At 49.5% G+C, this 143,242-nt stretch overlaps 2 protein-coding genes across 2 annotated transcripts in view; both read left to right on the forward strand.

The window, feature by feature from the left end:
• Nucleotides 1-37,613: 37,613 nt before the first annotated feature.
• SEZ6L (seizure related 6 homolog like) lies at nt 37,614-106,685 on the forward strand. Its single transcript, XM_087857156.1, has 17 exons — nt 37,614-37,749; nt 38,643-39,341; nt 40,404-40,537; nt 42,858-43,050; nt 45,072-45,257; nt 49,501-49,666; nt 51,679-51,845; nt 52,251-52,445; nt 53,954-54,092; nt 76,880-77,076; nt 82,678-82,872; nt 85,743-85,934; nt 92,748-92,942; nt 98,035-98,067; nt 99,878-99,989; nt 102,053-102,155; nt 103,379-106,685. Exons 1-17 carry the CDS (start codon nt 37,614-37,616, stop codon nt 103,406-103,408), a joined length of 3,072 nt encoding a protein of 1,023 aa, XP_087713282.1. The 3' UTR covers nt 103,409-106,685.
• A 33,349-nt stretch (nt 106,686-140,034) lies between these two features.
• ASPHD2 (aspartate beta-hydroxylase domain containing 2) overlaps nt 140,035-143,242 on the forward strand; it is a 12,489-nt gene continuing 9,281 nt past the window's right edge. Inside the window, exon 1 of the mRNA XM_045791209.2 lies at nt 140,035-140,171. The gene's annotated coding sequence lies outside the window, so the exon portion shown is untranslated. The remainder of the gene's footprint in view (nt 140,172-143,242) is intronic.

Here is a 143,242-nt window from a genome sequence, read left to right on the forward strand (position 1 = left end):
AGTCCTCCTCGCAGACCAGCCACTGGCTGGCATGTGACCTTGAGAGAGTCACTTCCCTTCTCAGTCTCTCATGTGCCACATGGGGACGCTGCAAGTTTCCCATGCCTGCTAGCTCTTCACCCTGATTATTGTTATTTTGTTGCCATTATCGCTAGTATTGCTGTTATTAGTATTCTTATTCTAACCCCTAGACCATTGATCCCTGCTGCAAAGGGCAAAGATAATGAGCCCTGCAAATATTCCACTTAGTTGAGAACGCGAAACCCTCTTACCGAAGCAGACAATGCACTACCCTTCTATCTTCCCTGCTCGAGACGTAGTTAGATGAAAACTGTTAATGGAAATTACATACTATATTACACATACATCAAGATAGGATTGCTCAAGGGTGTCGAGACCTCTTATGGCATGGTAATCCCTTAAGCGCTCATTTCCCTTAGTCTTAATAATTGACCCCAAAGTCTCCTATCTCAGTTCTTACACCAAGTCTGCATTCTGCACCGGTTTCTGCCCAAAGGACCTGAATATTCGATTGCAAATCACATCATAATAAGCTTGGTGTCCTCCTGCTTTAGAAAAGCACACTCACGAGAGCCAGGTTTAGCTCCCCGCTGTATTCCTAACCCCAACCCAACATCCCAACCTGGGTGTTTGGCCCATAGCAAACACTCCCATTTGCAAGAAGGAAGAAAGAGAGAGGGGAGAGGGTCACGTTGCCTTCTGAGCCCAACACCTGCCAGTCATTAATCTGGGCAAATACCAGGTAGAAACAGACCCTCTTATATGTCTGTAGCCGAAAGGCCAGTTGCCCCCCTCCAGCTCCAGTCTTTCTCTTCCCTTTTACTCACCAAGGGGAGACAAAAATATTTCTAGGGCACGGGAGCATCCGACAAAGTTTCAAACCTGCCAGCGCTCCTCCTCACAACAGAGCCAATTAATCCCACAACATTTCTCCTGGGCTGTTGCCGTTAATTGAATTAAATGAGATAATATTTGTTGAGTACTTAGCACCGCGCCTGCAAATGTTGTTTGCACAGAATTGAATCTGTAATGGCTAGCGACTGTTAGCCTTATTGTTGCTACTCTTACTTAGGATTATTAATAACCCCTTCCAATAGCACAGCACTTTAGAACTTCCAACCCATTTTCCCATGCATTTCCTCATGTCGCCATCTGGGTCTCAATTTTCCCGTCAGACAAATGGGGGTGGTCGTGGGAACCACGTGTGATTGTTGGAAGGCAGAAGGCATGATGCCGTGTGCAAACGCGCATTCCAGACTCCGGAGGGCTTTGCAAGCATCGAGAGTGTGCTGGGTTATATCGTCAGGGTGGAGAGGTGGGGATATCTCTGTCATAGCTGTAGGAAGAACTTGTGTTCAGGTCTGAGCTCTGCAACTCCCTTGAACAAGTCACCACTTCCCTCTCCTGGCTCCATCATCCGCCCGTTTCACAAATTCATGTCTACCTGGAACTTCAGAATGTGACCTCGTTTGGAAATCAGGTCTTTGGAGAGGTGATTGGTGAAGATAAGGTCCTAGGGGATTAGGGTGTCCTCATGGGGAGGATGCGAAGATCCAGGAGACACATGGGGAGGATGCGAAGATCCAGGAGACGCTCCCAGGGAAGAACGCCCTGCGGCAACGGAGCCCGGACCAGAGCCATGCAGCTGCGAGCCAGGGAATGCCAAGGTTTGCCGGGCACTATGAGAAGCCATGGAGTCAAGGAAGGCTCTCCCCCAGAGTCCATGCTTCAGAAGCAGCATGACCCTGCTGGCACCTGGAGTTTGGACTTCTGGCCGTCAGAACCGCAGGAGAATAAATTTCGGTTCTTCTAAACCACTCAATTAGTGGTAGATTGTTACAGCAGCCAAAGGAAACCCATGCACCATCCCTAAGCTTCGGCTTCCTATAAAATGGGGAAAATATAGCACCGATCTCACAGATGGCTTGGAGGGCTCAGGGAGATGATCCTCGCAGAGCTCGTAGCACGGGGCCAGGCACACAAATGGTCTCCGGACCAGCACACGCAGGCACGTGACTCTGATCAAGAAGACCGGAGCTCCGTGTGTGCCTCCGTCCCAGAGCTCCAGCCCAGACGGACGGCTCCCCGTGCGTTCGCAGGATCGCGGTGAACGGGCAAGGCCAAGCTGCAGTGGCTGGACAGAGGCCATGGTGACGTCACTCTGCTACCTCCCTAAGCCACCATGTCCTCATCTGTAAAATGGAGACGGGGACGTTCCCGCCTCCTAGAATTGAGGTGAGGGTTAACTGAGGAAGCACAATGCCTGGTACCCACAGACTTAATAAGTGAAACGACCCTTGGTATTCAGATTGCTGTCATTCCCTCTTTTTTGTGGTTGAAAAAGTGAAGCACAGAGAGGTAAAGTAACTCACCCAAGGTTGCACAGCCATCTGGGACCTGGATGTGGGACAGGTCATGCATCTCAGGCCCCTTCTGGAGAAACAATTTGCCTCCTGGTTCTACCAAGGAGATGGGATGGTGGGAGCTGGGGTGGGGTTTTCAGAGCTGGAAGCCGAAGGTTCAGGTCATGTTGCATGAAACCCTGTTTTGCTCCTTTGGCGTTGGTGAACACGTGCAAAAGAATCTGGTTTTGAGGCCAAGAGTCCCACAGGGTGGGTCCTGCTGCACGTTTGCCAAGAGCCCTGTGGCAGAAGCTTGCTATGCACATCTTCTTAGCACTGTATCCCCAGAGACTATCCCGGGGCTTGTGAAGATCCTAGGTCAGTCCTTAGCAGTCAGGCCCAGTCACTGGGAGTCAGGCATCACTGGTTTACAAGTTTGGGTGGGGGTGTGGAGAGGCTTGGAGCCAGCTCTGTAATCAAATCCTATCTCTACATTTTCTACCAGTTAGATTTCAGGTCCACACCCTTCGTCTTCCCGAGACTCCATTCCTTCCACTGCAAAATGGGCGTCTGACACCTGCTGGTTTATCTCAGGCCTATTGGGTCGATCCTTGCTAAGGCAGTGAAGTGCCTACAGGAAGTCAGTGCCCTCCGAAGAGGGGCTGTCATTATAGGGACGGCTCGGGGGTGTTTGTGGAGTGGAAAGCCTCACCCCAGCGCCAGGGACACTTGCAGTCCCCAGCCAGCGTGTGAAATACACATTCAGATCTTCCCTGTTCTTCCCAAGGGGGATGCCTGCGTGCAGCCACTTGTGCCCCTGGTGGCAATTTGGGATCTGTCCATCTCCCTCTTCCTCTTCCAGGATGCCTTGAGTGTCCTGAGATCACCAACCCCCCTCAGCAAAACCCACTGGAGTGGCATCACTCCGGAGATGGTCTGCAGACCAGAGGCAGCCCTTGGGAACGAGTTAGAAATGCAGACTATTGGACCCCATCCCAGACCTGCTGAATCAGAATCAGCATTTTAGCAAAATCCCCGAGTGACTCATGGACACACTGAAATTTAAGGAGGACTAGGTAGAGAATAAAAATGAGAAGAGGACCTTGGGAAAGGGATAATTGAGCATTTTAGGGAGGTATGTACTTATTTTTGGTTTCACATCGGAGGGTCCCACTCTCCCTTAAAGCCTTGAAAAATCTTGTGGCAGAGCCATTCTGCACCCCCAAATAGCTGATGGCCTGCAGACAACGTTCTCAAAATTAACAGAGTGATATTAATGGTCTTGGAGCTTAAACTCTGGGCCAGGCACCCTGCTGAGAGTTTAGGGAGCACTCTCTCGCTTAATCCTTATCCCTACCTGGAGGGATGGATCTTATTATCTGCCCCATTTTCCAGATTTGGAACCTGAGATTACATGGCTGGCTGTGATTTCTGGCAAGTAAATTACTAGCTGGGGTTAGAAGCCGGTCCTTCTGCACCTCGGTCCCCATTTGACCACCAGGCTGCCCAGCCTTCTCTACCAGGAGGACGTCTCCAGTGTAACACTGGGTCCAGCTCCTGCTCCTGGGTGAAACACATTTGCCCACAGACCTGTCATCTGCTTTGCTGTTGTGGCTGATGCTACTGGTGTTGTCTGATTCACTTTTTGTTTGTTTGTTTTTATGATCCCCAGACCAACCGACCTCCTCATCGAATTGCATTAAAAATAACAGTAGAAGGGGGTGCCTGGGTGGCTCAGTCAGTAAAGCATCCGACTCTTGATTTTGGCTCAGGTCATGATCTTGGGGTTGTGAGATCAAGCCCCTTGTGGGGTTCCACGCTGGGCATGGAGCCTGTTTAATATTGTCTCTCTCCCTCTTCCTCGCCCCTCCCCCACTCCCTGTCAAATAAATAAATAAACAAACAAATAAGGCAGTAGACTCCTTGACTTCCCCGTTTCTGAATCCACAGTCTGAGCTTGTTGCTCAGACACGATAGGTGCCCAGAAAATCATTTTTGAATTTCATTTGTTTATTTAGCTGAATTAGTTTTTAGTTCATGATCATTAGTTCATTATGTCTTAGGGGAACCATGCAGCTGGATTCGGTTCTTTGTATGCATTATCAATGAGCGCAGGATTTTCCCCAAGGGGACAAAAATTGGTTCTTGGATTCCTATGTATTTGTGAAGTGCAGATCTACGTACAGAACATAGAGAGAGAACCTGTCAGCAGGATGAAATTTTCATAGGAAAATTATATTAAAACGCTGCTGGGATAAGCAATAATGAAAACTTTAAAACGTTTATCCCAAGTTACAACAGAAAGATCTGGACCACAAAATACACATGGACAGAGTAGGTAATTTAAAAATCCAGCAACGTGGGGGCGCCTGGGTGGCACAGCGGTTAAGCGTCTGCCTTCGGCTCAGGGCGTGATCCTGGCATTATGGGATCGAGCCCCACATCAGGCTCTTCCGCTATGAGCCTGCTTCTTCCTCTCCCACTCCCCCTGCTTGTGTTCCCTCTCTCGCTGGCTGTCTCTATCTCCGTCGAATAAATAAATAAAATCTTAAAAAAAAAAAAATCCAGCAACGTGAATCACTAGGTGAAAAGTTTACGGGAATGTTCATCCTTCATAGAGGTCAAGTAAATGCACCTGAAAGTATCCTGGAGGGACCACATTACACTGACTAAATTAGCTTAAAACACTTAAACCAATAACCCTGGATGCTGGCAAGGTGACTGTCGCATTGGTAAGCTCGGATGTCTTGTAATCGGTAAGACCCCTTAGGAAAGTGACATGGCAATTCTGCTCAGCGAGAGCTGTAAAAATCTTCATGCCCTTTGACCAGAGAATTTCATTCCGGGGAATCTGTGCTTGGGAATGGATTCGATCATAGCAAAAGTTGTATGCATAAGGATGCTCACTGGCTATAGCTAGGAATAAAAAAAAAAAAAAGGAAGGGGAGGGGGAGGGGGTTCCGTCCAATAAAGCCAACACATGTGATGGAAAACCCAGTAGTGCTGAGCACACAGTGAACTCTCCAAAGACAGTGGCATCTCCATTAATCTCCCCTCCCCACTGGCGGTAGGTAGGAAGAATTGAGTATCTGATGCGTCTCGGGGGGGGCTTTGTGAAGGAGGGCTAGGAGTCGGGGTCATACTGCCGGAGGTCCGGAATACGAGCCCAGAGAACTAAGCTAGTGGACAGCTACCAGCTCAGAGGGACCCCCTACAGGGCTCTTTGTCCATGGGTGGGTGTTTGTGGGCTGTCTCCTGTCCTGAGAATTCTATTACCTGGTCCTCCCGGCTCATTGCCAGTGAGAAAGCGAGCGCGTCTGTTTCCCGCTGTGAACTTGCCTTGGTTGAAAAGCTTCCTAACGGAGCCCTCCTGGGATGCACTGTGCAGACCATTTCTAAAAAACACTTGAGAATTCTCTCCCACTGCCTGTTTTCCCCTGGCCGAGGGGTGTGAAGGCATGTAAGGCGTTCTTCACCTAAGACTCCGGCATCTGCATTTATACCCTTGCCCTTTGCTCCCCTCTGCGCCTGATGAATGCTTAAGGAAGGCTGTGTTCAGCCCCTGCAGCTTTCCCACCTGCAGGGGTCTTCGTGGCCTGGAGAGAGATGAGAATCCCCTCTGATGAGTAAATGTCAGACAATATGGGATCTCGAAGACTAAGAGGTGCCCCAAATGAAGATGACCAACACCAGCCTCCCGTCCCCCAGCAGAAGGAAGAGAAGTACTTTCTGTGGGTTTCGTAAGCCTGGGTTGAGATGCAGCATTTGAGGCCAGCCTGAGAAATCACTATGGATCCTTGCGAATACCTTTTGCCAAGATAGAGGGGATTAGGGCTGTTCCTGTCTTTTCGGGGTAAACACAACCCACCTGGGCCCACAATTGCTGAGACCCGAGTCCTGGGATTGACTGTGGCTTCCATGGCCACCAGTCACCTGCACAAAGGACCTTGGCCAGATGCAACCTCGGGGTGGGGGAGGGGGAGGAACCCGTGGCAGGTGTTGGAGCACCCTTGCTGTATTCACTCACCACCGGGGCAGGACCGTGTGGACCCTGGGATCCAACAAGAGCGAAATAGACCGGAACCCCGCCCTCATGAAGCCTGCAGTCCAGGAGGACAGACAAACAGGAACCATGTAATGGAAAATCCTTGTAAAATTACATCTGTGAGAACTGTAGTATTGTAAGAGCATGTGAGAGAATTCCACGTGCAAACGCCTATTGTCTTCGTCATCCTTCTCCTGCCCTCCCTGCTCGCAAAGCAAGACAGGAAGATAAATGAGCAAAGATAAAAATGGGAGGAGGACGAGCACATAGGTGTAGAAAAAGGGAACCGTTTGAGACACTAGGTGAAGAGTGGGAAACAGACGAGGAGGTGGGGTATCGAGGGCTGGAGGGCACACGTGAAAGAATGAACTAACCAAGGCAGTATGGGGAAGAGCAGATTTCCTCCAGGCCAGCATTTTCCTGGGGCCAAAATGGCCCAAAGGACTCATTTTGAATGAACAGGACGTAGAAAATATGGAAGAGGTGCTCAGGGCTGACTCTGGGCCACAGGGCAGCGGGGCTCCGGCTTCTCTGCACAGTGGAACCCCCTAGGGACTTTAGAAATGCAAATGCTGGGTGCCACCCCAGAGATGCCGATGTCATGAAGTATGGCCTGGGCATGGAGGCTCTCGGGCACTGCCAGGACTGGGAGCCGCGGCCATAGGCCACTGGTTCCCATAGTCAGGCTCCTGGACCATCACCTGGGACCTTGCTAGAAACACAGAATCTTGGCTCCTCCCCAGACTGCTGAATCAGAAACTCTGGGGGGAGGCTGGGGACAACAATCTGTGTCTTAAGAAATCCTCCCAGATGATTGTGACGCTGGATCAAGTCTGAGACTCCCTGCGATGGAAGGAGTTTGTCACTGGATTCGAGGCCTTCAAGGGGAAACACGTGCCCATGCTACAGGGAAGGTTCTGGGTAAATGCAAAGAAGGACCAAGTCCTCCCTTAGCATGATTCTCCAGGCCCCCTTGGTCTAGGCCAGGGGTTCCCAATGGGGATGGGGAACAACTCTTCTCCCCAAGGGATATACGCGATGTCCAGAGACGATTTTGGTTGTCACCACCTGGGTCATCGGCCTCCTACCAGAATCTAGTGGATAGAGACCCAGAATGCTGCCTGGCACCCTACAACACAGGAGACAGCTTCCCCCAGGGAGAATCATCCAGCCCAAATGGCAACAGTTCCCAGGTTGAGAAGCCCCGACCTGGGTGAATGCACCAAGCGAGTCTTAGGACAGCAGCACCCACAATAAAATTCCTTCCTGGTCTCGTTCCTGTACATTCATGGAAAATGGACCCAGAGGGAACCCGAAAAATCCCATTCAACTCCCTCACTTTCCAGAAGAGGAAGCAAGCCAGGAAACAGAAGTGATTTCCCAGGGTCTCACGGCACTCGTACTCGCCCTCCAGAAACACATCCCGTAAATATTTACTGAGACGCGCCTCTGTAAGGTACTATGTTGGCACAAAAGATAGAAAGGTAAACCGGACGCGGACGGATCCCGCCCTCAGGGAGCTCCCCGTCAACAAGGACATCAGGAAAAAGATAAAGACTTTCTTAGCCCAAGGGGGCTGCGGAAGGTCCTTCTGAGGGAGCCTTCGGTGCCCAGGATCCCCCGGCTGGCTGACTCCGGCCCGCAAGGAGACCGGCTCTTCCCTGCAGTCAGGTGTCTGCAGCTCACAGATCTGGAGAGCTGGAACTGGGAAGAGAACGGGCATTAAACGCAAAGGCAGCGTTCAGAGTCTTCTAGAAACCCCGGGGAGTTTATCACATCTAAGACCCTGATAGCATCTGTATTAGAAACGAGAATCCGACCAGACTGCTCGTGAAAGATTAGCTTGAGTTCTTTCAGCAGAATAAATGGCTTATACCAACTCTGGCTGCCTTTATCAGCGTGCTCCTGCCAGCCAGCCGCCCTCTCCCCCCCATCAAGATGGCCACGCGAGGGCTTCCAGAATGAGTCTGTCATTTCTAATTCAGTTGAGCTAAGAAGTCTTTTGGGAGCATCCACTCTGCCCAGGTCTGGGTGGAGAGCTGTAGGGGGGTGGGGCTGGGGGGACCGGGAAAGAAGGCATCACCTTTACCTTGAAATACACACAAGCTCATAGGAGAGAAGATGCGTATACATCCATTCCTTGGACAGACGCTGCCCGAGTGTGTCCCCCTATGCCAGGCACTGTGCCAGGCGCCAAGAATGGAGAGAGGGAGGCTTCATCTCCTGAGGCACATGGCGTGTGTCAGAGGCACAGATGGTCACGGGACGGGGTGAAAGTGAGCAGGGATCAGGGAGTCATTGCCCCAGCCCCCAAGAACCCAAAAAGCCTTCCTGGAAGAGGCATCACCTGACCTGGGAGCTGAAGAGAAGGCATTAGCAATGAACCAGGTGAAGAAGTGCGCAAAGCACCAGCGTGAACTGAAACAGAGAGCAGCACATTTCACGGCCGGGGAAGAGGCGCTGTGTTAAGACCTGTGTGCGAATCATCTTGTTTGTGCTATAAGAGCCTTCTGAAGTAGACACTACTATATATATTTTTTCCCCATTTTTAAATGAGGAAACTCAGGCATAAGGACAGTACATACAGCTAGCAAATTGCAGGACTGGATCCAAACCCAGGCAACCCGACTGTTGGACCATATTCCTAACTGTTATGCGTATACTGCACCTATCTGGAAAAGTCTATGTGATTCTGTATAATTGGATGATTGGATTCTGAAGGTTCTGGGGTAGGGAAGGGAGTGAGGGAGTTGAGGCCTTACATGCAAGCCTGGACTAAACTAAAGGACCTCATCCACCACACTCGAAGGAGTCAAACCAGATTCTGAAGCATTTTCGCCAGAAGAGTGATATGGCCATATTTGAATTTTAGAAGAACGGCCGTGGAAGGAGGATCTTTCAGGAGGGAGAGATTGGAAAGAGGACAGCCAGGGCGGAGGCTGCCAGAAGCATCCGGGCAAGAGACGTGGGCAGCTTGGGCCAGTTGGGCATGAGCTGGTTGGGGCGGAGGGGGCGGGGGGAGGAAGCAGTGAAGTCAAGAAAGTGAACTTGAGATTGACTGCATAGGGAGGGGGCAGAAACAGAACACTTCCAGATTTCTGGCTTGAGCTAGGACCACGGTGGCTGAAGTGAGAAGAAAATGATATTTCTGTCGCAAACGCGAGGAAGGAAAGAGCTTTGGGTTAAGGTTGGGTTTAGAATATGAGGACGCAATGAGCCAGCCCCAAGAGAGGCGAGATAGTGACTGTTGGCTTCTCCCTCTGTCCTTGACAATCTTGGACAGAATTGGGGCCAAATATCCTATTCTGCGGTAATGATGTTCAAAATAGAGTTTTGCCTTGAAAGGCGATCTGAGGAGCAGGACAAGGTGAGGAGCCCACGGGGTCGCCGCTGCAAGGCGACTGTGTTCTAACTCGCTTTTCTTCTTGGCTGGCAAAGCAAGGGATGGGGAACCGTGGAGACGCATCAGGTCCCGCCCCCTCGTGAAATTTACAATCGAATGGGGAAGACAGCCATGGATCAAGTGGTTATAGACACAGAGGAGGCGGGTAGCGTGTGCCTACCAAGATAGGGCGCTAGGTGCTACAGGAATACAAAGTGGGCCCAAATAGGGCCTCTCCTTTCAAAGAATTATAGCAGACACGGTGGGGTCCACACACATAATGCAAGGAAAAAGTGACCCCCCCCCAAAAAAAGTGGTTCGGACCAAAAGGGTCCGGGTGTTCCAGAGAAGTCAGCTTGGACGGGAGTGGGCTCTTAAGAGCAAGCCTGAATGATCCCAGAGTCTGAAGGGGTTAAGATTGGAGAACTCTGTTTGGCTCAGCCCTGGACGGTCTTGAAAACCTAGCGAAATCCTTTGGATTTTCTCTTGTCTCCAGGGGGAGGGGAGCTGGGTTGGAGGAGGAGGAAAGAGGATGTCCAGGCATGATAACCTGGTGGTCAGGGGTACAATGGGGGACATTTAAAAAATTTTTAAAAAGGGAGCCACAGCTCTTCTGGGGGAGAGGAGGAGCACGCGTGGTAGAGGTGACACGCACCTGCTCCCAGCAAGCTACAGAAACACCTGGGGAAGGAAGGGAAAGGCGTTAACCCAGGTGAGACGGGAGAGCCAGGATGCAGTAGCCGAATTCATTCATTGGTTTGTTCGAGGACTCATTTCGCGATCAGTATGTGCCCATCTCAGAGTCGTTGGTACTAGATCTGTAAGACCAGACCTCGTTAACATTCTCGGGCTTCTTTCCTAGGGGACAAGACAGATGTTGAGGAAGTAATTAGAGCATAAGGAGCTCAGGGAGCAGGTCGTGGAGACTGACCTAGTCCAGAATGCTAAAGAGGTGATGTTTTTAAGCCAAGAGCCCAAAATCTGAGTGAGAAAGGGTAGCCAGTGGAGACAAGGAAGACCACCATGTGCACGGTTTGATAGGGGGCAGCTGAAAGCCCAAGGTGTGAAACCTACATTATTTATCGTGAGAAAGCTCAGTCCCTATAGAGAGACCAGTAGGGGGCACCAGCACCCCAAAGCAATCAAAAGGAAGAGGGAATGGTTTGAACACAAGACTGAGAACGTTGGTTCCTCTGAAGTCCACAAAATGATGAATCCTGTATTTCAGAGCTCCCACACCCACCTACCGTTCTTCCCGTAGTCTTCCCCTGCTCGACTGACTGCCTTTCGGTTTCAAATCTAATGCCACCTCCTTCAGGAAGCCTCCTGGAGTACCCAGCCCTGGTTCCCTTTAAACGCCTATGGAAAGGAACCTTGATACCACTCAGATGCCCCGTGGTCTGCTGGTGCCAGATGCCACAGTAGCCCTCCCCTTGGTCTCATTCTCATAGCCACCCAGGAAACGTCATTATCAGGATATCAGAATTGCTGCAGAGCTCACCAGCTTGGATTCTAAGTTCAGCTCCATCTGCTTACTGTGTAACCGGGCAGGTGCAGTCTCCTCTTTGCCCCATTGTCCTTATCTGGAACACAAGGCTTGTAGGAGCTGCCCCTGCCGGCCAAGACACGTATGAAGGTCAATGGAGACGTGCATGTCAATTCCTTAGCACAGTGCCGGCCCCTCCACGTCTCCATGCCATCCTATAAGGAATCAAGACTTGGGTAAATGACGTTAGGCATCCAAAGTCAGGCAGTGACGAAGTGGCAGATTCTGGATTTGAACTCTGGTCTCTCTGACTCCAGAAGGCACGTTCTCCCCATCCCGCCGCATGCCTTTGTTGATAACCTCCCGTCTTCTTTAACCACGCATTTAAGGAACATAGATGGACGCTCAGCTCTGAACAAATGTTATTTCACTTCTTCCCAACAGCCAACTAAGATAAAGAGTTTCCCCTTTCTGCAGTGACCTTTGTGATAAATCTGATCTTCCTCCCAAAACTAGTCCTTGCTCAGCATTTCCCGTCTCAGGAAAGCCTCCGCTATCCACCTGGTTGTTCAAGCAGATGCTGGGGCATCATCCTTACACGTTGCTCACTTCCAACTTCTCCCCTCGCCATATCCAATCCAGTCCCAAGACCTCTGGGCTCCAAGCAGATCTATCCAAAGTCTTAACCTTTCCGTCTCCAGTGCTAGCCAAGCCTCACCGTCTCTCACCTGCATTGGTCTTTTTGCCTCCACCCCTGGCGCCTCTCCAAGCATAGGAGAGGGGATCTTGGAAAGTGATCTTGGCCAATCTAGTTATGTCACCTCCTCCCTTTGTTTAAAACCCCCCACTGCTCTTGAGATAACGCTAACCCCTTCAACACGAGGCTCTGATGACCTTTGGCCATTTCTCAAATCAAAGATTCCAATCACAAAATTTACTGTTAGCAACATAAGCTCAAGGTCATTCCAATTCTGGATTCTTGGCAGACTCTGAGGCTGCATTTGCTAGAGCAAGCACTGCAAGGGAGGTGTTAATCTTTGGTGACTTTGAGGGCACAGAGCTAGACAACAGGGCACAGACTTGGTCAGGGGTCCCTGGGAGGAGCCACAGGGAGCAGGCAGAGCAGACATCTCAGAGTAGGGCTCCTGAATATGTGTCCTGATCTTGTCACTTTCCAGCTGCGTGACCTTGGGCAAGTCACTTAACCTCTCTGAGCTTTAGTTCCATTTACTAAATGAATACAAATGAAGGAGATGAACGAGATGAGCTGTACAAACTCTGGAGTTTAACACCAAAATGGGGTATTAGACTAAACCATGCAAAATGCGAATGTTTTACCTTTTTTTTTCCTTTTCACGACTAAAATTATAATTCCATATATTCATTCTTCAGAGATTGGCAAACTTTTTCTGTAAAGGGCCAGATGGTAAATATTTTAGACTTTGCTGGCCATTCAGTCTCTGAGACAAGTATTCAACTCTGCCATTGCAGCAATAAAAGCAGCCAGAGACTACATGTAAAGAAGAAAATATGACTGTGTACCAATAAAACTTTATTTACAATAACAGATGGCGGGCCGGGTTTGGCTCGTGGGCTGTAGTTTGCCAACCTTTGCTTTCAACCCATGGATTTTCCTTTGTCGGGGGATTTTGACGTGGGATTGTTAGGGAGTAGCTTAGCAGGCATCTGGTGAGTAGCAAACGCAAGTTCGTTTCTTTCCTGCTGTCCTCTCCTAAGAAGGGCCATGTAGAGAGAACCAACCTGCGTATTTCCTGCAGGGTGTGGAGCATTCATATTGCACAGATGTGTTTTAGGGATGGGAGAATCAGCCAGGGCCACACATCCCTGAACCCTCCTCCACTCAGCCCCCACTCTTAATGACCTCACGGACAGCACTCCTATGGCAACACTCTGGGAGGAGCTGAGGATGACGTCCTTGAGGCAAGTTTTAAACCTGCACCCTGTGCCCCTCTCCAGTTGACCCAAGTGGCCTTGGCATAGACTCCTTCCCCTTCCAGTCCCCTGGAAAAGTCCTCTGAGCCTGACACAAATTCCGATCTACGTTGTGTGAACAGAACCTCGCTCATGCAGGTTCTGAGCTGGGAAGGAAATGAATGCTTCCATCAAAATTAGGCCAAGTAATACCCGTTTTCTCTAGGGGGAAATTATTTAAATAGCATCAAAATCAATTTCCATGCCATTAAATATTCTGGTCTGTGTTTTAATTGAGACGATTACATATTCCCCAAAAAGAGAAGAGCTATTTGAAGAATCGTGTCTTTTCTCTCTCCCTCTCACTGGCACTGACAAGGAAAGCACCTCTGAGAGCTGCATACCTCCAGTTAGCCTGCCTCCATTCCTATTCATCTTCTTTAGCACTAACCTGCTTTATTATTTTTCTTTAAGAAATAAAAATGGAGCTCTGAGAGGCACCCAGGGCACTGGGAACTCTGAGTTCTTCAAATAGAATAAACCAGGTCATTCTCTCTTCCCTTACTTAAGGGATTTGGTTTATGGTTGGTTCCAAGTGGTTGATATCCCAGTAGCTGGCAGGTATGTTTGGTCAAGGGGGACAGAGGGATGAGGGTCATTGCCAAGCTTGGCTGCTCCCAGGCCCTCTCCCCCCCATTCAGTAAACATTTCAGATGCAACTTCTGGGCTCCGGGGACTCACGCTGGCTTCCTCAAGGAGCTCCCTCTCCAGTGGGAGAGATGTGCCTGAAAACAAATCATCGGGGTGCCTGGGTGGCTCAGTGGGTTAAGTCTCCAATTCTTGATTTTGGCTCAGGTCACGATCTCAGGGTCATGGGATTGAGCCCCACGTTGAGTTCCTCCCTCAGAAGGGAGTTGGCTGGAGATTCTGTCTCTCCCTCTCCCTCTGCCTACCACCCCCTCAAACAAATAAATAAATCTTTTAAAAAAATTCAAGTCACTAAAATGCAAGATACTAAGAGCAGGAAACCAGGGCCCCAACAAGTGCTCCCGTGGCTCTCCTCCTGGCTGCATGCAGCTAATTTCCTGCATCATTCTTTATTTCTTGTCTGTCTTTCTTTCTAGAATTTCAGCTCCAAGAGGTCAGAGACCAAGTCAATCCCGTGTCCACTGTGTTCTCAATGCCTTGAGTGGCAGGCACAGAGTAGGGGCTCAGTTAAATGGAATGAATAAAGCAAGAAAGGCAAGGTGCTGCAGGAGAACAGAGGAAGGAGTACCTTTCTCTTGCAAAGGGTGTGTAGAAGGCTCTACAGAGGGCTGAGGTCAGGGCCAAGACATTTGGGATAACTAGAGGTTGACCAGATGGCCAAGAAGAGGGCGAGCATCTCCAACAGAGGGAATTGTGTGTACAAAGTTATAACCATATAATTAAATCAAGAGCTAACATGTACTGAGTGTCAACTATGTTCTAGGCTCTTCACATATGTCTGCTCGTTGAATTCTTATAACTACCCTATGAGGTGGTGCTCTTATACCCATTTCACAGGTAAATAGACTGAGGTCATGGTGGTGAACTCTTGAAGCTCACACTGCTAGGAAATGGGATAACTATGGTTCAGTAACTCAGTAGCTCCAGGCTTGGTTGTAACCACTGTGCCTTACTGCCTGCCTTTCCAAGACATGAAATTTGAAAAATGTCAAGGAGTTTGAAACAGCCATAGGGCAAATGATGGAAGCTAGGACATGTGGCTGGCCATAGCATCAAGAGCCATGGAGAGCCTTGAATGCCAGGCCAAAGATTTTGTACTTTCATGTACAGGTCACTGTTTCCCAGACCGGAATTCTGTGGAAGCCTGTTTCACAAAACATAAATAAGTGAGATGTGGACGAACAGGCTAGTAGAAAGGGAATTCATGTGTGGCTGATTTGGGAAATGTAGTTTCAACCCAGCTGGGCACATTTTCTCTTTGCGGTAGGACTTGTCAGAGTCTTTCCCGTGAGGGTGGGGATTGTAATTGTCCAAGCTTATTTTTTTGCGGTATGTCTCTCAGTAGCCCCCAGAGTAGTGAATTTGGTGATTGCCAGCATAGATGATGGAGATCCACGGAGAGGTTTTAAGGCAGGGGGTGGAATGGTCAGATTAAAGGGGGCATCACCAGGACTGCAAGGAGAGTGGTCAGAAAGAGTAAGAGGCGCAGTTAGATTTGGGGGCGCTGGTGAATTCGAGACCCTTCCAGCCAGGATGTGCACGAAGGCCATCATGGAGGCTGGCTTGCATCTGGCCCACTGGCATCAAAGAGACGCTTCCACCCGCAGTGGGTCCAGTGGGGAAGAAACTGAGTTCACACACATGGCATTATCCAAACAAAGCCATGTTGCTTCTGTATAGAACAATGGGTTGGCTTTTCAGGGTAATTTAAAAGCTGTGGCATATCGCCCAGATCATCAATTAAATTCCAATCCAATTTCCTTCCAAAGCATTCTCTGCCTTGGGAGTTCCTTTTTAACGTGGAGCAAATCTGGCTGATGAGGCGGGAAGATGGATCGGCCAAAATGCACAATGACTTTCAGAGGGCCAGCCTCTCCGATCTTGTCTCGCCTTCCAAAGGAGGTCACCCAGCGTTAATGGAAAATTAGACAGAATTAGATCGTAGAACAGTTTTAAAGTGATAGGAGGGGTCCCATTTGGTGGCATCCCTCCACCCCCGTCCTACCTAAGAGGAAACTGAGGCTCAGCAGGGAGGGGGGCCCTGGCCCAGGTCATGCCACGACTCAATCAGCTTCCTAAACGGGTCTCCCAGCGTTTACTTTGTCTTCTTGACAGTTCCCATCTAGGGGGATCCACGCCTTCATCTGGTCATATAACTCCTTGTGCCAAGAACTTTCCAGAAGCATTCCAGTCAATTTAGAATAAACTATGGGCGTGAGATAGAGCCAGGTGCATAGGTCAGGGTTTCTCCCCCTCAGCACTGCTGACATTTAGGCTGGGTGGGTCTTTGTGGTGGAGGCGGTCCTATGCATTTTGGGTGTTGAGCGACACCCCTGGCTCCCACCCACTACATGCCCGATCCCCCGCTCCCCACCCCAGTCGTGACGGCCAAAAAGGTCTCCAGACGTTGCTAAATGTCCCCTGGGGGGCAGAATCACCCCCCCCCCGGTGGAGAACCCCTAGCCTAGGGAGGATCCGAGAGAGCAGGCTGTGTTTGAAGGAAGCCGCGGAAATCAATGCCGACTGCCCTGCTTGCTGGCGACGAGGTCTTTGGCGCGATCGCCGACCTCACCCAGCCTCAGTATTCTCCTCTGTAAATGGGAAGGGTAATTTTCATTTCTCTTCCACAAGTTTGTTCTAGGATCAACTAGGGCAATGGATGTGATTGTGCAGTGTATATATTAATGTGCTATAAAAAGTTACATGATTCTAATGCAGTTCGGTGAGGCTTTATGAGCTTAATGACACGGTGATGGCGACATTATGCGATGTCATTTTCTCCATGCTCAGTGCTCCCAAATGCAGTGGTTCTCAAACATTAGTGGGCTCAGGACTCATTGGGGTACTTGGGAAAAGTGCAGACTCCTTGGTCCCACCATCCCCCCACCCCCCAAATTCTAATTTACCGGGTCTGAGATGAAGCCCGGGAGTGCACTTAAAAGGTCAGTCCAGAAGGTTCTGCTGTGAGTGGTCTGTTGAGACACACGGGTCTGGGGGAGGGCGATACCCAAGGCTTTCTGGATCGTGCAAAAACCTGGAGCGTGGGGAGGTGTTGCCAACGTCGTCCCAGGGGCAGCTTGAAGGTCTGAGCATTCGTTGCATTTTCTGTGCCCCTTTGGAAAGCAGGGGTTAACCCCAACCTCCAATCCACCAGCCCCCGCCACTGACCGTATTTTTCATCTGCTACTTACCCGGCATGACTTCCTCCCAAATGTATTTTGATGCTAACATTGCCCAGTCTCTGATCAAAAATTATGGTAAAACATTGTCTTGTCATAAGGCTAATAAAGCATGTTATCCTGCCTGTCACAGAAGCCTTCTTACAGATGCTGTTTGCTACCCGCCAGGGCCCCGCATTAATCTCCCTTCCTTTCGCTACAAGGAATAGAGTGCCGTGGGAAGATCGATATTGTATTATCTCGCCCACCAGTGTCGTTCCAGCTGTGGCCAATGAGCTGTCATTGCCATGTTAGAAGCTTGGAGCACGAACGGAGAGGCCTGGGAGAAGAAGGAAGAGAAGCCATCCAAAAAGGAAAAGAATGTTCTCAGGAAGAACACTGGGGAAGGTGCCAGAACTCAAGGACCAAGAGGGCCAAGGACGCAAGAAGTGGGTAAAAACACTTGCCCCAGAGTCAGGCCGACTTCAGCATATGTTACACCTGCTTTCAGAAGCTTTGGGACAATTCTTTTTTTTTTTTTTGAACCTCAGTTTACTTATCCATCAAATGGACACAAACATGGCACTTGACCCTGAGGGATGAAATCAGACGATGCACAGTGAAGGGCTAAGCCCAGTTCTCGGTGTCATGTGTGTGTGCGTCTATGCGTCAGGGATGGAAGGCCTGGAAATCCTGCTGGAAGGCACAGCAGAGACATGGTAGCAAAAAAAGTAAGAGGGCCAGTTCACAGAATAGAAGCCTCAAGTGTCTCCAGTGCCCTGCAGGGCAAAGGTGCGGAGTCAGACCTCTTGGAGATTGATTGATTGATTGATTGATTGATTGATTAATTTATAAGGAATTTATTTATTTATTTGACAGAGAGAGAGACAGCCAGTGAGAGAGAGAACACAAGCAGGGGGAGTGGAAGAGGAAGAAGCAGGCTCATAGCGGAGGAGCCTGATGTGGGGCTCGATCCCATAACGCCGGGATCACGCCCTGAGCCGAAGGCAGACGCTTAACCGCTGTGCCACCCAGGCGCCCCCCTCTTGGAGATTTAATGATGGACCCAATGATGGGTCCAATGATGGACCCAATGCTGGACCAAGATGAACAGTCATCTTGAGATGGCTCCTTCAGCTCATCTTCCCCCCGAGCGGGAGTCAAGATTGTGCACAGGGCATGCATTGTCTCCAGCTTAACGCCTGGTTGCCCGAGGCTGGCTCTCAGAGGAAAAGGCCTCGTTGGGGGCTCCTGGATGTTTGCAGCTCCTCCCCATATCTGGGCTCCCTGGCCCCACCCACCTTCCTGCCCCTCTCCGTGGGCAGGCCCCCTTGAAACCTCATTACAGGCCAGCCCAGCCCTCTGGAGTCATTTCATGCAGAGTGAAAGAGGCAATCCCCATTCCAGGATGTAATGAAGTGTCCACTCACGATCCAGATACCAAAACGAGGAGGAAACGTGGCCGGCCGACCCTTGGAAAATGGAAATTGGTATTGGAGTATCGTCTGATGGGCCTCTTGGGATGCTCGCCTGGTCCAGGTTTTTATCCAAACCCTTCAGTTCGTGCTCAGCACGCGCCTTCATTCCCAAGGCCTTGGAGGATAGGAACAACAGAACAGCAGTAAAAATAGTAATTATTATTAGTATTTATATAAACAACATTAGGTTTCTGTCAGTCTGCTAGTGACTGCATTGTAGGAAAGCAGCTGGAGAGATTTATCATCAAAATTGGAAGATTTGTACTAAATCTCTGGCAGTTTCTCCTAAAGACCAACATGCCACACTTAGCGGCCAGCGCACTGCTGGGAATACACCCAACAGAAGTAGGTATACGTGTGCACCAAAAACCCACAGAATATAGCGTTCGCAGTTGTACTATTCGTAATTGCCCCAAACTAGAAGCAGGTCAGGTGCCCATAAGCAAGAGAATGGGGAAATTGCGGTATCGACATTACATGGAATACTTCGCAGCGATAAAGAAGGGAATGAACCGACCCTACATGGAACAGCACAGACAAATCTCACAAGTAGAATGAGTGAAAGAAGCCAGACCCAAGAGAAAGCATGCTGCGTCATTATCCAGTGAATTCACAAGCAGCCAAAACGAAGCCTCGAACAGTAGAAAGCAAAATAAAGATCTCCTTGAGGGACGTGTGACTGGAAGATAGAGAGGATGCGTGGGCAATGTTTTGCTGACTGGTCCTGGTTGCTGGTGATAAGGTTGTGTCCAGTTTGAGAACGTTCTTCGAGCTGCACGATTGTAATGGAGTGGACTTTTCTATCCGTGTATTGCATTCCAGTAAAAGCTTAGGAGGTATGAAAAGGGTATGTTTTGGGACCAAGAGACTCTGAGTATGGTCTCCATGACATTCCCCACTTTGGGGTTGCATACAAGAGACCTGAGTTCTTGTCCTGTGGTCTTATCACTTGGGCAGACTGCCTCTGGTTGACTGATGCTAAGTAGAAACCTCAGATTCTCCAGGCGGAGGTAAGGGACAAACTTTAGGGCACTCTTTGCCCCTGATGCCACAGCCTCAGACAGGTGTGGGTGCCTGGGAGATAAATGCAGGGGCTCTGGAGTTTGCTCTCTTCCCTTTCGTGGCCACCCGCTGTGAGAACAGGGACTGTTGCCAACATGGTTTATAGCTCCTTCCACGTCGTTTACTTAGCACAGTGCCTGGCCCCACCGCGGGTTCTCGGTGAGTGTTTGTTGAATGACTGCACGGCATGGATGAATTAGTGAATCGCTGTTGAGAAGATTGAATAAGATCGTGTATTGGGGCACCTGGGTAGTGCAATCCACTGAGTGTCCGACTCTTGGTTTCGGCTTAGGTCACGATCTCAGGTCGGTCTCCTCACTCAGCAGGGAGTCTGCTTGAAGATTCTCTCTCTCCTTCTCCCTCTGTCCCTTCCCCCCAGAAAATAAATAAATAAATACATTCTTTAAAAAAAAAAAAAGATCGTGTATTTAGAATACTGAACAACACCTGCTAGGCAGTAGAGTGAGACGTTAAGGGGCTCCTATGTCAGACAGGCTGGGGTTTGAATGCCAGTTCCACCATCCTCTTCCAGTCTGTTTTTGGGTGAGTGGATTTCCCTCCCTGAGTCTCAGTTTTCCCATCTGTGAAATGGGAAAACAGTCCCTGTAACATGGAGTATTTCTGAGGCTTAAATGAGACGGCACGTGTGAACAACTTCGCACATTATAGGGTTCAACATGGTAGCTGTTGTCATTATGTAAAACCTCCTGGTGACGTTGTGAGTAAAGCTGAGGTTCTGGCTCGTAAGGAAGAGGACTGTCTTTCCTTCTTCATGTCTCTGCTTCTGTCTCTTTCTCTGCATCTCAAGCCCCAAGTGTGCTGAGCCAGCCTTGACAGCCTTGGCTGCTGAGTGAATCAAAGGACGTCCTCCCCCTACCCCAGGGAGGTGGCCCAGTGCCAGGGTGTGCAGGCACGCTGCCCGCAAAGGGGGCCAGGTGGGCGCTGGGACACTGAAGCACTCTGTGTAGTCTCGGCTGGGTCAGGGGGGCTGATAAAGGACACTCTGAGGACGGTCAAATCCGCCCCCTCCAGCGCTTCCCGCAAGCCCCACACCCACCACCTGCCCACCAGGCAGGCCTGGGAGTGAAGGGAGGCTCTGTGTGCTGCCTCGGCCTCAGGCCCACACAGACCCGAGACATTGTTCTTATTGGCTGCAAGAGCTCGTTAGGCTCTGGGCAGAGGCTGGCTGGACTCCAAGACACAGACATCAAGGACCAGGAGTTAAAGAATGGAGGAGCCTGAGGCTTGGCATTCGGTGGTGCCAGCCTGCTCCCCAGGATGCATTGGGCTCATCTGCCTGGTGAGAACCTTGACCCCTGGAGGCTGAGGGTAAAGATGATGTATTGTGCATCCTTGTATCCTCCCAACACAGCACATGCTCAATACATGATGGGATGGGATGGGATGGGATGGGATGGGATGGGATGGGATGGGATGGATGGGATAGGATGGGATGGGTGGGATGGGATGGGATAGGATAGGATGGGATGGGATGGGATAGGATAGGGTCGGGTGGGATGGGTGGAATGGGATAGGATAGGATGGGATGGGATGGGATAAGATAGGGTAGGGTGGGATGGGATGCGATGGGATGGGATGGGACGGGATGGGTGGAATGGGTTGGATGGGATGGAATGCAATGGGATGGGATGGGATGGATGGGATGGGATAGGAATGGGATGGGTGGGATGGGATAGGATAGGGTGGGGTGGGGTGGGATGGGGTGGGATGGGTGGAATGGGATGGATGGGATGGGATAGGATAGGATGGGATGGGTGGGATGGGATGGATTGATGGATGAGATGGGATAGGATAGGATAGGATGGGATGGGATAGGATGGGATAGGATAGGGCAGGGTGCGATGGGAGAGGATGGGATGGGATAGGTTAGGGTAAGGTGGGATGGGATGGGATGGGATGGGATGGGATGGGATGGACAGGATGGGATGGGATGGGATAGGATAGGATAGGTTGGGTGGAATGGGGATGGGTGGGGATAGTGTGGGATAGGAGGGATGGGATGGAATAGGATAGGGTAGAGTGGGATGGGATGGGTGGAATGGGATGGATGGGGTAGGAATGGGATGGATGGAATGGGATGGGATAGGATAGGATAGGATAGGATAGGATAGGATAGGATAGGAGGGAATGGCTGGGATGGGGATGGGTGGAATAGAATGGAATGATTTCTCCTGTTGGGCACCCAAGTCCCCTGGAAGCTGGCCCAGAGGTAGCAGGTGTACATGTGGCATGGAAGAAATCACCTGAGAGAGCAGAGAAGTGGGGACAAACAGAAACCATTCTTCCTTAAACCCCAGAATTCTCAGCCATGGCCCCCAAATTAAATTGTCCCCTAGACTCACATGTCTATGAGACATCAGATGTGGAAGGGATATGCGAGACCATCTTGCTCGATGCTTTACAAATTGTGTCCCCCTGCCAACCCTACCAGCTACTAGTTGTGTTGCTTTGGACAAGTGACCAAAATTCTTTGGGTCTGAGTGTCCTCATCTGTAAAATGGGGGTAATAACATGACCCACCTCCCAAGGGTGCTGAGAGGAGTAAATGAAACAATCCATCTAAAAGTGTTTACTACGGGAGCTGGCATGCAACAGGCACTTAACCACCATTGTCCCCCATCATCACCACCACCATCATCATCCTCATCAAAGGTGGTTCAAGAAGAGGGAAGCCTCAGAGGGCAGCTCTCAGACTCCTGCTGCCATCCTGATTCAATCCATATGGTCCCATTTGTCATTGATTTGGGGGTTCGGTGCTCCCTCAGACCACTGCCAGGTTCAATAATTTGCTGGAAAGACTCACAGAACTCAGAAAAGCCATCAAACCCAGGGGTCTGGTCTATTACAGTGAAAGGACCCAGACTAAAGTCAGCAAAAGGGAAGAGGCACAGAGAGCAGAGTCTGGGAGAGGCCAGGCATACATCCCCAGTTGTTCTCTCCCGGCGGAGTCCTACAGACAGCCCCTACTTTCAGCATGAGGAGCTGTGTATCATCCACGGAGTATGGTCAACCAGGAAACTCGCCTGACCTTTGGTGCCCAGGGTTTCCACTGGGGCTTGATCATACAGGCATGACTGACCACGCACGTGGCTGATGTTAGTCTCCAGTTCCCCTAGAGGGCAGACTGATGCCAAACCCAAGGTCACCACCCATAAATCACGCCGTTAGCGAACATCGCCACATAAATGAAGACCTTCCTATCAGGCAGGATAATTCCAAAGGTTTTGAAGTTCCCCCTAGGAGGGGGGCAAGGACCAAACCTTTCTTTAGAATGTGCAGGGTGGGGACCATCTCAACCTGCTGAGTCAATCCTTTTTAAAGATTGTCATTCCATTTAAGCTTTTATTTGAAGAAATTATTCTGTTACAACAGAGGATAAAACTGAGGCCCAGAGATGGGAACACACTTTGACCAAAGTGCATAGAGCAAGTCAGTGAGGGCTCCTGACCTTCCTGATCCAGAGCTTTTCCCCCCTTTGCACCTCAGGTCTTGGTTTGCCCATCTCTAAAATGGGTATGCTAAGCCAGCTCCCTTATCTTTGGGTTCTGCCTTTGAAAAGATTATTCTCTCACTTTTCTCTACTCTCCAGTCCTCAGGGGAAGCACCTGGCACGCTGCTACCCCTGGGACATGGTTGGTGTCCTCCTTTGTCTCTGGGGAGCTCATAGTGGGACCAGATCCTTTGTTCACCTGTTCGCAGGCAGCACTCGGCATTCACTCTGGAAGCAGCCAGGCCAGGATTCAGGGGCCAGCTGGGATAAACATATAGCCCATTCCCCGCCTCAATGGGGCGTGGGTTTGGGGGTCAGACAGCCATGGTTCAAATCCTGGCTTTGCCACTCACCAGCATTTCCTCGTCATTAAAATGAAGATAAAAATAAACGCTTCTCAGGAAAAGAAAAATTTCAATGAGGCAGGTGAAGCCATGGGCATGTTTTACTTGGCCCCAGCAAATAAAGCGACTATTGTCCAGGTTCTGTCTTAAGAGAAGAGCGGCCTCGTCCCTTAAAAGAAACAAAGTGAGCCTTAAAGTTGTAAAAGTGCATTAAGCAAACCTGAACGCGCTCGTACATACGCCTCCCCTATCGCCCATCACCTCAATTTTTCTCTCTTTAAGGTTGACCAGGCAAAGATCGCTGCCCTCATTTCACAAAGCCAGCAAGCAAGGCTTTGGGAGATGGAATTTGCTCAAGGCCATATAGCAATTGGGCGGAAAAAACCAGTGCCCAAGCCCGCGTGTGCCCATCTTGCCATCTTTTCCGCCTCTGAGCACGTCCCCGTAAGCGTGCTGGGATGCCAAAGTGCTCTTTATTCTTGTCTGGGAATCTGAGCAAACAGGTGAACAGACATTGCAAACTTACTCATGATGTCTTTTAAACTCATTTGCGGACCATCTGGATTCCTTCCCAAGTATTATATTTGTATTATCTATTCCGCGAGTCAATCAGTAATTGACTCTGGATAGATTTCCCACGGTGGGGTTCCTCTCTGAGCTGGATCGTGCCTCTGTTGCCCAGCCCTGCTCCCAGTGACTCACTGATTTTCCAGTATGCAAAGAAATTGCAAGGAGATCACACCCCATCTCTCTCCTTCTCCCGACTACCACTGGCAAGAAATAACAAAGTCGGCACCATGAGACATGAATGGAGTCTGGTGGGTGGGGAATGGCGGTGGGAAGGGGGAGAAGCGTTTGAATGCTAATCAGTTGGCACAAGTGTCAGCCACAGTTAATCGGATTGTCAAAGCTACAAAGGCAGGGTGGCACCCCTTTGCCAACAGCTCCCTGGGCTCATTCATAGGGGAGAGGGATGCACCGTCCAGCCACTGCTCTGATGAGAGGTAACTAGACATGAAAGAGTTTTCAAGGCTTTCTGAACCCAACACGAGTTACAAAGGAAGCGCATTCGTGGGGGGAGAAGCCAGCCCACAGAGGTCAATTACTGGATAATTACTCTAGTAGACAAGATGCTGAAATTCAGAGTCTTCTCTTGCCTGTACAAGCTGGCCCTTTCAACATCAAGTCCCCTGGGATCCCCGGGTTTCTGCAGCGGACTCGGGGGGTCCGCTCTCTGTGCAGTGTGGTGTGCTCTCCTGGGTCATGCACACATTGCTCTGAAATTTCCTGCATCCATGTGACCGTGGCATGGTGGGCAGCACGAGAATGAAGACAGAGAACAAGCAAACTCACCAGTTGGGCTTCTATTTGCCCCCCCCCGCCATGGCTAGAGCCAACCATGGGATTTATGGAGACAGGCTGCCCTCGGGCTCTCTGCGTGCACCGTGATGGAATCATGTTTTGCAATTGGAACAGCTGGGTGTGTACATTTACCTAGAACATCTCTGCAGACACGATATCGTAAACCAAAGCATGTTTGTCAAGGATTAAGTTTACCATGGATTCACGTCTATGACAGCCAGTAATAGAGTCTACCCGTCTAGGGTCCCTCTTAAAGAGCTGGCCTTCTCTAACACACCGAGTCTGCTCTCAACCCGTAGAGGTATTTGAAAAGGGCCTACTGTGTGTCAGGTCCATGGCCGTGGGATAGGTCCTAGGGAGGCAGGAATGAGCAAGGCGGAGCTGCTCACTCTCCTCGGGAAACTTACTTCCAGTGGGGAAGATAAGAAAGAAGCCGGACAAGTATGACTGATTAACGCCGTGACTTCTCTCTTCGGTGCTGTTATGAGTCAAGGGAAGAAGAATAAATTCGGGGAGGACCACCGGCCCCTGGAAGGGGGTGGTTTGGAAAGATCCTTCTGGCCACTGCGGAGAGAATGGACTGCAGTTACAAAGAGAAGTCTGGGAGAGAAGCAGGGTTTTCAAAACCATGGCTTTGGGAATAAAGGGTTGTCTAAAAATGTCTTTTTAAGATACAACTTGCCGTCTTTCCTTCTCTCGTGGTGGGCCTGAGGTTCTTTGGTGCATTGTAAAAATGAAAAACTGAACTTATCCAACTCTCCATTCAACCCTGGTGTCTGATTGCCTGTGGGGTCTGGCCGGCCTTGGACGTTTCCCGAGCTCTGTCTGCGAAGATGCAACGCCCTGTAAATAATCACCTTTGATGACTTCTTTTCAGAGTGATGAATGTCTGAGGCTGATAGTGACGGTTCGAGATCCTGGTTAGTTTGATCCCATATTGGGGGGATTCTCCTGCCACCCCGCCCGCGGAGGGCGAACTGCCTAGGGGAGGAGGCAGTCAAGCTTTGGGGACTCAGTTTCCCTTCCTGCCACCAGTCTGCTGGGAGTCTTGGGCTTTTCCTGTGCTCTCATGCTGGAGGGGTTGAATCACAGGTAGTCAGTCAATGATCCCAGCCTCCTCCCTCTTTCCTGCCACCCACTTCCCTGCCAGTTAACTCATGTCCAGGTGGAAGGAGGACAGGAATAGAAATCTGTCCATATTTGTCTTGAGGAGAATATTGGGTGAAAAGGAAGGAGCTTGAGACAGCTGGTCCATAAGGAGGCTGGGACAGGACCATAGTAGCCTTCACCAGGATGACCCCTGGGCACCTGATCTTCTGTTCGTCATGTCTACACCCTGCTCCCCACCAACCCGGAACAGCCACGTCCAGAGTTCTAGAATTTCTGGATTTGAAGGAAACTTCATCAGCTCCTAAGCACTTGCTAAGTGTCCCAAGGCATCTGTTCTCTTGTCCCCTCCCCTCAATATTCATTGGCTGCCAGATGGGAACTGCAGGAATCCAAAGATTAGGGATGCATTGCCTGTTCCAACTTTGTGCCAGCTGCCTGCGTGTGGACGATCTCGTGGAGACAACGACCAAGGAAACACATCATCAGGAGTATTCTGTTAGCAGTAAGCACTCTGGGGAAAATGAGATAGAAAGTGCTTGGGGGAAGGTGTCTTAGAGAAGACGAGCTGAGATCTGAATGACCAGAGGCAGCCAGGCAAACAAAGATAACACGCAAGAGAGTTTGAGGCAGCGGGAACAGCATGTGCAAAGGCCCTGAGACACAGGAAGAATTTGGAAGGTTTAAGGAGCAGGAAAAAAAAAATGTGTGTTCAGTCATACTGTAGTTTGGGGGAGGGAGATGGTAACAGGTGGTTTTGGAGAAGGAGGTCCAAGGCCAGAATCCAAAAGGCCTTGTAGCTCATTGAAGGGAGAGTTGATGTTATTCTCATCGTGGTGGGAAGCTATTGGTGTGTTTTAGGCAGTGGTTTCATGAACCGATTTTTCTTTTTTTTATTATAATAATATTTTTTATTATATTATGTTAGTCACTATACAGTACATCCCTGGTTTTTGATGTAAAGTTTGATGATTCATTAGTTGCGTATAACACCCAGTGCACCATGCAATACGTGCCCTCCTTACTACCCATCACCAGTCTATCCCATTCCCCCACCCCTCCCCTCTGAAGCCCTCAGTTTGTTTCTCAGACTCCATAGTCTCTCATGTTTCATTCCCCCTTCTGATTACCCCCCCTTTCTTTATCCCTTTCTTCCCCTACTGATCTTCCTAGTTCTTATGTTCCATAGATGAGAGAAACCATATGATAATTGTCTTTCTCTGCTTGACTTATTTCACTTAGCATTATCTCCTCCAGTGCCGTCCATGTTGCAGCAAATGTTGAGAAATCGTTCTTTTTGATAGCTGAGTAATATTCCATTGTATACATTTTTTTTCTGTCTTAAAAGTACTACCCATCCACCCCAAATGATTTGCTGCCAACTTAAAACACAAAATCTGATCATTTCCAAGGGCTCGTCTGGTACAGATCCTGATTGGGGATTAAGTTTTGGAGATGTGGCAGGAGATCGGCTGTGGCTGATGGCCTAACTATGCAGGAAAATTTCCAGCCGTTTTGCCAAAGGTAGAGGACCACCAGGGACCATCGGATGTAAAGCGGTACTCCTTAGAGGGGCACGATGGGCTAGGTGAGGTCCAGGTTACCTGTGCTTAACCTGAGTAAAATAAACAAGACAGCAAGACCCAGTAGAAGGTTCTCCTGAGACTCTGGACTCTAATTAGTCAGCAGGAGGCAGGGAGGAGGGGGGAGGGTCACTCACCTCCTCGAGTCTCTCCTCTGAGTTTAACCAAGTGGCAAATAGACACAAAGAGCCAGATGAAGCTGGGCTACAGACCGGGGCTGGGCACCTACACTCTGTCCTCCCCAAGTGACTTCGACTGGGGTTCCCCGGTACAAGTAGACAAGTGGAAAAGTCTGGAGAGAGAGAGAGAGGACCCCACTGCCAGCTTTTCAGTCCAGCGGCTCTGCCCTGGGAATAGGACACAGTGGATGTCAGTGACATCCCTAATCCCTCCCTCCCTAATACCTCCAATCAGATGGCCCCTCATTTCCCTGGGAAGCAAGGGCGGGATGGAGAGGCGGAGCCTGCGTGCTATTCCTTGAGGGCTCCCTGCGCAAGCGAGGCTGCTTTCCCCACCCCTGCGGAAGTTCAAGAGCCCTTAGAAACCCCGAGAAAGGCTGGGGCTTGTTCCCTGCCTCCTCTGAACCTGGAGTGACAAAGCTCAGGGAGTTCGTCATTATCATTAACTATTATTACTAATTATTACTGCTATAAAAATAGCATGCACTTTGCAAACTCATCAAACTGTACCAAACGGTGCCCAAGAAAATGTGATTCCCTCTGCAGCCCCGAGGCCCCGACCAGCTCTGCCGAGGCAGTCCCATCCCCTCGTTCAGCTGCATCCCTCCCACTCACACGAGACCTACTCTACCCACTCTTCTCCCTCGGTTTCTTTTTCACTTGATACTGAATTATGTGGGCACACAGCTCTGCCACTCTCATGTTTCAGTTACATGGTTTTTGAACAGGTAATATTTTATTTACGTAGGCACACGTGCATACACCCATACATGCATAAATACACACACACACACACACACACACATATATACACACATAGATACGTGTCTGTGAAAAGGTATGGAGTGAAAATTCTCCTTCCTGTTCTTACAGCCCATCTTATTTCCAATGTCCCACCTCCCCTATCACCCGCATAATTTATTTCTTGGGCCTCCTCTCCAAGTGTCTTTATTGCATAGTAGCAAAGGCGACCACATTAAGCCTTATTTCTCTCCCGTTTTTACACAAGAGGCAGCAAACTCTGCATACGTTGCTGTTTAATACGACAGAAACCGACCCCTCTCCTCTTCGGGCCACAGAGAGCTTCCCCGTTCTTCTCTGCTGCTGCTGGGCACTCTGGACGTTCCGTAATTGGTTTCACCTTACTGGGGGATATATACGATTTGCTGTCGAGTCTTTTGCTCCTACAAACAGCACAGCATTGCTCAACCTTGCGTTGACGTCATTTTGCACATAGGCAAACATCTCTCTGCGGGATGAATTCCGCGAAGTGAGCTTGTTGAGTCAAAGGAGAGATGTACTTGTAATCTGGAACATTCTTGCCAGGCGATCTCCGCGTTACTCACCAGTGACTTCATCTCATTCCTTTGAACCCTGTGTGTGTTCCACTGTGGGCTTCTACGATCATGCAACACACCGCCCAGAGACGGACGGGTACCTCATCTCTAGACCGTTGCTTCCTCCAACAGTACTTGGTATTATGAACGCTTTGTGCCATCCCAGTAGGTGTCACGACCATAGCTGTCCCTCTGCTTTGGGACATGACCACACAGCCCATTGACCTAGAAATCTGTAGCAGTTTAGATGGCGCCCCTTTTGCTCTGAACTCTTGGCAACTGCATGCTCTTCCTAACCCCCCCTGGCCACCGATCGCTGGCCTGATCTGTTACCCAAACTCCAGCTGTCGTGAGGTGGACCAGTGAAGCACCCTAAAGTGGGCTTCCTGGGGGTGCCTGGGTGGCTCGGTCAGTGAAGCGTCTGCCTTCGGCTCAGGTCATGGTCTCAGGGTCCTGGGATCGAGCCTCACGTCAGGCTCTCTGCTCAGCTGGGAGCCTGCTTCTCCCTCTGCGCCTCCCCGTTTGTGTGCTCTCTCTCTCTCTCTCTCTCTCTCTCTCTCGCAAATAAATAAATAAAATCTTTGAAAATAGGGGTGCCTGGGTAGCGCAGTGGTTAAGCGGCTGCCTTCGGCTCAGGGCGTGATCCCGGCGTTCCGGGATCGAGTCCCACATCGGGCTCCTCCGCTGGGAGCCTGCTTCTTCCTCTCCCACTCTCCCTGCTGTGTTCCCTCTCTCGCTGGCTGTCTCTGTCAAATAAATAAATAAAATATTTTTAAAAATCTTTGAAAATAAAAACTAAAAATCAAGTGGGCTTCCTGGATGCTCTTGAGTCAAGATGTGGCGAGGCAGGGGGAAGAAAGCTCAGGGCAGACTTCGGGCATGCTACAGTAGCAACTAGGGAAAGCCAGACAGCACCTCGAACCACTTCAGAAGCACACGGTGCCTGGGTCCAGCTGCCCCACGTTCCTACTTAGACGGTCTAGTTGAAAGTCTCCCAAAACAAAGTATGGATAAAGCTAGAGAGCAACAACTATCTCGGGTGGAGTTGGAAGCAGGGTACATAGGTTCAGGTTATTCTAGAAAGTACTTTCTCCGTGTCAATCAAAATTTTAAATACATCCACTGTTTGGGTGATCAGTGCAACTTCTAAGACACTCTCCTGAAGAATTAGCTGGACATGGTGACCAAAGATGTGTATTCATGGCAGTGTTATTTGGGAAGAGAATGGCAACAACCTACATATTAATGGATAAGAGCCTGGTTCAGTAACATACACGTTTAGGGGCGCCCGGCTGGCTCAGTCAGTGGAACACACAACTCTTGATCTTGGGGTCAGTTGTGAGTTTAAGCCCCATGTTGGGCATAGAGCCTACTTATAAAAATAATAATACTATGTGTTTCTATTTTATTTTATTTTTTTAAAAGATTTTATTTATTTATTTGACAGAGATAGAGACAGCCAGCGAGAGAGGGAACACAAGCAGGGGGAGTGGGAGAGGAAGAAGCAGGCTCATAGCAGAAGAGCCTGATGTGGGGCTCAATCCCATAACGCCGGGATCACGCCCTGAGCCGAAGGCAGACGCCTAACCGCTGTGCCACCCAGGCGCCCCTGTGCTTCTATTTTAATGTAGCCATTTAGAAAATGAAATGACCACGTAGGTGCTGACATGAAAAGATCGTCATGATGGATTTTATGTGAGAGGTTGGTGGCGGGAGATACGAATGCAGAGGAATACTATACAGCAGTGAAAATGAATCGATCAAAACTACACTTATCAACACAGATGCCCCTCGCAAAGTGTTGAGCAAGAAAAAAAAAGGGGGGGAGAGCAGGGTGCTGAAGGATTCACATGGGATAACTGCATTCGTATAAACTTTTAAAACATGCCACATAATATTCAGAGAAATTGACATGTAATAAGTAGATGCCAACAATAAATAATAGTGAGATAGTAATAATGCACCTAATAAATGATCGTGCGGAAGGCCACATTCGGGATAGTGGCTAGGGGTGGAGAAGAAGAAGGAGCATATGGTAGGAAGGCAAGCGGAGGCTTCGACATACTGGTTGAATTCTGGTTCTTAAGCTAAAGGTGTATACGCATGGCTGTTTGTTGCCTTAGTCTTTAACTCTTTTTGAGCGACTGGAATATTTCCAAATGCATTTCTTGGTAAGTGACAGAGCAATGTATACAACGTAATAACTCTGAGAATGCTCAGATAGAAAGTGACAGCAGTGCCCACGAGGGCTGTCAAGCTGTTCCGCGAGCGCTGCACTTTCTCCCCGTGATTTCATTTTACTCGCTAATGCCACTCAGAGATCAGACTGGTATCGTCCCACCTTACAGACAAGCACAGTGAGGTCCAGAGCAGGGAAGTGACTGTCCAGGATCTCATGGCAGTGAGCAGGAGGCTGAGCCTGGAACACAAGCAAATCCCTACACCCCTATGTGCTAACATGCCTTTCAAGGTAAAAAAATACTTTGTAATTTTTACATCAGTACATTTTTTAGGAGATTACACAAAATCCTACTGACACTGATTCCCTTTAGAAGGCAGGATCGGGGGGCGCCTGGGTGGCTCGGTCGTTGAGTGTCTGCCTTCGGCTCAGGACGTGATCCCGGCGTTCTGGGATCAAGCCCCGCATCAGGCTCCTCTGCTGGGAGCCTGCTTCTTCCTCTCCCACTTCCCCTGCTTGTGTTCCCTCTCTCGCTGGCTGTCCCTCTCTGTCAAATAAATAAATAAAATCTTTTAAAAAAAAAAAAAAGAAGAAGGCAGGATTGGAGGACAGGACAGGGGAAGGGCAATACTTAACACTTTTGATTTCATACCTTTTGGTTATTCTTACATTTTAAAAATTATTTTATAGGGAAAAAATATTTGAGGGTGTGGGAAAGGGGAACGAGTACAGGAAACAATGTCAGAAAGCATCCAACCTTACCCCAGTTTGCTCCATGATCTGAGACAAGTCACGTCCTCTCTCCGAGCCTTGATTTTTTTTTTTTAATCTATAAAATAGGAAAAAGAAAATGCCGATCTGACAGAATGGCTCACAGGGGGAATGAGATGACAGCAGGCCATATGCTCTGCAGGGTGTCACTAACCATTTGAATATCAGTATTGTCCACGAGACACACAGGTGCAGGGCTCCGCTGCCCCCAAGCCCTCCCCACCCCCACCTCTGCCCTTCCTGCCCCAGAAAGTCTGCTCCAAGTCCAGGTGGGAGCAGCCCTGTGAGTCTACCTGCAGGTCCTCGTTCCTGCAGGATTGAGTGAGCAGCGTCCTCCCTGGCTGTAAGGAATGGGTTGTGTTCAGCGATTCCAGCTGTTTGTTATCCAAGGTGGACCTCGCCAGTGCCTGTTGCACATACTAGGTGCTCACTGAATGTATGAATGAATGAATGTATGAATGAGTGAATGTATGAATGAGTGAATGTATGAATGAGTGAATGTATGAATGAGTGAATGTATGAATGACTAAATGTGAATGGGAGAAGGAAACCCAGCCCTCACGCAATTCAATTTCCTTAATCTATGAAATGTGAATTAAGCTAAGATCTTCTCTACCCTAGAAGTCCATGCGAATGATAGAAGTGAAACAAAACCGATCGGCCCCAGGAATGGGAGGGAAGGTCTTCTCAGTGCTGAGGGCAGTGCCAGTGGTCATCGATCAGAGGCAGTTTTGCCCCCACTGGTGGGACGTTTGGCCATGTCTGAAATCACTCTGGATTATCACACGTGGGGGTGGGGGTGGGGCTGCTACTGGACCGAGCGGGTGGCAGCCAGGGCTGCTGTTCCATACCCTAAGTGCACGGGGCAGCCCCTTGCCCCCCAACAACGGAAGACGCGGAAGGCATGGGACAGCCAACATCCCTCAGGGCGGTCCCCATGGCCCTGGTTTTGTTTCTGATTGTGTCTGATGTGCTCTGGTGTGGGTTTTTTTCAAGCCTCAAATAGCCTGGTCTTCTTACAGCTACTAACAGGCTGTGTGACCCTGGGCAGCCCATTTCCCCTCTCTGCACCTCAAGTCCCCTCTCTGGACAGTTTGGAACCATGAATCTTTAAGATGTGCTATTTAATTATTGATTTAATTATTGATATGTAATTATTGATTTTGTCCCTGTCGGGCAATGTCTTCTTGAGGAATGTGAAGGTACGAGAAACCACCAACTGAATAGGGTAGTATTAACGAGGATTAGACTAGTAACCAACAGTTTTGTAGTCCCCTTTACCAAAAATACACCAACTGATGCACCAGCCAGTCCTGCCTCCTGAAAGCCCTCACTGTGAACAGTCCGATGAGGGAAGAATTATCATCATCCCTCCCGGGAGTGCCCAAGGGGCCTCCATGGCTCAGTTAGTGAATGAAGTGCCTCTGGGATAGCAAATGTGTGTCTGCTTTCCCTCCGCCTCTTCACCTCCAGGTGTGAAAGGCAGAGGTTAAACCCAGCTCTTTGCGTAAATATTTTTTTTTCACTTAAGATGGTATTAAATATTTATTATACACATTTTGGAACATATCAAAAAGTAGAGGGAAGAAAACCCATGCCACCCAGCGGCACCCAAGGCCACCTTGTTGGTACCATTCCTATAGTAATATTGTGGGGGCATCTAGGTGGTGCACTGGGTTGACTATTCGGCTCAGGTCATGATCTCAGGGTCGTAAGATCGAGCCCAGCATTGGGCCGCCAGCTGGGCATGGAGCCTGCTGAAGATTCTCTCTCTAAGGGCATCCGGGTGCCTCAGTCGGTTAAGCATCTGCCTTCCGCTCAGGTCATGATCTCAGGGTCCTGGGATCCAGGACCTGCTCAGCAGGGAGTCTGCGCCTCCCTCTCCTCTTGCCTGCCCCACCCCTCATGCTCTCTTTCGCTCTCTCAAATAAGTAAATAAAATCTATACAAAATCAATACGAAAAAAAAAAGAAAAAAGATTCTCCTTCTCCTTCTGCTCCCTGCACTCTCTCTCTAAATTATACACACACACACACACACACACACACACACACACACACACACACATATACATATAGTAACAATATTACAGACAGTGACTCCATTTATCGTGGTGAGCACTGAGGAAGGCATAGAATTGTTGGGTCAATATGTGGTACGCCTGAAACAAATAGAACGGTGTATGTTTGTTTAAAAAACTTTAAAAATTAAATTTAAAAATTAAAAAAGAATGAAGTCAGGTACAGTTTCAAGTAAAACGAAGCAACACGAAACACCAGCTCTGCATTGCAATTTGTTGGTTGTTCTAGTCGTTTTCACACACACCATAGAATTTTACGTCTTGCTCTTTTCACTGCACATTATAGCGGAAGCACTCCCCAGCTGTGGTTCCCTGGGCTTCCCGCTCCCTCACTGTGCGCCCTGCGCGGGGATAGGCTATCGCCAGTCATTCTGCTGCCTCTGATCGGCTCAGTACGAACCCTCAGCTTTACAGCACGCGGTGCATTTTCGACTCTAATGGAATGCTTCCCAGTCTAATCTCCCCATCTCTCCCATCAAAGTGAGAGAGAGAGAAAGGGAGAGGTGCTCCCTCCCCATCTTCGATGGAGAACAAATGCTGAGTCGTTTTCAGTGTGCTGTCTGCAGACAGGAGAACAGCCTCTCTCTGTATTTAATTAAAGCCCCATCTCTTCTGTTGGCTATCCATATTTGGTTATCCGTGTGTGACAGTCTTCTGGGGGTGCAGGGACCGACTGTGCCCTAGAGCGTTGAGTCTCTCGTCTTGAGGATCAACCAGCAAAGAAAGTCGCCACCCAAGGCTGTCACTCATTAATTCATGGGCAGCACGGGAGTGGGGCGTTGAATGCACATGATAAAGGAAGAATCAGCCAGATGTGACGAGGATGATTGAAAATTTTAAGTGCTCGGAGAGAGAAGAGTTCGTTTAATCCAGTGGTCATTGGGGCCCCAGGGAAAAGCCGGCCTGGTAGAGCAAGTGATTAAGTCTCTGGATCTCGAAGGCCCTGGAATCCAATTTTGACTAATTCCCCCTGGGACCTGGTTTTGCGTGGCACTCCCCTGGCCACCATCCCAGCTGAGAACGAGGCCTTCCGGCTGCGAACACTGCAGACCACACACAGACACTCATCTGTCTTGAACATGGCCTTGAGTTTGGAGCCAGCCAGCAAGATCCCACGTGTGAACCCTGACAAGGAGGCAACGTGGGGAAGGGGAGGAAAATTTACCTGGTGTATCCGCAACTCCCCTTGGCGGTTAGGTCATCAGTGGGAAGAGCTGACTCAGCCCAGCCAGATTTACTTCCTAAAAGGCCTAATTTCTGCTACGGTTAGCACCCGTTTCACTGTGGGGACCCCAGAGCTGGGGGCAGGGGCTGTGGGGAAGAAGCTGATCATGGACTCCTTTCTCTCACATTCCCTCCTTCTCTTGTGGGCTGTGTTGGATCTAGACAGGCTGCAGTGGCCACAGGAGGTCACAGGCCTTGGAAAGAGGCATCACCTGCAGCCCAGACCTACACCCGGGTTCCTGCCACCTGCAACTTACAACACCTCGAAGGCAAAACGAACAAGGAGTAGGAAGTCAGGCAAGATCACAGGTTCTGATCACTCCGATGATAAGAGTCACCGGAGTGGCTTTAACAGTCCTCCGCTTTCAAGCTCCACCCCCGCAGATCCAGAGGGCAAGGGTCTGGCAGGGGAGATTAACAAATGCGTATTTTAACAAGGAACGCTGGAAAGGGTAGAAGGGCATCATTTGGGAGATTTGAAAAACACTACAGCCCATCCAGAAGGGAAGCAAAAAAATTGAGGGTTGGGGGGTGGACTTTGGAGGGGGCCGCTGCTTAGAGCTGAAGGAGGAGAGGCTGTCAGTGGTAACAGTACCCATGATATTTAACAGAGCCTCTAACGTGGTCTTTGACATCAGGAAAACCAAGGCTGGAAACCCAGCTTTGCTCTGTGACCTTGGAAGGTTAACTTGGTATCACACAGGGGCCCCTGGGTGGCTCAGTCGTTAAGCATCTGCCTTCGGCTCAGGGCGTGATCCCAGAGTCCTGGGATCGAGTTCCGCATCGGGCTCCTCCGCTGGGAAGCCTGCTTCTTCCTCTCTCACTCCCCCTGCCTGTGTTCCCTCTCTCACTGGCTGTCTCTCTCTCTGTCAAATAAATAAATAAAATCTTAAAAAAAAAAAAAAAACTTAGTACCCCACAGCCTCACTTTGCTCATCTGTCAAATAGGAATAATTTTTCCCTCATAAGGTCAAGAAAGAATAAAATGAGGCAATGGGTAAAAAAAGCATTTAGCACGTGCCTGGTACATATGCAGCGCTCAGCAAAGCAATCAAAAATTAATGTTATGAGTATCGTTATTATGGCCAAGGGCAGGCTGATGCACTTTATGTCATTTGCCATCGCTCCTTTCCCTCCCTTACCTCCCTCCCTTGTAATCAAGGGGACATTTTTGTGAAAGGACTGGCAGAAACTAATATAGCCATGGGACCCAACAAAACTCACAAGCCAGTGTCAGGATCGAAGCACTCACTCTGCCCTCTCTAGCAAGATTAACAAAAGGCTCGAAGAATAATTGTCAATTACCTGATCGTTCCCCAGATCAACAGAGTCCGAGCTGGAAGACCTGGCTCGTGTGACCTAGTCTGGCTGCCCACTTGACACAGACAGAGAAGATAGAAGATGAAACCCACACAGTTATGCTAGGGAGGAGCGGTCAACGTTGGAGCACCATCTGGGTCCCCCAACCCCGGGAGCATCGAAGCTCTGGGCATCGAACCACAGCTGGTGCTCAGGAGCCAGGTGTCCTGACCCCTCACCCTCCTTCCTCTCTTTTTGCCCCTTCACTTTTTTCTCACTGTGCAGTCTACAGAGATGGTCAGCATCAATCATTTAATAAAAGCCACAGGGCACACAAAAAGCACAGCTCTCGAGCAGACCCACGTCTGATCTAATCCCATGAAGCTGATGGGGTAGCTCTGTGATGCAGAAAAGGCTTAATGGATTTGCCCAGGCTCACGCAGCTAGGGGACTGTTGAAGGCAGGATTCGAATCCGGGTCTAACTCTGAAGCTTCGATGCTTCCCACCTTGGACCAGGAAACCTGCTTGGCCCCTGAATGACCTTGATCTGCCCTCCGGTCATGCACACGCCCTGTCTTCTCCCAGGCCAGTTCCTGCCCTGGCGCAACCTGGAGCCTGGAACGCACGCTGGCTGGTGATCAATGTGACACAACAGGAACATTTATCGATGCCAGTTGCAAACTGTTGCAGTCTATATAGATTAAGCCACTGCCGCCGACTCCATGAAAGTAAATGAGCCTTTCCGACGGCAGCGGAAATAAATTTAAATGACAGTGCTGAAGGGCCCAGAGACTATGGCTGAGTGAGTGTCTGTCTGCAGAAAATTGACAAGGACAGCTATCAGTCCCAGGGCTTCTATCCCAGGATGTAATTCCTCTCTATCTCGAGATCATCATCCGGGATGCTCTGACCGCTCAGGCTTCCCACTGAAGGGCACGAATACAATGACCATAGTAAAGACAGTGACAGCAGCTGGCGTGCGCTAGACACTCCCTGTGGGGGAGGCACCCATAGGCGCATGTATGCAAGTACGCTTTACCTACGCCTACCTATTGAACAATGACGACCCTGGGAAACCGTGCAATAGCCCCGTTTTACAGCTGGGGAAACTGAGGCTCAGGGACGTCAAAGCCACTTGCCAGCTTGCAATCGACCGAAGCGGGTCTCGAGTACATGCAGTTGATTCCAGGCATGAGTCCACCAAACAGCTGCCAGGGCCAGCCCTCGTTTAATACTACTCAGTGGTTTTACATTCAAAGCAAAATAAATCACAGGTAGCAGGGTATACAGTGCCCACCAAGGCCTGTCCCTGCAACCACCCTACCTCACCAGCTTTCTTTCCAAATACCCTCCATCTGCTCCCCCCCATATTCCTCTTTTGTGCCTCCACGCTCTTCCTGCATCCCTGTGTTCTGAACCTGTCTCATGATTCTGAATCTTCAAATCTTTCTGTGTCTCCCAAGGTCAATTTGCAATTATTCAGTCAAAAAAGGGGGGGCTGCCTCCCAATCCCAGGATAATATAGCCCTGAGCCAGGTCACACAGCTTGGAGAAAAGAGTGTGGGCTTGTTACAACCCCCATTCATCCTTCTTGGGAGTACTTGTGCAGTGAACAACCTGCCCAACTGTACATGGTGGTTCTGCCCTGCGGATTGAGTTAGAGGCCTGTTCTCTCTGCTCTGTTAGCATGCAGAGCTTCTCTTTTCCTAAGCATCGATCACACCAAATATGATTATTTCACCTTTCCTATTACCCCTTTCAGTACATATACAACTGGCACATGAGACTCTTGTGCCCTTGGTTTCTGTAACCCTAATGTTTAGCTGGGGCCTGGCAGGATCAACAGTATGTCTCCACGGTCAGCAAAAGGAAGAAAGGAAGGGAGCGGGAGAGAGAGAGAAAGGAGAGGGAGGGTCAGGAGAGCAGGAAGGAGGCAGCCTGGCCTCTTGGCAAGCTTTGGGCACCACCCTAGGCTTCCAAGTCAGGAGGTCAACGACCAAACCCCCACCCCCGGCCCCAAGTTAACAGATGTCTTTTCTCCTCTTCCCCAGCTACGCTCCGGGAAGGAGACGCTGGCCCTTCGGGTGCTTCCCTTTTGCCCTCGGGAGCGCTGGGGAGCAGCAGTCTGAGCAAAGAGAGCCTTGAAGAGAGAGTGACTACGGCCCCTCTGAATCCAGTGCAATCGGGGGAAGATCTTCCAGAGCCTGGGCTAGAAGGGACAGCCCCCTCGGCTGCCCTGTCCACTCGGCTGCCCGAGGAGGCCACCACCAAGCGCGCCCTCCCCTCCGGGAAGAAGCTGCCTTCGCTCAAGCAGGTGAACTCGGCCAGGAAACAGCTGCGGCCCAAAGCTGTCCAGAGGGCGGCGAACCCACCTGCGTCCTCCGGCCTGGGCCTCCTCTCCTCAGCCACGGAGAAGCTCCGCCCCCCGGGAGACCCCGAGCCCTCCGCCTCCGAGGAGCCCCTCTGGCTGGACCGGAAGGCAGGTGCGGTCCCCACGACGCCCGCCCCGCTGCAGATCTCCCCCTTCACCTCGCAGCCCTACGTGGCCCACACGCTCCCCCAGAGGCCGGACCCCGGGGAGCCTGTGGCGCCTGATGACGCCCCCGAGGCTCCCCCGGAAGATGCCAGTCCCATGACCTTGATGGACAAAGGCGAGAACGAACTGACCGGGTCAGCCTCAGAAGAGAGCCAGGAGACCACAACATCCACCATCATCACCACCACGGTCATCACGACTGAGCAGGCCCCGGGTACGCAGCCCCCGGACCCTCCAGCCCTCCTGCTGCGGCCACGGCCACGAGGCCCCCACTCTGTGCAGGGCATGGCGGGAGGTGGGCCAGGGAGATCCAAGCCCCACCATCACTTGCCACCTATCGAGCACTGACTGTGAGCCTGACCCTGTAGCTCAGAATTACCATCCCCATTTTAAAGATGAGACGACTGAGACTCAGAGACATCAAGCAATTTGCCCAAGGCCACGCAGCTGAAGAGTGGGATTCAAACCCTTTTCAGTTTGGAATAGAATCCTTTAACCTGCCCGAAGGCCCTAGCCTTTTCAAAATCCTTTTTTTTTTTTAAAGATAGATTTATTTATTGAGAGAGAGATCGCGCATGCGCTTGGGGGGATGAGCAGACGGAGAAGGAGAGAGAGAATCTCAGGCAGACTCCCCACTGAGCGTGGAGCCTGATGCGGGTCTCGATCTCAAGACCCCGAGACCACCACCCAGGCCGAAAGCTAGAGTCAGGCGCTCAAGCACTGCGCCAGCCGGCGCCCCTCAAAGTGCTTTTACTTTGACCGTTGCAGGTGCTTCTCCAGATTTGAGAAAATGCGCTTCTGTGCCCCAGCCCTCCTTCTGTCTTCTTTCCTGTCTTCAAACAGGGAAGACAGACACCAAGTGTTAATTGTAGGTAGATTTTGGACAGATGTACTGTGGCCTTTCCTTAAAAAGTGGAAGCTCTGGGTTTGAATCCTGCTCCCTGTGTGAGCTTGGCCCAGACACCGCCCCTCTCTGAGCTTCGGTTTCCGTATCTCTAAAATGGGGCTGAAATGTCAGGCCCTACGAGGATGGGCGGGGTCTGCCCGTACCCTGGTTAGGATGGTGCCTGGTGTCAGTGGAGTAAGCAGTCGTGCTGGGTCAACTATTGCTCTTTTGATTATCATGTTGATTCTGGGGCTGAAGGAGACTTCTCAGCAGTGGGAGAGAGGGGGACAGGAGAATGCAGGTGTCCCAAAAGCCCAGTGCCACCCTGTACCCCTCTGAGATATGACATCTGAGCTGTCCTCTGTGTCCTAATGAGAGTCCTTCCTCCAGCTCCCTGCAGTGTGAGCTTCTCCGATCCTGAAGGGTACATCGGCTCCAGCGACTACCCACCCCTGCCCCTCAGTGGCTTCCTGGAGTGTACGTACAACGTGACGGTCTACACTGGCTACGGTGTGGAGCTCCAGGTAACTGCAGAAAGGCGCCCGACCGTGCCTGCCTCTTCCAGCAGGAAGTGTCTGGAGGGTTGTCTGACTCAGGCTTACTGTTATCACCCTGACCGGTTTGGTTCCTTCTTTGCCCTAAGCAGGGCATTTTGAGCTGGGCTTTGTTGGATGAATAGGAGTTCCCAACTCAATGCACAGCTGAAATGGCTTGGCATACGTAGAGGAGGGGGGAAACCTGTTGATAAATTGTGGGGCATTATACTCAGAAGGAAGGTCCTCTTATGCCCTGTAGCAAACACAGACACACACAGACACACACACACACACACACAGACACACACAGAGGAAGCCCCACCACTTCCATTTGATTCATAAATTTTGTCTCTAAGCTAAGAATGGAAAAGCAGAGGGGCACAGTGCTCAAACATCTGGGTTTAAGTCCCAGCTCTACCAGTGAAAGCTGTGTGACCCTGGGCAAGGGACTTAACGTCTCTGAGCCTCAATCTCCCCATCAGTAATATAGAGATGATAATGGAACTACTTTACAGATTTTCCAGGCCAAACAAATATAAAAATGCACAGAGCATTAAGCCAGAGAGCCTAGCTCAGTGGATGTTACCAATTATCTTCACCCTCGTTCCTGGCCTGCCCCCACTGCCATCTTTCAAAGTCCTTTTTTAAAAAATGGAACAAGGAAGGGTGCCTTGAAGTGCGGAACTGTCCAGTTCACTGCCCCACAGGAGAGAGGGCAGGGTGTCATTGGAAAAGAAAGCTGGTCGCACATGGTGGTGGCAGACCCTTCCAGGCCAAGGTTGGAGGTCTGGATATGTACCTTTTTCTAATGGACAGTAAAGAGCCATGAAAAGTTTTTGAGCTGGGTTGGTTGTGACCTAACCAGAACTTGATTTTAGGAGGTTTTTCTGCCTTGCATGGGAAGGATACAAGGTTAGCCCCTCCGCAGCAGAACCTGTGGTCTTTGCAGCCCCCAGAGCTTAGCACGGTGTGTGGCACGTAGTAGGTACTTCATAAATGTTCCTGGAATTAAAATGAGTCGGAGGACAGCTACAGTCCATCTGAATCTGGCACTCAGTGGTCCCTTTCCTTCCACTTGGTGTCTAACACGGCATGGAGCTCTTTACCAGGCACAGAGTTCCTTCACTGAGCACCTACTATGTACCAGTCATGGCTGCTTACACTGGGGGATAGGGTGGTGTGCAAACGGATGCAGAACCTTCCCTAAAGGAGTTCACTATTTGATGATTGAGACAGACGTACTTAGAAGACATTAGAATGCCATTTGAAAAGGTCTCTAGTGGGTGTTTATAGGGGATGTTGTAACATCACAGTGGAGGGACGGGCAAGCTCCTTGGTAGCCAGGGAAGGTCTCACGGGGAAGGGCAATGTTAGTGGGGCTTTGGCGAATGAATAGGAGTTCATCAAAAAGGAAAAAAGAGTAAGGTGTATGATCTGAAAGAGGAAGGGCTCGTGGGTGAGGCCAGCCCTGCTTAGGTGAGGGGCAGAGGGACCGGGATCCCAGGCCCCACTAGAAGAGGCATAAAAATCTAAACTGGGCACTGGGAACAGACTAAAGCTCCCTCCCAACCCTACTCCATTTGTATAATGTCTTTGTGCACAACTAAAATATCCCCCCTCTTTCTCCTCCAAACCTGGAAAGTGGACTTGGAAATCAAGTAGGCAGTTCTTTGCAGAGTTAAGACCACTGTTCTATAGCATAAGAGAGTGGTCCTGAAAATGCCCTAGAAATGAGCCCCCCGCTCCCTCTTACCAGTTCACACAGAAAGGGGAAGAATGCATTCAACCTACATAAATATTTATTGAGCATCTGCTATATGCCAAGCACTCTTCTGGGCGCTGGGGACACAGAACACATGGGGAAAAAATGCCTACCTTCATGGAGCTTGCCTTCTGGTGGAATGTCTTATTCTATCTTCCTGGAGTGTGGGCTTCAGGCACAAGCTGATCAAGGCCTTGCCCTCCCCCACCGCCTCCAGGAGAACTTACCTGGGCTGCTAGCGCGCAGGAGGCTCTCTCACAGGACTCGTCCACAGACACAGACAGACTTTTGCAGCACTTTGCTCCGCAGCTTGGGTCCACTCTGGTCCCTCAGTCCTTGGGAGCTGAGGGGAGCCTGGGTGTTTCAGGGCTCCAGATGTTTCTAAGGGGGATGGTCTGTCCCGTTGACTAGGGGCTGGCTGAGGGCTGCCGCGTTGGCATCGTCCGGGGTCCATCGGGGGTACTGCTCTGGCAGCCCATGGCCTGGAAGGGCCCTGTCTCAAGCACAACTCAGAGTTTCTCTCCGTCTGCCCCTGCCGGTCCTCAGGTGAAGAGCGTGAACCTGTCTGACGGCGAGCTGCTCTCCATCCGTGGGGTAGACGGTCCCACCCTGACCGTCCTGGCCAACCAGACTCTCCTGGTAGAGGGACAGGTTATCCGAAGTCCCACCAACACCATCTCTGTCTACTTCCGGACCTTCCAGGACGACGTCCTTGGGACCTTCCAGCTGCACTATCAGGGTAAGCTGGTACCAAGGCTAATGAGGGTGGGGGGTGGGGGGGAGGTAGCTGGTTGCCTCAGTTTCCCTCTGGAGTCAAGGATTCTCAGACTTTTTGTGCCAGCGATCCCTCCGGCTGTCTGGTAAAACCTCTGGACCCCTGCTCAGAATCATGTTTTTGATAGCATAAAATAAAAGCTAAACAATTAAAAAGGAAACCAGTCAGATTGAATTACAGTTGTCAAAATACTGTTTTAATCTGCGATGTCATAATCCACGTGCCTCTTTATTAACACATTAAATAATAATCTCCCCCGGCAGCTCTGATAATTACTGTAATTTCAAAGTACTGAGGAATATAAGAAATATGTCAAGATATCTACTATGATATGAAAATATCTGTGATTTCTCTTGGTGACGAAGTCACATGTTCTGCAAATAGGACACAGTCTGTTGCCCACATACGTGATTGAAGGGTATAGCACAGTTCAGTGAAAGGTACATGGAAACCGGCAAGCCACTTTTGCCCATTCAGATCCACGGCTCCTGCATGTCATAGACGAATCCCCAGGGGAGCCCACGGACTTCCGGTAAAGAGCCTCAACCCCCAGGGGGTCCGGCTCGGTCTTTTCTTCTGCAATGTTTCTTTCTTTCCTTTTTGTCTGTTTCTGAGACTCCTCTCTTGCTTTCTGTTCATCTTGCTCTTCTCTCTCCCTTCCTTCCTTCTTCCTTCTCGGTCCCCTCCCTCTTTTCTTGCCTCTTTTACTTCTTCCTTTCCTTCTTTCCCTCTCTTCTTTCCCTCCCTCCATTCTCCCTTCCTTCCAGCTGGCGCGCGCTCTCTCTCTCTCTCTTGCATCCCATTTCCCCACCTCTGGCGCCCTTCCCATGACCTCAGGTTACTTCCTTGAGCCAGAAACTCCTCTGTGTCCTTGCCAGATACCTGCCCAGAGAGCGGAGTCGGCCCTCACGCATCTGGATATTTGGGCATCATCCACATTGGCATCCAACTGCCTGAACATCTGGAAAAACAGTTCTCTTGAAACTTTGCCCTTGGATGTTTCTGAAGCAGGGGGATGAGATTCTATGAGAGTGCCCGCTCATCGCCACTTTCCAAGACTGAGACTACCCCCTGTTGTCTCTGTTCGTTACAGAATGGGGGTCAAGAAATAGTCTGTAGAGCCCTTGGGTTGGATGTAATCCTCGCAGTGAGTTCTGGGACTTTCGGTATCTCATGCCGCGGGAGTGGTCAGACCGCACAGCTGAAAGGTGCAGGTAGGATGGATTTCACATCCTCTTAGGACAATTGAGGAGCTCAGCACGGCCACCGAGAGCTTTCTACTGCCTCCAGCTAGATGTTGGACTAGGGAGGCTCTTCCTCGGTGTTTCCTGTTTAATCCTTACTGCCACCGCTGAGGTAGGGACGATTGTCGACTCCACTGGGAAGATGAGGAGAGCCAAGTTCGGGGCGCTGCATCCCTTTCTCAAGGTCGCGCAGTTTCTAAGGGATGGAGGAAGAGCGTAACTCACATTGGTCTCCTCCAAAGGCCATGCCTGTGTGTGCCAGGACGGTTATTTGCAAGCTGTCCTGTCCTTTGGCATTTCCGGAAGAGCTGCTTATTCTAGTCCAAGAGTGTGTGCATTTTTAACAAACACCGAAGACGTCCGTGCTGGTAGGACTAAACCTGCCTGAGTCATACAGCCCCCTCCTATGGCCAAGGAGAAGGCCGTTCTGCGTCCATGCGGAGAGAGGCTCACATGAGGTGTGGGAACGCATTTTTCACCCCAAACCTGTGATCTCTGCTTAGACAGGGTGAGGACCTTGGAGCCCAGCAAAAGTACCAATCTGGCAGTCTCCCCATCATAGGATCAACGAGAGTCCCCAAAATACCCACACACCGCCCCACCCAACCACCCCAGTGCTCTGGACTCCCCAGGGGCTCGTCTTTCCTCCTCAGCACAGATTGGCTCCGGGGATGTGGGTCACATGCGTCCTCTCCCCGCTCCCACGGGATGACCGTCTGTCTGCCTTTGCATTTCTTCCAGCTTTCATGCTGAGCTGCAATTTTCCCCGCCGGCCTGACTACGGGGATGTCACGGTCATGGACCTGCACCCGGGCGGGGTGGCCCACTTCCACTGCCACCTGGGCTATGAGCTCCAGGGCGCCAAGACTCTGACTTGCATGAACGCCTCGAAGCCCCACTGGAGCAGCCAGGAGCCCGTCTGCTCAGGTATGCACGCACCTCGCCGGACCAGACATGGAGAGTCCCCTCAGAGGCGAGGCACCAACCCCAGGGCATTAGACCAACCTTAGGGATAGGCGCACAGCCCAGGGGAAGAGACTGCCCCCCTCACAGGCGACCGCGGCCCCTGAAATCTTTAGTTTGTGAAAAAGGACACAACACCTTAAACTGATCATTAGAATGTCGCACAACCATCACCACTCTGTGGTTCTAGAACATCCCCATCACCCCCAAAAGGAAACCTTGCACCCATCAGCACTCGCTCCCCATTCTCCCCTCCCCCACAACCCTTGGCAACCACCAACATGCTTTCCGTGTTGATGGATATGCCTATTTTGGACATTTCGTGGGAAGGGAATCATACAACGCATGAGCTTTTGCAACTGGCCTCTTTCACTCAGGATCGTGTGTTCAAGGTTCACCTGTGTCGTAGCATGGGTCAGCGCCTCGTTCCTCGAGCCATACGCCCTTGTGTGGTGCTGCCCCATTTTATCGGTGTATTCGTTGGTGGACGCTGGAGTTTTTCCCACCTCTGCGAACATCCGTGTACCGGTGTTTGTGTGGGTGTATGTTTCCGTTTCTCCTGGGTCCGCGCCCGGGGGTGGGATCGCTGGGTCACATGGCAATTCTCTGTTTAACTTCATGAGGAATCGACAAGCTTGCTCTGCAGAGACTGCACCGTTTGGCTTTCCCACCTGGCTGCGTGTGAGAGTTCCGATGTCTCCACATCCTCGCCCCCACTTCCCATGTTACACGTTTTCTTTTTGTGATTCTAGCCACCCTGGTGGGTGTGAAGCTTTCTCACGGTGGCTTTGATTTGCTTTTCCCTGATGGCTAATGATGCTGAGCCGCTTTCCTGTGCTTCTTGGCCATTTGTAGACCTTCTTTTTTTTTTTTTTTAAGATTTTATTTATTTATTCGACAGAGATAGAGACAGCCAGCGAGAGAGGGAACACAAGCAGGGGGAGTGGGAGAGGAAGAAGCAGGCTCACAGTGGAGGAGCCTGATGTGGGGCTCGATCCCATAACACCGGGATCACGCCCTGAGCCGAAGGCAGGTGCTTAACCGCTGTGCCACCCAGGCGCCCCCATTTGTAGACCTTCTAAGAGAAGGATCTATTCAAGTCCTTTGCCTTGTTTTTTTTTTTTTATTTTGTTATGCGTCTTTTTATTGTTGTTCTTTATATATTTTGGATGTCAGATCCTTATCAGGGATGTGATTTGCAAATATCTTGTCCAGCCCTGTGGGTTGCTTTTCCTTTTTTAAAATTCATTTGTTTATTTGAGAGAGAGAGGGCATGAACAGGGGAGGGGGCAGAAGGAAAGGGAGAGAGAGAATCTCAAGCAGACTCCCCACTGAGCGCGGAGCCTAATTCGACTCAGGGCTTGATCCCAGGACCCTGAGACCTAAGAGTCAGGTACTTAACCAGCTGTGCCCCCTAGGCGCCCCACGTTTTCTCACTTCTTGATAGTGTTCTCTGAGGTGGAAAAGCTTTTCATGTTGACCAAGTGGAATTCATCTATTTTCTTCTTCTGTGGCTGTGCTTTTGGGGTGCCTGCTGCCACACTTTGAACCCAGTCAATAGACACTGAGACACTGACGGGGCTGCTGTAAATGTTCACAGCCATGCAACGCGATGAGAACCATTACCTCCATTTTACAGATGAGGAAACAGAGGCTCATGGAGGTGATGTCACTTGTCCAAAGTTACCAGACAGAAATTGAAACGAGTCCAAAGCCCTTCTCTCCTGAGCTGTTTTTCTCAAAGTGTGGTCTCCAGACCAGCAAGGTTATTACAGATGCGTAATATTGGACTCACTACAGGACCAGTTGAATTAAAATCTACATTTTTGCGTGCCCTTGTGGGATATGCACACGCATTATAGATTGAGGAGCTCTGGGTTGTGCCACGCTGTCCTTGTACCGCTAGGCGTAGCCTCGGCCATCCTCAGCCACCAAGAGCACAAAACCCTATTAGATTCTCAAAAGTTCCAATGGTGGTCGGGACAGCATAGGTCGCCTGTAATAACTGAGCACCTACTATGTGCCAGGGCTTAAGCCACGAACAAGGAGAATACTGGGGATGATAATAAATTATTCCTTCCTTCCAGGCATTCAGAGTCAGGGAAATCCGAAAACAAATGAGGCCTGATGGCACGTTCTGAGATTTGATTGTTGCAGTATTATTCCCCCAAGACCCTTCAGAATTGTTCTTCTTTGCTTTCTTACAAAAGGAAAATATCCAAACCATGGGGCAGTTGGGCTCTGTGCCTCTCTCACATTAATTTTTATCTATGTGTGAAATCAGAGAGGAATTAAGCCTCAATTTGTGCTAAGAAAGATGGATGGGGAGCCACGGCTGGCAAATTGAAGCCAAACAGAGCCATCAGTTGGCTTAATAAGGCAAGGAAGGGGAGCAGAGAGACACCAGATGAGCGGCAGCTTGGGGAGGACAGATGGCCGGTAATCCCCACCGGGGACAGTGTCCTCCGTCTCCTCAGCTCCTGAGCCATAGGACAACAATGCTGGCTATGCTTTGAGCACCTACTCTGTGCCAGGGATGGTGCCAAGTTCCCTACGTGCATCATTTCATTGATTTCTCACCACAGCCCTAGAAGCGGGGTGGAATCATTAACACCCTTTTATAGTGAACTTGAGGTTCACAGAGTTTCCGTGACTTGTTCGAGAGCCACAGCAGGTGAGTGGCACAGACGGGGTCTCAACCTCCACTTTAGGACAGGAAGGCAGTGAGGAGAGAGACACACACAGACACACACCTCTGTCCGTGGTGCTGAAAGAAGTATGGGGGTGGTGAGGGGGGGAAGGGGCTTCTTGTCAATGTCTTTGCTATAAATTGGCAGAATCCAGCACAGAGCAGAGAACTATCTACCTTTTTCACCCACTGCAGGTCCTTATTAGTCATGCAGTCATTCAACAAACACTTAAAGAGACCCAAGTATCTCCTAAAAATAAGAAACAGGGGCGCCTGGGTGGCACAGCGGTTAAGCGTCTGCCTTCGGCTCAGGGCGTGATCCTGGCATTATGGGATCGAGCCCCACATCAGGCTCTTCCCCTATGAGCCTGCTTCTTCCTCTCCCACTCCCCCTGCTTGTGTTTCCTCTGTTGCTGGCTGTCTATCTCTGTCGAATAAATAAATAAAATCTTTAAAAAAAATAAAAATAAGAAACAGATGACTTCCTCACATTTGTCTATCTCCCTCCAGTTCACAAATTATTTTTTTAAATATTTCTTTATTAGATTTTTATGATAAAAGTGATATATGTTCTGGTAAAAAAAATTTCTAAAAATTCAAAAGCGTAAAGATAAAGCAAATCACTTTTCTATTTATGATCTCAGTAGATTTTTGCAAATAGCTCATTGAAATAGGTATGGTGGACAGATCATTTTGTAACTTGTCCCCCCCCACTTAAAATATAGGGAGCATTTTTCTATGTTCTCAAGTATTCTTTAAGAATGTGATTTTTAATAGTGAATGGAGTGCAGTTATTTCACCAAATAGCTGTGAGTGGACATGTGTGTTGCTTTTTGTTTTTCGCTCTTAGAAGCACGTCAGCAGTGAACACCCTCATTCATAAATCTTGGTGAAAATCTCCAAATCTTCTTAGCATAAATTCCCAGAACTTTAATGACTAGGTCAGAGTTTGGGAACATACTTTCTAGATTTTTCTCCAAATTGCTCTCCTGAAAGGTCATAGCAATTTGCATTCGAACCAGTTATGAGCGAGAGTGCTCATTTCCCACCACCTTTCCCACTGGCAAGTTATGACTGCTTTTTAGCTTGACCGATCGGGTGGATGAAAATAGAATACAATCTAGATTTGCCTTTCTTTCATTATGAGCGAGGCTGCATTTTTAGTGCTTACTAAGTGCATTTTTAGTGCTTACTAAATACTAAAAGTGTATTTCTTCTTCTGTGGACTGCCTATTTATGTCCTTGATTACCATCTCATAGTGAAGAATCAGGGCACAGCCAGTGCCATGAAAGAACCCTTAAATCCCCGTTGTTCCCTACCCCGGAACACACGAGGGGATGGATCCAGTCGTGGGATGAGGTCCCCTATCAAACAGGATGAACCTCGTCCGAGATGAGAAGCCTTTTACCGTGTCTTCCTTTTCCCACCCTGTTGCCTTCCACTAAGGGGTAAGGGTGAGGATCTCTCTCTCTCTCTGCTCTCCTCTCATGATCACCCCCCCTATTTTCCACCCCCAGCCCCTTGCGGAGGGGCTGTGCACAACGCCACCATCGGCCGGGTCCTCTCCCCAAGTTACCCAGGAAACACCAACGGGAGCCAGTTCTGCGTGTGGACCATCGAAGCTCCCGAGGGCCAGAAGTTACATCTGCATTTCGAGAGGCTGTCATTGCATGAGAAGGACAGGTAAGCCTCTGAGGGCTTACCCCAGCAGCCTCCTTCCTTCCCAGAGTGTCATAATGTGGCTAGGGATCTGAAGTCTTGAAATGGCCCGTGGAGGTCGAGAAAGAAAGGGCTGGGGAGGTTGGCAAGGATATGAGACACCAACTTCCATCTCCTCCTTTTACAGATAAGGAAACTCGGACATACAGAGGGAAAGGGTCTCACCCCAAGTTACACAGCAGGATAGGGGAAGAGGTCTGTTTCTCCTACACATCCCCTTTTTGCAGTTATCCAGGAGGGAGTTCTCACTGAGCACCTGCTCTGTGCCCAGTCATGCACTAAGCTCCATGGAGGACCGGAGAGAAGTAGCAAGATGTGGTTTCCAGTTTGATAGGAAATTGATGTGGAAACACTAGACTTGTACACAGGAAGGAGCTAGGGAGAAGTTACAAAGCGATACTTAAGCAAGAGCATGTCTGTAAACTCTAAGTAATATACATAGAATCCAGAATCTTGAAACTGTCATATTCTATGACTTTATGCTAGAATATTCTCGAATGTTCTAGAAAACTAGGACCTTAATTGCTTATACTTGCTGCCTTAGGTTGTGTTTCCTTGAAACACACAGGGAACAAGGATGTTAGGGAAAGTCGTTCATTTGGGAGCTAATCCTAGGAAGCACTGGGAGAGGCATGGGACAGTGGGCAGGGAAGGGAAAGGTGTTAATGAGCAGGTGACCGTGGGGGAAGCTGGGGCTCTATCCACTGGGGGCCTCTGGGAAACTGTATTGAGCATGCCTCAACGTAGTCCTTTCGGAGGGGCGGGGGGTAAGGGAGCTGGGGTATTTATCCACCACCATCCCCCATCCATCACTGGGTGAGAAATGCTCCTGGACCCGCTAACTCCCCAGCACTGCCCACTGCCCTTTGAGCTGGTTTAACTGACTGGGAAGCCAGGCCGCTCCTCATCCCAGCCATGGTGAACACATGGCAAAATGAACAAACCGTGGCTTCAACATTTATGCATTTTGGTAATATTAGAAATTCATCTGGGCAGCATAAGATAAACACTTTTTTTATGAGTCACGGAAAAAAAAAAAAACCAACCTCAGAGGATTAAAAATGCCTGTTTATGACCCCATAAAAGAAATTTATCTAATTTGTATACTATTTCTTTCCCTAGTTTTGCATAACGTCTTTAAAAATACCAAGAGTAACAAGGAGTCAAGTATCAAATGGTTTTAATAACAGTAAAAATGAATACCAACATTTTGTGAAGCACATTTTATTTTTCAGGGCCCTTAATCCTGTCGTATTCTCAAGGCCCACCTGTGAGATACGTAGGAGAGACGTTATGATCCTTCCTTTCATGGCTGTGGAAACTGAGGTCCACGATGTGCTGAGACTTACGTAAACCAAATCGGTGGAGAATCGGGAAATGAAAATCAGAACTCCTGACTCCACGCACAGTGCTCTTAGGATATCAGAATAAAAGACAGAGCCTGTTAGGAGTCAAATGCTTAATAAATTTAACACATATACCTACTCCATCCTGGGCATGTTATGTGGCCTCTAATCCCTACGTTCGGATGTAGGTAGGTGTGATTGCACCCATTTGACAGATGAAGAAACAGAGGCTCAGTGATGGGAAGTGTCCTTGTCCAAAGTCACACAGCTCAGAAGGTTACAGCGTTGGGATTCTGCTTGTCTGACTACCATTCTTTCAGCCATTAATCTCTGCTTCTCAATTAGTAACAATAATAATAATAATAATAATAATAATAATAATTAGTCTGGCTCATTACATCACACACATCATTTTTCCTACGACTTCAGAATCCATCCCTGAGCCTAGGACAAGCATTGTTACAGGAGAGGAAGCAGGTTGCATAAGGGGGAGCAGCTTGTCCGGACAAGTCAGGGGCGCAGTCGGGATCTGCGTCTGGGAATGAGGCCCCAGAGGCGGCATTCATGGCCCACGCCTCTGGCTACTGTGTGTCATAATCCTCCTGTCCGTCACCCCCCCTCCCCCGCCAGGATGATGGTCTACAGTGGCCTGATCAACAAGTCCGCTCTTCTCTATGACTCCCTCCAAACCGAGAACGTCCCCTTTGAGGGTCTGCTGAGCGAGGGCAACAGCATCCGCATTGAGTTCCTGTCTGACCAGGCGCGAGCAGCCTCAGCCTTCAACATCCGGTTCGAGGGTGAGGGTCCCCAGGGGCCTCCGCCATCCTGGGTGATGGCGTGGGCGAGGAGGAAGCATGGCAGAGCTGGGCTGGGTCCTGGGAGCTAGAAATCTGACCTGCTAAGGGCAAGGGAGGCCCGGCGGCCAGACTGACCCTTTGACTTCCAAAGGCAGACTCTGCAGGGTTGGGAGGGCAGGGGTTTGTAGTCCCATTTTACAGATGAAAATAATGAGGCCCCAAAAAGCAAAGTGAATGGTGCAAGGGCCCTTAGCACGTCAGCTGGAACTGAAACGTGGGATCTGGTGCCCATTTTCCTTGGAGTTTCCCTAAACAGCAAGAAGGGACCCATCTTCTGAGATCGAGCACTGTGAGGAGCCCCTGCCTCATCTGAGCTGCTCCCTCTTTTTTGTTTCCCCACCCCAGCCTTTGAGAAAGGCCACTGTTATGAGCCCTACATTCAGAATGGGAATTTCACCACATCCGACCCAACCTATAACATCGGAACCGTAGTGGAGTTCACCTGCGACCCTGGCCACTCTCTGGAGCAGGGTCCGGCCATTATCGAGTGCATCAATGTGCGGGACCCATACTGGAATGACACAGAGCCCCTGTGCAGAGGTGAGTGGCCCCACTGCCCTCCTCCCAGGTTGCCTCAGGGACCTCCACCCCCTCAGATGAAAAGGCCGAGGGCACAGTCTAGAAGTATGTCACAAATTTACATACCAGTTTTACCAATAGAACCGTTTCCAGGGCTCACTATCCTTTGGGTCAGATTTGTTGCTTGTCCTTGAGAAAATTATAAAATTGATACATTTTTAAAGGTGCCCCTTCCTCCAAGCACAGACCCCATAGTGCATAGCTTAGTGAAAAGATCTCTGCATGGATTTCAGCTCCTCTATACCCCCTTGCTATGTACTTTTGTGCAGTGCACAGCCCACCCAACCACACATGGCAGCCCTGAGGTGAATTAATAATGATGATGATATTAGTAACAGTTGCTAAGGGCTACATGTGCATTATCTGATTTAATCCTCACTACGACCCTGTGAGGTACATAGTATTGACCCCATGTACAGGTGAGGAACCTGTAGCTGTGAAGTGATATTTCTAAGAACAGACTGAGGGTAACTGGCAGAGGTGGAAATGAAACTCAGGTCTCTCTGTTCTCAGAGATCTGTGCTCTGAGCCCCTCTGGACAGCGTTGGCTGGGTAGAACCCTCATCTCCATGGGCTCCCGGATGCCTGCCCTGCCTTGCCTCTCTTCCCATATTCAAGGCCACAGAGCCCCCTTGAGCCTGGATGCAATTGGAGCACGTGCTGTAATGAAGAGAGCCCTGGCTCCCGGCAGCTGCTGCCTGGATGGCAGTTGGCGTGAAATCACAGCTTCGTCGTGGTGAGGGATTGATCCCGGTATTAAATGTGCTGGTTTAACAGAGCGGAATTTATTGGTGCTTTGGCCTCTGCCACATTGAGAACTTTCCAAAGCGGTAAACAGAGTGGAATTTAAAGAGCCAGGCGCCGGGCACAGCCACATCTCTACTTCCAGCGCAGAGCCGGGCTCTTTGGCACTAATGTTAACTAAGAAGTATGGAGCCCTTACCTCGGGTCAGGTGCTGTGCTGCCTTTGACCCCCACGAGCTCGATTAAGCTCCAGAATAACCCAGCGGAGCCAGTGAACAGTGGTGTTACTGCAGCTTTACGGAGGGAGGGAGCTGAGACTCCAAAAGGTTGAGTGCCTCGTCATTGAGTCTGGGGGTGCAGAGGCAAGACTCTAACCCAGGTCCAGCTGAATGGGCGTAGCATCTGTTGGCCACTACTCACCCTGCCCAAGAATAGAGCTGTTGCAGAATCATCCAGAACGTTGAGCTCTGTCCTTGATCCTGAAAGAACCACAGCGCCCTTCGCCCCACCTTCACCAACCCTCAGCTAAAAGGAGGCAGGGAGCCAGCCCTAACTTAATCATTCCACACTCATGCAAGGACCGCCTACGGGGCAACCACCTGTTCTTGGTACCTGGCGAGCCGTGACGGTCTGACTGCATAGCCCTCGCTCTTAACCGCTACACTGTACTGGCTTCCTTATGAATAACATGCATCTCTGTCTGTCTGTCTGTCTGTCTTCTACAGCCATGTGTGGTGGGGAACTCTCTGCCGTGGCTGGGGTGGTGCTGTCCCCAAACTGGCCGGAGCCGTACGTGGAAGGTGAAGATTGTATCTGGAAGATTCACGTAGGGGAGGAGAAACGGATCTTCTTAGATATCCAGTTGTGAGTGTTTATGATGCATGGACCTCAATCCAGCCCAGTTGGGGAAGAGATGGCTCCTGCGTTGTTCTTTCAGCCAGGGTTAAGGAAGCAACTGCTAGGTGTTAGGGACTGGGCGAAGAGCTGGAGTCCCAGTGGTGGGAGAAACGACAACATCACGCACACACAGACAGGGTCCCTAGCCTCCAGACCTTCCGTCTTTGGAGGAAGCTGGCATTAAAGCTGGAAATGCACCCACAATGGCATACCGTAACTCGGGTGAGCCATGTAAGGATGCTTGAATGGTGCTATGAGATCCTATAATGGGGGTTTGATGTAAAGAAGAAGGTCAGAAAAGCTTTCCCTGAGGATGCATACTAAAGCTCAGAACTGGGGAATGAGTTGCAGTAATTATAGCTGAAAGGAACAGACTATGCAAAGGCCCTGTGGCAAGAACAAGCATGGTATTTGCGAAGGACTGAATAGCCAGTGTGGTCAGGAGGAGGGGGGAGGTATAACATGTACCATCTGTACTGTAGCAGGTCGTTTTCTTATCCGTCTCTCTCAACTAGCCCCGAAGGTCCTTGTAGTCAGGGCTTGCTCTGATTTATCTCTGTCCCGGGATCTAACACAGAGCTCACCGCAGAGTAGTCACTCAGGAGACAGGTGCTGCGTGAAGAGCTACTGCAATGGATGGAGTTACCCAGCTGTGTGGCTGTTTGCTGGACTCAGTGGGGGTGCCTATGAGATACTCCATCCAGAACTTTCCCCCTCCTGAACTCCCCAGGGATGGGGAGAAGCAGACAGAGACAGATGTTTATGTCTAGAAAAGCAGAAGAAAGGGCTTCCAGGCAGACCCAGACACCGTGGCTGGGACGGTGGACGGCGGTGGCGGGTGGGGGCAAGTTCTGAGAGCCTCTCTGGAGGTGGCCAGGGCCTGGGGAGGGGGGAAGGGTAGCGTTCCCTTCAAGCCTGAAGTAGAAGCCCAGTCTGCTGGGAAGCAAGACCCCCCAGGCTGCCTTGCTCTGCAGAGAAGCCTTGCAAGAGGGGAGTTATCTGCAAAATTATGATAAAATTTCAAAGCGGTCCCTTAAGGGTTGGGGAGGTGTCCTTGGGAGCTGCCCCAGGATCTTTTGCTCCAGTTGAATCGAAGATTTACAGATCTTGCACAGTTGCCCCTTGCGGACTTGCGGCCGGACCAACCTGGGTCGGAATCCCATCCCCCCCCTCCCCAGCTGTTTCCTTTGCACTTCTTTCTGGCTTTGGTCTTTCTCATCGGTTATGAGGGTCTTGAAACATCAGTGTTTCGTGGCTACCGGAGGCAGCTTGTAAGCGTCCCTTGCCCATTCCCACCCTCGTTCACTCCTCGGTGGGAGTTCACCCCTTCCTCCTGTTCTTACCTCTCTGACTTCTAGAGTCTGGTGGAAAGTGCTCATTCCCTCCAGACATAGCTTCTGAGTTGTCTATTATGAGCCACGCCAGGTTGTAGGCCCTGGAAAGGCTCTGGCAGCTGCCCATTGGGCAATAAAATTTCTATTGGAGCAGAGCAGGTGGGATGGTCTCTACTGGCTCTGGGAGGGGATAAGATACGTACGCACCTACTGTGTGCTAGCAGCAAGCTAGGCACCGGGGGTCCCGTTGTGAGACAATAGAACAGTCTCTGCCCTCACTGTCCAGTGGGCGAGGCGGACATGAAACTAGATGCGGTGTGGTGAGAGCAGTGATCGGGAGGACAGGCCACTGAGGAGGCCTGAGTGAAATCAAAGGAGGGCTTCCAGGAGGAAGGGACTTCTGAGCTGGGATGAAAGAGAAGGTAGGCAATAATGAAGGGAAAGGAAGAGTGTCCCAGCCAGTGAGAACAGAATGTGCAAAGCCTGGAAATGAGAGAGAAGGTGGCCTGCTTAGTGACTTGAAAGAAGTTTAATGTGGCTAGAGCATGGAGATTAGGTAGGGGTTATGGAGGGAAAGGGTCCAAGGGAGCCCTGGCGTCTTCTAAGCCGAAGCTTCAAATAGAGCACTCCTTTCTAAAGCTGTTTCCTCTGGGAAGCCTTCTGTGGCTCCCTACTGTCCTCGTGGTAAATATGGATGTGTGGTCCTGGTTTATGAGCACCTGTCCATGAGAAGTTCCTAGCAAGCCACCTCAATCTTCAACCAGGAGAAGGAGAAACCAATTCTAGGTATCCTGGCTTCTCTTACAGAAGGTCCTCCCAGCCCCATGTCCCCCGAAATTATCCATGCTTTCCCGTTCTGCTGGCTCAGCGGCCTTCTCCTTGCAGCGTGCCCCCGAGATGCATGGTTCTGCTGAACCAAGACAGGCCCATGTCTTCTCTTGGTGTCACAGGCTTGGATGAGGAAACAGGAAAACGGGAGCCCTTGCTTTCACTCTCTCTAGGCATCAAATACTCAATTAACCTTCTGCTTGACGCTAGATGGGGTTTTATTTCCACAGCAAAGCATGCAATGGGACAGCCGATCCAGGAACCTGAGCAGTTAGGTTTCTCCAAGCCGGGCCACCACTGGCATCCGCCTCAGGAAAGGACCCCTTGCGGGGGGAAGACCTTCTCTCTTCTTATCATCCTGGCAACCCCAGATATGAGTGTTGGCGGGGGGACAGGAGCCCCGGCTTCCCTTCTCCACACCCTGCCAGGGATCCCTGAGCAGCCCCGGACCCGGCGCCAAGCCTCTCTGGGCTTCACGTTCCCTCTCTGCAAAGCGATGGGCTGCCTCGAGCCAAGAGAAGGCAGACTCAAGCTCACGGAGGGCCAGGCGAGTAACGGAGAATGGAAACTGGGGTCAGTGTGGGCTGATATGGAGGGGAGGGATCTGGACCGAGGAGTTAGTGCATCCCCACCGGAAATCATTTAAATTTGTTTTTTTTTAGAATAATGCCCCTCCCCGCCCCCCAAAAAAAGTAGTGTCTGCTGGCTGGGTCCAGACTTGAGGGGCCACTCCTTTGAAAGCCCTGGTCTAGCTAGGGATGAAGGTTCTTTCTCATTGCCGTGAGGAAGAAAGCGATTTTCATCATTGAGTGCTTCCTATTTGCAAAGTGGTTTACAGACACAGAGTTATTTCGTCCCCAGAGTAATCTGTGGGGGCGATACAGCTCCTCTATTCAACCCATCTTCCCTGCCTTCTGACCTCCTCAGTTGCATGTCTAAAAGGCCTCTCGAAAAAAGGGTACCCAAAGTTAAACTCCCGATTCCCCTTCTGCAAACCCATTTCACCCACCTGCCCATCTTGGTAAGGAGTCGTCCACCCTACCAGCTGCTCGGGACAAAAGGACTTGGGATTGTTCTAGACCAGGAGAACGGGTGTGCGTCCAACGACTGGGGTTCTTGGCAGTGGGGTGGGGAGAAACACCCTGATTTATGGCATTTGCCAATTTCCGTGCTGTAAATACTCCCACCATGGCCCATCTCGAGCTACTAACACCATGCTAACGGGATCGCTAGATGCCTGGGCGTTTAACAATTGACTCATGAGCCAGAGTGAGCTGGCAGTTCCAGCACACTCACTTTGAATTGGGTTCTTCTCTTTCCCGCACACCCTGTCCTCAGGTCCTTAGTACCTCCTGTTGATTCTAGAATTCAACGATCGGAAGATGCCCAGAGTCTAAGCGCGTGTTTCACCCCCACCACTGCCACCATGGGCCATGTCTCGTCCCAGGATTATTCCAGAGGCATCCTGGCTGGTATCCCCACTCTTGCTTTTGTCCCCTTTGAGACCACTTGTAACCCACCACTTTGAGTGATCCTGTTAAAACCTAAAGCAGGTCACATCACGCTCTGCTTCAAAGCCCACACTAGCTCTACATTTTACCTAGGGTAAAAGCCAACGTTCTTACAAAAGGCCCCATGTGATCTAGCCCTGGTTACGTCTCCTGTTTCATTTCTTTCCACTCCTTGTTCTCTCCATTTGTCCACACCGCCTTCCTTGTTGTGCCACAGACATACCCCAGGGCCTTTGCACTGGCTGTCTCTTCTCCCCTCCCCCAACCCTGGGATGCTCTTCCCTGAATAACCTGCATAGCTCACTCCCTAGCTTCTTGCAGGCCTCTGCTCACAAATCCCCTCCTCTGAGAAGTCCCCCGATGCCCTGATCTAAATCGGCATCTGTCATTCTTTTTTTTTTAAGATTTTATTTTTAAGCAATCTCGACACCCAACGTGGGGCTCAAACTCACAGCCCCAAGAGCAGGAGTTGCACGTTCCACTGACTTAGCCAGCATCTCTGTCATTCTCGATATTCTTCCCTTGTTTCACATTTCCCAATAGCACTTAGCACCACCCAACGTACCACACTTGTCACATTTGTTGAAACGTTACCCCCTCCACCAACAATGTCACGTCCAAGAGAAGAGAGGGATTTGTTTTTGCTCTTTGAGTCCCTGCAACAACCAAAGTAGGTAGATCAATGCCCGGCCCATAGTAGGTGCTCAATAAAATAAGAGTCCATGAATTCAAGACACCTGCTCATGGCCATAGAGCTATGAGGGTGCAAAGCCAGAATGTGAACTCAAATTCATGTCCAGCTGCCTCCGGTGCACAAGGAGGGCGGAAAAGGTCACAAAAATATGGGAAAGACCACTGAGGTGTGGCCTACTTTTTATCAATAAGTCTATATTGATTACCTGACCAGCAATGTTAAGAAATAAGATTTTGGTTAAAAGCTCTCAAGTAAAATGATTGTATGGGAAGACCCCCACGAGAAGGTTTTATAGAATTATAGCATCGAAGGATTTGCCCTCATAGACTTAGAAGCAGAATCTAGGGTGGGTCTTCTGAGGACCCCCAACCCAGTGATGGCCAAATCCGCTAGTAGAGTTTGGGGACCAAGTGGGGTGGGGTGTGGGGACGCTGTACTGTCCCTCTGGGTAATCAGATGCTAAACCGAGGGGAAGGTGATGGTGGGACCACAGACAGTCTCGGATCTGGGGCTGTGAGGGAGGCTCCTTCCATGGGGACACACAGCCAGCATCATCCCAGGACCTTAGGCTTCAAAGTGACATCAAAATCAGTTCAGTCCAGTTTCAGTCATCATGGACATGCTGTCATTTTTCGCATTGGGCAAGTTCCGGGTGATTCCATGTGCATTTATTGAGTGCCCTCTGTGAACGAGGCTCCCACTGAGCCCTGGCAGGGAGCAGGAATGGCATGGCCCTGTGCTGGGGGACATGGTGCACTCAGGAGCAAATCCAGGGGCCCTCGAGGCTCAAAGTGAGGAGGGGGAGCCTGGTGGGTGATGTGCAGTAAAGCTTTCCAGGGAAAGTAGCATCTTTCTCAGCAAACAGCCGTGTCTGGAGGCGGTCCCGGTTGTACACTTGGCATGGGGGAAAATGGGATGCCTCTGGCATCTAAGTGGGGAGCACCTCCCCAGGGATGCTTCTCAACTTCCCGCAGTGCACAGAACAGCCCCCACCACAAAGAAGTAGCTGACCCAAAATGCCAATAGTCCCGAAGCAGCAAAACCCTGGTCGCGCCCAAAACCTGGAGGACAGACAGAAGGTGGGAAAAGACAGGGAGCGGGGAACAGTGTTCGAGCCAAAAAGAACAGCATGTGCAAAGGTCCAGAAGCAGGAGAGCACACCTCTCTTTTTGCGGGTCCGTAATCTGGAAGATAAGTTGAACACCTGGTGTCTCCAGGCATTCCCTCGGCGGGCACCCTCAAAGCAAGCACACGCACCGCGTTCTGCTATCATCTCCGTTAAACAGGTGAGCAAGCTGAGGGGCTGACAGGTCCCACGGCCGGGAACTGGCACAGTGAGATGCAGACTCGTCTTGCCATGCCTCCAGGGTCTGGGATCCCCACCAGCCCTTAAAATGAGCCGCAGGAAGCCCTGTGTATCTGGAGAGGTGGCATCGAGGAGGAGGGACCGACAGGCGGCAGAGGAAATCAGGCGGGGCCTTGAGGGCCACGTCCGGAAGTCTGCACTCGCCCAAGCTGGGCAGCAGGGGAAGGGCTTCAAGCCGTTAACGGGGATTAAAGCTTTGCAGAGGGGAGCCAAGCCCTCCGGTCAGCATCCTCGGGCTCTCCCCGGCAAACCCTGGCACGCTCCTGGCAGCGTGGCATCTGGACCTGGCACCCCCTTCCTCCCACAGAGGGACCAAAAATAGCATCTCACCAGCCAGGGTTACGTGAGGCCCGAGAACTGCTGGGTTTAATTTATCTTGCTTGGTTTCCGCTGACAGTTTTAGTAAACCAATTTGAGTTTGATAGTAAAAATAATTCTGTCCTCAGGGCCCCTCACACCGCCTAAGTGCTTGCAACCGTTCCTTATCGCCTTGGCGAGGGGGAAGGAGTTCGCGCTGTTGACTGCGCGGCAGAGATGGCCCGTAGTAGGTGTTGCGCACTGTCTGCTGCGTCATGACGTAAACCACGTAAACCACGCATGGCAAGCCAGAGGGGACTTCTTTTCTCCCCCTCATCTACTGAGCGGGTCTGTTGATGACTTGGGCGCTCACCTCTTGGTTCCAAGGAGTCAGGCTCTGTGAAGGGCCTACTGTGTGCCAGCCCCCAAACTGCCTGCTTTATGCCCACGAGCAATAGAGAGCATGACGCACGTTACAACGCATTATTATGCAGAGATCATAACTGCGTAAATTAGAGCTCCGGGGGTAGAGATCATTGCAGAAGGGAAGTTACCTACATTAGAGAGAATGTAGGCAAAGCGGGGCGCGTGGGGTCCTCCACGTCGCTGGCACTTCATCCACGGAGACGGTGATTACCAGGAGTCCTTATAAGATATTATGGTCACCACGTCCTGGGTTTGCAAATGACAGAGAGTTTGTTAAGTGGCTTTCTCACGTCACACAGCTAACAGAAGCCTGAGCCAGGGTTCGCGCACACATCATAGCCTTCGCTTGTAGGGACTTGAAAGGGCTTTGGGGGGACCAGCCGTAGGCCTCCGTGATGCACCAGGGAGGCTCCCAGACCTCCAGAAACTCAAAGTTCGGGAAGGGAAGTGGTGTCATGCATGAGTAGACAACCCGGCGAGATGCAGGCTGAGTGGTGTGGCTGGAGGAGTCGAGGGAGGGGAGGTAGCAGGACCCTGCATTAGCTCTGCAGGCTGTGGGACTGTCACAGAGAAGGTGACATCCAAGCAGAATCTTGAAGGGTGTCAGTTGGCCGAGCTGGAATGCAGAAGGGCATTCCAGGAAGGGCCCCTGGGAGCAGGGCTCTCGAGCTGTGAAAACAGGGACCGTTAGACACCAAAGAGATGCCCTGAATGATGGCTTTAATTAGAACCGTCTGCTTTGCGTTATTGGTGTTAGAGGTGGGAAGGGGGGTGCATAATCTTAAAATGAGTCAGGACCCCCCAGGCTAAACCTCCTTCATACCAAATGCCTGTTCCCTAACCCATCCTGTACCTGTCAGCTCCATCAGCTTACCTAAAACACAGCTAAGCATGAGCCTTTTAAAACCTTAAGGGTTTCTGAAATTTCTCTCTCTTCCTCCCTCTCATTCTCTCTCTCTCTCTCTCTCAAGATAAAGCACAGAAAGGAAAATAAAAGAAATAAGTATTTAGTGGTGAAGGCATTGTAGACTGGAAGAGCTGGGAGGGGCCCAGAGAGGGCAAGTAACTTGCCCAGCATCACACAGCAAGTCCGAGCTAGGACCAGAAAAACAACCTAAGCATGGCGGTAGACACAGAGCACAGCGGTCAGTCACAGTCTTGAAAATGCCACGTGACAGGGGAGACGCTGCAGTTTCTTGAGTCCAAAAGAGCTACATTTAAATCCTGGCTCTGCCACGCCCACTATCTCTGTGGCCTGGGCAGGTGACAGCAGGTGGCCGTTCCCCGCCCCAGGACGAGGTGTTTGCTCCCTGGATCCCCCAGCGCCTGGCACACAGCAGGTGCTCCATAAGTATCTGTTGAATGAGAGAGAGAGAGAGAGAGAGAGAGCGAGGTGGTGAGCGTGTGAGTTAATTAAATAATGTGACGTTCTTAGTAGAGTTTCTGGCCTTAAATCAGCAAATAACCACAGTCAACATTCCTTTCGCCCCTTCCTCTGTGCCGCATTTCATGCTAAATACTCAGCATGCGTTATTTCATCGATGATGACGCCATCGAAAAAAATCCCTTACACCCATCAAGCACTTGGCGTTTGCCAGTTGGTGAGGGCTTTTACCCATATTAACTCATTTCACTCCTACCAGGACACTTATGTGATGTCCCACTGGTTATCCCCTCTTTTTCTTAAGATTTTATTTATTTATTTGAGAGAGAGAGTGAGAGAGAGCATGAGCAGGGAGGAGAAGGAGAAGCAGACTCCCCACCGAGCAGGGAGCCCAATGTGGGGCTCGATCCCAGGACCCTGGGATCATGACCTGAGCCGAAGGCAGATGCTTAAGCAACTGAGCCTACCCAGGTGCCACCCCTTTTATTTTTTCTAAAGATTTTATTTATTTGAGAGAGAGAGAGAGCACAAGCTGGGGGAGGGGCAGATAGACGAGCAAACTTCCCTGCTGATCAAGGAGCCCGACCCAGGGCTCGATCCCCAGACCCTGAGATCATAACCTGAGCTGAAGTCAGACACTTAACTGACTGAGCCACCCCGGCACGCATGGCTATCCCCTTTTACTGATAAGGGCACTGAGGCTGAGAGAGACAAAGTTGCTGGAGGACACAACTGGGGAGGGGCCGAGCCAGGACTCGAACTCAGATCTCTTGGTCCAAAACCAGTGTTACAACCACAAAATAAATAGTAGTGAGGTGTTCCACAAGGGAGAAACTGCTAGCCCCATCTTACAGAAGAAATGAAGGCTCAGAGAGGTGCCTGCCCCACCCCCACAGCCCCCATTTCCTGGGACCTATCTCAGCCATGCATCTGTGGAAGAAAAAAGTTTCAGCTGGGCTCCGTCCCGCTTGCCTTCCCTGGCTCTGCAACAGAGCCCAGCCCCAAATCTTTCCCTGTTTATGGCTCCAACACGGTTCTCTAACCAGGAAATAAAAGGACCTAATAACAAAGCCCAGTAACCATATGATTGATAGCCGTGGAATATTTCTCTTCAGGTACTGCCAGCCTATTCTGTGCTAAGTTAATTCCAAGCCCTAAAAATTAAGTGCCTTGTCCAGAGGCAGTACAGTTCTTAAAACAGGGATGTCGCTGCCTTGGGCTGCAAGAATTCAGCTTGAGATCCAGGCAAAAAAAAGAAGGGGTCAGCAATCGAGGGCAGTGTTGACCCCAGAAGCACAGATGTCCTGGGGCTCCTGGGTGGCGCAGTTGTTAAGTGTCTGCCTTTGGCTCAGGGCGTGATCCCGGCGTTCTGGGATCGAGCCCCACATCAGGCTCCTCCGCTATGAGCCTGCTTCTTCCTCTCCCGCTCCCCCTGCTTGTGTTTCCTTTCTCGCTGGCTGTCTCTCTCTGTCAAATTAATAAATAAAATCTTTATTAAAAAAAAAAAAGAAGCACAGATGTCCAGCAGAAATCATGGGAGCAATGGCTCCAGTAGAAGTAAAAACCTTCCATCCATTAGCGGAGGGAGATGGGATTTTTCCCGGGGCCAAAAGTTGTAAAGAATCCAAGAACAGCAAAGTTCCTGGAGCCCAAATCCCATCCTGTTGCAGATAAGGAAACTGAGGCCTGGAAATGGGAAAAATCTGTCCCAAGGTTACTCTATCAGTCAGCTCTTACTGTGTAACAAGTGACCCCTTGTTACAGCATAACTCAGCAGCATAAAACAGCAAGCTTGTTTCATTGCTGATGAGTCTACAGGTCAGCAAGGCAGCTCTGGTCTCAGTGGGCTCACGCGTGCGTCTCTGGGTAGGGATGGGTTGGGCAAGTGGATTTGCAGATTGTGGCTGATTGCTTCTCGGCCTTTTGGCCAAGATCAAGTGCAGATTGTGGCTGGTCTTTCTCATGTGTTTGGGTGGGTTGGCCATAAGCTCCATCCTGCCAGAGCTAGCTCAGGCTTCTTCCCATGGTGACGAGCCAGGGTTCCAAGACATTGAGGAGCAGTGTTCAAGGCCTCTTGATGGCAGGTGCTTTGAAGGCTCGCTGCAAGGAGCGTGGACACAGAGAGGGACAGACCTCTGAAATCATGTCTGCACTCAAGCTGCATCGGCCAGGGAAGAGTGGGGGTTAGAACTCAGGGCTCCTGGTTCCCGTCCAAGGCTCCTAATGACATCACCGTGTATGACGGCCCTATGAGGTGACCCTCACCATCCCCATTTTACCGAAGGAATCCAAGGCTCAGAGAGGTGAGGAACTGGCCTACGATCCCACGTCTTGGAAGTGACAGAGATGAGATTTGCACTTAGCATCTGGAATTTATTTTTTTTTTAAGATTTTATTTCTTTATTTGAGAGAGAGAAAGAGAGATAGCAAGAGAGAGCATGAGTGTGGAGGAGAGGGAGAAGCAGGCTCCCCGCAAGCAGGGAGCCCGACACGGGGATTGATCCCAGGACCCCGGGATCACGGCCTGAGCCGAAGGCAGTTGCTTAACCAACTGAGCCACCCAGGCGCCCACGAGTACCTGGAATTTAGAAGGCTCGGGAAATGTTTCATTCTCTACACGATACCCCCAACATACAGGAGGGAAAGAAGGCCTTTGCTCACAGTAGGAAGTCTTGGGTTCACGTCCCAGCTCTTCCACTTATTGGCTGTGTGACCTTGGATAAGTCACTCCACTTCTCTGAATCTCAGTTTCCTATCTTTAAAATGAGGATCATAATGAGACCCACTTCTTAGAGTCCGAGGGAATGAAACTCAAGGACCTGGTGCGTTATACACACTGAATAATTTAAATGGCTCCGATGATGGTGGTGATGATGATGATGACTTCTTTCTCCTGGCACGTGCACACACTGAGCTCCGTTATGCAACCACACACACACACACACACACACACACACACACACACACTCATGCACTCACAAGAGTTGATTACCCCTGAGCTCAGCATTTGGTGTGACAGTGAGGAATCAAGAGGGTTCATGGAAAAGTGCTCCCCGTCCCACTATGTGCAAGGGACTGGTATGGTCCGTGGTGACAGGGTAGCACCAGCTCTGGGATAGATCATCCCCCAACACCTGCCCATTTCCTGCCCCTCAGCGCCTCCGCACTCTTCCAGCCCTGGTGATGGCAAGAGCAGCTGTGGGAGGGGACCCGCCCCTGTCTTGAGCTGGGCTGTTGCCTTGCCGGTGCACGCTAAGAGCTCAGGGCATTCGCCTGCAATTAGATCTGACACCCTGGGGAGACGTGGCTGCTTGTTTTATGAAGGCCTGACACGCAGTGGCCTCGCACACTTACTATTCAGCGGGGTTTATTGAGGGCCCTCCGTGTGGCTGCCATCGCGCTAGATTACCCGAGGCCTGGAGATAACAGCTCCCACGGATCGAGCCCTTCTTGCCAGCCAGTCTCCCCACGTGCACAGTACCTGGGTCAGTTTACTTAATTCTCAGAGCAACCAAGGAATCCGCACGATAACGTCCTCCGCGACACGGAGAAAGAGACAGATGTTCAGAGGGGCTCTCGGCGGCTGGCCAGCTGGATGTGCAGGTGCCAGGGTTGGGGCCCTTAGCCCACACCAGCTCTTGGCCCTGCCTCTCGGAGTGGAAGCGACACGGTCCTGACGGCAGCCCACCTCCCTTGAGAGTTCTGAGCAAACAGGGCCATGGTCAGTGCTGCGGTGCAGAAAGCGCGTGCTGACCAGAGGCCCTGACCACGGTCCCCTGATGTCCGTGGCCGGGAGAAACCCCTGGACCCCCGCCCGGCGCCTCCTGGGGGAGCTCGTGTGAGCCCTGGAGGTTTTGTCCTGGAGGACGCCTCCTGTGCCAGGGCCACACGCCCCAGCCCGCGCCCGGCGTCCGTGGAGCCACCCCGGGCTCTGCAGTGATGCCTTCAGTGTGTGTCGTGATGGGGATTCGGAATGACAGGGACACATCCAGCAGCTGTCAGCTCCTGCTGGGGACAGCTCTGTAACATCTTCCTCCAGCCACGCAGAGCCAGGGCCACCACTGCCTGCGTGTGTGTGTGTGTGTGTGTGTGTGCGTGCGCGTGCGCTCACGCACCGGCCTCCGCCACCCCTGCATGCACACATACATCATAACACACACACTGCACATACACTGCATACACGCCACACACCATACACACACATACACACACCACACAGCAGCTCACACACACACCACAAACACGCATTCACACACACACCCCACAAATCCCAATCCACCCTAATTCCGCTCTTATTTAATTCGGCTTTAATGATGGTCTCGCAGGCCCAGCTCTTGCACCCTGACTCAGAGTCCTAATGAAGAAGGCCTCAGAGCCCACCCACTAATTTTATGTATTTGGAGAAACACATCCAGAAAGAGGAAGAGGTGTGGGCATCTCCACTCAGGAAAGTCATGGCAGGGCCACAGATCTGTGTCCGTGGTCACACTTAGGTCCCAGAGGCCCAGGCCTCAGCAACCTACGTCTGAATCCTGGTATTCCCACCCTGACGCCTTCGTTGCTGCTGAATGGGGAAGGGGGGGGATGTGGCGTCCAACCGTCCAAATAGAAGGAAAGCATAAAGCACGAGGAGATCATAGCCATTGTTAATTCATTTTTTTACAGTTCATGGATTCTGAGGTTGTCATCTGGGGAAACTGAGGCCCAGGCTGGGCTACAGACTCACCCATCGTCACAGAGCAGGGAAGTGGCAGAGGGGGTGGCTCCCGGTGCGATCTCCTGATGCTGGGTTTTGTTGCCACCCCACCCAACCCCTCCCCCTCATCCCTTGGCAGGGTAGTATCATTCATTATAAATATTCTTTTAAAGGCCAAAGATGCTCTTTTAATCAAATTCCTGGCCCTAATTATCTCCTTTACAGCTCCCCACAATACTATCCCCATGTTACAGGTGAGGACATCGAGGTTAAGCCACTTTCTCAGGGTCACCCAGCTAGAAATCGGCCCCTAGAGGATTTGAACCAGAGCCCATTCTCCTAGCCCTACCTCTCAAGATGGAGCAAAATCGCCAAGGGGGGGGAGGATTAAGGACTGACTTCTTCATAGGCAAACCAGTGACGAGCTGGTGGGTTTTCTCCCAGTCCCTGATGCTGGGTGTCGTTGACCTTGACAAAGCTTTGCCCCCCGCATTCGGAGATGGCCCTGTCCAGCGCTATGGAAATGAGAAGCAGCCCGGCCCGGGGGTGGTCCCAGAGGAAAGGCAGGTCCAGCACAGGAGTCTCGTTCTTCTCATTCTCTTTGGGGAGGAGAGGGGGGATTGGTGGAGGGGGGAGGGGTGGAGAAACCAGAGAAGGGAGGGAAGGCGGTGGACGCTTCCTTCTCACTGAAACCACAGCACAGCAGTGCCTTGGGGTCCTGGCTTCCAGTGCAGCCTCTTGGAGAATTTTGAGGGACACTGATCCCAGGGCCCCACCCCCGAGATGCTGAGGGTCTGATTGGTCTGGGGTGCAGCCTAAGCACTATGGGGAGGGCTTAAATCTTCCCAGAGAATCTTCCGTGCAGCTAGGACTGAGACCCACTGGCCAGAGTCGGGTCCTGAGCCTGACCTCCATGGGCGCCTGGTGAGTGTCTCGGGACAGAGGAAGCACAAAAAAGGCCATAAGAAAACTGTGCATTTTCTTATGCATTCAGGTGTCCTTTCAGGGAGCCAGAAAGATTGGTATTTTATGTCCTCCCTGGAGCTGGTATGGTTTCTTGTTCGGTCTGCCATTTTATCGAATTTCATTGAAACCAAACAAGCACTGGGCCACAGGGATCCCCAGCATTTCCGCAGCGCTGAGGGCTGTCGGCGGGGGCGCCAAGCCCTATGGTGGGCTTGGGGATACGGGGGAGAAGAGCACATGGTTTCAGGGAGTTTGGGCAATCCGGTGTGGGAGCTGACAGAGCTTCCCCCCACCAAGCATGTAGGTTTGGATTCTCGCTGTCCTCAGTGACCAGCTATTCAAGCTGCAGCCTGCTTCTTCACCACTGGGTGCCTCAGTTGGCTTCTCTGTGACATGGGTGAGGACAGTGGTACTTACAGGCTTTGTCTGAGGATAGAATTGGTGTGTGAAGTGCTTGCAACAGCTCCTGGCATGTGGGAAGCCTTATGGAAAACTTGGCTAGGGGGGCGCCTGGGTGGCGCAGTCGTTAAGCGTCTGCCTTCGGCTCAGGGAGTGATCCCGGCGTTATGGGATCGAGCCCCACATCAGGCTCCTCTGCTATGAGCCTGCTTCTTCCTCTCCCGCTCCCCCTGCTTGTGTTCCCTCTCTCGCTGGCTGTCTCTATCTCTGTCAACAAAATAAATAAAATCTTTAAAAAAAAGAAAAGAAAAGAAAAGAAAACTTGGCTAGTTATCATATGGCTGTAAATGCAGGGTCAGGTAGGGAGCACGGAGGGACCTTGAGGGATTCAGTAAAATGTTGTCAAGCAGAGAGGTGAAGTCCCTTAATCCCAGATGAAGGGAACAGCGCAGGCCCAGGCAGGTCTAGGGGCTGCAAAGTGTCTGGTGTACAAAGACGTTTGAGACACCAGAAGCGGGCTGGGGTCCCAACAGCGGACCCCCAAGAAGTCCAGAAAGCCTGAGACACTGGACTTTATTCTTAATTTCGCTTTTTCCACCGCCCCATTCTATTACCAGCTACTTCTGATTTTCCCCCCCTTAAACTGCATATAAATTGGCTTGCTTTTTCACTTGGCTTACTCTAAGCAAAATAATGTCCATGAAATTAGAAGTTTGATGTGCAGACCAAATATTTATATATTTTTCCTAATTCATATTTAAATAAATACATAACCATTCGACATTTTCAAATACGTTTGTCTAGCTCAAATCATCTCGTGAACGCCACTGGGGAAAGCCTTCTAAAGGCAAGATTTCTAAGCAAGGGTCAGCCATTTGTTTAAAAAGTAAGAAAGAAAGAGCAAGGTGGCTTGCTCATCATTTCTTTCTACGTCCTCTGTGGAATATTAACTGCAGTTCAATAGTTACCAAAGCTCACCTACCACCTGCCCCCACATCCGGGCTCCTGATTGGCTGAGGTGTGGATGGGGGCACCTGCTGCCCCGAATGGCAGTCCATGCTTAGGCGTACACTGCTCTCTGCTGGCCAAGAGAAGAATTACTTCACCAGCGCAAAACCAGGGTTCGCTATCTGTGTCAGAATCCCCGACTTATATTCTACCCTAACCTCTCTGGCTCTCTAGACCCTACTGAAAACAATAATGGGGACCCCGTCGAGCTGTTTTTATCCTTTTTGAAGAGGTCATATATTCACACGATTCAAAAATCCAAAAGTATGAATGAGTCTACAGTGAAAATTAAGTTTCCCTCTTTTCCACAGCAAACAACCTCTCCTGGGCCCCTCCCTAGAGGCAACCACGGTAACTAGAATTTCTTATGCATCCTTCCCAGGCTCTTCTTTTTTGTTTTTATTTTTTTAAGATTTTGCTTTTAGGTAATCTCTATACCCAACGTGGGGCTTGACTCACAAACCCGGGATCAAGAGTCACATGTTCCACTGACTGAGCCAGCCGGGTGCCCAGACTCTTTTTAAATATGTCAAAAAACGGAACAGAAACTTTCTATCTACCAAAATAAAGCTCCCTCCCTCCAGACTAAGTCACCCGTTTAAGGCTGGTTTTATTACATACTCGATTATACACCATCGATAATGACAACAAAACGAGGCAGATTTAATTGTTATCAGGAAATGTAAAATGTTTAGGAGACAATCTTTCAACACAGCGAGTCTGTAGAGAGAAGAAATATTACCTTTGTAGGAAAAGAAGAAATATTACCTTTGTAGGGAAACAAAAGTTGAAATGATGGGTCTAATCGCATGGACTTTGGTGATGTTGTTGTAAGAACGTAAGGCACAGCGGGATGCCAGGGGCAGTGAGATGGGGCTTCCTCATACTGCAGATTTTGTGTGTAATGTTTTTCACACTTTCTGATACCAGACTGAAGCTAGTCACACTTTTTTCTTTAAGATTTTATTTCTTTACTTAGCGGGGGAAGGGCAGAGGGAGCAAGCACATCTCAAGCAGACTCCCCGCTGAGCACAGAGCCAGGCACCGGACTCGATCCCACAACCCTGCGATCATGACCTGAGTGAAATCGAGAGTCTCACGCTCAACTGACTGAGCCACCCAGGTGTCCCTAGTCACACTTTGTGGAGATATGTGCACGTGGCTTTCACGGAACATCGTGTAAAATAGTGGTTCACATCTCAGGCTTTGACATCTAACAGACCTGGTTTAGAGTCTTGGGTCTGATTCCTTTGTGACCTTGGGCAAGTGTTTCTCCCAGTTGAGCCTCAGTTTCCTGATCTATCAAATGGGCATGATTCTAAGTCTTAGCGTGCGATGTTGTTGCTGTTGTTTGAGTCCTTAAGACTCAGTAGGCAGCATGGTTGTTATTCAAAAGCTAACTGAGGGTCTTGGGAGATCTTTTCTCAGATATCTGGCCCTGAGACAAGGAGGAGGTGGCAGGGGACACCAGAAGTGGGAGCATTGGATAGTGGGCTCACAGATGGCTGCTCAGACCCTGGAAGGGGTTGCAGGATATGCCTGGTGCAGGACCAAGGTGGGGAGGGAGAGGGAGCTACAACCCAGCCAATGGGCTGGCATTGGAGGGGCTCATCAGACAACGTAGGGGTGTCATGGTACCAAGCTTGATTCTGACAACCGGCATATCGAAGAAGAATGGGGGTGTAGGCAATCAGGGCCAAGGAGGCAGGTGGGGCAGAAATCATTTGGGGCAGCTCCAGCCATTTAGAGCTTCCCAGTTAACTCGTGGGGGCCAGTGCTGAAAGCAGCCAGGACGAGAGGAGTTCCCCTCCAAAGGTTGATGCAAGGAAGCCCATTTGGGGGTCAAAGCCCCAGGCAGAGAAGCGGTGAGAGCTACAGCCTACCCTGGTGGGACCTGAGGCTCAGATCCAGACATCTATCTGCCCCTGGACTGGTGCTGATTCATCCGACACACGCTCAGCACGGTCCTGAGCTGGGGATACAGACAGCAGTGAGCAGGACAGACCTGCCCCCTGGCCTCAGGGAGCTTCTGGTCTAGTGCACATGCCCCAGACCACTGGAGCGTCGAGTGCTGAGCTCCGTAGGAGGGGTGAATGCAGAAGGGGCTTCCAGCCCAGACGCAGATGGGGCAGCGGGGGGCTCCATGCATGAGTGAATCACAGAAGACTGTGACGGGGATGAGGGGGCGGGAATTATCCAGGTCTACAGCCGCAAGGTTAAATTAAGATTCAGGCTAGAGGGGACAATGGCCTGCAGAAAGCCTTGCAGGTGCTTCCACAATCCTTGGAGAGATTGACGGGTAATGGATTCTGGCCGGAGTGTAAAATATTGGGGTTGAAGGAGATAGTGAGGGAGGAAGCTGTGGGGAGGTAAGGGGGTACAGAAAATAGGTACAGGGAAACCCTGAAGTCAAAAATTTGCACTTTACCCTGACATGAGCAGCAATGTCTTTGTAATTGAAGTGAAACTTGCTTAACGTGCCCTCAACCATTTTAACGTCTTTTTTTTTTTAAGATTTTATTTATTTATTTGACAGAGATAGAGACAACCAGCGAGAGAGGGAACACAAGCAGGGGGAGTGGGAGAGGAAGAAGCAGGCTCATAGCGGAGGAGCCTGATGTGGGGCTCGATCCCATAACGCCAGGATCACGCCCTGAGCCGAAGGCACACGCTCAACCACTGTGCCACCCAGTTGCCCCTCAACCATTTTAACTTCTAAGGTTCAGTGGCATTTCGTACACTCACAATGTTGTGCAACCCACACCCCCATCTAGTTTTAAAGCACTCTCATCCTCCCCGAAACAAACCCCACACCTGATGAGCCGGAGGTCTCCGTTCCTCCCAGACCCTTCCTCCCAGCCCTTGGCAACTACTAAATTGCTTTCTGTCTCTATGACTATCTATTCTGAATATTTCCTCGTAGTGGAATCGTGCACCGAATGGCCGTTTGTGACGGGATTCTTGCACTCGGCAGAAAGTCAAAGGTTCACCCATGGTATAGCGCCCATGGGGCCTCATTCCTATTCATGGCTGGATGCACCATATTTTGCTTTTCATTCATCTGTTCTGCGAAGGGGCCAGATTTATGTTTCGGAAGGACTCACCTGGCTGCCAAGGAGAGGGACTGGGGCTAGGCAAGGAGGTGCTGTCCTGCAGTCTATCTGAAAAGGGATGGAGAAGAACTAAAGGCAGTGGCCGAGGAGACAGGGAGAGAAGGAGACCCAGAAGCTGGGGTCTCCTGGAGAGCCTTGCCCTCTGGCAGCAGAGAGGGGCTGGAGCAGGCAGGGACTGGCCCTGCGGCGTCCTTTCTAAGAGGGGACCTGCTACACCCAATTCCAGTCCCATCGAAGCCACTGGCCTGCTGACACCTCTCCACCTCCCGGTGGTTCTGGAGTCACGGCAACATCCTGGTTTCTCTGCGCCTCCCTGGATGGTCTCTGGCCCACATCTTACTCGGGTCCTCAGTGGAAAAACCCCTGCTCTGCCCCTGACCAGTCTCTGGGCTGCTAAGTCTGCATTTTCATCTCGGTAGCTGTGGACGATCCAGCAGCAGGGACCCTGGATGTCCCTGGTGTATCAAATACGCTGGACGGGCGGGCTAAACGCAGGCTTATCTTTCGAGATGGGCAGGGGATCAATTTTGACCGGCGTTTGCATGTATCGGTGGAACCTATCAAAAAGGTGGATCCAGAAGGATTCAGCAGAGAATAACATTCTTTCACTGCTCCTTCATTCACGGTCTACTTTTTTTCTTTTCTTTTCTTTCTTTCTTTCTTTCTTTTTTTTTTTTTTTTTTTTTTTTTTTTGGCACTTCTTGGGCTGGAAGCTTCATTTTTAGAGGTCTTCTGGTCATAACAAGTGTGACTCAGTCTACTAATCATAGAGCCCTGAACCTCATTCATTTTCAAACTTCCCGCACCCTCCACAGGGCTCCTGGGGCTGGGAATTCTGCAGCAGGAAGAGGCTGGGAGGGCTGCTTCCTTCTCACGGAAAGCAGGACGGACAGCACTGTCCTGCTATGGAAGATACAGAAAGCCGGGGCTGTCCTCTCTTACGGGGAACGTGTTGAGGACAAAGCCTCCTGAGTCTGGCTGCTCTTGGCTTTCCCTTCTGCTGGACCCCATCATCCTTTCAGGATGGGGAACACTTTTAAGGAGACCCACAGTGGCTCCTATCTTCAAGGTCCATATCTGGCCCCCGGAAACGTGAATCTCCCGCCCACTGTCATCACTCCCAGCGCCTCTTTCTCTCTTGGCTCTGCCCCAAGGCGGGCAGGCAGCTCCTGTCTGACTTTTGTCATTACTCTTCTCTTGGGGAGCATCAAATGCAGTCACTGTTCCCCAAACCCCAAAGACACCTGCCAAGCCACCAAGAGTGCCCTTGAAGCCCTCCCCACCTGGCTTAAGCGGAGGGTGATAGGCTTTCTCCCCTCCCCCTGTTCTTCCTCCTAAGTGACACTCTCTCTGAGTCACTCCTTCCTGCAAGCCTCTTCAGGGGCCCAGTAAATTCTTTGCCTTCTACAAGATAGAGATAGGGGAGGAGGAGCTCAGACCAGAAATGATGTATTGATGGTGGTAGCAGGTGTCCCTGGGGCCCTATCCAAGCTCTGCAGCATCTGCCACTGTGTACCCACCATGGCTTCCTACTGCAAGCCTCTCGTGGGCATCCCAGAAGTGCTGGGGGCTTGGTACCCCTGAGAGCAGCCCTCAGCCAATGAGGGATGGGGGTGGAGGATAAATTCCCAGTTCCCTCTCCCCCGAGGTATGTTCTGCACCATCGTTCACTGTTCCTGCAGGACTGAGCCCAGTGCCCACAGTGGAACTCTCCCATCAGCGACTATACATTGGCTCTTTTGTTTCCTCCTATCTCGCTTACTCACCGTGCTGCCTGGGGTGGCCTCCCAGATCAGCCAGACTCCAAGAGACACTCATCTTTGCTCAGGCGAGGACCCAATTTCAGTCAATAGCCCTTTAAAAAAGTAGGAATGCTTTTCCATATGCTATTTGCTTATTCTTAGCTTAGGGGACCTCTGCTGAAATCCCAGGACAATAGAAGTTGCAATGAATAGTCTGTTGCACTCTGTTGACAAAAGGCATTCACATAAATTAGTGTTTCTCAACCTTAGCGCAATTGACATTTTCAGTGAGAGAATTCTTTGTCGTGGGAGGCTATCCTGTGCAGTGTGGGATGTGTAACAGAGTCCTTACCATCGACTCCCCAGTGCCCACCTACCCCCCCCCCCCGCCAAGTTGGGACCACCATGTCTCTAGACATTGCAAACTGTCCCCCAGGGAACAAAACCACCCTTAGTTGGAAGTCATCTGATGTCATTTGGTGTAGACAGCCGTCTAAAGAGAGCCTGATCGTGGCAACCATGATGCTGGTGATGCTGTGATGATGATGGTGGTGGTGGCGGTGGTGATGGTGGTGGTGATGGTGACATCCATAATGACACGGTGACATGACTTCACGTTCGAGTGACTTGACCAGACTTGCTCAGATGCTGTCAGTGCATCTGGCTTTTGATCCCAGACTTTCAGGATGCCTTACCTCACTCTGAAAGCCCATGACATGGACTGGAAATTCACAGACAAGGAATGTCAGAAACACTGGTGCCCCCTCCCCCACCCCGTGCAAGTATCAGAGCCAAGAATCCACCAAAGCTTGCGGATTCCCAAGGCAGTGCATTCTGCTGCCTCCTACCTTACGAAGGACAAAGAGTCATGCTAGGGTTTTCAAACGAAAGCTATTTGCCCCCTTGAAGATGCTTCTGCTGCATTTAGATCAATGGGTGATAGAGTAAAGCCAAGCTGCAGATTCTCTGGAGCTCACGGTCACCAGCAGATCAGCTGTGAAGTCAGCTTAAGGAATAAATATTGGGGATCTACCATGTTTCACAGCAGCCTCATCCAGCGCTTTTGTGAACGATTGATGTTTTCGTGGTTCTTGGGGTTAAGAGGCTCTTCCCTCGCACAGGTCAAGAGGCTGACATCAACCGCACCGTTTCTGCTGTCGAATAGACTCTCTGGCAGGCTCTTTCATACCTGTGCATTTATCGAGCACCTATGGTGTGCGAGGGAAGGTGGCAAATCCAGAATTTCGGTACCATAGGGTTTAGAGGCTGTAACCTTCGCTGGAAACTGGCAGAGGGTATGACTCTAGGGGCCCCGTCTTGAAGCCACACGTGTAAAGCCAGCAGACAGCTGTTGTTAGGAGAGGGTGTTTGGGGGGTGGTACAAGGGAAACTGATGGTGGTCATGCGGGCAGTTGGAATCTCCCTAAGCCGGCCCTGGGAGGAGTGTGAAAGGTGCTGGGGAGGACATCATTGTGAATACAGTATGTCTCCTGCCCTCTGGGAGCCACCCTTCCACAATGTTCCTTGTGTTTCTGTTACTTTGTTCTTACTAGCAGAAGCACCTGCTTGGGTGGTTTCCACCCGTCCTCCCCCTCCCAGACCCAGGAAGGAGAACACCACCCTGGATGACCTGTCAGGAGGGAGGGCTGGGGGCACTCTGCATGGGTTCTACGAACTTTGCTTAGGGCCATTTCCTGGAATACCTCTCCTCGGGCAGTGTCTGTCTGCTCCCATCCCAAGCAATATGACATCCAAACACATGAACTTGGCTCTCTAAGCCCTTCAGGGTCTGGCTCCTACACCCCTCCAGGCTTCAGTGTCTATACCCACAGCTGGGAAACACTGACCAGTGGGCAGATTCCTTCAGGAGCCACGATCTTGGTCCCTCTTTCCTTCTGCCTCTGCTTTGCTTTCTCACCACCCCCTGCTTATCAACCTTATAGCCCTTTAATCTTTCTTGAGGATCCCATGCAAACATCACCTCCACCAGGGAGGCCTCCGGGATGCCCCCCTGTCTCCTCTCTCTGCATGCACCTGGATCGTAACTGCTCCCACAATCCCTGGTTTCCTAGTCTAAATCCACCACTGCTCTGTGATTCTTGTGTCCCCTGACACAGACCTGGCAGATAGGAGGTGTTCAAAAATATTAGGGAGAGGGACACAAGAAGAGGTGAAAGACGGAAGAGAGAAGGGAAGGAGGAGAATGGAAGGAAAAAAGGTATGAGTTAATATTGTCTGCAGCCAACGCTGAATTACCCGGCATCCTTTCAATCAGAGATCAGTTTTTATCCAGCACACTTCCCATAACACGTGTCTGTGGCACACTGAAGCGCCTTCTGGATTATTAACTGTCCGGTGCAGTCCTGATATTTAGTGTCAAGGTGCTTTCCTGCATTCGAGTCTCTGGAAATGGGTCGTCCTTTCATGTCATGAATATTGATAGCAGGTTTGAGCATATTTCAGGAACAAGGTGCCTCCACCCCGCCCTCCACCCCATCCCCTGAACATCATAGATACCCGGGTTTTAGTTTTGAGGACTTGGCCACATAATGATTTGGGAAGGCTCATTTCACCTGACATGAAGATGCAGGTTCTAATTAAGAGGCAGTCAGCTTGCTCTGCAACCCAGAAGAATGGAAGACCCACGCCACACCCCCAGCAGGTAGCCCAGTGCCCAGCACTCAGCCTCACCGGCGTTGAAGGCAACTCTACTGACAATTCAGCATTCGACCGTGCAATGAGCTCCTTGCAGGGAAGACCATCTCCTGCGTGAGCCTTCAGAAGCCCAGTCCCTCCCCAAACCCGGGCACGCAGGATCAGTGTGTCCTGCTCACATCTGCGGTCTCTGCCTACCGCGTACCTCACCCCCGGTTCCTAGCCTGGCACCTGCCTCCGAGTATGCCTCCCCGACAAAATAAATCCAAGGCTTGTTGAATGCCCGTAACTGTGTTTCACAAGACCCCTCCTCTTCTCTCTGCCTCGCCCCCCAGCCTGAACCTGAGCAACAGCGACATCCTGACTATCTATGACGGCGATGAGGTCATGCCTCACATCTTGGGGCAGTACCTTGGGAACAGTGGTCCCCAGAAGCTGTACTCGTCCACGCCGGACCTAACCATCCAATTCCACTCAGACCCTGCTGGCCTCATCTTCGGGAAGGGCCAGGGATTTATCATGAACTACATAGGTAAGTGTCTCCTCCAGTCCATTTGTGTGTGTGTGTGTGTGTGTGTGTGTGTGTGTGTGTGTGTGTGTAGATGTTTTCTTCTAGATATATCTTTTGGGGGATTCTGTGCTACATGGGTCTTTTAACATATTGGCACAGTCAATGTGTGTAGTTTTTACGCATCTGGGCTCTCTGGTCGAAAGGACCAGGGTTTGAGTTTTAATACTGCTCTCAATAGCTGTGAGATCCTCTCCGAGCCTCCTTTTTGTGATCTGTAAAATGGAAAAACTGACAGCTGCTGCAGAGGGCCGATATCAGGGCTTCGTAGATGATGCCTCGTGACTTTCAGATTCATGGTGTTTCCCTTGCGGTCAGCTGGGACTCTGTCCTCAGCTCACTGTCCTGTGTCCGCAGCTTCTCAGAACAGCATCTCCGCCGTCTTGCCTGCACTGAAGCGGAGCTCTCCCTCCCTCAGGGCTCTTCTTCCCCTGCAGCCCCTTCCAACGGAGACCACGGGTTCTCTCCCACCTCCCGTGCTGTTGGACCCAGCGAGACAAGAGGTGTCTTGCTTGCTCTTCGCTGTGGCTTCCAACCCATTTCTCTCGCCCTCACATTAAAACAGAAACAAAACCAAAAAAACTGCTACGAAGTTCGCGCTTGGCCATCCAACATCCCCTTCTTACCGTTTCTTCCATCCACAGCCTTCCTTCCTCGTTCCCAACTGTGACTCCCCCTTCTCCATTGCTGCCTCCCTCACCCTCCTCAGAACACTGCAGGGTCCCGAGCTCCACCCGGAGCCCTGTCCTCTGTCTGTTTAGACTCACCCCCCCATACACTGTCATCCAGTCCTGACGTTCTCTACAATGCCGCTCTGTGTTCTATTGGCCCCTAATTTGTGCCTCCAGCCTTGACCTCTCCCAGGAACTCTCTACCCAACTCCCCGCTAACTACCGTCCTGCATATCTAACAAGCATCTCAGATTTAACATGACCCACACAGAACTCCTTCTGTCCCTCATCCCACCCCCACCCCACCCTGCTTCTGCCACCAGCAACAGTCCGGGGACCGCTGTGAAATCCCACTAATCTTAGCCCCAGACAGGATTTGAACTGACAGATCTGCTCCAACCCTGTCATGTCACAGCAGAAGCAGCCCTGGGCCACCAAGGGTAAAGGACTTGCTTGCTAAGGGCAGAACCTGGGGCTCACCCCCGGGCTTCCTGGCTCCCCCAGCTCTTAGCATTTCTCCACCTCTGATATTCTTGGCAATGGCAGAGAACTTGGGAGACACAGGGGGTACCTAAGACCTAACTCTTTTGGCACCCAAGATGGTGGGTGGTTGTACGCTAAGGATTTCAACGAGCAGGACTCGGCCAGCAATCAGAGAACTTGCTTGGGTCATCCAGGAACGAGGCAGACATCTTGATTTCCAGGATGGAAAAAAGGGGGAAGAAAGGGGGTTTCATTCTGCCAAGTCTCCCCACTACCGTGCCCACCATCAAAGACTCTCTGGCTTGAGGCAGATTCTGTGTCTGCGATTCCTTCTTCCCCCTGGCTTGGAGATTTGCCCATCCGTCCCCAATATAAGGTATTCTCTGTGTCCCACCTCTTGCCTCTAAAACACAAGCCCCTTCCCTGACCTTTGGCTGTCTCAAAGAGCCATGTGCTTGTGAAAATAAGTCCCTTGCTCCTTTGCTTGATTCCAGCTGGGAGACGTTTCTCATCCCTGCCCCTGTGTACGCTTCTCAGACAGGCAGACACGAGTGTTGATCTTTTTTATGTTTCTCGGGGGCCTTTTTCTCCTTGATTGTGCTGTTAAGTGTATTCAGAGTTACTGCTGCTACTTCTGTGGGTTCCCCACTCTTTATGGGGAGGGCCCTGGGCACAGGGGGACGGCTCGTGCTGGCTGCCCAGGTGAGGTGCCTTCCAGAGTCAGCTGCCTTTGGAGGGAGAGTTTCTAGTGACTTAGCTTCGGTCTCTCTCCTTAGACGTCTCTTCTCCTCATGCCGCTGCCCTCCACCTTCCGGTTGTAAGATGAGGTCATAATTTTGCTCATTTATCTCCTCTGGTGTCTGAGTCAGTCTTCCAAAACCACATTCGGCTTGGTGGCAGAAATATGACCTTATCCAAGGCTGCTCAAGGTTAACCCGGAAGTCTGGCCAACGTTCAGTGTGGCGCCATCTTGAAGAGAAGGTACTCCTCTTTATCGAAGCTGAAACTAGATTTGTGTGACAATTTGAAATTGGCAGGCACTCTTCCAGATATTATTGTGTTTCATCTTCAAATGCATTATCTCCATTTTCCAGAGAGTTTGGTCCACAAGAGTCTCTTCACGTGTGCTAGGTCCTGCACCAGGCACCAGGACCCAGGGATGACTAGACTGCTCTCCCTGCCTTTATTTCTCTGGCTGGTGAAAGTTGGGGAGGCAGTTTCAGGGTTTCAGGGATACACAGCCTAGCTAATGTGGGCTAATGTGGGCGACATACAAAGAGAACAATCCTGTTCTTATTTCTGTCAAAGAAACACGTGCTCAGTTTCACAGGGAAGGCAGGTTGGCTTCTGCATTTAATTCTGATGCCTACCAATTGCTTGTGACTACCCATGTTGAAGACCATGTTGAAAAGAATTCTGAGGAGTCCGTGCCTGAGGTCAGTGGGGGGAGAGTGACATGATTGATTAGTAATGTCTGCTGTGGCATGGGAAGAGGCAGTTGCTTTCCTGGATCTAGATTTAACCAGACATAGATGCAATTCTCATGAGCAGAGTTCACATGGAAGGGTCAGGGGGGTTTGTGGTCATCTAGAGATCTCTGAAGCTCCTAAAATGATCTCAGGGCTGACACCCAGCTCTGCAATGTGGCCAAGGTTAGACTGCTAGGACTGCCGGTAAGAACCTTCCATAAGAACACTCTGGGCTGACCTAGTTCTGACCTCCCATAATTCTGTTTTGCCCAGACAGAAGCAAAGACCATTCTCCTCATTGTTTCTTACACTTTGCCAGTGTCTGTGGCCAAGGGCATGGAGGCAAGGGAATAAAAAAGCAGAGATGAGTGAGCAGTGTTTTTCAAAGAGGTTTTGGTCACTTATGTGCTTTTTCCTCTAATCCTAGGATAATAAGTCTGCTCCATGTTGTAGGTCAACTCCAATCAAACGACAGTTGTTCTTGGGAATCTGTGATGAGAAGGATTGGGAGGTTTCCATTTGATTCAAAGAAAGAGATTACTGTGATTGATTAGTGATGTCTGCCATGAGCATAAGACCGGTAAATGGTGGCATGTACTCAGTGCATTTAAGTATCTCTTTTACCCAAAAGTTGGGCCATGATGCTGATCTTGTCCATGAGACTGGGGACCATGACTTCAGATCCCCATATTCCTAGTGCCTGGCATATAGGAAATGCTCACAAAATGTTAGTCAAACAAATGACTGAATCCATATAAAACTCATCTTAGTATCATATCCTGCACATTAATTAGTTTTCACATCGCCCTCAGTGATAGACAGGGTCATGATTCTGGTCTCAACTCTACGATTGAGGACAATGAGGCTCAGAGATGTTTATCAACATGACTGGAGTCACACAGCTTCTAAAACAAAGACCAAAAGGGAAGCCCTCCAATTCCTAGGCCAGTTATCTCATTCTTCACAAAGTTAAGGGCCCACAAGGACGATGATGCCAGAACCTCCATGTAGGGTGCTGGCTAAACATACAGATTTCTGAATCAGAGTCTCTGGGGGTGGGGTCTAGCAGCTGACGAACAGGAAGGCTAACTGACTTCGGCAAGGCCACTGAATTAGTGAACAGTGGGGCCAAGATCCAAGTCACGGTGTCCCCAACTCGGTAATCACAAATGTGATGAATGCCACAAAGGAGATGGGAGGTCCCACGGGAGTTTGTCACCATGCTGGCTCAGATTGAAAAGTCAGACAAGCAAACCTTTCTCAGTCTCGAAGCATGTGGCACAAGACAGACCACATACCCAGGATCTACCCCTGTTTCTCCCCTTTCAACCACAGTTTGAGCATTTGCAGCTGTGTCCTAAATCCGGGCCTTGGCTGATTTTTCAAAGGCCTAAAAATAGAGACTCCTGTTCCCCATGAAGCCATTCCAGAAGCCATTTCCCTCTCCCCTTCTTCTTGCAGACACCCTTGAGATCGCCGTTCCCCAAATAAAATCATGATGAAATCCCAGGAAAAGCCGTTGCTTGTTTCTCAGAATGACTTTCCTGCAGACAGGGAAGGTGCTTTGCTTTCCCCAGAAGCACATAAGAACTGCAGATTAATTATACGGCATAATTAGCTCTCTTCTCAAAATCTGTGCAGTGGGCACTTGAAAGCAAGGACAGTAATAGTGGGCTTTGCATTGCTGTCTCAGTAACGAGGATTTGCAGAAGGAAGGCAGGATTCTTCCGGGGGAAGACTCTGGGATAATGAGCTGTGTGTACCTTATTTTGGAGTGTGGTTAATGTTTGCTGATGATACGCAACATGATTTAAAGAATGCACCAATAATTATTTTTATTTCAACAGTTGGGAATTTATCTTAATTCGTATTACAAAAACACATATTACAAATTCATCCAAACCATGAATTTACAGACATTCTTTGGATGAGGCTGAGTGTGTTAGCTACCATTGCTGTGTAACAAAATATGCCCCTCCCCCTTTAGCAATGCACAATTTTTTAAAGATTTTATTTACTTATTTATTTATTTGTGAGCGAGAGAGAGAGCATGAGCAGGGGGCGGAGGGGCAGAGGGAGAGGGAGAAGCAGGCTCCCCACTGAGCAGGGAGCCTGACATGGGGCTCGATCCCAGGACATGGAGATCGTGACCTGAGCTGAAGGCAGACACTTAATCAAGTAAGCCACTCAGGTGCCCTGTAATGCACATTTATGATCACACACTTTCTGTGGGTCCGGAACACAGGAGTTCATGCTGGATGGTTCTGACTTGGGATTTCTCATGATGAGTCTGTAGTCAGGATGTCGGCCAGGGTGGTGTTCATTCGAGGGCTTGACTGGGGCTGGAGGCTCCATTTCCAAAATGGCTTGCTAGTGTGGCTAGCAAGTCAACGCCAGTCATTGGCAAGAGGCCTTAGATTGTCTCCACATGGATCGCTCCAGAGGGCTGCCCTGAGCACCCTCACTAGAGAGCAAGGGGAGAGCCTCTCAACGTCTCTTATGACCTGGCCTCGGGAGCCACACATCGTCACTCCGGCAACAGCCCATTGGTTGTGAACATCAGCCCTGTTGGGCATTGCGGGGAGTACGGGAGAATGTGAATTCCAGGAGGTGAGAATAACAAGGTGGGGTGGGCACAGAGAGAAGGGGTGTCCCCCGAATCACACTGCTAGTAAGTGGTAGGGCTAGGATTCTGTCTCGCTCTACATCCTAAACTGACTTTGTCAAACCAAAAGAATGCTTGGTAAGTTCTGCGGCCCACAGGAAGAGCTTATCATAAAATCTCACTATCGCAGAGTTCCTGTGGTTTAAGGGATTTCAAAGTGTGTTGCTTATTTCTGGAGACTTTCTCTTCTGTTTGCTCTTTCCTCTGACATTCGTAAAGGGAACCCCACACAGAAAGGCCCACCTCCTCACCTAAGGACGATGTTTTTGTTTTAAAGAGGTGTCAAGAAACGATTCCTGCTCCGACTTGCCCGAGATCCAGAACGGCTGGAAAACCACTTCTCATACGGAGCTTGTGCGAGGAGCCAGAGTCACCTACCAGTGTGACCCCGGCTATGACATAGTGGGGAGTGACACCCTCACCTGCCAGTGGGACCTCAGCTGGAGCAGCGACCCCCCATTTTGTGAGAAAAGTAAGAGTCATCTTGTTTTCTTCCTCTAGGGCAGTGGGTGGTAAATCCCTCCCATGGGGTATTTTTCATGGAATGTGGTGGACTCACTTCATGTAGGGTCTGGCCTCCCTCCTACTCCACCAGCTCTCCAGCCCTCCTCACAAATGTCCTCTTGGAGTTCTAGGGCAGAGATGTCAGGCTCGGGGGCCTCCAGAAGCCTGGCAGATAATGTAAATGAGGGAAATAGGCTGAGGGAGAGACAATAGGGAGTGGTGTAGACTGCGGTAAAACCTGCATAAAAAACATCATTCAGATTCATCATTAAAATACCTGTGGTAGTTACGCAAGACCAGTCTAAGTTGGAACTTGGAGCCCCGGGTAGACCCCTATCACAGGAAGCTGGCTTCATCCAGACAGCACCCAGCCCAGACTCCTGGGGCCTTCTGCCTGCTGCCCTCAGTAGTGTGGGCAGGCATGGCTGGTGATAGTTGCGTCTGGTGTCTTGAAAAGCAGGAGAAAAAGGAGGTGTTTCTGGCTTCTACACCGAATCCTAGTAGCGTTGGGGGAGGAGCTAAATTTGAAGCTGGCCTCTTCCTGCTAACCATTTGCTTCCTGCTTCCTCCTACACAAGCCTCCATTTGGCAGCCATCTTGCTGGCAATCCTTGGGGATACTTTGGTAGATCTGCTCGGCCTGCCTTGAGTGACCAGTTGCACGATAAGAAATATGAGGTGTCAGCACAGAAAGAGGGTATTGGGAAAGGGGGGTGGGGGGTATACGCAATCCTGGTCACAAATATTCCAACGGCAAAGAAAATTAATTATAATTGGGGGAAACATGAAAAAGCTTGCTAAAAATCCTCAAAATTGGCTACATAAACATCTGTTTGTTCCATCTGGTTGCATGTTGGGGGGGGTGGTGTGAGTGTGAGTGTATTCTGATGGAAAATAAAAAACCAATGGTGAGAAGCTCCCTGGGTAGTGAGACCCATTGCAGACATATTAACATTATCTATGACGTCATTACTTTTTTCCCCCAAATATTGTATTTCTTTATTTTAGAGCGAGAGAGAGAGTGTGTGTGAGCAAGAGGAGGAGCAGAGGTAGAGGGACGAGCAGACTGAGCATGGAGTCAGCACACTTAGCACAGAGCCCTATGCAGGGCTCGATCTCACGACCCTGAGATCATGACCTGAGTCGAAACCAAAAGTCGGACGCGCAACCAACTGAGCCACCCAGGCACCCCATCATTACTTTATAAAATGTTTTAAATATGCATGTCTTAATAATGATTTTTAAATGTTTGAATGATAATGATTTTTAAAATTCTCGAGTAAGAACTTTTTTCAATTCTTGGATAATAATGGTTTTAAAATTTTTGAATAAGAACGATTTAGTACGAATTTTGAATTACGAGTTTTGACATTTTTTGAATAATCACGATTTTTAAATTTTTTGAAGAATGATTTTTAAATCTTTTGAATAATAATGATTTTTTTAAATATTTTTAATAATAATGATTTGTTAGGGGCGGCTGCGTGCCTCAGTCAGTTAAGCGTCCAACTGTTGATCTCAGCTCAGGTCTTGATCTCAGGGTCTTGAGTTCAAGCCCCGCATTGGGCTCCGTGCTGGGCGTGGAGCCTACTTAAAAAAATTAATTAATAAAATAATAATGATAATGATTTTTTAAATGTTTTAAATCATAATGATGATGTATGTTGTGTTAATGGGTTCTAAAGGTTTGGAGGGGACATATACTAGCTCTCTCTGGGAAACTCTTCGATGGCCTCAATTTTTGCCAGCAAAAGACCCAAATTCGAGCAGATGAATTTGCATTGGTCCCCTTCTGGGTATCAGCGTTCAGGTGCCCACGCTGGTTGCCTGTCCCTCTGCATCTAAGACAGAGACCCACCAACCTGCCTCGGTGGTTTCTCTTCTAGTGAAACAAGAACAGCAGTGCATCCTGAGAACAGTGGGGTCTCCCCTCCGGAAGTCCCCGGGGGTTGTCAATGCCTTTCATTCATTCATTCATCAGTTCAACTACACACTCGACATCAAAAATTGTACATGAACGTACCTTCCCATTACGCAAGTAGCAGGTGCTTACTTACAGAACTCAGCAGCGGTAACATTCGGAAGTACAGAGAGAAATCCCTCGTGAATTGACGCCACTCTTACAAGTTTATTCTGTGTTGTTCCAGTTGCATCGTGTGTTACACACACACATAGACGTATGCACGTGCGTATCGTCTGTATATAGACACAGATATTTGTACAGAAACAGCTATAGATAAGGATATTTTACCACTGCTGTTTTCTCAACTCGGAAACCCAGAAACCTTTTCATATCACACATATTGTGCACTTCATTCTTTTTTTTAATTGGCTTGCTGTTTTCCCTTTGTGTATATTGATTTTTTCATGGAAAAGTAATGAATGCTTGTTTTACTAGATTCAGGCACCACAAAGAAAGCAGCGAAGGTCCCCTCACTTTGCTCTCTTCTTCGGTGGTTTCTCAAGATGTCATAGAACGGCTATTCCGTATTTAACTTTTGCCCTGTTAAAGGATCTGCATTGTTTCTCTCTCTCTCTCTCTCTCTCTCTCTCTCTCTCTCTTTTTACCGTTACAAATAATCGTGCAGTGTACAACCTCGTACATAGGTCTTTGGGTCCAGATGCAAACATTTCTGTGGGCTACTTCCTGTAAGTGGAATTACGTTCAGGTCTCTATCATCCTGGCCTCTTCTCCAGCCACCTTTGATGAGCTCAGATGCATTATCTTCCAAACAGGAAAAGAACCAAGTTAGGAAACTTCCCAGATCATTGCGTAGTTCTCAGCAAACCTGGGATCATCCAGCCTGCTAATGCGCTCTGGGTCTGATTTCATCCGTAGTTATGTACTGCACCGACCCCGGGGAAGTGGACCACTCGACCCGCTTAATTTCGGATCCTGTGCTGCTGGTGGGGACCACCATTCAATACACGTGCAACCCCGGCTTTGTGCTGGAAGGGAGCTCTCTTCTGACATGTTACAGCCGCGAGACTGGCACGCCCATCTGGACGTCGCGCCTGCCCCACTGCGTTTGTGAGTCCGATCTGTTGACCTGATGCAGACGGGGGTTCGCTTCTTCTTATTCCTGGTGGAGGGCTGGGCTGCCAGGAGGAGGCATCCCACCCTTCGAGAGGGCTTACTGTTTTGCTGTCCCCTGACCGTAGCTGGCAGATTGAAGGCACGCGTACTCTAACATTTACGGTACATTTACCGGGCACTGAGCTAAGTCCTTTACCGAATGTCCCTCCCTTCTGCCTCGGCAAGAGTAGTGAAATCATCGCCCCAGGTCACACAGCCCCTTAATAGTAGAGGCCAAGGTCAAACCCAGACCTGCCTGACTCTGCCGAAAATCAAGCCATCCACAGGACACAAAATTGGTGGATTTAAACTCTTCTTTGGTCTTTTCTATGTGAAGCCACTAATCCAGATATTTGGTTAAGAAAAGACTTTGGAGGTTTCTTCATCATTAAGAATCCAAAAAAAAGTCTCTGACAAGGGAGGAATTACTCTTCTTGCCAAAGAGAGAGGGTAGAGAGCAGTGGTCCAAGGGGGCTGAGCCTGACTGTGCATGGAATCACTCGGGACGTTTTAAAACTCCCCGGAGCTCCTGGTCTGGGGCTTAGCGCGAGCAGTGAGGTTTTTCAAAGCCCGCCGCCGCGCCCCCCAGGTTCCCATGTGCAGCCGGGGATCAGAACCATTGCTCAGAGGAAACAGGAGGCAAAGCAGAAGGAACAAAGCCTCACACAATGTGTGGACTGGGGAATATTTTATACGAGCGTGCTGCGAGCAGCTCTATTAAGAGTTCGGCCAGCTCGAGCTCCAGAAGCTACCGGCAGGGCGACGTCAAAATTAAAAGCTTCTGCGTAGAAAAGGGGGACTTTCTTATTCTGGGTTCACGTGCAACAAGGAATCTTGGCCCTCCCACTGTGGATCCCCATCTGCCTCTTTAGTCCGGGTCCTAGAGTTTCAGAGCTAAGGACATCTCGGAGGTGAAATACGGTACAGCCGATGGGTCGGTTCAGACATGAGACACAGCTGCTCCCTTTTACAGATAGTAATGGTCATTATTTAATGATTGTGTAAGACATCACGCTAAGCACATTATATGCACTTGTGACTGTAAGTGTGTGTATGTGTGTAGTGTGTTTATATGTATGTGTGTGTGTGTGTGCATGCAAATATACTAAGAAAACCAAAGTTCAGAGGGGAAAAGAGATAACAATAGTCACCGTTTATTGAATGTGTAACACACATTGCTAGGGCGCCTCGGAGCATGGCTCGGTCAGTGAAGCATCTGCCCTCGGCTCAGGTCATGATCCCGGGGTCCTGGGTTCGAGCCCCACATCAGGCTCCCTGCTCGGCGGGAAGCCTGCTTCTCCCTCTCCCTCTGCCCCCCCCAACTCATACTCTCCCTCACTCAGATAAATAAATCAATCTTCCCCCCAATAAATAAATACAACACATTGCTGAACAGATTATATATGCGTGTGAATGTATAGGCACGTATGTACACACTACATACAGATACACGTATGTAAGTGTGCGTGTGTGCATGTCTGCGTGTGTATAAAGGCAGCTGAGACGCACAGGGACGTGTGATTAAGGTCCCGACATTTTTTCATGAGCAGAGCTAGGAGCCCACGGCCCCTTCCACCAGCCTCGCCCTGACATATTTCACCGTGGGTGACAGGGGACAAACCCATGCAGGGACGTCCAAGCGAAATTGCAGCCTACAGCCCTAACCCCTCACCCACAAGCACATCCCCTCCCCGTCCCCCGACCTTTGGGCCAAGTGCACAGTGCCTTATGGGGAGAATTGTGTCTCCCGAAAGGAGATGTTGAAATCCTAACCCCAGGACTGTAACTGGGACCTTTTTCGGAATGAGGGTCTTTGCAGATGTAATCAAGTGAAGGTGAGGCCCTATAGGATTAGGATGGGCCCCAATCCAGTGACCGGTGTCCTCATAAGAAGAGGGACATTTGAACACAGAGACCCAGGGAGAACGCCATTCTGTGCTTGCAAGTCTAGGAACGCCAAGAATTGCCAGCTACCACTGGAAGCTAGGAGGAAGCAAAGATGGGTCCCTCCCCCCAGATTTCAGAGGGAGCATGGTCCTTGAAGGCCACCTTGACCTGGGACTTCTGGCCTCCAGAGCTGTGAGACAGTGCATTTCTGTTGTTCGAAGCGCCCCTCCCCGCTCCCCCCCGCCCTCCACCAGGCAGGTGCGCTTCGCTAAGGCAGCCCAGGACACCCATGCGGTTCCCATTTCCTCCTGGTGACTGTCAGTAAGGGTGAGCAGACACTGCTTGAGCCAGTCAAGCTGCAGACACCCAGAGATGAGAAGCTAAAAATAAAAGCTTATTTAAAAGTACTGAAAGGTGGAAGTATCATTTAAAAAAAGAAAAAGAAAGAAGAAAGAAAGAAAGAAAGAAAGAAAGAAAGAAAGAAAGAAAGAAAGAAAGGGCACTTCAGTAATAAGGCACAGCCTCCAAAGACCGTCTGGGCTGCCCTGGGGGCTGGGTTTTGGAGACACAAGCCTCCCTCCCTCCCTCCAGGGCTGCCTTACCCTGGAATCTCAGTTGTGACGGCTTCCCTGACACCCGCGCTAATGAGTCACGAGCCAGGCTGGGGTGTCAGGAGACATGCGATCCTCCCAGAAGCCCAAAGAGGAGCCCGGCTTGTGCTTCCAGCCTCATTCCAGGCAAGCGAGCCTGGCAGGAGATGGGAGGCAAGAGGATGGTCAATTCAGGTGGTGGGGAGGGGGGAGGCTTGCAGAGGGAGACCAGGCTGTATCCAGGTTCTGAGGGTGTTTTTTTTTTTTAAGATTTTATTTTATTTATTGGACAGAGAGAGACAGCGAGAGAGGGAACACAAGCAGGGGGAGTGGGAGAGGGAGAAGTAGGCTTCCCGCTGAGCAGGGAGCCCTTTGCGGGGCTCGATTCCAGGACCCTGGGATCATGACCTGAGCTGAAGGCAGACGCTTAACGGCTGAGCCACCCCCGCCCCCTGAGGGTGTTTCTAAGAAGGAGTTGGTCGGGCATCTACAGCTTTAAAAGGCTTCCTCTGCTGAGCAGGGGAACAACCGACTGGATGAGCCCCTTCAGCTTGCCAAGGCCTTCCCCAGCATTAGTGTGTCGAACACTTTTGAAACTGTCTGGGTGGGACCTGTGTTCACTTAAAAGCCGACAAAGGAGGCCCAGAGAGGGTGAGCAGCTTTCCTGAGGTCACACAGCAGGGAAGGGGAGAAGGATTCCAGCTGAAGCGGCGTTTTCCCACCTGATCACCCTGCAGCCCCCGCTTCTGAGCAAAGCTCGGGTGCTTTACTCTTGACAAAGATCTTCCCCCAACAAGCTCATGAAGTGGACAGAGACCATTGTAAACACTCTGTCTACAGCTTCTGTTCTCGGTGGCCTGCTCAAGGTCATTGTTTGGTCCAGCTGGGACTCCAGACTCTGTCTTTTGACTCCTTCAAGAACTGACAGGTCAAGCATGGGTAGAAGGAAGTGTCTGGAATTCATAGCCAAACACCCCTCCCACCCCCAGCCCCCCGCACCCAGCTCTGCTGGGTGACCTTGGGAGAGTAGCTTGCCCTCTCTGGGCCTCACAGCCCTCAGCTGTGGAAAGGGAATGATACTCCCCGCCAGGCAGGGCAGTTGGAAGCAACTCATGCGGTTAATAAAAAAGTGTCTCCAAATGCAGGCGTGTCCAGACTTTCTCAATTCACGGTGCCCTGGGCGTCTCAGGAATTTTCTTTGGTAAACACCCTAGGCCAAAATACCGAAGTAGTTAGGTCCAAACAACTTCATAAGCAGCTATATCCTGACAACTTAGTAGCCATTTGAAAAAGTAATGCACATATTATAAGATTTGATTTTGACTGCATTTCTTAAAGCTTTTATTTATTTATTTTAGAGAGAGAGCAGGGGGAGGGGGAGGGGCAGGGGGAGAGAATCTCAAGCAGAGTCTGCACTGAGCAGGGAGCCTGACGTGGAGCTTAATCCCATGACCCTGAGATCATGACCTGAGCTGAAATCGAGAGTCAGACACTTAACGGACTAGGCACCCCATGATTTTTATTGCATTCTTAAAGAACGAGAATCACAGCTACAGGGGTGTGGGTGCCTCTTGGGCTCTGCCAAATTTCTCAGATTTTGGCGTCAGACTGGACTCTGCCACCTACATTCCATTCCACAGATTTTATTAGATCTCTTGCTTTTTTGCGTAGCCACTGCAGGAAACCCAGCTTTTCCAAGATGCGGCATCATCAAAAGGGACGTAGCTCTGTCTAATGTTGGCACCATTCACGCAGGTCTGGGGGATGTCCCTCTGTCTCCTCAAAATTTTGAAAAATCTCACAGGGGTGCTGTTCATGGTGGCACCCCAGGGTGCCTCAGTGCACAGTTTGGGAACTGTGGTACAAAAGCCCAAAAATACAGCAGTGTCTAAAGACACATGGTCCACATTCTCAGGGAGCCTGGGGTCTGTTGGAGATGGGAGGAGAAGATCCAGGTCTGTGAAGAAAATAACAATGAATCCCCAGCATCACTTCCTCCAGGAAGGCCTCCCTGACTGCCTAGGCTACATCATGGGTCTCTTCCTATAAGCTCCCATGGTTCCTACAGTTGCATCGATCACAGCACTTGCGGCAGCTTATTGAAATGATCTCTTTACCTCTTTTTAGATCCGAATACATAATTCACTTGCCAGGATTGTATCCAATGGGTTTTTGCAGCCCTCGGGCCCAGCAGGCTCAAGAAATGACAGTACTTGCTACTATTACTGCCCTCGATGTTGTTTGGCAGTACTAAATGCGGTCTTGGTTGCACCTTCCCTTCTTTGATGGTACCTGACTCCTGAGGCTCCCATCCAGAAGATACGTAATGAAGACCCTACAAATTCAGCGAGGGTTTTATGGGTGGCTCCGCAGAAAGACACTCAGGGATTCCCAGGAAACCCTGGCTCTTCACCACCCTGCCCTTAGAACACCGCAAATATGAGACGCGGGGATCTCCTGACCGGGGCAGAGCCCCCATGGCCAGACCGTAGCTGTAGAAAAAGTTCCCACTGATGTGTCGTCCCCAGCGACCTCACCTTGGCTCCCATGCCGGCTTCTAGCTGGGTGCCCCATCTTCATTTAGAAATTCCTGTCTCTGAGAAAGCAATAGCTCAGAGGAATTCATGACAGCCCGGGGGATTTGGTACAGGAAGCTCCCCCCCCCCTCACCGCTACCCCAGAGCCATTAAATGCACCGGATTTCAAACCCAACGGGTCTGCCACTTGCCACCTGGGTGACTTTGAACAAACCGGCGTCCTCATCGAAAAGGATGATGGTGCCAAGCATAATAGAAAGATGTTCACAACCATGTGTGTGGCATACAGCGAGTGCTCGGGTACCATTGCTTGTTAATGACCACAGAGTTTCAGCGCTTTGCTCTTTGTGGGGTATTTTACCCACCATTCACAGTAATACCCAGGGAACCCGACTTTGACATTTTGTTCAAATGCACTCCCCAAAGTGTACATTTTTTCCCTATAGTTAAGGAGATGGAGAAACGGGAGGAAAATAGAAACGGAAGTAGATTTGGGATCGCTTCTAGGACCACCAGTCCAACTCAGTTGTATTCCTGAGAAAGAACAGGATGAGTTCTCACGGATTGCAATGGGATTGTTCACACGGAATTGTTTAAGAGCCAAGATCGGCGATTCTCCACCAGGGGTGACTCTGCTCCCAAGAGACATTTGTCATGGACAATTCCGAGAGACATGTTTAGTTGTCCCAACACGGATCCGTGAGGTCAGGGATGCCGCTGCACATCTTACAGGTGGGGACGACCCCACCACAAAGAATTACCCGGCCTAAATGTCCGTAGCATCTAGGTTTAGAAAACCTGCCTTAAATGATCTTATTTCGAATGTGGTACATCCTTGGAGTGGGAATGTCGTCGCCCGACCACATTTCAGCTAAGGATGGGGTCTTGGTCCAGTCCATTCATGTAAATAGGCAGGAAAGATGGAGTCCAGAGCCTGGAATAGGTTAAACCGGGAATACTTCAACTCTGGAGTCCGTCTTAAGCTGCCAGGTGTCATTTATGATGCTCCTACTGTATACTTGAGGATCAGTTACGATAGTCCTTCGAGAGCAGGCCCTGAGCGTCAAGCACACCCTAACAGGTTCATCTCCAGCAAGGAAAACAGATATTAAATAATTAAATACAATGCAGTATGTTCAGTGCTGGGGTGGAGGAAGAACTAGGAAGATTAGTGACTCTACTAGGGTTGGGGGGCATCAGGGAAGGCTCCTTGGAAGTGGAGGAATGAGGACTGGGTACTGAAAGACCAGACTTAATCCCAGCTGGGTGGGCAGGTAAGGTGTAAGGTGAGGAGCAAGAAGGATATGTCATAATTTGACAACACGGCCATCCATCATTGACTGAGCGCCTACGACCTGCCAAGAACTTGCTGAACACCTGACATTCATGATCTGACTTAATCTCTCAAATCCCGATGAGAGAGACACCACTATTGTTCCCATTTTACTGATGAGCAAAACTGAGGCTCAGAAAGGTTGTGGCCCTTGCTGGAGGTCACACAGCGAGTATGTAGTAGAACCCAGATTCGAAGCCAGATTCCACAGCCCGGGACATTGGACAGTGCCCGCGTGTAAGGTGCAGCTGGAGGTGGGAGATGGGGAGGTGAGTTTGGGGAATGGGAAACGGTTGGAGGGGAGGGGAAAGCAGAGAGATGGTACTGGCGAGGCTGGCCGAAGCCAGATCAGACAGGCTGTGAGTGGGAGTCCCCCAGGATTTGCATATGTCCTCAGAGCTGCTTTGGGCTTGCATTTCAGCGGAGGAGTCCCTGGCGTGCGACAACCCTGGCTTACCCGAAAACGGCTACCAAATCCTGTACAAGCGTCTCTACCTGCCGGGAGAGTCCCTTACATTCATGTGCTACGAAGGCTTTGAGCTCATGGGCGAAGTGACCATTCGATGCATCCTGGGACAGCCATCCCACTGGAACGGGCCCCTGCCTGTTTGTAAAGGTAAAGAAACCTACTCGCCCCCCAGGGACCGGGACCGGGTGATGTCAGATCTGGCTTCTTTTTATGATTCTCAATTTGCTCTCAAAAGTCCAGCTACTGTATTTCATGACACCTAAGATACCGCCATTATTTTCTGCACCACTGAGAAAGAAAAAAAAAATCGCTGCCAATTAAACAAAGGCACAATGCCCTCTCCTGGCTTAGCATTTTTATTTTTACTTACTCAAAGCTCTGTTGCGAGCTTAGATTTTTTTTGTCGTAAAGGAGAGACGTTCTGCTTTTGACGCCTGCGTTGGTTACATGGCTTAAACATTGCCTGCCTCCTGTACCCCGTTTTCACAACCGCTTAGTTCCCAGGGGTTACGAGGTTTCCCCTGTTGCCTCTGGGGCGGTCTCCCCAGCTGCTCACACCCTCTCCAAACGCTGAGGGATGGTGCGCTGGACGATGGCGCGCACGCAGGCATCGTGAGCGCCACCTGGTGGCACCGGACTAACACGCCCACGCCCTTGGTTGTGAGACACGCCCCCATCCCAGAGATGGTTAGAGGGAAAACTATTTTAAAATCAGTGAACAAACTGAGGGCTTCAGAGGGGAGGGGCGTGGGGGAATGGGATAGGCCGGTGATGGGTATTAAGGAGGGCACTTATTGCATGGAGCACTGGGTGTTGTACGCAAGTAATGAATCATGGAACTTGACATCAAAAACTAGGGATGTACTATATGGTGACTAACATAATATAATAAAAAAAATTATTAAAAATTTTTTCAAAAATAAAATAAAATCAGTGAAACACTCATCACTGAAATTAAGTTTCGACATACCCGGTGAGATTTGGGCCCATTTATCTGGGTCTTTGAGGTACACAATTAATAACAAGATCCTAAATCCATTTGATGCTTTAGGCTAATAGATCTTAGCCTTTTATGCCATTAATGCTCCTTTGAGAATGAGGCAGCAAGCTCTGAATTCTCTGCCCAGCAGGGACGGAGGCATCATGGACTTTTACATTTCTACTTAGGAACCCATGACTTCAATGGATCCCCAAATGGTTTAGCATGAACTTCAGCCTTAAGCCTTACAAACGTTTTCCAACCAGCATTTCCGCTCCTAGGTCAATGCACAAAGTAATTGCAAACAAGTCCTCACAGCAGCCGTTGTACCTGAATAGTCATAGCGGCATTGCTCATGAAAGATGGGAACTACCCAGGTGCCCATCAACTGCGGAATGGAAAAATAAAACGTGGCCTAGCCGCACTGGAATATTATTCAGCCATGAACAGGAACGGAGTGCTGACACCTGCCACAGCCTGAAGGGACCTTGAAAACACGATGCTAAGGGAAAGAAGCCAGACACAAAAGATCACATGTCCTATGATTCCATGTATATGAAATATCCAAAATCGGTAAACCCATAGAGATGGGAAGCCGACTGGTGGCTCTCAGGGCTGGGGTGGAGAGAGAGGAGTAACTACTTAGTTGGTACAAAGTTTCCTATTAGGGGTGATGAAAATGATCTAGAACAGAGGGGTCTGCTGCCCAACATCAAGAATGTGCTGAACACCACCAAACGGTACACTTTAAAATGATGAATTTCATGTTATGTGAAATTTACCCATGTTCTTAAAAATGTTCTTCTCCTGAATCGCCTCATTTAAACCTCAGGACCACACTCTAAGATAGATGGGGCATCTTACCCATTCTACGGTTACGGAAGGAGAGGCTCAGAGAAGTTAGGTGACTTTCCCAAAGACACACAGCGGTTATGAGACAAATCCAGGATTGGAACCCATGTCTCCTGATTGTGAATTCCCTGCCTCTTTCCCAGCGGGCTGCCTGCAGGGTGGACGTCAAGGCTGTTAGGCTGGTAGCTTCTAACCCGCCAGTCACTTTAGCATTCGGATCACCCAGACCGCTTATGAGAAACACATTCTTGAATCTCCTACCCCAGATCTACAAAATTAGAATCACTGAAGGGTAGGACCCTGTAATAAGTGTTTCGACAAGCCCTGGGCTGCTCAAATGCACTTTGAATTTGAGAACCACTGAAGGCAGTAGTTTCCGAATGTAGGGTGCAAAAAGAAACAGATTTCCGGGCCCCTGCAGGGGAGATGCTGATTCACGGGGTCTAGGGCAGGAGCCAGGGACCCGGGGTCACTAGCACGAGCGGTGAGTCTTATCATCTGGCAGAGCGTGGGACACACTGGCATGGAAGTGCTGTGTATTCTCACCGGGAATCAAGCAGGAACCTATCCTGTGAAAGCCAAGACCTTATAGAAGCAGTTCTTAATAAGAGGGCAAGAGATTCTGTTGAAATGCAGAGAAAAAGAAGAAATCGGCAACGGGGATTTAAGACAACTGCCCCCTTCCTCTTCCCTGCCGCAACTTTTTATGAAGTCAGCCCTATCTTTGAATTTATTTTCAATAGCACAGGAAATCCACTTTGTAGAGTTCAAACATTGGGGTGTGTTCCCCCCGGGGGGAAAATTGGCCTGTAAGCCTCCTAACTGCTCCATGGACGTTCATAGATGTTGATCCGGTGTTGTTGGTCAGTGTTCTGCGTGGAGGAAAAGTCATAGGATTTTCATTGCTTTTGAGAAACCTAAGTAAGGATACCAGGGAAGGGCCATTTTTGACTCTACCTGTGCTCTGAGCCCCTGATTGTTTATGCTTCTTTTTGGACTCGCTACAAAAGGCTCTCATGCGAGAAGCAGAAGAAAACAGAGTTGCCAAGGAAGCTAGCGGTTTTGCCCTTCCTTTCTCCATCCCTTCCATTCCCAGCCAGGGAAGCCAGTACTGATCGCCCGTGAGTGTCCAAGTCTCCCCAGTTCCCTGGACTTCTACAAGTAGACACACTGAAAAAAAGGGGGCAGGGAGTGTTCGTTTGTTGCCAAGTAAAAAACGCCTCCTACCGTACCTATTTTGTGCTTTGCTTTTCCCCATTTATCACACACATGCATCAAGTTGGGGAAGAAAAAAAAAAAAAAACGGAGCTCTGCCTTATCTTTTTAATTGCCGCGGGGCATTGCACGCCGTGACGTGTCCTAATGCCGCCGCTCCTTCCTCAGTGCGCATGTCTATCAGTTCTTTTCCGGTTTCTTGTTTGTTTCGTCTCCTTTTGCCCAGGAATCGCCTTGCCCATAAATCTTTGGGTGCTGACGTTTCTCATCAGATCGGACGGATTCCTCCCAGGGGGGTGGATGGCATGGGCAAAGATCTGTGGATGCTGACATTTTGCGGATTTTGCCAGATTTTTTTCTGCCACTGTAGTGATCCATGCTCCCCCTCTAATAATATGATAATGTCCTTTTCCCCCCATGCATGCCAGCACTAGATGTTATCAATTTTTTTTGATGTTGCCAATCTGATGGGAAGGTGGCACTGCCATCCGAAAATACATGCTCAAAAACCCAAGAAAAGATAGAAGGTGCTCAGTTTTGCATCCCTGAAACTTCAATGTTTAAAGATAGGTGAGCCCCTGAAGCCCCAGCAGGTGAGGGGCCCCCTGCCCCTCACTTCCTTCCCCAGGCACGACCGAGTTTCTGGCAGGAAAGGATCTCGGAGGATGCTTACATCTTTCTCTCCCCTCCACTTCCACTCCTGAGACCCCACGACTCTGTAAGGATAGGACAAATCACCACCTCTTCCAAAAAAAAGTGGGGTGCATGGCTCTGTTCTGGAGTTAGCAAAGTGACTGAGCCCCAGCCTAAGGCCGCCTGACTGGGGCTTCAGCCTGGCTGGGCTGTGGACCACGGCCATGACCTTGGGTGAGCCACCCTCCCTCCCTGACCTTGGCTTCTCTGTGTGAAATAAAAGGAAAAGGCGTGGCCCAGGAGGCTGCCTGTTCACGTGTGCCCCAGGGAGCCGCTGACCACATTCCCAGGGACAAAAGTTCAAGGTCTCCTTCCAGCTCTGAGATGCAGGAGGTGTTCATGCACTCCCAGACACGCAACCCAAGTCCAGCTTATGTCCTGGGTGGAAAGTACCTGTCTCGATCTTTCCATTTTCCTGAAGCCCTAGCTCCAGAGATAACCTGCAGTTAGTTAGTAAGCTAGCTGGTCAACTGGTTCTGTTGGCATCACACGGTGAAGACCAATGTCAAAGAGTGACTTTGACCGAGGCACAAATTAGGAAGTTTCATATGAGGACGTGAATACAGCTGGGCCTTTGGTGGCCGTCCCCTGCCATCCCCTTATAATGCAGTCTGTTTATCTAAGCCCTTCCCTCTGGGGTTTTGCGTCTTGGAAACCCATCCATGTGGGTCTACTTTAGTGCTCAGCTACCATGGTGTCTTTGGTGCCAAAACCTGGGAATGCCAGTCCCCATCACCTTAAACTTCCGGAGAAGTTTTACGGGGAATACGGGGAAATGAATGAATTGCAGAGAGTTCTAGTTTGTGGCAGTGAATGGAAATTGTTTTACAGGGAATACAAATAATAGTGAAATAAACATGGAATAGAAGTGAAACCAGAAAGGTTCATATAAACACGTATTTCAAAGCAGGAAAACAGTTTCAGCTCTGGCTGGATTTTGGATGCGGGGCTTTATCTCGAGCTGTTCCTCAGCCTTGGTCCTACATGGAGAACAATGAAAACGAGCGGAACTATGTAATTAAGAGCAGAGGCTGGAGAAGGTCGAGCAGTCTGGGTTTAAAGACTGCCTTCATCCCTCAGAAGCTGTGTGAGGTCAGAGAAGTTGCTTCACTTCTCTGAACCTCTTCTATTTGTTCATGTGTAAAATGGGGTTGATGATCCAATGATAGGATCCCCCTAGTTAGATTGTCGTGGGAGTAAATGAGCAAATACATACAGAAAGCTCTTGGCACAGTATCTGACATACGGTGAATATTCAGTAATTAATCACAGGGACTACTGGTGTCCTTGTTTCTTTCATATCTATGTCATGATCTCTCAGGAAACCAGAAAGAGAATGTGTCCAGGTATTTCCACTAATTCCAGGAGCCCAAGATAAATCAAAGCCGAGCACTAACTTCAGCAAAGCGTGGCACGGGCTTTTGCTCCTAATTTTTTGGCTTCATTTCACGCAGATTGAATTCACTCGACATTAACCAATGCTTCCAATTTCCCTTTCAGTTAATCAGGACAGCTTTGAACACGCATTAGAAGGTGAGTTCCGTAATGAAAAAAAAAAACCCAATAAATCAAGCTAATAGCAGAAAACAAGGGCAGGTCCTTGCACGTCCTTCTCCAGGTGCTTACAAAAATAAGCAGAAATTCCGTCTTCACACCGCTGAAGATGATTTCAAAATAAAACATTGTAAAAGAAACAAACCATTGAATTTGCAACCTAGGGTCCTAACTGGGACCTGAAAGGGATTTGTCACCAGTTCTGTTCTTGAGGTAAGAAAATCTGAGGTTCCACATGCTTGAGAAAGGCACAACCCAACTGTAGGACTTTTCACCCACGTGGTGCTATTTGGGGGAAGTAAATGCAGTGATGCCTCGCCTTCCATACTGGGCACCCCCCTCTCTGCCTGGGGGTGCTCTGTGGTCCATTTTCCCCTCGGTCTTTCTCTTCCCCAAATTACCTGTCCCTGTATCCTCTTTGTTTCCTATTCTCCTCCTATTAGGAATTACCAAGTGAGATCTATTAATAGGGAATGGACGGTAAACGCTAGCCAGGATTTTGTTTTGGTTTTTATTTCGTGGTTCCCTTCCCTTGCAACCTCTCCCATACATAAAACATTCTACATTCTGTATAACCTCCATTCACTTTGGTACCAGGCCACTCGCCTGGGCTGTGGTGTCATAAGATATAGATAGATAGATAGATAGATAGATAGATAGATAGATAGATTATATATATAGTTCCATTTTATTTTTTAAAAAGTTATAACCAATTAAGCAGTTTTTATTATTATTTTTGGAGCCACTTAGCTTTCTGACAATAAATCATCCACTCAGAATGTGGGGCTATGTGAATTACGAGTCGTTAGTTGCTCTCCCTTGCAACAGATGACGTTTCAATCCCAACAGGCAGACCCGGGGCTCAAGTCTAAGTGCAGAGGAGGAGCGTGTAGGAGCCATTCTGCAGGGAAAAGAGGGCATTTCGTGGCGTTAGTGTCTATTTGAGCCATCCCTCTGCAGCCTTTCGGCCCCCAGTGAACCATGAGAACGTCAAAGGCCTGGGTTGCTCAGAGATTACGAGTGCCAGCGAAATGTTTTCTGCTCATGCATTTGTCATGGGTGTTAGCATCGATTTTCAGACTCCGTAGAGTGGCGGTTAATGGATTATAGATTGGCGTACAGCCGAGCTCTGTGGGCCCTGGCCGTAGAGAATTGGCAGAGAAAACCTGAGTACCAGGTAGCGGGGTGTGGCGTGGGGGTCCAGGTGAGGCCCAGAGGGCGCAACCGTGGCCTCTGGAAATCAAAACTGGGTCTTCACAGTTGGGGTGTCATGGGGGCGGGGGTGCGGTACTGAGAACAGACCCAGCTGCCCAGCGCCCTCTCCTGGAGGGCGGATAGAGTAGCTCTGGCGGCACCTGTCCGTCTGGGTGCAATGAGTTCCCCCTTTCCCGTGAAATGTCGAGGAAAATCTGCCTTTCCAGTTAGCACATATGAGACTTTCGCCAAGTCTCTCCTTGAATTGGATTTTAACCAGATTTCAACTGCAGCCACCTACCCCCCCAAAATGGGCATGATATGACCAGCGGTTAAAAGAGTGTCATTCTCGGTAGCCCCATGACCACCCCACCCAAGGATGGGTCTGGGCTCCGTTGCAAAGAACCAGTCCCATTATCTCTAGTCCCTGCCTCTTCTCCTCTCTGGGGATGGTGGTCCCACGGTTAAGGCTCTGCGATGCCAGCTCTTTGAATGAGTGCAGAACTGGGAAGGCAGGTGCCCATCTGGGAGCCAGGTACCCATGCGGGTTGAGGGTGTGAGACCCGAGAGCTTCACCGGCTTGTGTGTCCAGTAGCAGAAGCGGCAGCAGAGACATCGCTGGAAGGAGGAAATATGGCACTGGCTATCTTCATCCCAGTTCTCATCATTTCCTTGCTGCTGGGAGGAGCCTACATTTACATCACCAGGTAGGGGACTTGGGCGTAGGGCGTGGGGGACTGCCATCCACTCCGTGACCAGCGACCTGGAGGACAGGGTCTCCATCTGTAGCTTGGGGCTGGTGGCATTCGTGTGCTTGGAGATGACCTGATTCAACTCAGCTCTGGGAGAAATACTCCGACTGAGCGCCTCCCACCCCGTCCGAGGCAGGAGGGCTGAGTATGCAGCAACAAATAAGCAGGCGCTACCCCTGAGCTCAAGCAGCCGAGGGACGTTGCGCGTTGCCAGGGACACTCACATCGATCCCGTCACTCACTCATCGAGTTGTTCACTTACTCCACCCACACGTGTCGACAATCTATTACATACCAGACATTGTCCTGCACGTTGGGGATCATAGAACTCACTTGCCTGCAATCAGGAAGGAAAATATTCGGCCACGGCTGGGATATTCACAAATTCATTCAAAATTGCAACTATTGAGCACCTACTGTGTGCCGGGCAGTTTTGGGGGGGGCGGGGCAAGTTCTAGGAACATCACTATGGACAAAACAGAAGGAGATCTTTGATGTGTGGGGCCCAGGTTCTAATGGGAGGAAGATAGACAGCAAGTAAAGTAGATAAGAAAAGTAAATACAGTTGACCCTTGAAGAATGCGGGGCAGGGTTAGGGACACGGACACCCAGTGCGTCAAAAATCTGCATATGTAACTTTTGACTCCCTGAAGCTTTAACTACCAATAGCCTTCTGTTGACCCGAAGCTTTACTGATACCATAAACAGTCGATTAACATGTGTTTTGTATGTTACATGTAATATATACTGTATTTTTTTTTTTTTTGAGAAAGAGAGTGTGAGCATGGGGGTTGGGAGCAGGGCAGAGGGAAAGGAAGAAAAAGAAATCCTAGCAGGTCCCACGCCCAGTGCAGAGCCTGGTGTGGGGCTCGATCTCCTGACCCTGAGATCATGACCTGAGCCAAAATCAAGAGTCGAACACTCAACTGACTGAGCCACCCAGGCGCCCCTAATGTCATATTCTTACAATAAAGTCAGCTACAGAAAAGAAAATGTTATTAAGAAAATCACAAGGGGGGGTTCCTGGGTGGCTCAGTCAGTTAAGCATCTGCCTTCGGTTCAGTGGGGAGCCTGCTTCTCCCTCTCCTTCTCCCTCTGCCCCTCACCCCCACTTGTGCTCTCTCTCTCTAATAAATAAATAAAATCTTAAAAAAAAAAAAAGAAAATCATAAGGAAGAGAAAATACACTTGCAGGACAGTACTATATTTATCCAAAAAATGCACATATAAGTGGACCCGTGCAGTTCAGACCTGTGTGGTTCAAGGGTCTACTGCATACAGTAGGAGGTAATAAACCCAGGGAGAAAAGAAAGCTGGAAAGGGAGCAAAAGGGAGCTGGGGTAGAGGTGGTGATTGCGCTTTTATAAAAGGAGTCCCCACTAAGAAATGACATTTGAGTAAGGACTTGAAAGCAATAACGAGTCATCTATGCAAATATCTGGAAGAGGAGGATTCCAAGCACATACACAGTATGTGCCAAGGCCCTGGGGCAGGCGTCTGCCGAATATTATTTTTTTCTCTTTTTGTGGAGCCCGCAGTGTTGAAGGGGGAGAGGAGAAATACACAAACTAGAACACACCGTGATGAGCACAATGAAGGAAAGAGATAGGGTGTGGTGACAGAGGAACCACTTTTTAAATAGGTAGTCAGAGACGGTGGCTCTGAAGCAACACGGTATACAGTAGGTGCTCAGTAAATGCTCATTATTGCTGTTGTCACTCTGCGTGAAAGAGGGGCTCGAATCACCTTACAGGTGAAACCCAGCTGAGCTCCCCCCATGCCCAGGAAGGGGAGGTACTGAGGCTTTAGTTGTCAGTCTCAGAAGTTGTCTAAGTCTCACTTAGAAGTTGAGAGCAATTATGACTTCGGCATTCACCTTCTTGGGTTCTCACTACAAGGGGCCATTCCCACACGTCTTGGCATTTGTGGAGCTGCCCGTGCCTGGCAAGGGGCCCCAACCAGCTGTTCCCCTTTGGTGTTGTAAGTAACCCTTCTCCCCTTTGCTGCCCCTTCTCCAGATGTCGCTATTACTCCAACCTCCGCCTGCCCCTGATGTACTCCCACCCCTACAGCCAGATCACCGTGGAAACCGAGTTCGACAACCCCATTTATGAGACGGGGGTGAGTTGGTCTCTCTTCTCTTTTAGGTGGCAGACTTTGTGTTGGGTATGAGGGACACAGTCGTGAATCAAACAGACATGGTCCAGCCATGAATGAGCTTATAATCTTGCAAAGGAGACAAAACTCAGTAATAACAGGGAGAAGAATATGTACCCCAAGCCGGGCACCTTAAATGCATAAGCTGCCCGAGTCCCTGCAACTCTGTGGTACACTCTGCCATTACCTCTGATTGATCGATGATGATACTGAGGGTCAGAGAGACCAAAAAATGATTTGGCCAAGGTTGCACACAGCCAAAAGCATGTCCTGGAGCCAGGCTACAAATTCCGACTGATGCCGTTAATCATTATATTATCCTGCCTCCCTTGAACCTCAAACAATCAAATTGGCCCATGGGTATCCTGATTATAACAAATCGTCATTTTTAGGGACCATGAAAAATTTGGTCAGGGCACGATGATGCGTGACTAAGACATCCTAGTGCCTTCTCTGTATTCTATGGGTTAGAAGAGATCACAGGTCCTGCCCACACTTACGGAAAGGGTATCATGCAAGAATGTGACCACCAGGACATGAGGAACAGGGGCCCACCTTGGAGTTTTCCTACCACGCTCCCATCTACCATAGACATGCTTGCTTATCTGTATTGACCCAGCAGGAACAGAAGACCTCCATGAAAGCATGTGACAATGACGTCTCCCTGGAATATATTACACACACTTGACGAATATTGGAGAAATTGAAGTGGTGGCCGCCCACATATTGTAGTCATTTCTGATATGCACTGTTAAGAAGAGGTCGTATGTTATTTGACGTTCTATATACCTTGTTTCCAAATCTGAAAAGAAGGTCAAGCTGATTTAAAAAAAAAAAAAAAAGAGCACTTCAGAAACTAGATCTTATTAGTATAGTGTATCAGCTACCCAGCACTATGACAAAGCTGAGTAACAAAGAATCCCCAAACTCAGTTGCTCAAAGCCAGTGATGTTAATTTGCTCATCAGTCTGTGGGCTGGTGTTTTCAGCTAATTGCAGCTGGGCGGTCTTCCTGGCTCAGCCGTGCTCACTCACACATCCGGGTACGGCAGGTGGTTGGCCGGGCGACTCAGCTCTGCTCTCCACATTCTTCACCTCCTTGGCTGGGACTGGAGGCTCTCAAGGCACGTTCTGCCCGTGGCTCCACCACCCAACAGTTGACCTGATCTGTGCTTCTCTCCCCTGCAGGAAACCAGGGAGTATGAAGTTTCCATTTAAGGAGAACTACGCTTGAGAAGGGAGCTCACAGATCGGAACTCAACTACCAACCTCCTCGAGAAATTCATCCAGAGACCACATGGCATTTGATTGAAACCCCAGAACGTTGTCTGTCTTTTCTTTAGACTCTTTATTGAAGACTCACTGTTTTCTTCGCTGTATTTATTATATTTAAAATCGAAATAGGTGTGGTTGGAGGTGTCGCAGCTGCGGCCAAATCCATGTGACAATCTCCTTTCCAAAGGCAGGCGGACGACCTGCAAAATGACCAACATGGCAGCAAAGGGAAACAAACAAAACAAAACAAAAGCAGCTGATTTCTCCAGCGGCAGTGACCATGCTCTGGCTGCGTCAGATCGCACGCATTTGGGACCCATGCCCATGGTGCTTTTAGGACAAATCCAAGCCCCAAGATTATGTTGGAAAGGGTATCTCTTGATGGATTAACTCGGGTGAGACTTTAGCTTGAACAGGTCTGTTCCAAAACAAATCCCGGGTCCGCTCTTCCAAATGCTCTCAGCTTCTAGAAGGTCTTGCCACATCCCTTCCCTCCCATGATCCTTCCGAAGGCAGCAAAGGTGTGACCGTGAGCATTCTCGTCTGCCACCCTGGCCTCACTGGATGCTGGCAGAATTAGAAAATGTTGCAGAGCAGATGAGAGATTTGAGAATTCAGATGGAGTGGGGGGTGGGGGGGTCATCGAGTGAGGGGATCGAGTTAGTGAAACGTTCTTTCCTCTGATCCTCCACCAGTAATGAAAGGGGAGGGAATTTATGCTACAAGTGCCAGACCTGATCCCTTTGCTCAGCAGGGCCGCCCTCAAGCTGTGACTGTAGATGCCCATGGGGAGATTCACCCACGTAGTTACAAGGGTTTCTGTTGTGGGGGGCGGTGCCAGGTCCTGAAATCCTGGGATGAGCTCGGTGTGTTTTCCTGGAGTACTGAAACGTCTGAGCCCTCAAAATAAGGGAGGCTTGCGTGCACAGTTTCTCCAAAAGGGGCCGGACTATACTTGCAATCCAGTATTTCAGAAGGGAGGGTCCTACGAGACGAAACTGCTTTTCTCTTCTCCGAACTTCTGCCCAGATCGTGGACACTGGCCTGTGTGCCATGACTGTGGAGAACCAGAGGAATAGGATCAGGGGGTTTAAAGCCACAGCGGAATCCTCGTCATCACCCCGGGAGGACAGAAGGAGGGGTTTCAGGCCAGAAAGAAGTCATAACACCTCATGAATCACAGGTGTATCCTCAGATTTTATCAGGGGTCTTTTGCTCCAACCCAGTGGGACTGGTGAGTGTGTGGCCATCAGGAAGATTCTTCTCTAAACGCAGGTGTAAAGAAAAGGCAGGGGTTGAGGGTACAAGGAAAGAATAGCACGTGCGAGGGAGATTTGTCTCCCTGGGGCCCTCACCTCCCTAGGGAGGGTCAGTGGCTCAGAGAGGCGCAGGCTCGGTGCTTGGGAGCCCATTTGGGTGCCCTCCCACGCTCGCTAGAATTGTTTCCTATCGGCTGCTTTCCAACACGAAAAGACCTTTCTGGCTGCCATGCTGTCGGGAGGATGGCTGGGAGTCCGTATTTTGGTAGCTCGTCTAGGCAGCTCTGGGGCAGGGGAGGGCAGTAGGCTTTGACACACACATCGCCTTCTCCTGCCCAGAAGCTTGGGCTTCAAACCTGGGGGAGCCGAGGGCCAATACTTTCCTTCTGCCAGAAAAGAATCCTGCTTCTATGCTCTTTAAGGCACGCATTCATGGCGCACGACAAGAGATAATTAAAGGCTGCTTTCCAGCCACCCAAAACCTACCCCGTTTTATGCGAAAAAAAAATAAAAGCCCCAAAACAAAACAAAAAACAGAAGAGAATCGTTCCAGACCATTAGTAAGCAATGTCATATTTGGAGAAGGTCCAACAATGCAAATAATGTAACCTTTTTTTTTTTTAAGGCAGAATCCCGTCTCTGCTTTTGTTTCTATTTGATGCTTATTCTAACCCTAACCCTGGGTCATCTGGAAGGAAGAACTCTATTAATGATATTTAATTTTAGACCATACTATGGTTACGTGCAAACTAAACGTTTGCCTTTTGTCGAGACTGACAAAATATGAAATCTTTATTCTAACCCTGTTCCCTCAAAGTGGCCAGACCACAGCCCAAGAATCCTTACTGGCTGTTGGAGGAATAGAAAAAGGTGTTGATCTTTTTTTTTTTTTTTCAGGATACCGATGTCTTAGTTTCGTCTTAGTAGTACAGCACCTATGACCATGTTTTAAAAGTTTATTTTCCCCTAAAGGTGGATTGTGTGAGCTTGGCAATGTACAGTGTGATTGAAAAGACAGGTTGGTGTCTGTTTTTCTTTTTAGAATATCTGAATGTGTATTTGTAATATGTAAAGGTAAAAACATAATATTAGTGCCAAAAATGTACCGGGCATCTCATTTCAGCTCATACGTGTCTGTTTTTATAAGATCAATGTCGAAACCCCTTGGGATTAAATATTTTTGAACAGGATACAATCTTGAGCAACTCAAGAACCAACGGAACCTTCCTACAAGCCACTCTTTGTTTTTAAAACAGTGGGGAAATACGTTTACAGAGATTTCGAGCTTCAAAGAACGCATGTGATGGTGTGTATTACATGCTAATTCATATAAGCTGTATCTGTCAGCTAACGCCCTGTGCTTTAAAAATGCACACACTCAATCATCTTTAGCCTGGAGCTCGTCTTTTTGCTTTTTGGGGGGTGGGGGGTGGGGAGGAGTAGAATTATTTAGCCAACATAAGTATGCTGGCCGCAACTTGAGGGCCATCCTTACTTAGTTCCATAGACATGCTTTAAAGACGATCTTTTGAAGCCAGCTCCCTGGAAAGCCTACGGTACCTCAGGCTGATAGCTTTGCAAACTGCCAAACTGCCCAGCAGAAAGCAAAACGGCGACGTAATTAGGACGGCTGTGTAAGCAGAAGCGACTTGGCAAATATATGGGTAGATTTAGGCTGAGCGTGAGACTCAGGCAAACATGACCTTTCTTTGGGGGTAAGTCCAAAGGGTTTGACTTTCCTATGACCTTGAAAGTTACCGGGGGGAGGCGATGGTCATGCGAGGTCAGGTATTAAGGAGTTGTCCAGCACCCTCAAAGGTAGGCTTTCTCCTGGGACGTATTCATTTTCATTTTCTCCCCAAACAGAATAAAAAGCAAAACAAACTTTCTAAGCTAGAATAATGAAGTGAAGTCATTTTCCACTTTGTATATATTGACACTAATAAAACAAATGAAAAAGAGGCAAAGCTATGGGGTCATCTGTTGCAAAGACACTCCAGGATGGCGTCAAGGGGGAGGGGGTTTCTGATGTCCGGGGAGTGGGTTGGAGTAACACCTGCTGACACTTCGATTGACAAGACAGGCTGCCAGCTTGGGAATGGTTCTGGGAACATCGGGGGAATGTTCGGAACAAGGCAGGACAGCTGCCATCATCAGACCAACTGCTGTCCTCCCCCCAGCTCGAGCTACCGTGACAGAGACGGGAGGCTTAAACAACTTTCTCGAAGTTTTGGAGGCTGGAAGTCCAAGATCAGGGGGCTGACCATTCAGTTTCCGGTGAAAGTTCTACTCCTAGCTGGTGGATGGCCTTCTCCCTCCTCGCTCTTCTTACAAGGCCACGCTCCTACGGGGTTCCGGCTCCACTCTTATGAGTTCATTTACCCTTAATTACCACCTAAGGCCCAGTCTCCAAACACAGTCACATTGGGGATTAGGACTCCAACGTATGAATTGGGGGTGGGACACAATTCAGCCCATAGCATTCCACTCCCTGGCCCCCCAAAATTCATGTCCTTCTTCTATGCAGAAGATGCATTCCATCCCAACACCCCCAAAGTCTTAACTGATTCCAGCATCAGGTGTAAAATCAGAAGTCCAAAGTCTCATCTAAATATCCTTCAGGGGCGCCTGGGTGGCTCAGTCGGTTAAGTGTCCGACTCTTGGTTTCGGCTGAGGTCATGATCTCAGGGTCGTGGGAACAAGCTCGTCTTCAGGCTCCACGCTCAGTGGGGAGTCTGCTTGGAATTCTCTCCCTCTGTCCCTCCCCCTGCTTGCACTCTCTCTCTCTTAAATAAATAAATAAATCTTGAAAAAAATAATAAATATTGAAATCAGGTATGGGTCACCCCAAGGCAAAGTCCCCTCTAGCTGTGAAGGTATGAAACTAAACAAATTATCACCTTCCACACAATGATGGGACAAGCATAGAACGGATGTTCCCCTTCCAAAAAGGAGAATTCAGAAGGAAGAAAGGGGTGATGGATTCCAAGTAAATCCAAAACCTAGCAAGGCAAATTCCGTTAGATTTTAGGGCTCAAGAATAATCCTCTGTCATTCAGTGCTCTGCCTTGTAGGCCCAGGGCAGTGACAGCGTCACCCCCAAGGCTCTGGGGGAGTGGGGAGGGCAGCCCCATCCACTTGGCTCTCTTCCAGGGCGGCCTCACCCCTGAGGCACTGGGTGGGGTCATTCTGGCAGAAACCAGAGACACAGCCCCAGCCTTTGAAACCAAGGGGGAAACAGCCTTGTCCCTGGACAGATGGTGGGAGTGACAGCTGTGATGACCTTTGAATCACCTCCAGGATCCTTCTTCCCTCTCCCTGAAGAACAGTACTTCCACAGCTGAGCTGATGTGTGGTCAGATCCCGTAGGATCCGAGAAATGCCGCAGCCCCTCCTTCACTCCGTCCCATCCTCTCTGTCCCGTTTGGTATCATCCCGTCTATATTCCTGGCTCCCGCGGAGACGCCTGGGTAATTCATGAATCTCACGCATGATCTCTTCATCAGCCCGGTGGTGCCGCCGCACCTTTACCGTTCTCTTCAGATCAAGCTTTCTCATTTTGTGCAGTGTGGATAAGGCTGAGAATTCGCCCAGTCTTCAAATTCCCGCTCCCGTTTGCTTAGCAATCCTTCTTCCACCCATCTTTCTCCTTTTGCATTTTTACCGTAAGACGCCAGGAGGAATCAAGCCGCTCCTCCAATGCTCTGCTTTGAAATCTCCGCAGCCAAAGATCTATCTCATTGCTCCCAAGTTCTACCTTCTATAAAATGCTAGAACACGGTTCGGTCAAGTTCTGTGCCACTTTGACACAAGGATCCAAGAACGTGTTGCTCATGTCTGCCTGAGACCTCATCAGAATGATATCGACCGTCCATATTTTAAATCCCATTTTATTCAGGCCATGTAGGCTCTCTCTAGCATGCAACTCAAAACCCCTCCAGCCTCTACCCATTCCTCAGTTCCAAAGCGGCTTCCACGTTTCTTTTTTCCAAAGTAGAAAGACTCTGGTGGGAAATAGACCAACAGAGCCAAAAGAAGACATTCTGACCAGAATGTGAGTCCACCACGGCTGTCCCTGCATCTTCAAGTTCAACCTGCTCTCTAGTGATGGAGAGAGGATCAAGGGGTGAGGACTAAGGGAAAGAAGAGGGTTCTATCTATCAGCTTTCTTTCCTCTGACCTGAAACACCCCAGAATACTGAGCACCAAAGAAGGAATGGAAGAGTCAACGATGTTTTGTGAGTGGGTTGGTTATGAGACATCAGGAAGAAACATGTTCCAAGGTCTCTCTAGAGCCTGGTGATGACAAACTACCACGAGTGGGTCAGAATCCTACGTAGTCATTCAAAAATCAGCTATCGCAATGTTTACCTTCCAGTTACACTGTAAGGATGCAGGAGGCGCCCGGGGGGTGGGGGCCTCCATCGGTTGAGCATCAGACTCTTGATTTCAGTTCAGGTCATGGTCTCAGGGTTTTGAGATCGAGCCCGGCATCAGGCTCCACTCCCTTGGGATTCTCTCTCTCTCCCTCGGCCCCTCCCTCCCCCACCCTTTCCAAAAGAACTAAATAACTAAATATGAAAAAATAAGAAGGGAAATTAAAAACAAAAAAACACCGTAAAGGTGCAAAGGATCGTTGTTTCCACCCTAACAGTGAGAACAAGCTGGTTAAGCTAAAATAAGCATTGCTCAAAAAAAAAAAAAAAAACCATCAGAAATATGGGATACAAAAATACCCAAATTAATGAAATCCCAGAAGGAGGTGAGTCCTTCTGGGGATGGAAGAGGTTCATGTCTGTTATAATCTCTGAGAGCACAGGGGAAAGGTGAGCAAAGCCACCACAGCAGGAATGAGGAGATAAACAGCTGATTGAAAAAAAAATTAAAAATCTAATGGCTGCATGTGGCGTGGGTGACACATAAGAATCCCAAGATGTTCCAGCCACAAAGCCATTTGGCGCCCACCCCCCAACTCGATCCCATAGACCTTCACGGAACTCATGGGTCAATGCCAAAGCCAGGGAGCAAGTCAAGAGAGCTGGGGGCAGTCCCTCCGTCCCCAAGAAGGCAGTCCCTATAGGATGAGTTAAAACGCCTTCCATCCCACGTGGCCTTCAAAAGTACCTCTTTCTAGAGCTCCAAACCAGCCAGAGATGTTCCCGTCCCTCTGCTCAAGTCAGCACGTCGTCTGTTCAGCTTAACTCCAGACGCCTCCCTGGCCGTGGGTCTGTTCAAACTAAGCTCAAGAGAATCATGATTTCTAGGGTCGTATTTAACAAGTAGAGAAAACTCACGCATTAGAATCTGATGAATGAATTGCTCCCATTTTATCGGATCTTTACAGTACCAGTGTCATATTTGGATTTGATTGGCCAGTCAACCATTTTGCATGAGCTGAAGACACACTTGAAACGCGACGAGCCTTTCCTGTTTGCGGGGAGAACTGCATTAACGATTAGAGGATCGTTGAGAAAATCGCTAGATGTTTACTATGTGTGTGTGTGTATATATATATATATATATGTATATACATATATATATATATATATATCATAGATGATGAGAGAGGGAGAGAGAGTGCCGGTCCTAAGAGAGGCAGTGTGGTCTGATGGTCAAGCACACCAATTCTGGAGCCAGAGGGGCTGGGTTCATTACTCGCCTCTGAGGCTTGTTAGCTGGATAACCTTGAGCAAGTGACTGAACCCCCTACTGTTCTGCTCCCCCATCCGTGAAATGAGGGCAATGGGGCTGCTGTTGCAAGTCCAATGAGTTCATACACATGAAGGACTCAGAACAGTGCCTGCACGTCACAAGGGCTCTGCGAGGGTTTGCTGGTAGTGGCGTGCTTGTAATTGTACGTGAGCTCCTGCTTCTGTTTTTGCTGTGGCCAGTCCTGGGCCGGGGAAGACTAGAACGTGGTCCCTGCCCGCTTGGACCTTCTAATCTAGCAGGAAGACAGACCCGAAATCAACGAGCGGCACAAATTAATATATGAACACGAGCAGTGATCCATGTCAAGAATGAAAAGTGCAGGGATATGCCAGGTGGACTTGTGATTGGGGCTGAGCAGGCAAGGGGGTGATTTTAAATTGGGATCTAAAGGATATATTGAGGGGCGCCTGGGTGGTTCAGTTGATAGAGTGATCGACTGACTCTTGGTTTCGGTTCAGGTCATGATATCCAGGTCATGGGATCGAGGCCTGCAGTGAGCTCCATGCTCATTGCAGAATCTGCTTGGGGTTCTTTTCCTCTTCCTCTCTTTCCCCCTCTGCTCCTCCCCCTGCTCTGCTCTCTGTCTCTCTAAAATAAATAAAATATTTTTTAAAAAATAAAAGATAAGGGCGCCTGGGTGGCTCAGTCATTAAGTGTCTGCCTTCGGCTCAGGGCGTGATCCCAGGGTCCTGGGATTGAGCCCCACATCGGGCTCCCTGCTCCGCTGGGAGCCTGCTTCTTCCTCTCCCACTCCCCCTGCTTGTGTTCCCTCTCTCTCTGGCTGTCTCTCTCTCTCTCTGTCAAATAAATAAATAATATCTTAAAAAAAATTTTAATTTAAATTTAAAAAATAAAAAATAAAGGATGAATAGAGGGGTCAAAGAGTGATTGGGGAAAGCTTCAGGGCAGAGGGAACACGTGGAGGGAGGGAGCTTGGCACCTTTGATGGTTGGCAGTGTGGCTGGAGGGAGGCCATTGAAGGCACAGGGGTGGCTGGAAAGCCAGGTTGGGGCAGATCTCCAAGGCAAGCAGGAGGGAGACTCAACTGGACTTCTGTGTTTAGTGCTCCCCCTGGTGGCCACCTGGGGAATCCGACCCAAGGTTTAGGTAATTCTCCAGGATTGAGGCCATTTCTCACAGGGACAACTCAACGGCAAATGGGGAAGGCGGGGCAGGGGGAAGCATCCTGGTGGTTCTCGGAGGGATCCTCCCCCGAAGTGTCCCATCATTTCCATTATAAAACAGAGGGGTGGGCTTCTGAACGGTGCCACCCAGGAGGAGAAGCTTCTTTAGCAGGTGTGGGGTGGCTGGAAGGACCAGAGTGGGGCAGTCACTCATGGGCCTGTCGCTCAGTCAGTTCTGGGATGGAGATCCATAAGGAAGGACAGACAGGGCAAAGAAGGAAGACGGAAAGGTCAGAGTGCATCCAGGGTGGCTTCAGGACCAAGATTCGGTTTCCCGGGGTTGGCTGCCCTACGGGTTAAGGACAACAGTGGAAACACAGAGCCTCCCTTGAGACCAGAAGCCACCCTCACTAGCAGACCCACAGCGGGATGGACAGCCCTGGGCCAGGAGACAGAACCAGAAAGAACTGACCAAGGGACTCCCTGCCGGGATAATAGAGAAAGAATACTTAAAGGATGCCTGGGTGGCTCAGATGTTTGAGTGTCTGCCTTCAGCTCAGATCATGATCTCCAGGTCCTCGGATCAAGTCCTGCATCAGGATCCCTGCTCAGCGGGGAGTCTGCTTCTCCGTCTCCCTCTGCCTCTCCCCCTGCTTGTGCTCTCTCTGTCTCTGTCTCTCTCAAATGAATAAATAAAATATTTTTTTAAAAAATCCTTAATAGTAATAATAGTAGCTGGCATTCTCTGGCCACTTGCTAGGTCTTTTTGTTTTGTTTTCTACATTCTGAATACACTTCTAATTTTAGAACAGTTTGAGAATTTCCCAGTTACCTGATACACTGTAATGTCTCATTCATTCTTGTTAGTAAGGGTACTATTACTATTCTCCTTTCATAGATGTGGCATCTGACGCTCAGAGAGGCCGTCCCTCACCCAAGTCTGCACGGCTGGGACCCGAGGAAATGGGGTGCAGGATGTGAGGCTGCAGCTGGAAGTCCAGGGTAGGAAGGACGGAAGGCCAGCGTCCGCAGTGCTGCCTCCTTCCAGGACACCCAGAACCAAAGCCGGTTCTTTTAGCCTCTGGATGCCCTGAGCAAAGGGATTCTGCTTTGTTTGGCTTTTATCCCAGGAGGTGTTTGTCTGGGTTCAGCGGTGGCTAACAGCTGAGACTCTGGGTTTGAATTTTGGCTCAGTCCGTGATTAACAGCTTATTGGGATTTGGGGGAGACTTGCTACATCGCTGTGGAGCACCCCAGGATGGGGCCTCTCCATCCCGACATAAAAGAAGGAGGAGACATTACTGACTGTCCTGCACATGATAGAATGTTGGGGCAGACCCTGAAAGGTACCCAGCCAATATCTGTTTCCCTGCCATCTGCCAGCAGACACCCAGTTTTGCTCAGAGCAACCATAAGCCCATCCTCAAACAATGGGTCACGGCCAGTTTCAATTAGGACCATTCTTTTACCCATCTTCCCATCCTCCTTTGCTGCTAGGGTTGATCTTCTAGCCCCTTTTGATCGATGAGCCTTGGCAGAAGTCAGCTTGGCGTGGCGGGGGGGAGGGGCACGGGAAATGCTCCAAGGAACTGCTTTCCTGATAAAAGAGAGAGACCCAGTTGCTGCGGCACCAGCCCCCCTTCCTCACACCTTGATCCCAGTCGTGACGTATCATGACCCCCGTGGCCATTTTGCAATGGAAGCGTCCAGCTTGAGAACAAAAGCAACACAGTAAGAATGGGGGATGGGGGCAGAAACCCCTGGCCTCCCTCCAATGGATGCTGCCAATATCATCCTACCCGACACAAGCATAAAACGTAATTCATGAAGCCAACTCCATACATTGTGAAATGTAAGTAATTGTTTCTAGATGTTCCGCAACCATACAAACAGAGAAAATAGTTCATCAAAGCAGAACCTAAATGGCACCTGGGTGGCTCAGTCGGTTAAGCACCTGTCTGCCTTCGGCTCAGGTCATGATCCCAGGGTCCTGGGATCAAGTCCCGAATTAGGCTTCCTGCTCTGTGGGGAGCCTGCTTCTCCCTCTACCCCTCCCCACTGCTCGTGATGTCTCTCACTCTCTCACTCTCTCAAATAAATAAATAAATAAAATTTTTAAAGTGGAGCCTAAAAACAAAGATAAGGTATGAATGCCACCTTCTGGAAAGTTCTACCAACTTTTCAGGTCTTGTGCCTCACCTACCTCCCATTCCAAGTTTCTCACCCTCCCTTCTCCTCCTCCTCCTTCTCCTCTCTCTCCTCTCCCTCTCTCTCTCTCCTCTCTCTCCATGTTACGATTCTGCCCAAGACTTACTACTCCTTTGCACTAAAAGAAAAGAAAGAAAAACTGGTTTCAATATGAATTTCATGGCTTCAAAGTTTCAGAGACTTTAACTTTCCATTTCCTTACACTTCCTGTAGTATAAGTTTGTATTTGCACTAAACTAAGAGATGACCAGTCAGAAAGTACGCCATTTGTACCAAAAGCATGCCATTTCTCCCACTTGCAATATTGTTGCCTGGCACGGGGCGGGCAGGCACCCAAGCATTGTTGAAAGAAGGACCACCAACCGAGGAGCCCAAGGTGAGGCCCGTGTGCCCGGCCTGCTGGATCTCTTTCCACCACCAGATGGCAGCCTCGGCATGGCGTACTCCAAGGCCTCTGGCTTCCTAAAGATAAGTCACCCTTCACTCGCTCACAAGGTTTATTTTCTTTGGACAAAATCATCTGATGAAATGGATTGTTTCTTTCTTTCTCTTTTTTTTTTTTTTTGAATATTTTATTTATTTATTTGAGAAAGAGACACAGAGGGAGCACAAGCAGGTGGAGGGGCAGTGGGAGAGGGAGAAGCAGACTCCCCGCTGAGCAGGGAGCCCGATGTGGGGCTTGATCTCAGGACCCTGGGATCATGACCTGAGCAGAAGGCAGACGCTCAACCGACTGAGCCACCTGATACAACCGAATTCGATATCGAAAACGAGCAGGCTGCCCTTCATCTTGGCCAGAGAGAGAGACCAGCATCATCGATACCTCATCCTCGGCCATGACAAAAACCCAGGCCAAGACTGTTACTGATGGCAAATGGGGGTGCCTTGGTTGCAGGGCTCACAGAGCGCCTCCCTCAACCCGACGTACCACGCCAAGTCCACAAAAGATTAGCTAAAAATCTAAGTTGTACTAATGTTCTCTCACGGGGACTGAGTGCAAGCATATTACAAGGCAGAGCCCCCAGGGAAACTTCTTTAAAAATCCTCTGTGCCCATTGTTGTTCCAAGTGTCTCCCATGCCTTATACTAAAATGTATTCCTTCTTTATGTGAAATTCAAATTTAACTGGGTGTTTTATTTCCAACAAGTATACCTTTTCATTTTCCGATCCCCCAACTTGCTGCATCTTCCTTGGTCCTCAACCTTTCTAGAAGACAGGGGTAGTGGGGGGTGTAGAGTGGAACCTTCTAGGTTGTTCTCAGATGCAATGTATGTATTTCTCTTGTAACGTTTTTGCTTTATTTTTTTTAAAGATTTTATTTAGGGGATGTCTGGGTGGCTCCGTCTATTGAGTGTCTGCCTTTGGCTCAGGTCATGATCTCAGGGTCCTGGGATCGAGCCCCGAGTTGGTCTCTCTGCTCAGTGGGGAGTCTGCTTCTCTCTTCCCCTCTGTGTTCTCTCTCTCTCTTAAATAAAATAGTTTTAAAAAATTTAATAAAATAAAATTAAAAAATAAAGAATTTATTTATTTGAGAGAGAGTGTGCACGAGCTGGGGGAGAGGGAAAAGAAGAAGCTGAACAGGAAACCCAGCATGGGGCTTGATCCCAGGACCCTGGGATCATGACCTGAACCAAAGGCAGACGCTTAACTGACTGAGCCACCCAGACACCCCTGTTTTTGCCTTATTGCATGTGAAATAGAGGCATGTATAAAATGTCCCGTGCGGACGGTAACAATTCAAACACCACCCTAAGCTAGTAAGCAAGTTAATAACCTCTCTTAAGCCCTCTGAGGTCCACACCCTTGAAACATCACTGTTTGCTGTTGGGTGACTAGCCTTCCACACCATCCCCTCTGCTCATAAAAACACACAGGAGAGATTCTGTTTTCCTCAAAAGAAATCATTACGCACCTTGCCCCCCCCACCACTTGATATATTTATCTGCATTTCCACCTCCATCCCTAAATTTGTATCTCTATCTCTGTATCTATGTATATCTATCTCCATACAGCTCTAACTCTATTTATACCTGTGTCTCTTTCTAGACGGAGAGGGAGAGAGGACATATCTATTCCAGACATCTCGCCAGGTCATTACACAAAGCTCCGACTCATTTTCCCTTTCTAAAGCTGAAAAGCCCATCAAAATGTATTCCATTTATCCCACAGAAATCCAAGGCACCGGGGTAAGGATTTTTGTACAAGGCTGTTTACCGCAGCAGTCTGTTGTGACAAGAAGCTAAAAGGAATATAGGACAATCAGTTGGGAACCATTGTGTTTATTTATCTCGAAAGGCTTTACCACTGGCTCTGGAATCCCTCTTTTCTTAGCAGTCAAGTGCTAACCAGGGGTACTCGAGAATCCCACCCAGAGGGAGACTTCTTCTACCTGCACATTTTTACAAGGGATATTTAAAGCTTCCCTCTGCCTCCCCAGTTCCAGCCCTCTCCCTCCTACGGTCCCTCCTTCCTGACTTTCAACTACTTTCTACTGGAGAATTCTCTGAGAGGTTTATATAATTAAGATGATTTCACCAGGGGCGCCCAGCTGGCTCAGCCAGTAGAGCATGCAACTCTTGACCTCAGGGTTGGGAGTTCAAACCCCACAGTGGGTGTGGAGCCTACTTAAATAAATATATAAAAATAAAATTATTTCACCAAATTATGATGAAAGAGCTGGACTTTTATTCTGATATCCTAGCCAAACAAGTTTAAGTCTCTTTAGGAAGACTCGGGTATGTTTTAGCCTGGACCCCAACATTTTCCAAAAGGAGGGACCCTTTTGCATGTCAGGCACTCCACATGCTGGTTGTAATGAAAATCCAGTCTCCCTTCTCTTGGTAATGGCTCCCCGATTTTCCTTTGGGAAACTAGCAAAAGAGGGGCTCTCTCTCAGCCTATGTGCCTGGAGGGAGGACCCTACTTCCGGATGCTATGAGCCCCTGACAACAGTCTGGCCAATCAGATTCCATGATAAGCTAGAGATGGTCAGGTGAACCAAGCTGGGCCAATGGGAAACCGGCCCGCTGTGTGGGAGTTGCCAGGCTGCTAGGAGGTGTGCCTGGACCTTCACCTTGCTGCCCCGTGGGACAAGTCTGTAAATGAAAATAAGATCAAGAGGTGCCTGGGGGGCTCAGTCCATAGAGCATGTGACTCTTGATCGTGGGGTTGTAAGTTTGAGCCCTGTGTTGGGTGTAGACATTACTTTAAAATAAAATCTCGAAAAAGGAAGGAAGAAAAGAAAAAAGGGAAGGGAAGGAAATAACTGGGGCAAAATTCAGACCTACTACTACCTTTTGCTTTTGCAGTCCTATAAACCAAACGTTCTCTTCGGGATGAAGCCAATGTGAGTTGGGTATCTGTTCTTTGAAACTGAGAGGTATTACTAACATTAGTTGTATTTTAGGTAATTGAGAAAATACATCATGTGTGCGTGTGACTGTGTGTCCCACCACACACACACACACACACACACACACACACACACACAGAGCTATCAAGAATTTAGTCAGTCACAAAACATCTACATACATCTGAAAATTGCAATCTTTATGTAACATACAGACAATTCTCTGTCTAGCAGTAACTGCCACCTTTAAGGGTTCAGGACCCGCAGTTAAGAATGAAATATTCTATGTCAGAGATTTACAGGGTGTCTGAAAGGGTCAGCAAGCTATGCCTGAAAGCAGCCCTCAGCCACTGAGGGTTGGAGTTGGGGATCAAAGCTGGAGAATTTCCCCCCAACTCTCACTTCCCTTGGGAAGGACAACTCTGAGGCGTGTTCTACTCTGTCCCCGGAGTTCCCACTGGGGAGGACCCGCAGGTGTCCACGGCGCTCAGCAGCACCGTTTGTATCAGCTTCCTTCCCTTCTGAGCCAGGCTTTCCCGTTCTCCTGGTGCTTCAGGCATGACCTCTCACTTTGAGTGGATCTTGACTCAAGGTCTGCTTCTTTTTTTTTTTTTTTAAGATTTTATTTACTTATTTGACAGAGAGAGAGAGACAGCCAGTGAGAGAGGGAACACAAGCAGGGGGAGTGGGAGAGGAAGAAGCAGGCTCCCAGCGGAGGAGCCCAATGTGGGGCTTGATCCCAGGACTCTGGGATCACCCCCAGAGCTGAAGGCAGACACATAATGACTGAGCCACCCAGGTGCGCCTCAAGGTCTGCTTCTGGAGAGCCCCAACAGGGAAAGCTACACCCAAACTCAGGAGAACCCCTGTTCTGGAAGACTCTACACATCCCTCCAGGGTGTTCACTGCAGAATAACCTGATGCTAGCGGCCTACCAAACCAAACTTACGAAACCCTGTAACTCCTTGCACCTGATGCTGTAATGACTCATCAGATGCGAAATGTTTGCCCGTGTCCCTGGGGCGCGGTCAGGCTTGCTTTGGGGGCATGATTTCTGGTTTCCTGCTAATTCCGCCCATCCCCTTAATGTGCATAACTGCCAATGTTTATGTGAAACAGCCTTCTTACTATTTCGATTCCACTGATCTTCCTGCTGGAAGACTAGAAGGAGTCCTGAAGCAGATGCTCCTTCCCAACCCACTGAGCCTCACTTTTTGTCTCCTGTTCCATTTAGAAGAGGGATAGCAATAGGAATGGCCTGATGGTCCAGAGCGAGGGTTCTAGGCAAGCCAACCTGGCTCCACCACTTACTAGCCCTGGGACTTTGGCCAGTGGCCTCAGCTTCCTCATCTGTAAAATGGGGCTGGTAATAACTACTCTGTCTGGTTGAATGAATGAATGAATGAATGAATGAAATCAACAGAGAAGCTCATTATAGGGTCACTGCCTCTCACCATCCCAGAGGATCTAGGGTCCCACCTCTCTGGCTCCCTGTGCAGCAACTAAGTGAGGGTGGTAGGTGCCTTGTGCTTGGAAGAGCCCCACACTTGGTTTCATACTCTACTGTCTCTGTCCGGACATTTTAAAATAATTTTTAACAAAGGCCCCTGTATTTTCATTTTGTCCTGCAAATGATGTGCCCAGGTCTGGCTGTAGTATCTCCCATGGTCTTCCCAAAGTCATGTCCTATGAAAAAGCATTGAGGGCCTAGGAGAGGGGTCTACTCTGGGGCAGAAACTCTGGTAGAAAAGCTGCCCAGAACCAGATCCATAACCTTCTAACTCAGCCTGGACCCTACACTAGGGCCCCCGGCTTGCAGAGCCATGGAATTATCGCTGACTTGTCCTTCAGCCTTGGGGGGGGCGGGGATGCAGGAGAGGGAACCGGGTGCCCGGCCCCCGCTGCCTGAATCAGACCCCTCCCTCCTCCTCCCTGCCTCCTTTCTCTCTTCCTTTTGCCTTTTTTCCCCTGCTGTCTGCCTCTTCTCAAGTTCTCCCCCACCTTTCTTCCCCTCTATCTTCTCAGATCTCTTTTCTTTCTCTTTAAAGCCAACAAATATTTTAATCCCTACTCTGCACTCGGCATGGAGCTAGGCACAATCCTCTCGGTGGCTCTCTTATCACCTTTCATTTCTTTACATTCATTTCTGTTCTGGTTTTTATTCTTTCTTGGTCTTCCTTTTCTCTGTCCTCTCTCTCTCTCCTTCGGATTCTCTCTGTCTCTCTTTGCCTCTCTGTGTCTGTCTCTTCGTGTTTCTCTCCGCACCTTTTTCTGTGTGGTTCTCTGCTTTCTTACTGCCTCTCCTCCCTGTTTCCGTGTCTCTGTTTCCTCGGTCTCTGTCTCTCTGTCTCTCTCTTGGTCCCCGTCTGCATCCCGCCCCCACCAGAGCTCCCCCGCACCAGCTCCCTCTCCCAGGCACCCAGTTGTCAGGCTGCTCACGTTGTGGGTTGCCTTGAAACCTGCCGTGCACATTCTCGTGGCTGGATTTTTCTGCGTCCAAAAAATCTTTTGACCTTTGAGTTTGCAACACAAAGAACAGAAGTACAACCGCAGGGAAAGACAGCACCTGCAACGAAAGCCTCATTCCTAAGCTTTTTATTTTTAAAAGACACACTGCCCTGGGGGTGTGGGCTGGCCTTGGAGGTCCTCCCGCTGCTCCCCGCTCCCACCCCTACCATAAGCACTGGGCAGAGCAGAGCTGGTGACAGTTTTGTTTTCTGGAGTCTGTCAACATGGGCAACAGATGTGCCCAGCAGTAACCCCCAACAACTGCTGAGCCATTTGCCACAAATCCCTCTTTTGTCACAATTTAGCCCAGAGTTTAAGAGAGTGACAAGAGTAGGGGAGAGGGGAAGCAGGTCAAGGTTGTGCGACAAGCCTGGGGAGGTGTTAAGAACACAGCAGGGGAGCCAGACATCCCCTGGTTCAAGGCTGGCCGCATACCTAAGGGCTGGATAACCTTGGGCGGGAGAGTTTTCACAAGCCTGGAACACTGACACTGCGCCTGGTGTTGTGATGACCTCTGCAGGGATGATCTCCCAGCAACCCTGAAAATAACAAACCGCTATGGATGAGGAGGCTGAAGCCCAGAGAGGCTGGGGTAAACGGTCCAATGTCACACAGCGACCTGGTCACCCTTCAGATTCCTGAGCCTGGAGGTCTTTGCGGGATGGTGGTTCCTAGAACCTCTCTCGCAGTACCCTGACTACCACCTTAGTCCCCAAGGGAATGTCTCATTCAACACTGACTGGCCTCTGGGAACTGCGTAGCTGCTTCTCCTGCTGTCTTCTGCAGAATGGAGTCTATGCGGTCCCCGCAAAGTCAGGGAACAAGAAGACCCTGTTTGCGAGTAGAGAGCAAGGCTTTGGGGAGGCTGGGTCTGTGGCAGAAGCATCCAGAACTCCAGCTAGGGGCCTCCCAGTGAATGTTTCTGGGCCACTGGAGGAGAGGCAACCGGGCATGGAGAGTCAGCAACTCTCCTCAGGAACCCGGCCAACTCCTCAGACAGGCTCCGCTCCAGGGTAGGGCAAGATGGCCAGCAAACTAAGATATTTTTTCTTTTCACATTTGAACATGTCTGAAATCAGGATGTATCTTACAAATGGTGCCCTTTCGCAATTACTTGGCAGCACTTTCTTTAGCTTACATAAAAGAACAGGGAGTCCTACAATGAAACAGGCAGCCTCCTATTCCCAGAACGGCTGTAGCTCAGGGGCTGGTTCTCATTGGCCCAACCGGGATCACGTGCCTCGCCCTGGCCAATCACTACACCCCTCACTGCAGAACCTTGGTCAGGTGCCTTTTGGGTGTGAGCGGTTGCGCCCAGCGTCACCTAAGCAGGTGTGCCAACACAGCGAGGGGTGGTTTCTGGGAGGAAAATCAAAGTATTGCCACCAGAAGAGAGGTCTGTGGGCGCTGGGTGGGCGGAAACAACTGCCACCTCGTCCACATGGGGTCATACTGAGATTTGGTGAGAATAGGGGGGTGAAGCCATGGGCCCTTAGTAAGCGCCCATACTCTAATCTGATGTTATTATTAAAGATGCTTAGGTTGGGTCACCTGGATGGCTTAGTAGTTAAGCGTCTGCCTTTGGCTCAGGCCATGATGCCAGGGTCCTGGGATGGAGTCTTTCATTGGGCTCCTTGCTCTGTGGGAGCCTGCTTCTCCCTCTCCCAATGCCTGCTGCTCCCCCTTCTTGTGTGCTCTCTCTCTCTGATAAATAAAATCTTTAAAAAATAAAATAAAGGGGCACCTGAGTGGCTCAGTCGTTAAGTGTCTGCCTTCAGCTCAGGTCATGATCCCTGGGTCCTGGGATCAAGCCCTACATTGGGCTCCCTGCTCAGCGGGAAGTGCTTCCCCCTCTCCCACTCCCCCTGCTTGTGTTCCCTCTCTCGCTCTCTGTCTGTCAAATAAATAAATAAATAAATAAATAAATAAATAAATAAAATCTTTTAAAAAAATAAAAATTAAATTAAAATTTAAAAAATAAAATAAAGATGCTAAGTTGACACATTTCACCATACTCTATTCAGGCTTCTAGATAGAACTTCCAGTTCACAGGAAATTCCCAAGACGGAGGAACAAGTTCAACGACCCCACCAGGAACTGCTTAGACAATTCAAAGATATTGAATCTCAATGGATGGCATGCAGGTGTTCTGTGTTCTTTTCCCCCTTTTACATTTTTCCCATGTATTTGACATTTTTGAGAATAAAGAATTGGTGGGAATAAGCAAGTGAAAAAGATACTGAATGAGTTACTACTTCACTCCCATGAGGATAGACATAATTTGAAAAGCCCAGAAAATCCTAAGTGTTGGCAAGGATGTGGGGAAACCGGAACCCTCATATAATCGATGTGGAAGCAATTGGGCTAAAGCTTCAAAAAGCTAAAAAGTGAATCCTCGTAGAATGTAGCAATTCCATCTCGAGGTCTACCCCCCAAATGAATTGAAAACAGGAGTTTAAACAGATACGTGTATGTGATGTTCCTAGCAGTACTATTTACAATAGGCATAAGGTGGAAACAACCGAAATGTCTATCAATAGATACGTGGTTAAATAAATTGTGTTATATCCATACAGTGGGATATTACTCAGCCATGAAAGGGAATGAAGTCCTGACACGTGCCAAAATGTGAATAAACAAAATAGAACACATGATCCTCAGCGAGAGAAGCCAGATACAAAAGGTACTGTATTATATTATTCCGTTTATGGAAATATCCAGAATAGGCAAATCCATGGAGACAGGAAGCAGACGCCCTATGGTTTCCAGGGACTAAGGGAGGGGGAGGAAAAGTAACTGTTTAGTGGGTGTGGGCTTTTCTTTAGGGTTGATGAGAATGCTTTGGATGCGGATAGAGATGGGGTTGCACAGCACGGGGAATGTATTAAATGCCATTGAATTGCTCACCTCAAAATGGTTCATTCTAGGGGCGCCTGGGTGGCTCGGTCAGTCAAGCATCTGACTCATGTTCTCAGCTCAGGTCTTGATCTCAGGGTCGTGAGTTCAAGCCCCATGTTGGGTTCCATGCTGGGTGTGGAACCTACTTAAAAAAATTTTTTTAAATAAAATAAAATGGTTCATTTTATGTTAGCATGAGAATTTTGCCCCAATAAAAAAATGGTGGGAAAATAAAATAAAAATAAATATATAAAAAGCCCACGCAGGAAATATCCATGGGTAAGTAGGGAAATGAGGCAGGGAAAGGGAGGCAGTCAATAAAAGGTTTGGTAAGCGGGGCGCCTGGGTGGCTCAGTCGTTAAGCGTCTGCCTTCGGCTCAGGGCGTGATCCCGGTGTGATGGGATCGAGCCCCACATCAGGCTCCTCTGCTATGAGCCTGCTTCTTCCTCTCCCACTCCCCCTCCTTGTGTTCCCTCTCTCGCTGGCTGTCTCTATCTCTGTCGAATAAATAAATAAAATCTTAAAAAAAAAAAAAAGGTTCGGTAAGCAAGGGCATAACTTGCTTAATGGCATTCTTTTCCACCTGGGAACCCTGGGAGCCAGTGTAGACACACACCTTAGTTTCTGCTTGCCAAGCAGGGAGACAGCAGAGATAGAATTGCTCCTCACCTCCCATCAGTCATTGGGGTGGGGCTGCTCTCAGAGGGTGTGAATGCCCGGCCACTGCTGGCCTGTCACCTGTGCCGGCAGATGGGGCTGTCCGGAAAAATCACTCAGGGCAAGGGACACAGGTGCGGAGAAGTGGTGAGGGCCATGAGGACACGTGGCATCTCCTGCAGATTGTAAGGCGAGAGTATATGACAAGACAGAGGTCTTTCTTCTGTGGCTGGTAAAATCCAGACCAAATAAATACAAGTTTCCCCATTTGCATCTGTGGGAGTAACAAGGTCTTTTGCTGAATCTCACGGAGGATTACTTTTCTTTTTAAACCTGCGCCACCCCCAGCTCATCAGGAAGCTAGAGAGGAGGGTCCACACCGCTTTCCTCTGACAGTGCCCCATTCCCGGTCCGCCAGTAATTAGACATTGGCGGGTGGGTCACGTACCTGCTGGGAATGTCTCCCCAAATCTAGCAGAATCTCGGGGTTTGTGAAAAATGTATGCCCGGCTCTCGCCCCCATACACCAATATGGGAACCTCATGAATTCTTAAAGAACTATCCCAACCTGAGATTCCCTAGCCAGACAAGCCAGAGCTCCCAGCAATGAATTCCACAAGGAAGGAAACGCCAGCCAATGGGCACGTAACCTCCCCTTGCCAGAGCCGGCTCGTCCTCGCGCCGTGATCGCACGTTCACACAGCAGCCACAGCATCTGTTCTGCTGGTGGGTTGAAAGTGGGAGCGCTGAAGACAAGTGGGAACGACTTGGTGAGGTAGACAGGAACCCCAGGCAGACCCAGAATGCTGGGGGTGGGGGGATGGGAAATGACTTCATCTGCCTCATTCTGCTTCTCTTTCTCTAAGAGGTCAAGCTGAGCAGGTCAGAGAGAGCCTGGGAAGGTGGGTAATTTTGCTCTTGACTTCCACCCATAGACTGACATGCCCTCCCCGTGGTAGCTGGTATGTGCCTGTCACCGCCTCTTCAAAACACTGCTGGTTTCCATGGAAACAAAAAAGCACTTACTGAAAGAGCCGCTGGAAATTTCAAGTCAAGATGTCCAAAACTATCCCTGCAGTGTATTTTTCTAAGACCTGATTTGAAAGAGAAATAATAGCACAACTTTGCAAAGAAGACAAAGGAAGAGCCATGATTGTGAAAACGGCTTGACACCATTGGCGGATCCCGACGTCCTGTCTAGAATCTGTCCTTTTAAAAAGAAGCTCAAGGGAGATATTGGGGGAAGCGTATCCACTGCTCCAAAGGCTCCTGACTTCAGACACGATTTTGTCATGGCCACGGGCCTACTTGCTGTTCAGAGAGTTTAAATCTTGACAGGACAATACAGCAACAGGACGCTTAATACACTTGCTAAATGAACCCAGAATTTCTTGCATGCCAATCTACCTCCTACTCTCAGAGCTAAAAAAGAGCTTCTCAACTCAGATGATTATATATCTATTTTTTCAATCCATTCTGTGAGGCGGTAATGCGGAACGAAAGATAATGTCTTCCTTTAACAGCTGTGAGATTGGCATACCAGAGATGAAATTTTCTTTTAAACTCCCAGAGAAGATACTCAATGTCTTTAAAAAAAAAAAAAAAAGAAGTTTGAAAAATAGTTAGACAAACTGGAATTTAAAAATCTCTCTAGTATGATATAAAAACCTTGCCAGCCACATCTTCCATTCTGACTTAGAATTTTGTCTGGGCCGTCAGAAGAAGTGTGGCCTTATCCTCTCAGTGTTTTGTTTTGTTTTAAAGATATTGTTTTTTAAGTCATCTCTACACCCCACGTGGGGATTGATCTCTCAATCCTGAAATCAAGAGTCGCACGCTCTTCGGACTGAGCCGGCCGGGTGCCCCCCTTCCTCTCGGTTTGACTTCTGATCGAAATCTTTAGGGGAAAACTTCTGACTTCTTCTTCTTTTTCTTTTTTAAGATTTTATTTATTTATGTGACAGAGACAGTGAGAGAGGGGACACAAGCAGGGGGAGTGGGAGAGGAAGAAGCAGGCTCCCAGCAGCGCAAGGAGCCCGATGTGGGGCTCGATCCCAGGACCCTGGGATCATGCCCTGAGTCGAAGGCAGACACTTAACAGCTGAGCCACCCAGGCACCCCAAAACTTCTGACTTCTCCACTTCACACGTTGGAGTTACCATGTGTCCTTCGAGTTACTCAAGGTAGAAATCCAGAAGCAACTTTGACTCTTCTTTCTCCCCCAACCCCGATGGATCAGTCAGCTCAGGCTGCCAGAACCAAATACCATAGGCGAGTGGCTTAAACAGCAGGAATGTATTTTCCATTGGCTCTGGAGTCTGGAAGTCTGAGATCAGGGCACCAGCATAGCTGGGTGTTGGTGAGAGCCCTCTTCCTGATCTGCAGTTGGATGCTTTCTTGTTCTGTTCTCCCATGGCAGAGAGAAAGAGAGAGAGAGAGAGAGAGAAAGCTCTCTGGTGTCTCTTTGTAGAGGGGCACTAATCCCATCGTGAGAGTCCCACCTTTGTGACCTCATTGAAATCTAATCGCCTCCCAAAGGCCCCATCTCCAAATACCATCATGTTGAGGCTTAAGGCTTCCACATGCATTTGGGGGGAACATAATTTGGTTACTAGCACCCCCGGATTCATCAATCACCAAAATCTTGTTCATTTCATCTTCCAAATACTTATTGAGTTTTTTCCTCCTCTCCTTGCCACTACCACTGTCCTAGTTGAGATGTTTATTGTCTCTTGCTAAGACTACTACAGTAGGCTACTAGCTAACCTCTCTATTCCTGAACTTGCCCTCTTTAAATCCACCCTACAAATACTAGCCTTGCTTTCCAAAAGTGGAGGCCAGATAGCATAGTATGGAAGCCAGACATCATGAGAAGGCATAAGTATAGCTGAGAAGTTCAAGGGGGTGGACTGCTTCGGTCACAATTAATGTTCTACCTCCTGGAAAGCCCAGGCACCACTACCACAGCCAAAGCCTCCACTGCCCCAGCACTGGCTTCCTTGAATCTTTCGGAGTGAGGTTGGGGTCAGGCACAACCTCCATCCAACTTACCATGGCAGGATCTATGGCGGCTCCACCACTCAGGTCCATGACCACACCAGACTGCTAGAGACTCTGCTCCTCCCATCACATCTAGACTTGGAAAAAGCCCTGTGTCACAGGGCCTGGGATCTGGCCTCTCCAGCAGCTTCCCAAAAGGACCAGGTGAGTGTGTGGACTTACCCCATGGGGTAAACTTGGGCCAACGAGCATTGAGAGCCTCTCTCTTCCTCTCTTCAGTGAACTGGCAAGAGGCACAGTGTTTCTCTGCAGCCTCTCCAGAGATATTCCATATGACCGAGCGACTGGCTGTGCCTCCCCATGGTCCCCTGACATTCATTCCTTTTGCTTCCTTCTTTGGCTTATTCCTATCCTCTAATCTTTACCTGACCCCCCCAAATACCATTTCCTCTGTATCAACTTCCCTAGCTCCCCACTATCCCTGCCCCCACAAACAGATCCGAGCCAGATCCCCATTCTCTGTCCTTCTACAGAAATTTGCGTTGTTGAAGCTATCCGGTTTACTGATTGACCCATCCCCCATCACTCTCCTCTACTAGGCTGGGAGCTCACCCCCATCCTCAATACCTAGCACCATGCCGAGAGCACTCAATAAGGATTTACTAAATCAAAGGCCCCATTGTGCTTACTCAAGAGGTATAAAATAGTGAACAAGATTTCTACAGACATAAGACACCAAAGGAAAGGCATTCCTGGATGCAGAGACAGCCTGAGCGAATACTAGAAGCAGGAAAATGCTGATGGAAAGGGGATATGCTTGGCCAGGTAGGTTAGGGCTGTCTTTCAGAAGATCTTGACAATGAAGCTGATGAGTCTACACCTTGAGTAATTTGGGAGACTTTGAAACCAGGAAGTTGCTTTAGAAGCTTCTAAACTGTGAGTGATATGTAGCATGAATGGGGAGGGGGACGCAGACGGGGATGGTGTGGCTTGGAATCACCATGGCAGCAAAGACAGCAGAAAAGAGATGCTGTGGGACGGACAGGGGAGGTAATGTCTACTAGATGGGGCAAGCACTCAGGAGTGGAAGGAATCGAAGTTGGCTTCTAGTAATCAGAACAGGGGCTCTGGGAGAATGTGGGAGCCAGCAACAGAAACTGAAAAGCAGGAGGGTGTCAAAAGCCTTTTTATAAAGATAAGACTCTTTCCTGTAACACACACACACGCACACGCACACGTCACCACCAGCAATACCCAACAGCCAGGTGTGGCCGTTCTAATTTTCATTTTTCACCACTGTTCTCTCATCAGTGATGAGCATAGGAGTTAAATAACGTTTCCACAGATTCAGAGGACAAGAGCCATCTGTCTGGCCAATTGCTGCTGTAAATGTAAGGTGAGTCAGCACAGGCGTGTCAGCCCCCCACCCCTTTGCTTTCCCAGAGAAGTCCACCTAAACGTTCATACTGAGGGCATATAATTCCTAAGACTCCGTGAATATATTTGTGGGACAGGAAAGCAAGCCAAAGAGGGGGGAAGAGAAAGGGGAAGTTACGTAACAATAGGAAAATTCCTCTTTCCTTACGCCAACTCCCTGGGCTTCTGGAAAGGAGGAAACTTGGAGGCTGCATATCAAACAAGCTGTTACTATTATTACAATCATCATTATGTTCACATTTCAAACATGGCTTCAGTCCCCAGCTGTGGCTGTGAATTGGTCAGTGAGTTAAGAGCATTCATGGAGGGCCTCTTGGATAGCTGGCGTTTAGGGAAGGTGGGAGGTCCAAGTTGCAATCCCCATCTCCCACGGTTACTCTCTAAAGTGGACACTCCGAACACATCGATTAGAATTAAGAGACTAGGGGCACCTGGGTGGCTCAGTCGGTTAAGTGTCTGCCTTCAGCTCAGGTCATGATCTCAGGGTCTTGGGATTGAGCCCCACATGGGACTCCCTGCTCAGCTGGGGGGTCTGCTTCTCCCTCTCCCTCTGCCGCTCCCCTGCTTGTGCGCACTCTCTCTCTCTCTCTCAAATAAATAAATAAAATCTTAAAAAAAAGAATAAGACATATATGACCTAAGATTTGCCATTTTAAAAAAAGAATTAAGAGACTAGAGATTATTAAATACAGTAAGAGGCTAAAGGTAAAAATTCAGTGTTTCCATAGTGTGCAAACAAGCAAAAAGTATTTGGGGAGCCCAGGAGCGCCCTCTTGAGATGGAGCAGTTTGGAGAAGGTCCTCTCCTATCTTTCATCAAGTTACTCTCTCGGTGGGCTTCACCAAGGTGATACGCAAAGATGGGAAGAGCTGATAAATAGCTGATAAATAGGGGGCTTGGATATTACAAAGTGATGCTGACATAAGTGAAAAGGAGAGGTCCGTTCCAGAAGCAGGAATGATTGAAGGGATCCATCAGGTTCTATAAGGCAAGGCCAGTGGGTCTCAGTGCGGAGCCCAAAACCTCTGCACCAGAACCACCCGAGCTGCTTGTAAAGGCAGACTCTTAGGTTCCACCCCCAGACTCTGATTCAGCCGGTCAGGACCAGGGCCAGAGACTCTGCGTTTTGACCCCACCCCCGGTGATGCTGACACATCCTAAAAATGAAAACCACTGCAAGTCTTTCCCCGGAGCCCTTGCATCCCACCAATCCCTGGAATCACTCGCTTGTATTCAATTATTTATTCAAATATATTTACTGAGTCTTGCTGTGTGCCAAGCTCTGTTATAGGTGCCGGGGATGCAGGGGACAACAAAGGAGACAAAGTCCCTGCCTTTCTGGAGTTTATAGCCTAGTGGAGGAGGCCAACAATAAACAGATAAATATATAATAAATGTGCAAACTGGTGACACGCACCATGGGGAAGCTAGGTGGGGGAGGCTCCCAGGAGGACTGATGGAATGCGGTTGCATATCCAAGATCAAGGGGGACCTCTCTGATAAGAGACACCGGAGCAGAAACCCAATCCTTCCAAGTCCCCCAAGACACCCCGCTGCTTTGCCCATCCCCCCAGACTGCCTTCCTTATCCTTCAAATTCATTCCTTCCCCAATACTTACCCAGGGCCCCCCCTGTGCCAGGCAGATTTCTCCAACACCCCATGCCCAGCCTCATTAGGGTTGCTTCTCAGCCGTTCTCAGTGGTTTTTCACAATTTTGCACACCCCTTCCTGCCCCCCCCCCAAGACTCTCCCATGCCCTCATATTCTATGACCCTCCACCCACCTCCACCCACCCCACCCCTGCCCTTCCAGCTTTTTGCTCTGGATTTTCAACTTCCGAATCAACATGGCACTTCCGACATCCCACTCTGTATGACACAACCCGCCACAGCCCCATGATGGCCGAAGGAAGGGAGCTACAGGAATGGCAAAGTCTGTGAACAGCAATGAACTTCAAGATCATGCTAAGCCCTCTCGTGGTTAAGCAACGATTCTCAGGTTGGCAGCTTAGATGAAGAGGGTTAAAATGTGTATGTTTTCGTTGCGGAAGGAGTCTGGGGACAGGACGAAATGAATATTTGCGATCACCTCTAAACCAGACAGCGTGTTAGTGAGTTACCTATGTGATCCCATTTAATCCTTACAATGATATCGTGAGGTAGGTAGTAAGCCCATTTTAACAGACGGCCAACTGAGGCTCAGAGAATAACCCATGTCTAGGACCACCCAGCCAGTGATGGATGGCGCTGGGATTCAAACCTAGATCTGAATCTAAAGCTCCTTGTTTTCTTCCACCAAGTGAAATGAGAGTTTGTAAAGTGGCTGGGGGGGGGGGGTTCTGAATGGTGCGTCTCAGGTTAAGAGAAATCATGAAGACTTTGCCAGCTGAAGACTCAGAGGAACTCTGAGTGAGTACACAGCCTTTCAATTCTAGGTAGGGTGTATGTGTCAACCAGTGAGCTGAGTTTATAACAATCACATCGTGACCTGACCGCCCTCTCACGCCACTGCTGGATCAGCTAGATAGAATCGGGCAAGGCTGATAAATTACCTCTTAGACAGGTATAAGCATGGGGAAAATGCAGACAAAAATACAGTAAAAAGGAAGCTTGCAAAAAGCAAAAAAGCAAAAAAAAAAAAAAAAAAGCTAGACTAAACCCTAATGCATCTGGTTCAGGCTGTTGCAAATTCCCAGATGCATGAGAACCAAAGTAATTAATGAGAATTGCAAAAAAGACGTTCGCGCCCTGGAGCTGTCCTGAATGCGTTTACTGTGTCAGAGCTTGTAACAGTGATCCAGGCGATTTCCAGGTGCTGCTCGGTGGCGCTCACCTTCTCCCTCTAGGAAAGTGCCCTACCACGAGGAGGCTTCCACTGTCTGGTCTCTTCCAGACATACTTCTTTCTCCCCAGAATGCAGGAAATTCTGGCTACCTGCAGTGTGCAGAGGCAGCTGGCCCGGCCAGGACCCCGGCGGGAGGGGGGGGGGGCCTCCCTGGAGGGAGCAAATGCCTCTCGGGTTGCAGCTGCAGAAAGAGGGAGGAGACGCGGGGACAGGATGCTGAGCTGTGGAGGCAGTGGTTTGGACATCAGCTCGGTGAGTCATGCCCTCGGCAGCTTTTTACAGGAGTTGCAAATTCCAGTAATAACAGATCAGGGACATCTCTCGAGGGACTCCCAGTCGAAGGTGCCTCGTGCTCTATCTTGGCAGTTCTGAGTCGGCATCCGAATGGCGTATCTTCAAAACCAGATCCTGAAGTTTTTCCTTTGCTTTGATCTCTGGGCTTCCTTGAAACCAGGAGGTTATGCTGCCCTGAAGGTGGAGGAGTTGGACGAGACCCATTGTCAGTAGACACTACACGTGCGTGGGGCCCCTAGTCCAAGCGGGGACGCGATTTTCTTTTTCCATGTCCTGAAAGGTGAACTGGGGATCTTCCTTTTGCTTCTCCGGCTTTCTCCTCCCTGTTCCTGCCTCTAAGGAAGCTGACCTGTGTGGTCCCCATCGATGGGCTCCCTCTCCTTTGGTGTCTAGTGGGGTAGGACCCAAAGGAAGCCCTGGTGGGACATAGAAAGGCAGGAGCAGAGTGAGGTCCCAGCTTCCTCTCGTGGGGTCCCCTAGGCTGACTGTGTCCCTTAGGGGAAGAGAACAGACCTCTCTAAACCATACCCCTACCTCCAGATTCTGGTAACCCCTCTCTCTTTTGTCCCTTCAGGCATAGGCAAGTAACAGCCCCTCCTGTTACTAACCCTGGGTACGGCAAACTCCTCAAGGTCGCCTTAAACCTGGCCCAACCCCTTTATTAAAACCCTCTCAAATGATCCCCTCGCTGCCTCTGGGCACCTGAGTGACATTAATCATTTAGGTAAAAGCCAGCCTTGCCTCCCTGTCTCTTCCCCTGATGTTGCCACCATTCCCACCTCTCCCAGCCAGCGCAGGATCATGGACAGCCGAGCCTTGATCACGAGCCTTTGCCAGCGTCCAGCACTTAGAACAGAACTCCAGCTCCTTCCGCCGGCTGAAGAGGCCTGAACGGGCTCTCCAAACCCATCCCCCGCCCCCATGCTCCCTCTCCTCTGCCCCAGCCACGTGGCCTTCTTACCCTCTCCTAAGCATGCCAAGATTGTTCACCCACTTTGCACTCACTGTTCCTCCCTTCCCTCCACCTGCTACCAGGTCCAGGGCACGGGGGAGGGGTGGGGAGGGAAGGATTCTCACAGCTGTCAAGTTTCATCTCACTCCTGCGAGTTCCCTGAGGCAGACATTCATTTTCATTTCTTTATTATTTTTTATTTTTTTGGCATCGTTGTGTTCTGGGAGCGCCTACAGAACATGTCAGGTAACATAAACGAGGCAAGTGGCCAAGGCTAATAAAAATCATTCAGCCCTCCTGGTCTGGCTTTTGTTTTCCCACTTTTGACAGAGACACAGAAGCAGAGAAATATTTCCTTACCTTTTCAGACACGGTTGTAAGTGACAGTCGTCCTTGGTGTTGGGGAACAATAGGGAGTAGGTGGAGATGACAGCAAACCACCCGCCAGCCAGTTTGCTGTTTTGCAGAAATCTGGCCAGTTGACATCAGACATTGCCACTTTTCAAGAGAAGCTGGGAAACCAGAATTTTACATGGTGTCTCCTAAGTTTTAAATGTCGACAATCGTAAAAGCCCCGCGAAGGCCACCCTGAACACATCTTCGTGCTGGATTTAACGCACGGGCTTTACTCACTCACTGCCATATCCTCCGTGAGCATAACACATAGGATATGTTCAACAATGACGCGTTCAATAAATAAATAGTCTTCCCAGCTGACTTCTCAGAGTTTAGAAGTAGTGGCAAGCGGTACAACTTCCGTCCGTTGAGAATGTAGAAACAGTGGGTTTTGAAATGGGAGGAAGTTTCTCCATTCTACCTGGGAGCTTCAAGATATGTCTGCTCCTAGGCTAAGATACAGCCTCCCTGAAATTTCATGCAGATTAATTTCTAGACCACTTGGTCTGATGTGGATCCGTATTCATCGATATGGTCCTGTCTATTTTGTAGTCCACAGCCATTCATTTTTTTTTAAGATTTTATTTATTTATTTATTGGGGGGGGATGGGGAGCAGCAGAGGGAGAGGGAGAAGCAGACTCCGCACTGAGTGTGGAGCCTGACACAGGACCAGATCCCAAGACCCTGAGATGGTGACCTGAGCTGAAACCCAAAGCCGGATGCTTAACTGTCTGAGCCAACCAGATGCCCCCAGTCCACATCCATTCTGATGATTGTCCCCATGGTGTACTGGTTACTCAATAATTTTAACAACCCCAACTGGTGGCAAAATAGCAGCCTATATGATCATAGTCTCTTATCACCAAGGACGGCTCTTGGAGGTGGGGCATGAAGCATGTTGTCACGGTACGATTTCATTCGTGTAGTGGTTGAATTCCATTTCAGGATTTGTAGAGGGCTGATTCCCATAGATCTTAGGAACCTGGCCATGCTTCTCATGGCTGTTCTCCCATCGCCAAGAATTCTCGGTTCTCACACTGACTTCCATGCCCAGCCAAAGCTATTCCAAAGCTTCCAGAGAGCATGAGACGACTGGAGAACTCCAGAGAAACCTCATGAGCTAGATCAATGCCAGGTGACCCAGGGGAAGGCAGAGGCAGAAACAGGTGAGGGTTTGGGGAAGAAGTTTTAATGAATTTGCTTACTCCACTCTATGAAGCACGCTCTCCCCAGGCCTCAGAAGCAGCAGGCTCATGTCTGGTCCTACCTATTTGCACGGTAAGCAGGAAGTTTACCGTCTGTTCCAAGGCTAAATAGATGTTAGCAGCCCTTTATTGGATCAGCTCAAGGTGATTTAGATTTGTTCCCGGAATACTTCCAGCATTTGACAACATGCAAGTGCGGCTCTGCTTTCTGGACAGATGGAATCACTCATTGTATATGCTAGCCAACCAAAGCACATCATTCAATGTGATAAATCTATTTAAATCTATAAACTTATTCCCTAGAATTTCTGACTCAGGCTTATCCTGGTATTTCCCAGAGCAAAGACTCCCAACTTTTGTTTGGGGTCGCGTAGGGCAGTGGCTTACAAACTTACCGTGGTCTTAGGATCCCCTACCGCCCCAATACAGAAGGTCAATATACAAAGCTGCTTAGAAAGCAACAATAAGTGGACTTATTACCCCACTCTCTTCGGCCCTCTTTCTCCTGTCCCCCTACAGGTGCTTCCGGGAGCCTCAGAGATGGAGCACAGTTGAAAGAGCTGTTCTTGAATGTCTTCAAACAGCTCAATCATGTTGGAAACCCCCAACCCCAACTTTCAAAACCAGTTCATCTTACCTTCTCCAATTGCCTTTTTGGGTGCCCGGGTGGCTCAGAAGGCTAAGCGCCCGAGTCTTGATTTTGGCTCAGGTCGTGATCTCAGGGTTGTGAGATCAAGCCCTGCATCAGGCTCTGCACTTGGCATGGAGTCTGCTTGTCCCTCTCCCTCTGCTCATCCCTCTGCTCTCTCTCTCTCTTTCTCTCTCAAATAAATAAATAAAATTTTTGTGATTGTCTTTTTATAATGTATAATTGTGTCATATTGCAAACATTCTTAGAGAATAAGAGGACACGTATTTATGTACCACCACTCACCTTTACCAAATCTTAACATTTTGCTTTTTTCCTTTGGTTTTTATAAAGGAATCAGATATCACAATGTGCTCCTCCCTAATTCCGTTCCCCTTTCCTCTTCCCTCCCTCCCCCCAAATAATCACTATCCTGAATTTGTCTTACTGATTGCCATGCAAGATTTTAGTATTAATACATTTACTAATACACATTAATGTATGTATTTCCCCAAATGTATACATGCACATATGTGTACATATTTAATATAGAATATGGTTCTATGTTATATATACATATAATACATACATGGACATATATATAGACTATAGTTCTGTATTATATATATACATGATATTCCCTCGCCAATATACTGTGTTGTTTGCATGAGTTCACACTTAATATAAATATTATGCTTCATGTACCAATCTGTAGTTTGCTTTTCCAGCTCAGGATTATATTTTGGAAATTTATCCATGTTGATACATTTAGCTCTGGCTCAGGCTATACCTGCTGTCTCATATTGCTCTGTTTGAATTTTTGTGTGCATTTTCCTCTTTGAATGTTTGTTGACTCCAATTTTTCACATGTTGCAATGTCTATTCTCATCCCACTCTGAGAAGTTCCCTAGGACAAAGGCTTTCAAACTTACCTGACTGCCACCAACTATCAGAAATGCATTTTACAGCAGGACCCGGGGCACACACATGTGCACAAGCCTAAAGTGTAGGAAACTGTCAGAAATAATCTCATAGGGGCACCTGGCTGGCTTAGTTGGTGGAGCATGTGACTCTTGATCTCAGGGTCGTGAGTTCAAGCCCCACATTGGGCATAGAATTCACTGGGGAAAAAAAAACATAAGAAAAAAACTTAAATACTCTCATAATTTCTATTGTAATTTATTCTGTTTCTTTATCTTAAATCATGGTCATGACTTACTTTATCACTTTTAGAACCATCAGTGAGATGGTTCTCACCCAGTTTGAAAACCAGTGCCCTAGAGCAAATACCAGGAAGTGGAATGGCAAGTTGGGTGTGTGTGCACACTTTCTACTTTATTAGAGACGGCCATAGTTTTGCAGATTCACATTTCACCCGTAGTGTGCAAGAGCGCCTAGTGCTTCACAGACTCACCAACACTTGGCATCAATTGGCTTTTTAATTTCTGCCAACATGATGAATGCAGAATGGCATCTCTATGGCTTTACTCTGTATTCGCCTGATGAACAGTGTGGTATATGGCACCTTTCCCTGTGTATATTGGCCCTTGTGTTTCCTCTTGTGTATATTGCCTGCTTATACCCTTTACTCAGTTTTCATTAGGTAGTTTCATTTTGTCTTTAGCTTTTTGGCCCTTTGCCTTTCTATATAAATTTTATGACCAATTTATCTTGTTGCACTAAAAATACTGAGATTTTCATAAAAATTTGTTTAGATTTTATAGATCATTAGGGGAATCTGACATCTTTATGATGTTGTCTCTTCATATCCATGAATTCTGCATGCACCGTCATCCTTCACAATTTATTCTCTGCCCCTCGATACTTTATTTCACTTTTTTTCATCTTTCCTATTTTAGTTCCATTCCTTCCTGAGTTCTTTACAGCTTTCTTGGTACTATGAAGATTTTTTTCTATTACTCTTTCAAATGCCTCCTATTTCTTTTTCCTGCCTTATTGCATTGGTAGAAAATCCAATACGATGTTGGATAGGAGTGGCAAGAGTGAACATCCTTGTCTCAGTTCCAATCTTTGAGGGAAAGCATTCAATCTCTAACCATCAAGTATAATGTTGGTAGCAAATTTTTCATAATTACTCTTTATCAGATTGACAGAGTTCCCTTCTCTTCCTACTTTGCCAGGAGTCTTTAATCATGAAAGGATTTTGAATTTTGTCAAATGATTTTTCTGCATCTATTGAGACATTTTGTAGTACTTTTACTTTAGTTTGTTAATAAGGTGAATTCTATAAATGATTTTTCTCAGAGCACCTGGGTGGCTCTGTTGATTGGGGATCTGCCTTTGGCTCAGGTCATGACCCCAGGGTCCTGGGATTGAGTCTGGCATCTGGCTCCCTACTCAGCAGGGAGCCTACTTCCCCCCCCCCCCCCCGCCTTGTGCTCTCTTGCTTTCTCTGTCAAATTAAATAAATAAGATCTTTTAAAAAAAAAAGATTTTTCTCATGTTGAGCAATTCTTAATTCTTGAAAAATACTTTTTTTTTTTTAAAGATTTTATTTATTCATTTGACAGAGATAGAGACAGCCAGCGAGAGAGGGAACACAAGCAGGGGGAGTGGGAGAGGAAGAAGCAGGCTCCCTGCGGAAGAGCCTGACGTGGGGCTCGATCCCAGAACTCCAGGATCACGCCCTGAGCCGAAGGCAGACGCCTAACGACTGAGCCACCCAGGCGCCCCTTGAAAAATACTTTTTAATGTAATTTTGAAATTTACTTTAAAAATCCATTTTTAATAGCATACTAATATTTCCCTTTCAAAAGTTAAAGTATTTCTGTACAGTATTTGCAAACACACAACATTTTCCTGGAAGGATGCAGGAGAAATTGTTTATAATGATTATCTCAAGGAAAGGGAACTGGGCGGTTCAGGGATAAAGGAGAGAGGTACTCCTAATAACCAATTTACCCTTTTTGCATTTTATTCCAGGAGCATTTAAATCCTTTTGAAAATATTGAATCAAATTAGAAAGTTACAGAAAATGTTGGAGTTCCTTTTGTCACTGCACCTAATTTCTTTTTTCCTTCTTAATGGCCCCCGAAGTTACAACTCATGAATTTGGTGTGCTTCCTCTGAGGGCTAGTCTTTGCATTTGCCAACATTATAATATTTTAAGTTTTAAAAAGGAGAACATACGGTGTATTCTTCTAATGCTTTTCTCCTGCTTCTCTATAAATGTATGTATATATCCACAGAGACTATAGAGTAATATTTTGTGCTGTGCATTATATAGATGAAATCATACTTCAAGCGTAATTCTCATTTTTTTAAAAGATTTTATTTATTTATTCGACAGAGATAGAGACAGCCAGCGAGAGAGGGAACACAAGCAGGGGGAGTGGGAGAGGAAGAAGCAGGCTCACAGCGGAGGAGCCTGATGTGGGGCTCGATCCTAGAACTCCGGGATCACACCCTGAGCCGAAGGCAGATGCTTAACCGCTGTGCCACCCAGGCGCCCCCATAATTCTCATTTTTTGTTCTATAATTTGTGTGTGTGTATATATATATACATACATATATATATACATACATATATATATACATACATATATAAATATATATATGTATATATATTTAAGATTTTATTTTTTTAAGTAATCTCTACACCCAAAGTGGGGTTCAAACTTACAACCCTGTGATCAAGAGTCACATTCTCTACCGACTGAGCCAGCCAGGTGCCCCTAAGAACTTTATATCATTACATATACACTTTGTTCCTCCTTTTAAACAATGGCACAGGATTATATAATACAGAAACATCACTATTCCTTTATCCATTCTAGAATTTCTCTAGGATGGATATAGAGTAGTGAAATTGTTCGTTTTTAAGGTATACACATTTGTTGTTGTTTTAACAAATACTAGTAAATTTCTCTCTAAAGGGTCTATCCTAGTTTCTTTAATGCACCAAGCCAGCATTTTTTTTTAAGGGTCTACATCTTCCCCTACTGACTTGCTGTGACCTTGATTGAGCAAGGCATGTTTTCTCTCTGGACCCCCCGTGACTCCATCTGCAGCAGGAGGGAGTTGGGTGGACTCCACGAGTGTATGAGATAGCATAATGATAGGTTGTAGAGCCTCAGAGTGGGTCGGGAAGGACTGCCCTGAGGAGACAGCAGGAGGAGGAGGGCGCGGATGGCAGCCAAGCAGGAGGCAGGCAATTTGACTCACTTGGCCCTTATCTTGGCTCTTGCATTAGTGCAATGACAATTTATCTGGAGCTCTCATCCCAAAGCCCCCTCTGGAAGAAGGCCTGGATACCCTTTTTCTGGGGGAACTCGCCTCCCACCCCAGTGTCTCCCACAGGCAGAAAGGGCAAGCAGGGTTAGCAAAATGTGTAAATGGTAATCCTGCCATCAAACAAGTAAATACTCTTAACAAATACAGAGCAATATAACTGCGCTGGTCGAAGATAATTACAGGATTTATAGACAATATTAATTCATAATGTGCTACAGATGGTGTGATCCAGGAATGAAACACACATTTACAACTATATGAAGAATGTTTTCCTTTTCAACCCTGTCAGTGTGATGCTGACTGAATGCGTAAGCGCCTTTGGAGAAGTCTGAGTTTGGGCAACCTCCCGAATGTGAGATGGACCAAATGCCCTCCCACCTTCTCCGCCCTCCCCAGGTTCAAGCACTGCGAGGCTGGCAGTGAAAAGAGACATCTTGTTTAACATTTCTAAATTGGATGACTGTGTTGATTACCCACACTTTGAACAAATCTGGATGCATTTTATGGTTTCCAATGTATGCATTTTGGTTATTTTAGTAGAATAAGAGAGGGGGAAAAAGTTGTTCTTCCTTTGGAGTAACAACAAGGGAGGAGATGACAGGGATGAAGTGGATTCTAAGACGTGGTGGGGGTGGGTTCGGGGCCACAGCAGATGGGGATTCTGAGCCACAACAGAGGTGGCAGTTTCTGGCGCAGGGACAAGGTGGATTCCGGGACATGGTGGAGGTGGGTTCTTAGGTCAGGGCACCAGGTGGGTTCTAGGACAGGTGTGAGAGGTGGGTTCTGAAACATGATTGAAATGGGTTCTGGGACAAGGAAAAGTAGATGCTGGGACAGCAACAAATAGATTCTGGGACAGAACAGATGGATCGTGGGCCAGCCATCCTACTCCTGAGGTCCCAGCACCCGCCCATGCAGGGAGCCCCAGAGCCCTTAACATGTCCCATGACCTCTGTTAGCAGAGGTCACAGAGGAGACAGATAACTGTCTCCCACAGGCCTCAGCTGGAACATCACTTCCTCAGAGAGACCTTCGTGGGGGGCCTCCACCCCATCACATGCCTTTGCCCCACACGTTCACCCTGCCCTGGACTCTCTCTACTACCAGTCCGCGCACCAGGTGATGGTGGCCTTTACCCCTATGATTACTTGGGCACCCTCGACTCCTGGCCAGACTGAGGCTCCCCGCGGACAGGGGCCGCGTGCGCACCGCTCCCCAAGGAGCACAGGACCAGGCACAGAGAGGCTGTCCAACAGTCGCTCCTATTCAACCAAGGAGTTTTCCATGACACTAGGGATCCTGTTTGATTTACAGTTTCATTCCAAGTGCTTGAGCGGCCTTCTAAGTGAGCGGTGAAGCAATAAATAAAGGGAAGAGGGGTGTCGGGGGGAGAGGAAGTGAGGGAGGAAAGAGGGAGGGAAAGTGAAAGAGAATGGAAGGAGGAAGTGTAGGAGGGAGAGCCGGAGCAGAGACAGAGACCGGGGGCGGGGGAGCAGAGGGGCACAGAGGGAGGAACGCAGAGCGAATGAATGAACGCCTGCCCGCCCGCGCGCTCCGCCCCCGGACCCGCCGGGCAGTGCGCCCCGGGTACCCGGCCACCGCCGCTCGGGCAAAGCCACCCGAGCCGCCCCGCGCGCGGCCCGCGCACTACTCGCCCGGGGTCCGAGCCCCGCCCCGCCCCCGCGCCGGCCCCGCCCCCGCGTCGGCCCCGCCCCGCCTGCCGCCCGCGCCCCCTCCCCGCGCCGGCCCGGCCGCGCGCGGCATTGTGGGAGTTGTGGTCCGCGCGGCCCCGCGGAGCGCAGCGCGGCGTCTGCACCGGTGGGGGCACCGGCTCGGCTCCGGCTCGGGCTCCCGCGGCGTGGGCCGGGCGGTGGCCCCGCGGGGCGGGCAGGGGGCGTCTGCTCGTCCGCGCCCTCGTGCGGCGGCGTCGCCCTGGCCCCAGCGTCCGCCCCCGCCGCCCGCGGCGCCCGGGCGCAGGTAAGCGGCGTCTTCAGGAGGCTGCGGGGCGAGGGGGGTTATGGGGGGGGACGGCGCTGCCGGGCGGCCACCCCCCTACACGGGAGAGGGGGAGGAGGCGGAGGCCGGACGGCTGCGGGCCCGCGGTCCCCACGCCTGGCGGCGGCGCGGCCACTGGAGATGCTCGGGGACGCCGGCGCCCGCCCGCGCCCCGCATCCCGGCCCGGCCAAGGGGCCCCGCCGCCCGGCGCTCGCTACGTGCTGAGCGCCGCCGCCGGGCTGTGTTGGCGGCGGGCCGGGCTGCACCTTCCTTGGAGCCCCTGCCCCATCGCGGCGCCCCCGCCCTCTTCGTGACCCTTCTCCCCGCTCCCTTTCCTTGCCTGCTCTCCCCCTCCCCCCAGCCCTGAGCGTCACCCACTTCCCATATTTTCCGCGGTGACCCTCCTCCCCTGTCCCATGAGCTATCACCATAAGCCACCTTCCCTAGTCTTTAGCCGATTGCCCACTTTTCCTGTCAATATTCACCTTTCCGTGGTCCCATCCCCCTCCTCCCCTGACCTCCTGGTGGTCACCATCTGTGTTAACCCATCCGTTGCTCCCCCCTTTTCCCCCACTCTCCAGAGTGGGTGGATGCTGAGAAAGCCGGCCCAGAAAGTGAGGAGGAGAGGTCTCCAGTTGCTCACAGGGGAGGGCTGGTCCCAGGGTATAGTTTACTGGGTCCTGGGTGGAAAGGGTGACCTGCATCACACACACACCTTGCCCTGCTCCTAGGGGGTCTTCTAGGATGGCCTGGCCACACCCTGAGAGTGACCAGAAGCTCTTGAGCATGGGGGTAGCCTCTTGGATTGTAAGGTGAGCGGCATTAGCCAGGTTGGAGCTGAGTCTGTTCCCCAGATGTTCATCGTATCAGAAGTTACATTTCATTGACTTGCTCACCAGTTGGCCGTGAATTTGGACCCTATTCCCCAGAGCTGACTGACCTTTACGATCAGAGTTCTTAAAGGGCAGAACTGCAGTGACTAGTCCCTGTCCCTAAGGAGGACAAACATGAAACAGATGCAAACGATCAGATGTGTGAAGGAAACTGGAAGTTACTGAGCCAGGAACTGGGGAGGGGGAGAGAATCCATGCCCTTCCCACTGGAGCGTTGGTGGTTGTCACTGGGTGCCTTGAGGGTCAAATGTTGGAACCAGTAGTTAATAAGCTGCCAGTCACCCTGCAAATATAAGGGTTTTTTTAGTGTCACATGTCGCATTTCAGTCCACCTCTGGGCTCAGGGGCCTGGCAGTGTGTTTTGGCTAAAAGGAAGCGCGGCAGGTAAGAAAAGTCCTAACTTTGGCTCTCAGTGCCTTTTATGAGAACAGGAGCCAAAGCTGGGTTCAGGGCATCCGAATCTTTTGCTGCCTTGTGTTTATAGCTCAGCCTACGGAGCGCTCATGGCTGGCGTTGTCTAGAACGAGGCTTCCCCCAGGAGGGGGGTGAGCCGCAGGGGTGTCTGGTCGAGAGATCCCCTCAGCATCCGCCCTGTCTTCCCGGTTTTCATTGTGCTTGAGTTAAGTGATTAGCAGGGCTGATGGGGACTGACACTTAACAGGTGTTTGTTAAATTATCACCATCTCACTTCTCATGAAGAGAAACCTCTTCTCCTGAGAGACCGAGTTTCAAAGTTCCAGTTAGAGGTTGAGTGGGGTTGGGGCGGGGGGGGGGGGAGTCCTTTTAGTAAAAGTGGTTGTTTATCACACAGATGACAGTTTCACACTGAATTTCAGGAATCTCGGGCTTCTGGTTGGGAGACAGGCTTGCAAACAAAACATGGGAAAATCATCCCAGATTTTCTTTCCCTTCCCCTTTTAGGGAACATGTGCCAGTTATGGTATCGCTAGGAGAGAACCAGGGGCACAGAAGGGTCTGTTTCCATCCAGTGGGGCCCAGATCTGTGAAGAAATTGAGAACGTGTGAGGGAAAAAAAAAAAAAAAAATGGAGCTGCTAGCCTCCCCACTCTTGTATTTTTCCTAGAAACATAAAAACGGCCATGAATATTTAGCGTGTGTGTTTTTGACTTGCTAAACATTATAGTCAAATGATTCTTAATCCAACCTTAGCTGGGAAGATGCAAGTAGGCAGTTAATGAGCACCTAAGGTTTCTCTTTCATTTTCAGCCTTGCGAGTCTGGGGACAGTTCAGATGCATAGCAACGAGAGTGTCCAGAATTTGCCTTTAGGGTCCCTAGTGCTGAGATTAACCTGTCCACAGTGCCCCTCCTTTGCTTTGCTGGCGGATCAACATGGAGTGCCACACGTCTAAGCACATAGTAAATGTTTGTTGTGACGTCCTAAGTGCTTTACACCTGTCGTCACTCGCCTCCATCTGGGAGATGAGCATGGCCCTGTCTTAGAGATGAAGGAACTGGGAGGGAGGGGACGTGTCCCGGCCAGGGTCTAGCCCACCTCCAGTTTGGGTCCTTGGCCTCTCTGCCACCTCGCAAGAATTTTCTGGCTAAATGTGTCCCCAGAGAAAGGAGAGGGCACAGCTTTCCCAGTTTTTCAGTTGCCTTCTGTTCCCAAGAGAGAAGGTAGTGCACGGAATGATTTTTCTGAATTTTTCGGCCCCTTGCGCTGAGAGAGTGTGTTAGGCTTGTGGGAGATTGTAGATCTGGCTGTTCTCAGGTTAGAAAAAGCAGGCTGGACAAAGGGTCTCAGCTGGGAAACACGGCCGGGGTTTTGTAGACACGGGCAGCATGACTGCTGGGCTCTGATCAGACTTTCAGATTATTAGGGTAACCAGGGTGCCAGACACTGGCCCTAACCATTGGTGGGATACTTGGCATAGCGCTCCCGTCTGTTTTGGAGACAAGAGACCTGAAAGGGCTTCTGTTTCCATTTTCCCCCATCACTTCCTTTCCTAACCTGTGGGTGAGACCATGGAGTAGTCTCGCAAGTGGGTAGACAGAAATGCCCCGTGTCTGCCATGGGGGCGCCCCCAAGAGCCCACCTCCCCTTCCAGTTTGAGTTAAACCCAGCCTGTGTCAGAAGGGCAAGAGAGATTAAGTAAGATTGATGAAGCACCGTGAAAAGAGAAAGTAAATGGGGAA

This window comes from Ursus americanus, chromosome 30 (genome assembly GCF_024610735.1).
Source record: "Ursus americanus isolate L20-20 chromosome 30, mUrsAme1.1.p, whole genome shotgun sequence".
In the NCBI taxonomy this organism is placed as follows: Eukaryota; Metazoa; Chordata; class Mammalia; order Carnivora; family Ursidae; genus Ursus; species Ursus americanus.

What these genes read in the sequence shown, in the direction of transcription:
- SEZ6L (XM_087857156.1), top strand. Translation starts at nt 37,614, where the DNA reads ATGCAAGTACGCTTTACCTACGCCTACCTATTGAACAATGACGACCCT. An exon ending in CCAGGAGCCCGTCTGCTCAG is followed by an intron (nt 45,258 to 49,500) that starts GTATGCACGCAC and finishes TTCCACCCCCAG; the next exon opens with CCCCTTGCGGAGGGGCTGTG. An exon ending in CACAGAGCCCCTGTGCAGAG is followed by an intron (nt 52,446 to 53,953) that starts GTGAGTGGCCCC and finishes TGTCTTCTACAG; the next exon opens with CCATGTGTGGTGGGGAACTC.